At 34.2% G+C, this 144179-nt stretch overlaps 3 protein-coding genes and 3 long non-coding RNA genes across 6 annotated transcripts; 3 read left to right on the plus strand and 3 right to left on the minus strand.

Moving 5' to 3' along the window:
* Positions 1-38674: 38674 nt before the first annotated feature.
* Positions 38675-40124, plus strand: LOC133037678 (uncharacterized). The gene is made up of 3 exons (XR_009687730.1): positions 38675-38912; positions 39511-39575; positions 39954-40124. It is a non-coding gene; the product is annotated as an uncharacterized LOC133037678 (long non-coding RNA).
* Positions 40125-82692: 42568 nt separating this feature from the next.
* On the plus strand, positions 82693-85345 carry LOC115716884 (B3 domain-containing transcription factor NGA1). Its single transcript, XM_030645797.2, has 2 exons — positions 82693-83292; positions 83425-85345. Exons 1-2 carry the CDS (start codon positions 83220-83222, stop codon positions 84738-84740), a joined length of 1389 nt encoding a protein of 462 aa, XP_030501657.2. The 5' UTR covers positions 82693-83219; the 3' UTR covers positions 84741-85345.
* A 6366-nt stretch (positions 85346-91711) lies between these two features.
* On the plus strand, positions 91712-92280 carry LOC133037679 (uncharacterized). Its single transcript, XR_009687731.1, has 2 exons — positions 91712-91907; positions 91997-92280. It is a non-coding gene; the product is annotated as an uncharacterized LOC133037679 (long non-coding RNA).
* Positions 92281-117350: 25070 nt separating this feature from the next.
* On the minus strand, positions 117351-121215 carry LOC115715960 (uncharacterized). Its single transcript, XR_004011492.2, has 2 exons — positions 120706-121215; positions 117351-117942 (listed from the first exon to the last, which is right to left on the minus strand). It is a non-coding gene; the product is annotated as an uncharacterized LOC115715960 (long non-coding RNA).
* A 16566-nt stretch (positions 121216-137781) lies between these two features.
* On the minus strand, positions 137782-138729 carry LOC133038463 (uncharacterized). Its single transcript, XM_061116626.1, has one exon. It carries the CDS (start codon positions 138727-138729, stop codon positions 137782-137784), a length of 948 nt encoding a protein of 315 aa, XP_060972609.1.
* Positions 138730-140969: 2240 nt separating this feature from the next.
* LOC133038464 (uncharacterized) lies at positions 140970-141857 on the minus strand. The gene has a single exon (XM_061116627.1). The coding sequence runs from the start codon at positions 141855-141857 to the stop codon at positions 140970-140972; it is 888 nt and encodes a 295-aa protein (XP_060972610.1).
* Between the last annotated feature and the right edge of the window lie 2322 nt (positions 141858-144179).

Genomic DNA, 144179 nt, shown 5'->3' on the forward strand with positions numbered 1-144179 from the left:
TCCCGAGAAAGATCCTTCAACCTTCCACTTCAAAAGCAAGATTGATAATGGTTAACACTCCCGTAGTTCAAATGAATGTTGAACAACCATTACCAATCACCGAAGATCCACAAGTTGGTAATGATAATCCAAAGAGATCAAAATGTTCAAGAGTTGCCGCAATCGTTGAACAACCCGCTCGAACCCGCCGCTCGCTCCCCAAGAGCCTCGTTGGTGAAGTCTTAAGAAGATCTACTAGACCTATCAAACCAAAGATTTACAAAGACTATGTTGTGTATTTATTAGACCGATATTGGAATTGGAAATGATCCGTAAACGTTTTTACAAGCTATGAACAAGTAGAGAATCAAAATTGTGGTACAATGCTATGGATGATGAAATGAATTCTATGGCGAGGTGCAACAGAAGTCCGGGAACTTGTAAAGTTGCCTAATGGGGCGAGAGCCATTGGCCGTAAATGGGTCTATAAAACTAAGAAAGACTCATTAGTGCAACACCGAGAGGTACAAAGCAAGACTTGTTGCTAAAGGATTCACTCAAGAGGAAGGAATTGACTATACTGAGACTTTTTCTCCCGTATCAAAGAAAGATTCCCTCGCAGTCATCTTGGCATTAGTTGCTCATTTTGATTTAGAGCCGGAGCATGGATGTAAAAACCGTTTCCGAATCCAGGATCTGAGGAGGAGGTATACATGAAACAACCGTAAGGATTCTCCTCAGTGAAGGTCGATTTGGTATGCAAGCTCGAAGTCCATCTATGGATTAAAACAAGCATCCCGTCAATGGTATTTAAAATTTCATGATGTCATCTCTTCCTTTGGATTTGGAAGAGAATGTCATGGATCAATGCATATACCCGAAGGAAAGTGAGTAAGATCTCGTTTTCTTGTTTTATATGTGGACGATATTCTTCTTGCATCCAATGATAAAGTGGTTGCTACGTGAAGTAAAACAATTTCTTTCAAAGAACTTTCGAGATGAAAGACATGGGTGAAGCATCCTATGTCATAGGCATTAAGATTCATGCAGATAGATACCGAGGTATCTTAGGTTTATCTCAAGAAGCCTACATCAACCGTAGTTTTAGAAAGATTTCATATGAAAGATTGTTCACCGAGCGTTGCTCCAATTATGAAGGGTGATAAATTAAATTTGAGCCGTTGCCCAAAGAATGATTTTGAAAGAGAACAAATGAAGAACATTCCTTATGCTTCGCTGCCTAAGCCTAATGTATGCTCAGTGTGCACAAGACCCGACATTGCTTATTCCGTCTAATGTTAGGAAGATTTCGCAGTAACTCCGGGATAGACCACCGGAAAGCCGCAAAGAAAGTAATAAGGTATCTTCAAAGTGGTACTAAGGATTACAAACCGATGTTCAAACGAACCGACAATTTAGAAGTAGTTGGCTACTCGTACTCGTATTTCGCCGGTTGTACCGATTCACGTAAATCTACATCCGGTTACGTGTTTATGCTCACGGTGGAGCCGTGTCCCGGAGGAGTAACAAACAAACTTTGATCGCTACTTCTACTATGGAGGCCGAGTTCGTTTCGTTTCGAGGCTACATCACATGGTGTATGGCTAAAGAGTTTCATTTCGTGCCTTAGAGTGGTTGATTCCATTGCAAGGCCGCTAAAGATGTTCTCGTGACAATTCAAAGCCGTTTTCATGGCTAAGAACAACAAAAGTGGAAGTCGAAGCAAGCACATCGACATTAAGTACTTAGCTATTAGAGAACGTGTTAAGGAAAATAAAGTGGTCATTCAACACATTAGCACTGAATTGATGATTGCCGATCCTATGACAAAAGGCTTGCCACCTCATAAATTCAAGGATCATGTAGAGAACATGGGACTTGGTTCCCTTATGTAATTTGTACAAATAAAGTTATTATTAATGAAACTCTTATTTTTGATTTTCTCATATTTATGCGCATCTTAATTTTACATTTGAGAAAAATTTCAGAGGACCTGAATAAACATAAGGTTTAGGGTTTATTCACTTAAGTACATTGCCACATAAAGTACATTGTTATATAATAAATGTATTGTAATACATGGAAGATAATACTCGATTCATAATGAGGACATGTCGCTATGATTCGTATGTTTATTATATAATGAGGAACGTTGGGTTTGAATATTTTAGTTTAAATGCTGACCAAGTGGGAGAATATTAGAATATTTTATATATGGAAATTATTTTCTAATTAAGGAAATAATTTTCTATTTAAGGAAATAAATAAATAATTGATTTTCTGATAAATGAATATTTTATATTCATTGAATCTGGACAAAATCAATTATGTAATATTCTATATATGGTCAGATTTCTATATTCATTACCTGATTTGATTTCCTGAATTAATTGTCAAAATATTCTGACAAGTAATGTGGCGCGTATACCGATGGAGTATCTCACCTATAAATATAGGGTCTCTGGCCCCTCGAGCTCCTCACTCATTCTCGAATTCATTCAAAGAAATTCCATCTAAAGAGAGTCGAGAGAGCGAGGAAGCCCGAACTCCAATACTGAAGCTATCGCAGGGATTGAAGCTCAAAGATCAATGGCTGGAGGTACATCGATCCTTTCATTGCATATATTATAGATATGATTACAGTTTATTTTCCGCATTTCATATCATTGTATATGCTATATTACATACACTATATATATAGTCTAACAGATAGGATAATTGAATTTGAACATCCTCAACCAAATCTTTGAAAGACGAATTGATAGATGTTGAACTATTGATAGAATTATCTAATTACTTTTTTATCCTTTGGTACCGTTAATACACTAGTGAAAGTATAATTTAAATCCAATCTAAATTTGTGCACAACTTTTTAATTCCAAAATTAACACTTAGGAAACCAACATTCGATCCGTTAGGAAAGTCGGGATTTCATAATTGTATATCATGTTCCCAATCATCCATATTATAGATTCCCAAACAAAGTTGTAAGAATCATTTTCTCTGAGAAACTTTAACGTGTGAATAAGAAAAAAAACTAATAAAATGAACATGAGTTCATTACTACTCAACATTTAGGTCAATCTACTATTAATCATCATTATGATATGAATTAGGTCTTTATAGTAAACAATAAGTTTGATAAAGACAACCTTTTTCATATCGGTCATCGTCATATATAATCTCTATTTTATACAACACCTTCACTTAGATGTCATACTACATTAGTAATTCGAATTGAGATTACTTGTACCGAATAACGGGCATCAGTGAATCACACTAGCAACCATTGATTAAAGATTTCTATGGCTAATTGATCTTAATTCTCCGTACAATTACAAGTCACAGCCTCATGTATGAATAATTTTTTTTTAGATATTTATATATATAAATTATTTAATATAAAATATTAATAATTTAACATTCATGCATGTATCAAAATATTCATCTCTTATTAATAATCAAAAATATCTTTACATATTTTTCACGACATAAACACTAACACGACCTTATTCCTTTCAATAATAAATCTTGACCCCAACAAATACCGTGCCAAGTTAAAGGTAACATACCGCCACTTTCCCTTCCATGAAACTATTATTGGTAAAATATATTCTCTTCAATAGACGGCTGAGAAGAGAATCTGGATTCTAAAGAATTCATCGCTTATTTTTCTAATAAAGTTTGGTTTAAATGAATAAAATCTCGAAAACCCATTCATCTCTCCATTTTAGATTTGCAAAAGAACTTTCATTTTTTTTCAATAAATCTTTTTCTTATCCGTAGTGGTTCCCCACCAGAAATTTTTCATCACTGACTTAATTTGTCGATAAAAGTTAGTAGAAAATTTGAAACAGGTCATTGCATAAGCAGGTTTTGATTGAATAACTTCTTTTAAAAGAACATTTTTTTCTCCGATGGAAAAAAAAAAGCTTATTTGTCTAAGCATGCAACAACTTCCATATGTGCTCCTTGATGTTATTAAATAATTGCTTCTTATCACGTTCAAAATATGGAGGGAGGCCTACGTATTTTTCATGACACTCACAGATTGGCATACCCAATATTTTTTGAATGAGAGCTTCACTACCTCAGACATGTTTGGTGAAAAAGACATGACAAATTAATGCGTGTTTAGTTGTTGAGCAAAAGCTTTATGGTATATATATCTGAGGCACGCTTAGCAACTTCACATGATCTATTGTTAGCTTAACAAAATAAGAGACTATCATCTACAAAAAGTAGAAAAGAGACAGCAGAAGTACGACAAGAGGCAACCATCCCCTTAAGTTGACTAATAGACTCTTCATATTGTAGTAGGCAAGATAATTCTTTTGAGAAAAATAGGAATAAGTATGGAGAAAGCAGGTTACCTTGGTGAAGACCCTGTTAAGATGTAATCAAATCAGAAACAACATCATTGATTAGAAAAGAAAATACTTAAAGGGAACTAATACCATTAATTCACTAGTGAAAGTATAATTTAATTCCAGTCTAAATTGATGCATAACTTTTAAGTTTTAAAATTAACATTTATAGGGAACCAACATTCGATCCGTTAAAAAGTCAAGATTCTATAATTGTAGATCATGTTCCCAACCATACATATTATTAGATTCTCAAAACAAAAGTTATAAGAGTCATCTGCTTTGAGAAACTTTAGCGAGTGAATCAAAGAGCCTAATAACAAGAATAAGAGTTCACGATTACTCAAGATTTAGGTCGATCTATAATTGATCATCATTATGATATGAATTAGGTCTTTATAGTAAATGATAAATTTGATAAAGACAACTTTATTCATATCGGTCATTGTCATATATAATCTTTATTATATACAACACATTCACTTAGATGTCATACACATCAGTAATCTGAATTGAGATTACTTGCACTGAATAACAGGCATCAGTGAATTGCACTAGCAACTATTGATTAAAGATTCCTAAACTTTAACATATTGTTGACTGTTTTATTCATGGCTAAATGATCTTAATTCTCCGTACAACTACAAGTCACAACCTCATATAAATTATTCAATATTAAATATTAATAATTTAGCATTTATGCATATATCAAAATATTTAACTCTTATTAATAATCATAAATATCTTTAAAGGCTTTTCAAGGCATAAACCCTTACAATTTTCCACAAGCCCTAAAATTAAATTGGGTATCTCCCTTAATCCCATATTAGTTATTTGACCCATAAAAGATTTTGCTGGTAGTATTTTTATGAATGGATTTGCCAGGTTATGTTTCGATGCAATCTTCAAGACTGTCACATCACCTCTCTCTACTATATTTCTTAGTAGATGATACTTCCTCTTAATATGTTTGCCTCTCTTGTGGCTTCTTGGTTCCTTGGAGTTGGAAACCACTCCACAGTTTTCATAGTACAGCACCAATGGCTTTTCTACTTCTGAAACTACTTCCAGATCAATGTAGAATTTCTTCAACCAAAATTCTTTGTTAGCTACTTCACAAGCTCCTATATTTTTAGCTTCCATGATTGAATTTGTAATACTGGTTTGCTTAATGCTTCTCCGGACTATAGCTCTACCACCAAGAGTTAATAGTGATCTAGATTTCAATTTTTTACTATCTTTATTTGATTGAAAATCAAAATCACTATATCCAGTAGGATTTAACTCTCCACCATAATATACAAGCATGAGATCTCTCATTCTCTGAAGATACTTGAGAATGTGCTTTATAACTATCCAGTGTTTTAAACCTAAATTAGATTGCTAATGAGTAACAATGCCTATAGCGTAGCATATGTCAGGCCTTGTACACAATATTTCATACATTAAGCTCCCAACTGCTGATGAATAAGGTTACTTTCTTATGTTCTCCATTTCTTGAAAAGTCTTTGGATATTTATCCTTACATAGAGTAATTCCATGTCTAGACAGTAATTGTCCTTTCTTGGAATTCTCCATTGAGAATATTTTGAGCACCTTATCAATATAAGTTGCTTGAAAAAGTGCTAATTTTCTTTTTTATCTCTATAGATGTTAATACCGAGAACATAGCTTACTTCTCCCAAATCTTTCATTTAGAATTTTTTAGCCAACCACTTCTTTATGTCTAATAACCGTTCTATATTGTTTCCAATACGTATAATGTCATCAACATAAAGAACAAGAAATAACACTACATTACCTTTAATATTTTTACTTACACAGGCTTTGTCTTTGTTTTATTAGAAGACATACTCTTTAATAGTCATATCAAATGTGATATTCCAAGATCTAGATGCTTGCTTCAATCCATAAATAGATTTAAGAAATTTGCATACCTTTCGATCTTCCCCTGGTAGCACATACACCTTCTAGTTGTTCCATATAAATGGTTTCATCAAGATTGTTATTTAGAAAAGTAGTCTTGACGTCCATTTACGATATCTCATAGTCATAAGTGACAACTATGGAAAGAAGAATATGAATGGATTTAACCATTTCCACATGAGAGAAGGTTTCATCATAATCGACGCCTTCTCACTATGTGTATCCTTTGGCTACAAGCCTAGATTTAAAGTTCTTTACCTTCCCTTCAAGGCTTCAACATTTTTCTTCTTCTTAAAAATCTACTTACACCTTGTAGGTGTAATATCCTCGAGTGGAGTTTCATATTTCAAGGCTTTGTTGGTGCACATGGAATCTATATCTTGATCCATGGCATTGCTCCACTTTTTTTGAGTCAGGATCTTCCATTGCTTCTTTATAAGTCAATGGATCGTCTATGTCTATGATAGAGACAAGAACATGTGCTTCATGTTCATACTGGACAGGCTATCTCACAACTCTCCCACTACGAAGATGTACTGGGGTTTCCTTCTCAAGAATTGTGGTGACCTATGTTAGTCGTTCAACAAATGGTACTGAAGTTGACAGTTCAAAAATTTACTCATTTCTAATTTTCTCGATAGCCACTTGACTGTGTGACTTATGACTTTTCATATAGTCATGTTCAAGAAAAGTAGCATTTGTTGATACAAATACTTTGTTGTCTTGATGACTATAGAAGTATGCAGCTCAAGTTTCCTATGGATATCCCATAAACATACATAAATATAGAAATGTTTCAAACCGGATTTTGTTCCATTCCATAGTTCTATTGGAGTGTTGCTTATACCCTTCGAGGGTACATTTAAAATGTAAGTAGCCGCTAGAAGTGCGTATCCCTAGAAGCTTAGTTACAATGTTAAGTAACACATCATTGATCTGACCATGTCTAATAAGGCTTGGTTTCTTCTCTCTAAAACACCATTCTACTGAGATATTTCAAGTGTTGTAAGTTGGGACAAGACCCATTCTTCCAGTAAATATTCTTTGAATTTAGAATCCAGGTACTCGCCACCACAATCTGATTAAAGTGTCTTTAATTATTTACCTAATTTCTTTTAAGCCATGGCTTTGAAGTTCTTTAAACTTTCCAAAAGTTTTTAGACTTTTTGGCCAATGTGCCTTATAGGCTTGTAACTTCTTTTTCAATGTGGTCTTTAAAATTTTGTTGACAACTTCCACTTGCCCATTTACTTGCGGCCTGCCCACTAGTGAAAAGCTCTTGATTCCATGTTTTGTGTAGAAATCAGTGAAGTGTTAACTAGCAAATTGCTCCCCATTGTCAGAAACAATTTTATTTGGGAGGCCACAATGACACAATATTTTCGACAAAAAAATCCAAGGCCTTCTTGGAGGTGTATGTATTCTTTGGTTCTACTTCTACCCACTTGGTGAAGTAGTCGACGATAACAATAACATAGTTTACTCCTCCTTTCCCAGTGGGAAGAGATTCTACCAAGTCAATTCCCCAAACAATGAATGACCATGTATTATTCATGAGGGTTATTTGAGTTGTCGAAGCCCTTGGGACCTTGGCATAGCATTGACATTGCTCACATTTTTAGACTTAGTCTATGTAGTATTTTTTCATTGTTGGTCAAAAATACCCTTGCTAGATGATCTTTTTGGACAGAGTTGGTCTACACGTGTGGTCTCCACAAAAACCTTCATGTATCTCGTGGATCACTGCACCAATTTCAGTCCCGACAATGCTTTTTAAGTACGGTACAGAGAACCTTATGCGTACAACCCCCGTCCAAGATGAAATATTTAGGAGCTTCATAATGGACTTTTCTTGCGGTTGCTCTATCTGTAGGTAACTTTGCAGAAATTAAGAATTTATAAATTGAGCACATCCAGGAGGTGGAATGGTCGATGACATTTACCCCTAGTATTTTGGTACTTGGTGCGACAAGACGAGATATGGGGACCTTTTCGTGTTACTCTATTTTTGGATCTATTGCTAACTTAGCCAATATGTCCAGAAAGGCATTCTTGTCCCTGGGCACCTACCGGATAGAATATATTTTAAAATTATAGAGTTGTTCTTAAGCTTTGGAGATATAGGCAACCATCGTTTCTCCTTTAGTTTGATACTCTCCTGATATTTGATTCATAACTAATTGGGAGTCAATGTAAACCTCAATGTTTTTTTACCTTGACTTCCTTAGCTAGATGAAAAGTAAAGACCATTGCTTCATGCTTCGCTTTGTTGTTGGAGGTGATGAATTTGAATCGGAGGGTACTTTGGAGCTAGTGCCCTTGAGGAGAAATCAAAATAATTCCCGCTTCATAACCTTTTTAGTCTAAGGCTCCATCAAAATAGACTTTCCAAATCACCAACCTTGGAACTGGTTCTTTTGATTTGACATTGATCTCGATGCACTCCATTATAAAATTTTCTAGGGCTTGACCCTTAATAGAGATATTTGGTTAGTACTGAATGTCAAATCGGCTGATCTCTTTAACCTACTTTGGCAGTCTATACTTGAGAATTTTGGCTTCTGTAGGACTTGGCAAAGAGGGTGGTTTGTGAGTACCTTAATGGCATGGACCTAAAAGTATGGTCTTAACTTCCTTGAGACTATCAATAAGAAATAGGAAAGCTTTTCGATCATGGGATATCTGGACTCTACATCCAGTAATCTCTTGCTTACACAATACACCAAAAGTTGTACCCTTCCTTCTTCTCATACTAATGCATCACTGATGGCTTGATATGACACGACCAAATATAGGTACAACAATTCTCCCTCAATCGGCTTTGACAAAATGGTGGCTCTAGCCAAATGTTCCTTTAACCTTTGTAAGTCTTCTTCACATTTAGTAATGTTGGGATCTTACGCCCTAAATAAAACCTATTTCAAGATAATCTTATTTGTTATCAATAGAAGATTAGAAGTCATTTATGTTTACATGTAGTCATTCAATTTTATGGTTTAATATATAATTTCTGTTAAATCCAAAACATATTGTAATTCACAATTACAGTGATGTCAACACAGTGGAAGGTAATTGTGATTATATGCTTCAAAAGATTATGTCCCGTGATTCATCAATGCACTGTATTTACACCGATGTGATAGTCAGCGATAAAGTTTACTTAGACCTTGGATAAGTGTTATGTTCTTTCCAAGACATTGGAAAAGTATGCTAGTATCAAATGTATGAAGTATACATTGGACTGGGACCGATATTGATCTTGGTAAAGATATTATAATCTTACCGTTGTATCTTTCTAAGTCAATATCACTGGTTGATCTTAGATCAAAAGATCTTTATATCCTGATATGGTTAGGTTCGATCTCAAGAGTGTTATTTATGCTCTTAGAGTTGTTCGGTAAAGCCTACCAATTGGTTCGGGTAACACATACAACTTTGGAACATGATAGTACAATTGAGTGGGAGCGCTAATTATAGATACGAAATCTATAACTTTTATCCAGACATAGAAGTAAAATGATGATTTTCTTGGAGCTTTGCTTAATAGAGATAAATGAAAGAGCTCTTATTTCAGCAATTATATTAGTTTATTGAAATATCATTTATAAGAAGCTAAGTGTTTTAGGGATAAAATACATTGAGAGGTGGAACAGTAAATTTGTCCCTACTTGATGTAAATCATCTATAAAGGATCTTTAATTATTTAGATTAGAACAATGGATAATTTATAGCGTATCTATATTGTGGAACATATATAGTGTTCTATATAATTTTTTTGCTGAAACCAAAAACTTCATAAAAACTAGACAAATCAGTCAAGAGTAGCAACAAGGGGTGCTACATCCCCCGCACAAAGAGACCCAACAATGTTACGGGACGCAACCCAAGTAGCCACATTTTGAGCGAAAAAATTATCCTTACGAGGAATCCAAAACACACAACATTTAGCATTAAAATTTAGACAAGAAAATAAATGCAAAAACAGATTTGTGAGCTTCCAAGAAGGGATAGTAGAATCTCGAATAGCAGAAACAAGAGAGAGGCAATCCGAGAAGAAGTTGGCATCCTCACAATTCATCCGCAAACACAGGGAGAAGGCATGAACACTCAGCCTCAAAAGCTGGGTGTCCTATATAATTAAGAGTGCAATTTCGAATCTATAGTGGCGCAAGGAGGAATTAATAAGTTAGAGAATTTACTTGGTAAATTCTAGATCTACTTATTGGAAGCTTGAATATATAGGCCCATGGTCCCCACACTAGTTGAGACAATACTGCTTGTAAGACTCAGTTAATTGGTTTTAATTAATCAATTATAATTCTAGACTATGTCTTATTTATGAATTTTCACTAAGCAAGGACTTTATTGTGAAGAAAAGAGGTTTAAGAGTTTATTTTTTAATTAAGAGACTTTATTAAGTCTAATTAATGAATAAATTAAATGGTAATTTTATTTGATCAATAATTTTAATTATTAAATAAATAGTGTTGACATTTGAAGGATTAAAATTAGAAAATATGTCATTTGTGAAAGAAAGGATAAATAGTTGAATAAAGTGACAAAATTCTAATTTAGTGGGGCCCATTCTATGGCCGGCCATTTAAGGGTATATTTAGCCATTTATTTATTATTTTTTAATGTCATATAATTTAAATCTAATCCTAGGAGAAATCCTATATAAGTAATAAGATGGTTCTCAATTTCATCCAACCTAACATTCTAGTTTTCATTCTTTGTCAGACAACTAGAAACTTGAGAGCCTCCTTCTATAGAATTCGAATCTCCTCTTTCCTTCATATTTTTCGTCCCTATAGTGAAAGAGTACATGCCCACCCATAGCAAGTCAAGTACTCTATCATACTGTGTAAGACTATGAAGAATCCAACACCTGAAGGAGAATTGAGCTCAGATCTTGATAATACTCTATGATAGAAAGGAACTAAGGTTAAAGATCTGAGTGGAAGGAGACATATTATTTTGCTGCAATCAATGTAAGGTTTCTTAACTTTATATGTGTTTAATTCTATTGTTTTAGAGAATTCATATTTAGGGTGTTAATCAACATACATGTTAGTAAATCTAGATTCTGGTAGAATAATCCTCAACAAGATAGTCCATTCAAATTTTTGCTTTCGCGTGGATGTTGAAAAATAGAATGAACTTATCAGTTGCTTTCAACACAAACCTGTTGAGTGCTGCGATTTTCTCAGCTAGACTTTAGACGTTTTTGCTCTTGCTTAGGGATGCATATCTAAGAGGGCCTGATTCTTTTTCGAATTGGCTTTGATACAGCAAAAACTTACGATAAAGATTAGAAATTTCCCTGAGGAAACCCCAAAGATGCATTTTTTTGGGTTAAATTTTCTTCCTAACTTCTGGATGATAGAAAAGGATTCCTCTAAGTCTCCAATGTTCTCCTCAAAAGTCTTGGGCTTTACCAGCATATCATTAATATAAACTTCCATATTTATTCCTAAGAGCTTCTCCAAGGGTACTCTTTATTTTTTTTAGCTAAAATAGCTAAAAAGTTAAAATAGAGAGTCATTTATATTGTTGTTGCTCTAATCATACTCCATACTTTAGTTAGTATTTGATTATTTTAGCAATATTTTATAACTTTAATCTGTGAAATATTAAATAATTTTATAAAATAATATAAAAGTAATAGTGTTTTGATTAAATACTAATTTTTTTTAACAAATAGTAGGGAGCTCCCTATCCATTCTCTATTATAGAGAGCTATTTTTTGTATGGTTGGAGCTCATTAATAAGTCTCACTCCTTATTTTAGCTAAGGAGTGTATTTAGAGACCATGGTTGGAGATGCTCTAAGACATCTTTAAAGTTCACTAAATGTTAGTGCTCCAAAACTCTTGAGCCCAAAAGGTATTACAAGGTAGTAGTATGCACCTTTGTAAGTCTCGAAGCTAGTGTGTGCTTAGTCTGCCACATACATTTTAATTTGATTGTATCTGAAGTATGCATCCATGAAGCTTAGAAGTTTGTACTCGAACGTGGCATCTACCATTTGGTCTATCTCTGGAGGTGGGATATAGTCTTTTACACATGCTTTATTGAGGTCTGTGAAGTCCATACACATTCTCTAAGTCTTATTTGGCTTAGGGACCAAAACCAAATTGGCAAGCTAAACCAAATATATAGCTTCCCTAAGGAACTCTATTGAAGTCAACTTATCAACTTCCAGCTTCACAACTTTTGAACGTATCAGACCTAGAGATCTTCATTTCTCCTTGACCTGATCAGCATTCGAGTCTATGTTCAAGGTGTGACAAATTATATGGGAACTGATTCCCATCATATCTACATGGCTCAACAACAAGATGTCTTGGTCCTGCTTTAGTGTAGACATGATTTGTTCCTTTATTGCTGGAGGTAAGTTCCAACCCACTGTAATGACTTTTGTGGGATCTGTCTCATTGATATTCAATCATTCTTTCCACCCCCACTAAGGGTCCAATTCATCTTCTTCCCAGATTACCCCATGTGCTAGTTGGACAGTAGCCCAAGATTTAACTCTTCCATTCTTTTCGTATCATGAAAAATGATATGGCTGAAACACTATAACACTTCTGTTCACTCTGTTAATCTCCTCTTATCGTTCCAATACTTCCATTGTCACATGGGAACGTCATGTACAGGTGTCAAATGAAAGTTACCACTCTAAAATCCACTAGGAGGGGCCGTCCGAGAATGGCATTATAGGCACTTGGACAATCTACCACAAAAGACGTGCAGTACGTTAATGCATAGGAAATATATTACTTCTGGCTATACCCCCATTCAGCGTAACTGGGAGTTGGATCTTCCCCATGGGTGGTAGAGAATCTCTATTAAAGCCTTGAAGCTGGATCGGGCAAGGCATACGATTTGCTTAAACTAACCCAATGGCCTGAAAAGCAGCCTTAAATAGTATGTTAACCGAACTCCCATTATCCACAAAGATCCCAGATGCTCTTTTGTTGGAAACCTAAGCCTCGATCACCAATTGATCATTGTGGGGGAAACATACATGTTTAACATCTTCTTCCGTGAAGGTAATTGGAAAATTTAACATTTGTGGCTTTTGTACTCATTGAGATACCTTTCTTGAGTGTTCTTGGTGCTTCTAGAGATATGCATGCCTTCAAAAATAGTGGCCACATGACTGTCCATTGAAGGTGGAGTGGCACCTAGGGGATATTGGTTCCCTAGTTTGGGAGCTTATGCATTTTTGGCCTGGATGTTTGGACCCCAAAGGGGACTGTATTCTCAGAGGTTGTTGGTAAACCACTCCATGAGGAGGATTCATTGCTCCACGCTATCCAGGAATTACCAATTGTCCCTGGGCTACCCTTTGTCCTAGATAGATAATCAAAATCCTTATCCACTTGGAAAGATGGCCATCCCTGATGAGGTTTTCTATTTCATTCTTCAAATAATCACACTCATTTTTTGTATGCTCGACATCACCATGGTATTCACACCCTTTATTTGCATCTCTTTTATTTCTACCTCCCGTGTACATTGGAGGCGACTTCCAATAATGAACTGTGTTTCAGCTAGCTCGGTAGACATTCTCATTTGTGTTTACTAGATTGGTATATTCGAAAGACTAGGCTTTATACCCTTTTCTCTCTTTCTTCAGAGTTTCATTCTAGCTTTGACTTTTTTTTTACTTCTCTTACTCCAGGACTATCTTACAACTGACTCTGTAACTTCTGTTTATTGGTTAATTTGTATTTGTTCGGGACACTTCATCTAGTCTGTGCCTCTCTAAAATTAAGAAAATTTTCTACATAGGCACATACCTTGTGTAACACCCTAACTATCTTAGGCGTATTACGTGATTTTTAAACGTACTGTGCAGCTCGTTGCTAATCAACGAGGTTTATGGAAAAACGTGATTAATTAAAATTTTGCTTTTTCATTAAACTTATAAACCATTTTACAAAAGTCTCGGGATCCCGATTTATAAAAATATTTACAAAAGTTTAAACTGTTTAACTTTTACATCAAAAAGAAAGTCGTCTAACGACAAGCATAAAATCTCACCTTGTCGTCCCGAGGATCGTACGCTCCTGTGCCCAACCGCCCCGACATGTACAATCTCATAAGCTCGCTCACGTCCATCGCCCAGTACTTGCCTTTACCTACACATGAACATAAACTGTGAGTCGACAGACTCAGTAAGAAAAGCATAATACTATCATACATAACTAACTGCCGTGTCCAACACGATACTGAGTTCCCGCTATCGCCATGTCCAACATGGTACCGAGCTACTACCGCCATGTCCAACATGGTACCGAGTTTTGAACGTTCGTGACTCGTACTATTGACAAGTATCCTCCCCGACGGCCGAACCGGTCATACTCCGCCGCTGGTCATACTCCCACTCGTACCGACGGATAGGTCAATAAAGATCGAACCACTAACCAAATGTCACCGACGGCCGAACCCATACTCCGCCGTCGGTCATACTCCACTCGTACCGACGTGACAGGTTGGATGGTTCGCAGCCTAAATACATAACTAATGTAATCTAGCAAAGCCTTTCCTACATGCACGCTAAACATGTAATCTACATATGCATACCGTTATACTAATCTTACTCGGATTCCGATTTCAAAAGCCGTCAACCCGACCGGAATCGAAGCCGACCCGCGGACACGGGATCCTAAACCATAAAAATCACAACGCTATAAGTGACACGCTAAATCACTTCCCGGACTAAAACTTGGAACTAAAAGTTTCCCTATCGATAAAAAAGCATGGCAATACCCCTAAAAACCTAAAAACGAGGAAAACTAGTTCGAAAAATCCCCCAACCGAAGATCGGCCAGCCCAACCTAATTCCTTGGCTCGGGGAAATTCAGATTCCCCATCCGGAATTCCGATGCACAACCGAATTCCGGCTCTCGCAAAGAACCATAAAAATTCATAACTCGACCAATTCAACCCCAATTGGTCCCAAACTTTCCAGACCTGTTCTATATGTCCCAAATAACATATCCAAGGCATCAAACCTACCCAGAAACCACAGATACAAAATTTGCCATTGGAGCTCAAGCTTGAGTTCTAAACTCAAACTTGAGCAAAAACACCTAAACATGCAATCAAACCCACTTAATTCTACATAATCAAGCATAATATCACCTCTGAAAACTAACAAATTACAAAGAACAACACTAAACATAATCACACTATTTTCCTCCAAAAACCACATTTTTTCAAAGAAAACTCAAACTTTGAACAACCTAGCTACTCATGCTTCAAACAACTCAATTAACATCAAATAATCATGCTTTGAACTTCAGAAAATAATAACCAAACACAGCAACAAGAACAAGAATGTACCACAAAAGCATGCATGCATCAACAATATACCAAACTTTTCCTAAAATAAAAGAGGAGAAAGCTAGAAGACACCTACCACAAACAAGAATTCACTAGAGCTTTGCAAAACTAGCTTGAATCACCACAAAAATTCAGCTCCAAGCACCCAAAGGTTCAGCCGAAAAGAGAGAGAGAAAAGAGAGTGTTTGCTTTTGAAATTTTCTAATTTTTTTCTAAGTGTAGAATTTTGTGAAAAAAAGGATATAAATCAACTAGCATATATTAAATCCATTTCAGCCAAATAACCATTAAATAAATAATTATTTTTCATTTCATAAAATCACAAAAGACAAAACACTAATGGGGCAAAAAGACCATTTTGCCCCTCCACCATAAAATCACATAAATCATACTAAAGGGGGTATTTTTGGGACATTCTAAATTCCCGGCCATTCCCGACATTCCCAATGTCTAAAACCCGTCCCCAAATTACTAACATACTAAGTTGTGATTTCTACTGAGCCAAACGCCGAGTTCCAAAATACCGGACACCGGAAATGCGAAATATAAAAACTACTGATGACATAATCATGCATTTCTGAATTCCATAAATAACAGTACCATAGATTATTTAAATAGCTATAAATAATTTCATGATTAAACATAAACAACTGCTAATTTCCAAATTAACTAAGCGGGCTTTACACCTTGAGGCAGCATGTCCGTAGACAGTTGGAGTTGTATATTTTGTTATGGGAGGTAGAATAGATGGAACTGGGAGCTGCGATGTATATGTAAAATTACTGACATATTAATTGAAGTTAGAGAAGCCACCTCGAAGGCTTGAGTGTAAGAATCCTCCAACTTAATAAAACCTTGGGCCTTTGTCAAGATGTTTGACAAAGTGTCACACCTTTGTCTTTGTATTTCATTCCAGAATAGGAATCCTACTAAAATCCCCAACTGTAGAGCCACTAACTTCATGTCATCATTGACTTTTGTCTTGGCAGTTTCCTCCATCATCCGTTGGATATAGGCCTTGAGGCTTTCCCCAAATTACTACTTGATGTTGGTCAGTGAGCTGACCTCCATATTAAAGTCCTCAGCAGCTACAAATTGCTTCTGAAACATGGATTATAAATCCTTTTAGTTTTGAATAGATCCAGATGGCAACCTTTTCTACCAGTCTTTTGCGGATTCAGACAAAGTCAAATAGAAACACAGACACTTCCCATCATCATTTACTTGCGTCACCTGTATTAATCTATTGTACTTGGACAGATGGGCCTTGGGGCCCGTCCTAACCTCGTACAACTCCATTTGCAGTATTCGAATTTTTTTTTGGCAGTTGTGCCTCAATGATTCTTTTAACACATGGCTCTAGATCCTCATCCTTTGAGTTGGATACGACTCCACTTTGTATTTAGGCCAAGCAATTTGTGAGTTTTATTAAAAAAGTAATTTGATCCTCTAGCCGTTTGGTGTGATCATTTGCGAGCTCACGTCCACGAATTCTATAGTTGGTGTTGTTTCTTAAATTGCCTCCATGAGGTCTTGATTTCTCACCCTTTGATTTGTCCCGTTTTGTATTTAGATGGTCCTAGAGGTCTATTGTTAACATGCTATCTTCTGGGTCCAAATCTTCCACGTGAATGCTCTAGTTAACAAAATCACTAAGGCGGTTTTTAAATTCTCGAATTTTTGGCTCTTGTATCTGAGTATGAGACCCATCGTTCTACATGACTTTGTCCCATAAATTGATTGGTTGGCTTAGCCCTGGGGCTTGAGCGTCCCTTTCTTTCTACTGGGGTTGGTTGGCTGCTCTTCTATTGTTTCGTGTAGCATTGTGTGTGGGTTTTCTCGAAGGATCATCCATTACACCCTTTCTATTATCATTTGCTGGAGTAGATGGCCCAACCCCCGAATGATTAAACTTTTTAGCAGGAGGGTTTCTTTCAAGGAGGTTAGCCTATGCCTGTAGTTGTGGCAGAGCTTCTTGCATCTGGGACGAGACTTCCTCTTGATATGCTAATCTCCTTTGGGTATCCGCAAGCTCTTGATGTAGTTGTACTATTTCAAGGTCTTACTTGTATTACTCTTTTTCATAATCCTTGTTGTGGTCATCCTTAGGGTCATCTTCTTGACCTTGCTGCTCATCCTTGTTAGTGGGATCATCATTGACGTGTTCTTCACAGTGCTGGTCTTCTCAATGTGGAAGACTACCTACCTCCGACGCTTTCCCATCCTCACACTCGCCTGACCATTTGTTAGGGGGAGTTGGTTCTTGTCGTTGTTGGCGACATTATCTTTACTGTCTCGAGCAAGTGGTTTGACAACTACTTTTAGGGTTTCAACCATTATTGTAGATGAAAACTACAGTAAGACTTTTTTCAAGCTCTCAATGAATACACAAAAATATTTACTGAGTTTTTAGAAATCTATTATAAAATAAATTATGCTTAACGAAGAAATAAATTAAAGAAGGAGAATCAATGATTTTTATGTGATTGGGGCGTTAGTGAGCCTTTGTCCACGAGTTAATATTATTGAGCTAGAAAAACTTCAAAGAATTTTTACACGTGTTCTTGCGCCTAAGTTCAAGTTTTTTTTTTCTGAGAAATAATTTTCCAACCCTTTGCATGAAGGGATAATGTTTTATTTATAGACTAGAGTCGAGTATGGGTGAACCTGGACCTAGCAGGGTTTAAAGGTGTCAACTAGGACCACTGATGGGTAAAACAAAATATATATTAACTTTGGTTCGGTTAGCTAAGGCCCATTTTACGAGATAATGATCATCCATACGTGTGGGGACCGTTTGGTGGTGACATGTGTTGTGCGCAAACATGCTTCTAGTACAAAGAATGTCTAGAATATGACATTGGATAAAAAATTGGTTACCTTTTGGTGGTTCGCGCACTCTTCAGGTCTAACATAGGGGACAAACCTTTCACATGGTAGACTCTGTGTCTAGAAAGTGCCATGTAGGATGGTGTCCACATTCTTCTAGGTGTCTCTTCAATTACCCGTTCCAAATGAACCCATTAGAGTATCCAGATACATCTTGATGTACCTTTCATCTTCTGAACAAGATAGCCTTTCTCGGGCCAAAGTGGTCTAATCTTGTCACATCTATAATTTGGACTTACATCTGGACATGGATCTGTAACCTAACTCTGCTGTGGGTTGCTTTATTAATTTGATTGGGCCAGGGATGGACCCATCTTGGATAATTTTAGGCCTTGAAAGTACACGTATCATTAATTCAAAAATACAAATAACAAGTAGCATTTTGAGTATTTTGGGCATACATCACTAGTTACAACTCCGATTAATGAAATTTTGGTGGCATTGGTAAGCTTATTCAAATCTCTACAAAATTATGTTTAACAAGGAAGTCCAAATTTAAAATCATTATATCTTAAAGTTGAGTCCTAGGGAGAATGCGAATTTAGGCATTAGAGTTATAAAAAATTTCAAACTTAGTCAAGTTTCAGTTATCTGTGAGATAAGAGACTTTGATATCATATCAACACTTCTCCTTAAATCTCAAGATCAATGATCATCATTGGATTTTAAGATTAGTAGATCTCATTCATATATTCAAATACAATATCAATGACTCAGATTGAAGACTACACTCAAAAGTAATTTTGGAAATATTCTAATTACGATATTTAGTTAAAATATTATTTTATTAGTATTTTACAATTAAATTAGACTTAACTATGATTAAGAGAATCACATTCATGCATGGTTAACTTGACCATGACCTAAATTCATTCCTATAAATAGATGGCATTGCTCATTCATTAGTTTTACGTTCAATTTATCTCTTGGCTATCAAGCTTAAAAGCTCTCAAGCTTTAATACTTTTTGTAATTACCAAGTGTTGCTTAGAAGTTTTTCCTTTAAGTAAGATACTTGTAAATAAAAATTCAAGTAGATTAGCTTATTAAGCTAAAAGAGGGTGAATCACTAAAAAAAATATTGTGGTCATTTTTCTATTTTTCATTCTTGGTTTTCAATTCTCTAAATTTTGTGTTACTATATTTGGTCATTTTTGCTGTCAGTATATTATTATTATTTATAAAAAGTTAAGAAAATGGATACCACAAGATTATGTAATAACTTGTCTATCCATCAGAGTATATATATTTATGATTTCAAATTATATGCACAATTTTTCTCTCCACAACTCTTTCTCACTAAAACGCACGGTATTAAATTGTTAAAACTTTCATTTCACATAACTTTTAAAATATGCTTCATGCTTAGTACAAAATGGATGTCGTTGGTTTTCTTTCTTTTTGGACCACAGAAAAATTATAATTGATACCCAACAATGGGCAGCAGTATTGTTCGAGTCAATACAAAACTCCAAATTTATTTTCAGCTTCTCATTCAACATAAATCCCAAAACAATTAAAAAAACAGATATTTATATGTCCATCCAAACAAACAACACAATTCAGCAACAATAACAAATTTAGTTATCCCTCTCAGTATCTCTCCATCCTCACAAAATCGGTTAGCCATTTGGGTCTCACGCGATTCCTTCTCCCACACACACTCTTCTCTTCGTTGCTTTCTTTCTGCTGGTTTTTCTTCTCAACCAAGGTGAGTTCTTCTTCACGGGTTGGGTCCTCTTCTTGGGCTGAGCTCTCTATCCAGTCTCTAATGCCCTCCCGGATTGCCTCCGAGTCCAGTTTTATTGGGCTCAAGTCTTGGGCTGGGCTATCACTTCTCCCCTCCTCGAAAACAACCTTGTCCTCAAGGTTGGTGATCTTGTACTGCTTACATAATTCTTGGAAATCTTCCCATGTTGCATCTTCCGGTGAGCTAAGTGACCATTAAACTAACACATGCTTCAAAGTTTTGTTGTTGATGCTATGAGAACGTGTGGCCGAGATTGCGATTGGGATCATCATAGGGCGATTGGCTACTGTAAGTTCAGACAGCTGGTAGCTTGTAACCGGTAGTGGTCCATGGAACGGCTTTAGTAATGATACATGAAAGGTAGGGTGGATATGACTATAAGCCGACAACTCTAATGTGTAAGCTACTTCCCCTTGCCTTGCAACCACTTTACATGGACCGAAGTATCTTCTACATAACTTTGAGTTTAACCGTTTTGCTACCGTGGACTGACGGTATGGTTGTAGTTTCACCAATACCAAATCTCCTGACTGAAACTCGATATCTCTTCTCTTCTTGTTAGCTTGTTGTTGCATTCAATTATGAGCCTTCTGTAAGTTTACTTTCAGCTGCTGCAATAAGGCATCTCTTGTTAGCAGATCCTCCTCTACCGCCTGTATAGTAGTTGTGCCTCCCGTGTAAGACGAAATGGACAGTGGTAGTTGCCCATAAACAGCTTGAAGCAGAGTCATTCCAATCGAAGAATGATGGCTGGTATTATAGTGAAATCCTGCCCAAGCCAGAAACTTACTCCACTTCTTTGGGTTGTCTGCTGTGAAGGCTCTTAGATACTGCTCTATACCTGTTTGTTACTTCGGTTTGTCCGTTTGTCTGTGGGTGGTATGCGGAGCTAATCTTCAACTTTGTTCCCATCAACTCAAATAGTTTCCGCCAGAATGCGCTTGTAAAAATCGGGTCTCTGTTCGATACAATGGATCTTGGCACCCCATGAAGCTGCATCACCATGTTGGAAAAAAAGCTCAGCCACCTTTGTTGCTGAATAGTGGCTGAACAAGGTGCCAAAATGGGCGTATTTAGTAAAACGATCAACCACCACTAATATATTGGTCAACCCATTTGAGTTGGGTAAGCTAACAATAAAATCCATTGCCATTACTGGCTGTATGAGTCCATAAGGAGCGTGAGGTGAGTCTTTAATGGTCTGGCATACCAAAAAAGATTGAACATACTGCTTCACATCATGTCGCATAGCTCGCCAAAAAAAATTAGCACTCCAACGGAGCAAGGTCCGTTTTACCCCAGTATGTCCTCCCGTTGGTGAATCGTGGAACTCCGACAACAAGAGCTTTTTTAGATTTGAATGTTGACTAATAACCAATCGATTTTTGTAATATAACAGCCCGTCTCGGCATGTATAGTCGTTAGCTTCTAGTTTTTGGTCTTGTAGTTGCTTGTGCAGCTGTCGAAGGTCTAGACAAGTGATATTATCTCGTCTAACTTCTTCCAAAAATTCAAAGCACCCCGAAGAAATTTCTGCCAATAGACTCAATTGTTGACCCTCATATTGACAAGATAGAGCGTCTGCTGCTGCATTATTATGTCCTGCCTTGTATTCAATAGTGAACGAAAATCCCAAAAGCTTTCGAAGAAAGTGTTGCTGCTCCGGTGTTTGGATCACTTGTGTGAGGAGTTCCCTGAGGCTTTTATGGTCTGTCCTGATAATGAACTGCCTACCCAAAAGATACTGGCGCCACTTGGTTACTGCTTCTACTACTGCTCTTAATTCTCGAATATAGGCTGATGCTGCCATAAATTTTGACCCTAGTTTCTTGCTGAAATAGGCCAATAGATGCCCCTCCTGCATTAAAATTCCTCCAATACCTATGTTGGAAGCATCCGTCTCCACGACAAACACTTTAGAAAAATCTGGTAATTGTAACACCGGCGTATGAGTCATTACTGCTTTGAGTTGATCGAATGTTGTGGTTGCCGCAGGTGTCCACACAAAATTATCCTTCTTCAACATCTCCATTAATGGAGCTGCAATAGTCGCATAATGCGCTACAAATAGCCGATAATATCCCGTTAATCCCAAAAATCTCCGCAGCTATTTCAGGTTCTTCAGTATGGGCCATTCTGTCATTGCTACAATCTTTGATGGGTCTGCCTTAACACTTTGAGCTGAAACTAAGTGCCCCAAATAATTATTGGATGTTTGAAACAATTTTCACTTACTCCCCTTCGCGAAAAAACGACGATGGCTCACATGTTCACATGAGTGTTAATCGCAGATGGTTCACATGTTCAGCCACTGTTTTGCCGTAAATCAAAATATCATCAAAGAAAACTATTACAAACCGACGTAAGTATGGTTGGAAGATCTGATTCATTGCTTCCTGGAAGGTCGACGGGGCGTTGCTCAAGCCAAAAGGCATTACAAGGAACTCATAATGACCCTCGTGTGTTCGGAACACAGTCTTGTATACATCTCTTGCGTCCATGCGTATATGATGATATCCAGCTCTCAAATCTAGCTTAGAAAAAACTGTAGCAACTCATCAATGGTGGGGATAGGGAATCTATCCTTGATGGTCAGCTCATTTAACGCTCCAGAATCCACACAAAAATGCCATGTTCTGTCTTTCTTTTTAACCTGCAAAACTGGTGAAGAATACGGGCTTCTGCTTGGTCTACAGAACCCATACGCTCTCATTTCTTGCACCAGTTTTTCTATGATATCCTTCTGAAAATAAGGGTATCGGTATGGTCTCACATTGACTGGTGCTAATCCCAGTTGAAGAAATATACAGTGATCGACGTTGCGTTGCGGTGGTAATTTTGTTGGTTCTTCAAACACGATGTTAAATTCCCGAATAAGTCCCTTCCCTGCTGGTGGCATTAACTTCTCAAGGCACTCTATTTTGTTAGTGGCTGCTGCAATATCTTTCTCCGTGGAACACAAATTGTACAGCTCATGGACCTCTCCTTCATGTAGTAACACATGAAATTGATTGGCGGATAATTGTTGAGCTGCGAGTTCTGAATTGCCTGTTAACTTTACCGCCTGCCCTTTCCATTGGAATTCCATTGTCAACTCCTTATGGTCATGAACGCAAGGTCCTAATGTCCCCAGCCATTCCATTCCCAAGACAACATCTAAGCCCCAAATTAGTAAAACATAGAGATCCACTGTAAATTGATGTCCCTGCAATAACAACTCCACCCCGTGACACACTTTCAAACAAACTAGAGAATTACCATTACCCATATACACTTTGAATACCTTTGTCTCTTCACATGGTATTCCCAAATGGATCGCTAATGATTCTTGTATGAAATTGTTATTGCTGCCTGTATCAATGAGGACCCCCAACGATTCCGTTCTGTGTTTGGCTTGCAACCGAAATATCCGCAAATTTGACGAGTTAGATAGCGAATTCAGGCTAACCTCTTTGAATGTTGGATCTCCCAATTCACCTTCGTTGATCTCGTCTAATTGACTACCCTCATCTTCACAATCCCCTTCCTGACCACACAAAATGAGTACTCTACTCTTACACTTGTGCCCTACGCTATACTTCTCGTCACAAGTGAAGCATAGACCACGTTCTCGTTTTTCTTTAATCTTAGCTGTTGAAAGACATTTGACAGGCAAGGATGAATTCGAAGCGTTCATAGATTTCGCTGATTGTGATGATACTTGCATATTCGACACTTTGGAGAGCATTAGTGGTGTCGATACAGGCGGTCGTCCCGGCCAACCTGAATGATGCGTCGCCGTACGACCCATTTAGTCATCATATCGATCTTCAAACAGCTTAGCCTTCGCCATTGCTTCCGCTAAATCCAATGGTTTCGACAGTGTCAACTCCCTGCGAATTTCAAGCTTCAATCCCCAAATGAAAAAAATTAAAGAATAGGTGATCTGCCACCTCCGAGATTCTAGTCATTAGATTCTCAAACTCAACACAATATTGCTCAACAGTTCCCCTCTGCATCAGCTTGGAAATACGCCTCAGCGGGTCCTCATAAGCTGAAGTGCCGAACTTTAGTTGCAGTGCTTACAAGAAAGCCTCCCAACTAGGAAATGAACCTCCCTTTTCCATCCATTGAAACCATTTGGATGGGACTCCCTCCAAATGAAATGGTACCACCATTAACCGTAATCGAGCTTCGACTTGCTGCAAGTCAAAAACTTGTTAATCTTGTAAATCCAATCCTCTACATTAGTTCCGTTGAAGCGAGCCACCTTCACTCGGAGATTCATCAAAAGCAGCTGAAGATCACGTCCTTCATCAGAATCCGTCCCTCATCGAATTGACGATCGAGCATCACCCTGACCCGAACCACCTCCTATCTCCATTGATGGATGAATCAGAACTAGGATGGACCCAATAGAAAATTGAGCTAGAAATTCCTTCGTCTCGACCTTGTGCTGCTCCAGTAACTCAAAAAAATTCCCCAAATTAGCAGCAGAAACGGTATCGAAGCTGTTCTTCATGTCTTAAAACAGAGCCACGATCTCTTCGTTCTTCATGGTGAGTGCAGTACCAATGAAAGCACCAGTGATACCCAACAATGGGTAGCAGTATTATTCGAGTCAATACAAAACTCCAAATTGCTTTTTAGCTTCTCATTCAACATAAATCCCAAAATAATTACAAATAGGTATTTATATGTCCATCCAAACAAACAACACAATTCAGCAACAATAACAAATTCGGTTATCCTCTTAGCGTCTCTCCATCCTCACAAAATCGGTTAGCCATTTGGGTCTCACTCGATTCCTTCTCCCACGCGCACTCTTCTCTTCGTTGCTTTCTTTCTGCTGATTTTCCTTTTCAACCAAGGTGAGTTCTTCTTCACAAGTCAGGTCCTCTTCTTGGACTGAGCTCTCTATCAAGCTCCTAATGCCCTCCTAGATTGCCCCTGGTCCAGTTCTATTGGACTCAAGTCTTGGATAACAATAATTCTATAATAGTATTTGTTGTAATTATATAGATGATCATACAAATTTTTGCAGAATTTAAAATTTATTATTGTATCAAAATTAGAGTTAAAATAATCTATCACACTTTTTTTTAATACATATGTGCAACGACCAGGGTCGGCCCTGGGCATAGGCGGGCTAGGCCCGTGTTTAGGGCCCACTCATTTTAGAGGCCCAAATGAAAAAATGACCTTTTAAAAATACTATTTATTTTTATGGTGAGGATCTAATTTTTTTTTTGTCTATAGCCCATCTCAATTTAGGACCGGCCCTGGCAACGAGATACATGTTTAGAATCTAATTTCAAATCGTAGATATTTGAATAGGGACCTCAACCTCCTCGTGAGTGAGATGTAGTTGACATTTGAAAATAGCATTTAGAGATTTGGGTTTGGTGTAGCCAATAAATGAGTGGTAAGCAATAAAATCCTTAAACATGCATGGAGCACCCTGGCCTGGGGAACAAATGGTTGCCAGTCACTTTCCTTCCCATTTGATCATTAATGTATTTATTATGGTCCTTTCAAATATTGAAAATGACTCATTGATTCTTACCAACTGTAAATCCAAATATCGGAAATTCTCATGTTTTTATAAATAAAGGTATAATAAGCTAATCACATATTTTTCATTATTATATATTCCTATCACCAGCTTCAAATTCATGTCTCATAAATTATTACAGATCATATAAAGTGTGTGTTTCAGTAGTTTGATGACATTCTACTACAATTATTTTAATAGGCCGTGATGTTTTGGTGTTCCTAATTAATTAAGGAATAATTACATAGGGCACCATTTTTTGTAAAATATTTACATTTTTATGGTTAAAGAATATTTTTTTTATATTTTTACGGTTTTCCAAAAAATAACACGAAAACAACATAAAATCAGCAAGAAAACAACATAAAAGTAACATCAAAATAACAACAAAAAAATAATAAAAAATAACATACATATAACAAAAAATTAACAACAAATGAACAAAATTTCAACATAAAAGACCGTATTTTATGTAAATAAAATCAAAAAAATCGTAAAAATAGTTAAAATTCCGTGAAACCGTATTTTTATTATTTTTTTTGTTGTTTTTGTGCATTTGTGAAATTAACCCATTGATTAAACCCAGAAAGCATGAAAACATGACAAAGATAAATGTCAAAACTAAATTCTATCGTTTAAACAGGTAGGTTATATTATTAATTCCTAGTGTTGGGCCATTTTTTCGCTTAATATTCTAGTGTTGGGCCATTTTTTCGCTTAATATTCTAGTGTTGGGCCTTTTAGTTGGCCCAATATATTTTTGTGTTCGGCTACCTATATTTTCATTTTCGCCCTATACCAAAGCCAATCTCTCTCTCTCTCTCTCTCTCTCTCTCTCTCTCTCTCTCTCTCTCTCTCTCTCTCTCTCTCTCTCTCTCTCTCTCTCTCTCTCTCTCTCTTGTATGTATGTATACATGTGAATATATAATGAGATCTAACGAATAGAATTTGAATGTACAGTTGTATAGATCAATGACTATATACGTACCTATTATTATTAGATACACGATATTCTTATAAATTTTGGATGATAGTCTCTTTAATTTGGAACAATGCCGTTGCACAAATGATATGTGGGCAACGAAACCGGCTCCAAAAATGAACCATTTTTCTCTTATATACAGTGCACACAATTATATTCAATGACATACATTTATACACTTACATGGCAAGTCACTTTTAATAGATAGGGTCCATTTTAAATATAAATAAAGACTTTTCCAGTGTTAACTAAAAAAAATATTAATATTACAAAAATACTTTTAGTTGAACAAAAATCAAATATACAACCCAAATAAAACAAAATTACACAAATACCACTTACACACACCTTCAATCCAGGTACCATGCTTCTTGGGCAACTACCGCGCAACCACTCAACAACCCAACACAATCAAAATGAAAATTCAACCAGATAGGAAACCAACATTAATTCTGGTGACTTCACCTGAAAAGACAACCAGAATCAATCAAAATAGGGGGTATTTTGAATTCATGAAAAAAAGTCTAGAAAAACAACTACAAAACTAAAATTTAACCAGAAATCCAATTTAATTTGCATAAAATTAATGTCCTGACTTTAATTTTCAGATCCATGAAATGCAGATCTCAAAAAGTTGATCTGGAGTTCCCAAATAACCTAACTCAAATATAATCCCCAAAAAAAAATTACATCATACTATAGTAAAATATTTATCCTGTGTATTTTCATTGTTTTCTAAATTTTTAATGGTGAATTTGTTCATATTAAATCATGAAGAGACATGTAGATTGAGTTACGTACATGGAAATACTGTTATGATTTTTAATGTTTCATAACAGTTGCATAAACATTTTCCTAACAGTTATTTTGTCTGATTGAAACCTTCGTCTGATGCAACCTTCGGCCAATCACTCAGCATTTCGTCTGATTGAAACTTTCGTCTAATGCAACCTTCAACTAACCACCCAACAACTTTCGTCTGATTGAAACTTTCATCTAATGCAACTCTGACCAACCACCCAACAACTATCATCTGATTGTGTAAGTGATAGTGTAAAAGGTATTTTAGTAATTAAAAAGTACATAAAATAAATATTGTCCACACTTTATAGAAATATTTTTGTAAATAAAGTGTCAATTTGTATTTTTCATATATAATAATTCTTAAAAATAATTAGTTGAAATTCCTTAGTAAATAAATGTGTATTAAATTTGTATGTAAATTTTGTTTGTATGCACTTATCATTACACGTATTCATATATGCCGTATTGAAGAGGATACATATATATAATTACCAAAAAGCCCAGCTAGATGAATGAAAATATCTCTAGCTAGTTACGTTTCCTTGTTTGTGATTGAAAAGCTCTAGACAGAATCAAATGAAAAGTAGTCGTTCTCTAATAATTGAACCATATGTTTGGTTCCCATAAACTGCGAAAGGCCGAAGAAAAGGCATCAAGGCGACATTGAAGAACATATATATACACAGATATATATGTATAGCCGCCAACTGGATGGTCGAGTTGTGTACTACTATAACTGTGCATGCATCATGCATGGTGGTCCATTAATACTCCCTTTGCTGTGGTCCTAAACCTAATGATATATATTACATACATAGCCTACCTATATACACAATATTGTAATTTGCACCAAATTGTAATCTGATCTTCTTCCTTGTGTCTCCTCAACTACGATAATTCAGTTTTATTTTTATATATACCGCAGCTGTTAATTTGGTCTTAATTATTTATATACAGAAAAAACAAACTAGCTAGCTTTTTCATTTGATCCTTCTGCTGAGTGATCTTATTGAATATATGGTACTGTCTATGTAATGTATTTGCTTTTGAATTTGTTATAATGTGAAATAGTACTATACTCTCTCCATTTGTCTCCAATTAGTGTTTATTTTTCAAATTATAAATATGTAGGAGCTTAATTGCTAGATATATATATTTATTTGACAATAAATTAATAATAGGCAGATATTTTTCCTTTTCATTGATGTTCAAGATCAATTTGGTAGATATTGTGAGACCCTCACCTGGGTTCGCTCGGTGGACCTCGACATCACTCGTGATTTGCTTGTGGGATAGCAGCATACGAGTGAAGTGTACCTGCCAGGGGACAGTACACAGCAGCATCATTGGCATGCTGCAACATTTGGGGATGTTAGCTGGACTTGTCTACGTGATGGTCTTAAGATGGACATGATATTGCATGGGGATGTATGCATTTCTTAGACAATGTGCATAGTGACACATATGAATGACGGTTGCCGTGAGTTATCAATGTCTATCCAAAGGCATGCACGTGGGCTGAAGACATCTGTTGTTGAACAGATGATTCAGGTAGAAGGCTTGAATGGCTGACACGTAGGTGTGTTGGTTATTTGTATATACGATGTTGATGTGTAAAATGCTGGTGAGTCCAGCATGGCCTAGGTAGTTGGAGATGTCGACTGCAACCTATTATTGGGTTATAAAGTAGGCTTTGTGCGCTTGAGTCATCAGAGTGTGATGTCCAACGTTTGAACATTATATTCCGTGATATTGTGTGAATAACAAGGTTAGGAAGGGGTTCCCGTATGCTCTGTGTGTTCTTATACTTTATGTGCATTTACTTGATAACGAGAGAGTGTTGTTGAGTGACGATGGGCAAACTAAACCATGAGTGTGTGTGTGCATGCAAACGGGTGTTGGGTTGGCTGACTATATTGGGGTGAATCTAGGCCATCACAGGGAAAATTTATGAGTGAGAAATTTTCCTTGTGACAACTAGTATCAGAGCGGGTGAATCGTGTTGGGAAAGTAGCAGAAATCATGGTGACGAATGCTGAACTATCGACTCAGGTAGAGAGATTCAAAGAGTTAGTTGGTTCTCCCAACAAAGATGATGTTGTTAGTTTTTTTCTTCTCAGTAAACAACACTCCCTTGAGGCATTGGCTCGAAATGTTTTGAAGGAATCGTCAGATCGGATTAGGTTGTGGGTTGTGGTAGGGCCATGATTGATGTTCAAGAGAAATTCGATGAGAAGATGAAAGGGGTGTTCGACAAACTATCGGACCTGTCTAATTTTGTGAAGGAGAGATTCATGGATCTCGATGCAGATGTAGCAGTAATTAAAAGGGCGATAACAAATCCGTCCCAAGGAACTGAGTCTTCTTTGTCCCATTCCTCGAAGAATCAAAGTGCCTAAACTGAAAGCCTTCAATGGCAGTAGGAACTCGAAGGAATTGGAGAATTTCCTTTGGGATGTTGAGCATTACTTCAAGGCAGCAAGAATTCCAGACTCGGATAGAGTGACCATCACAAGCATGTATCTTCAGGGTGATGCCAAACTATGGTGGTGTACTCAAATGGAGGAAGATGCACGTTTGGGGAGGCCCAAGATTGAGACTTGGGACATGTTGAAGAAGGAGTTGAAAGACCAGTTCCTTCCATGTAACACGACATGGATCGCTCGTGAGTCCCTAACGAAACTTAAGCACACTGGTTTGGTGCGGGAGTATGTGAAAGAATATAGTTCTTTGTTGCTCTGTTCAACTTTTTGTCGGGATTGCAGCCATGGGCACAAGCTGAATTGAGGAGGCAAGCGATAACTGATTTACCCTCGGCGATTGTGGCTGCCGAGAAACTAGTGGACTACAAATATAATTCGAATCAGGCACAAGGTGACAATTCGAAGAAATCCACGGGGGAAAAGAAAAATAATTAGAAGCCTTCCTCGTCCAAAGGTGGGCATAATCACGATGGAAAGAAGAAAGACGGTGCTGGTGGGAATAACCAGAAAGGATCACAGATGAACGACAAGAAAGGTGTTGGTTATTTCATCTGCAATGGTCCTCACATGGTGAGGGAATGTCCTAGTCGAGAAAAGTTGAATGCCCTGATCGCACAAGACGGAAGAAGCGACACCAAGCAAGAAACAACGCCTAGAATGAATCCCTTACAACTTCTCTCTGCCATAACTACGGAGAAATTAAGTCTGTTGAAAAGTTTGATGTATGTGAAGGTGTTTGTCAATGGGGAGAAGTGACGACCATGGTGGATTCGAGGGCAACGAATAATTTTGTGGCTCAGAAAGAAGCAACCCGACTTGGGTTGGAAGTGGTCCAAAGTTCAACTCGGTTGAAAGCGGTAAACTCATAACCGAAACCTATTCAAGGGTCTGCTACGGTGATGTTAAAGGTTGGGCCGTGGGAGTCTCAGTCCAACCTCATGATGGTCCCGTTGGATGATTTCGATATGATTCTCGGAGTAAAAATTATGAGTGTAGCCAACATATGCTGATATGCATATAATCATACACGCAAATAACCGTGAAACCCACAAATTTTCTACTTAACCACACTTAGTGAGCTAGTTATTTAGTTATAGACAAACTATGAGGTTAAAATTCTTACTTAGCCATACTTAGTGGGGGTGTTCATCAAAATGTCTACTACGCACAAATTATGTACACCGCACTACACTGCACAAAAAATACAATTTGAAATTTTTTGCGGTGCAATGCAGTTTGCGGTTTTGAATTTAATAACTGCGGTTAAACCTGCAACTATATATTACATATTAGAGTATTTTTATATTAAGTATAAAATTATTTAATTAATTTTTACATGTATGAATAGTTCCTATTCCAAATTAATCATTTAATAAATATAAATATTTTATATATCTCATGTTTTTGATTTACCAATTAATTTATTCCCTGAATTAATTATCGAAATATTATGATAATTAATGTGGTGCAAATACTTATAAAATATCTCACCTAAAAATATAAGGTACGGTCCTTGAGCTCCTCACTCATTCTGTGAAATTAAAAAAGTCTTTAAAGAGAGTAGAGAAAGCTTGAAAGCCCGATTACCCACACTAACTAGTTTCCTTTTCTTTCGTAGATCTGAAGCACATGTGGAATTAAAGCTCAAATAATCACAAGATGTATTTCGATCGTTTAGTTATATCGTGTATATGTTCGATTTAATTCCTCATTGCATAAATTGTTGATTTATTTTTTATATATTCATATAAATTTCTAACAATTGATATCATTACTAAAAAAATTAGTTTTTCTCGACAGTTTTAAACGGTTGCGTAAAGTATTCCTGTCAGTTTTTATAACCATCACCTATTCAACCGTTGCAAAAAAGGTGGAATAGGCGACGATTAGAAACCGTCACTGAAAACCATTCCAGACAGTGTAAAATTGTCGCCTATACAGTCGAGTATACGGTACGATTTTAAATCGTCACCTATACTATAGGCGACGGTTTTAAACTGTTGCCTATACTACTATAGGCAACGACTTTAAATCGTCCCATATACTGCAAGTGACCATTTTCAATTTAAAAATATTTTTTTTCAACGACAGTTTTTTTTTCATTGTTATAATGGAAAAATCAGAGAAAAATATAAATTTTTTGCCATTTTTTTCTTGCATTAATTTTTAATTTTTTTACAAATTTATATATTAACAATAATTAAATAATACAAGTGTCGATAACTTAGTTGAAAAATATACAAGTAATTAGTTAATGTTAAGTGTAAAGATTTATATATTAAAATATACACTAATCAACATAATAGCTCTTGTCGCTCTACCTCGGCTTTCACGTATTCAATCCACTTATCATATATAAAATTTATCTCATCGTTTGAGTACAAGGTTTTAAGCATATGTTGTAAAATAAAATTATATAATCTGTAAAAATACCTATTATAAAGCCAAAAGAAAGAATACTATTTACATTACTTATTAATTATTTACCATTTCTGTCAATCGGTATATTGGATATTGTTTGTTCATGAATCTTTTAATAAATTTCATGACGTTGTATCTACATTGTTTCCCATCTGGTTGTTGTCGACAGATCAAAGTTATACACTCGATGAGACCAACATTGTGCCAGTTTGTAAATATTTATACATGTTGAGCGACCTACACAAAAAGTAAAGTTAGCTTATAAAATATCAAACACACAATTATATACTGTGATGTGGGTTATAAAACTTACGTGGTAATGATGAATTGCAAATCTTTCGATACTTTACCACTGTTGGAATCTAAGTACGCCACCGTCTGCATACTTGGTTGGATGAGTACAAGCATCCAATGAAACTTTTTCTACACAAACAAACATGTTTGAAATTGTGAATACATAATAATTTATATTATGTAGAGTTATAAATTATGAATTATTAATTTTAAATTTACTTACCAATAATTGTAGGGGTAATAACCCAATTACTCGGATCGATTTGGGCCATACGTTCGACCAATACTTTACAACGGGCACTTGCATTCCCAGCATCAGTGGCAATGGCACTAGGATTTAAAAATACATGTTTTCTATTTAATCCATTAAAGTCCAACAACTGTTTCTCAAGTGCTCGATTCAAGCATGTACTCCCAGTTATTATTTCTGAAACACATAGTGTTTTTCTCTCCAATTTGCTTATCCAAGACCACATCTTAGTGGCTTTTAAACTTGTACATGCTATGAAGCACAAAGAAAAGGGTCGGAATGACATTGCTGCCTTAAAGTTAGATATGAGCAAAGTTTGATCGTCTGGAATGGAGTTTTATAGTAGTAGTTATGAGGAAAATAGGTTTTGCTGAAACTTGGATATCTATGATCATGGCTTGTTTAATAATAAATAGTTTCTCTTTCCTCCTAAATGGAGAGGTCACTCGTTCTTTGATTCTCACTAGAGGTCTTCATCAAGACTGCTCTCTCTCTCTCTCTCTCTCTCTCTCTCTCTCTCTCTCTCTCTCTCTCTCTCTCTCTCTCTCTCTCTCTCTCTCTCTCTCTCTCTCTCTCTCTCTCTCTCTCTCTCTCTCTCTCTCTCCTTATTTGTTCCTAATTTGCTTTGAAAGCTTCTCACAACTACTCCAACATTAAGAACAAGTTGGAAACTTTAGTGGTTTCTCACTCACCAGATGGCCAGCCTCTATTTCTCACTTGTTTTTTATGGATGACAGTCTGCTATTTTAAAATCAAAATTCATTTCTTGTAGTTATACGAGTTCTTGATACCTATCATTAGGCTTCGGGTCAAGTCCTCAAGCTGACAAATCCGTTATTTCTTTCTCTCCCAACATAAGTTTAGCATCACAAATCTACTTTCATAGGTAGCTTGACATGCCAATTTATGAGTGTCATGAGACATATCTTGTGATACCTTCTTACTCTGAAAGAGATAAAAAGATTCTCTTAGTAGAATCAGAGAAAAAAATTTATGCCTTATGCACAAATAGAACGAGAAGCTCTTCTTAGCAGGGGTAAGGAAGTGCTCTTAAAAGCAGTGGTACAATTTATTCCCACCTATGCTATGACCTTTTTTCGGTTACCGGTAACTTTTTGTAAGAACCTAAAATGTATTATGTCAAAATTTTGGTGGGCATCCAATGAGAATGGCACGAAGATACATTGGCACAATATGAATCTAATATGTAAATCCAAAGCTTCAGGTGGTATGGGATTTCACTCTTTTGTACACTTTAATCAAGCTCTTTTGGCAAAGTAAGCTTGATGGATTTCAGAATCCAAATTATCTTCTCAACAAGCTGTTAAAGAGTCGATATAACTCACACAATGCTTTCCTAGAAGCACAATCGGGAAACTCTCCCCACTACAACATTAAGGACCAATAGCGGTGGGCCCCTCGGCCGCTATTGGTCCCTAATCTGGCCGCTAAAGGGCAATAGCGGCGGACCTCGGCCGCTATTGGTCCGCCGCTATTGCTTGGCCGCTATTACTAGTATTAGCGGCCAAAAACAGGGTCCGCCGCTAATACTATTAAGTAGTAGCGGCGAGTACAGGGCGCGAACCCCGCCGCATTGCCCCGTGTCGCCCATGTTTCGAGATCGACACAGGGGCAACAGCGCGGGTCCCGCCGCTAATACCCATTAAAATAAAAAAAATAATAAATATTTATAAATAATAAATAATAAATAATAATAAATATATATTAATCTTATATATAAATAAATAATTAATTAATATACGAATATTTAAAAAATAAATCTAATTAATATAATTAAAACAATTTAATAAAATTTATTAATAATTTAAAATTGTCTCCAAAGTAATTAACTTTAACATAATAATCCTAATAAAATATTGTCTCAAAATTAAACTAAATTATTACAAAACATAAATAAATTATTCATTAACATCTTCATTCAAGTCTCTAATTATGAAGTCTTGATCTGGATTATTTTCGGTACGAGTCCCCGAAGCCCGTGGCGGAGAAGGCACATACGCTTGGTCTGATGATAAACCCAGCGTTAAATTACCGAGCTCAGCTTGGTTGAAAATGGGAGTTGAAAAAATTGGTTCTCCTGGGATGAACTCCCAAATAATCCAAAATCAGCAAAGTTTGAGCCGAGCGGAGGAGACTCTGACGGTTTTCGGTATAAGAACTGATTTCCCATTGGCGGAGCAGACTGTTGTTGCTGCTGAGGAAATTGCTGAGGAAAAGATTGGGGTTGTTGCTGCTGTGACAAATTTTGGAATTGTTGTTGCGAGGAAGGCTGAAATTGTGGTTGCGAAGGAGGTTGTTGTTGCTGTTCCGGAGGAGCGGCATGACTCTGAGAAGACGAACCACTTATCATATCCTTGCATGAAACCTCGATCAAATACGTATGCTCTAACCCTATCTATTTTTTCAAACCTACTATTTATACATCTCACACAAGGACAACGAATTCTTCCATCACAATCCTTATGTTCTGATGCCATTGCTAAAAAGGCTTGTAAACCATTCCAAAATTCATGGCAACCACGATTTCTGATTTTGGTCCAAGACTTATCAATTGTCGCCATCTACAATTTAGGCGACAAATAAAGTGTTACAAATTTCAATAATTTGTAAAGTGTTACGAAATATTTTATGAATTACACATTTAAATAAAAATTTTATGAATATTTTATGATTTACACATTTAAATAAAAGTTTTATGAATATTTTATGAATTACATATTTTATGAATTACACATTAATAAAATTTTATGAATTTTTTATGATTTACATATTTTATGAATTACACATTTAAATAAAAATTTTATTCATTAATATTTACAACTTAAATTAAAAAAATGAACTACTCTTTAAAAATATTTTAATTTTTATGTTATTTATTAATTTATATAAAAAAAAGTAATAACTTATTATAGTTTAAACTAATTTATTTAAAAAACTTTATTCAATTAATTACAAATAACTTTATTCATTTCTAGTTATATGAACATTTTTTAGATTACATGTATTTCAACTTTTAAGTAAGATAATAATATTAACAATTTAATTCTAATAAACTTTGAAAAAAATTTATTCATTTAATTACCAATTACTTTAAATTAAAAAAATAAATAATTTCTTTTTACGAATTATTTATTTTAAAAAAATATATTATTTAAAAATTTATATAATTTATTATAATTTAAATTAATTTTTTATTTATTTTATAAAATTCAAAGTTTATTTCTTTTTATTTAATTTATAAAATTAAAAGTTTATTTTTATAAAATAAATTTATACTAAATTATAATTTTTTAATTCTATTATTAATCTCAATTTTTTATAATAATAAAATTATCACAACATAAAATTCTATTAACAAGTTTTTTTTTTTAAAAAAAATATAAAAGTTTACTAATTTAATTACAATTTATATTAAAATTAAAAAATTCATTTTATTTAACTTTTTAATTTTTAATATTTAAATTATTATGTTATATTATACTTTTTTGTTTTTTATATTGTTTTTATTTTCCTTTATTTAAAAAATAACCTAAAATTATATTTAATAATTTTTTCACTATTCTCACTATACTATGATAACATTACATATTTTACATACCTAACAAAATTAATTACATCAAATAAAAATTATAATATAAAACAACATATATTTATATAAATCAAACAAAATATAATCTTTTAGCATATATAACATTACCAAAATAATATATATATAATATACACTTATATAAACAAAAATAACATTATTTTATATATAATATACAAACAATACAATATACTTTAAAAATATAACCAAATAACATTATTATATTTATAATATACACTATATATATGAACAGTTAATATATAAACTAAAATAAAATAATAAATATCGAAATTATATATATGTATATATACAGTGAACTAAAAACACCCAAATAAAACAATAAATACCTAAATCAAATATATATATACACAGTGAACATATATACCCAAATAAATCAATAAATACTCAAATCAAATATATATATGTAAACAGTTAACATATATACACAAATAAATTAATAAATACTCATATCAAATATATACATACAATCACCGCGTCAAAAAAATATATATATATATACATACAAAAATTATATTATATAATTTCTAAAATTTATATATATACACAAAATAATATGTATATATACTCGAATAAAATATATATCTATAAATACACATTATAATATATATATACTAAAATCAACCATATATATACTGTTCTAACACAAAATAAAAAAAAAAAATCAATCTAAATATACATATATACACTGATTATACATACCACAATAAACAATATATATATATAACTTACACATTTCTCAGTTTAAATGAAAATAAATCACAAACATAAAAAAAAAATTTCAAACACAAAAAAAAATGGAAAGTTTAGATTAATACCTGTGTTGGAGGCGGAGACGGTGGGCGAGGCGGAGGGGAGGCGGTTGGGGAGGCTGATGGGTGATCGGAGTGGGCTGGGCGTTTAAGGAGGCTGAGTTCGGAGTGGGGGAAATGGGGATTTAGGGTTAGAGTTTTTTAAGAAGAGAGGAAAAATGGGAAAGTTGGGGCTGAAGGGGTTTATATAGGGCTATTAGCGGCGGGGCACATGGCGCACCCCGCCGCTAATAAGTAATTATTTAATTTTTAATTTTTTTTTAAAAAAACTATTACAATGGCGGGTGGTCCGCCGCTAATACCCCCGCCGCTAATACATTCAAACGTACCGGGCGGGAATTTTCCCGCCCACTCATTAGCGGCGGGGTATTAGCGGCGGACCCCGCCGCTATTACTATTAGCGGCGGGCATTAGCGGCGGAGGCCCCGCCGCTATTAATTTTTTTTTAAAAAAAATAAATCAGACCACCAATAGCGGCCACAGAGGGCCTCCGCCGCTAATACCCCCATTATTAGCGGCGGAGGAGCTCCGCCGCTAGTATCCCCGCCGCTAATGAGGGGATTTCTTGTAGTGCCCTCTATGACTTGGCAAGATATCTTATGGAGTTGTGAGTTGTTAGAAACTAGTTTATGTTGGAAAATTGGTGGTGGGAGATCATTTAGAAGTGGTTCGGCTCCTTGGATTCAAGGCCACACTTCTTTTCTTCTTCTTTCTTATGTTGGGCCTATGAATGGTGTGCTAGAAAACTTGATAACAGAGGAGTGTCAATGTAATTACAATGATTACATATTTAAATTATGAGAATTAGCAGATTATTAAAGAGTAAATTATTAGATTGTGATTATATGTTCTTAATAAAAAAATTAGGGCTTATTGCCAGAAATAGACCTTAGGAAAATAATTTCTTAATTACGGAGATATATTTGAATTCTAAATGTATTATTTATATTATATATAAAATTTAATATTTTTCATATTTTATGCCCCGACAACAGTATAATACGACACTTTGGCTAATTAGAGTCACTTAGATGCGGTTAAGTATATAAGAATTAGTTGGGAAAGATATATTTATACATTTAGAATATTGGAATTATTTGAGATTATTTTATCCCTAGATTATTAGATTGGTTAGTAGTGAAGTAAAGGGAAAGTTAGTTATTTGGCCTTTTATTTTATTATTTGAAGATAAGTGGATTCTTAAGTTAATCCTTCGGTTATTCTTCTTAAGTGATTGCTGAATAAAACAAAATTTAACTAATGATTTTCCTCTTTAGCAAAGAAAACTCAAAAAAAAAAAAAAAAACCAACTCTCATCCTTCTCTCCTCCTACCTTCTGCCCAAGCAAAAACCAAAGGAAATCCAACAATTTCTACCTATTTTAAAACCAAATTCAAGGGGAATTCAATTTAGAATCCAAGGATTTTGATAGCCAAGCTAAGGTAAGATTTTTCCTCTTTGATGTTCATAGTAGAAAATTAGGTTTTCATGCAATTTTGGGATTTAAATTCTGTATGAATTGGGGATGATTAGGTTTTGTTTCTGGAGTAATTTTAGAGTAATTTATGTTGTTATTGGCTGGTTTGAATAACTATTTCATGTTTGAGCAAATTTTGAGCTTTTAAGCTTAAACTTGGGTCTTCCATGGTAAAATTGAGATCATGGGTTTATGCTTGCTCTTAACTGTTGGGTTATGTTTGTTTTAACTATTTATGAAGTTCTGGACAATTTGGTTAAGGTTTGGTTTTGAAATGAGGCTTTTTGGGAAACTTACCCAAAAAAATGGCAAACCCTTTTTACAGAATCGGTTTACTGTTTTTTTTTTATAAGTATAAGCCCAGAAAAATAATTTACCATTTTTATAAAAACGATTTGTTGTTTCTTTCAGGGTATTTTTCCAGTCTCATTTTTTCGTATTTTCTCAATATTTAGGGTATTGCCACACTATCAATCGATAGGAAAGCTTTCAGTTTTGAGTTTGAAGCCCCTTTCAATGATTTAGCGGGTTAATTAACTAATTTTACGTAAATTGTGACTTAGGACCTTAAATCGTCAAGCAGTAGTTTCCACTATGGGTTGTCGGCATAATTGCATTCAGAATCGAGGTAAGATTAGTATAATTATATGCATGTTTACATGTTAAATGTACATGTTTTATAGTTTTCTGTTTGATAACATATCAGTTAGAGCAATATTAGTGTACATATATTTGCACTGAACATTGACGGATATATGTTAGGCAAATTCTAAAGCCATTAGTTTGGCATATCAATAAGAGTGGTATCGATGTTGATAGAGTTACATTGGGTACTGACAAATATATGCTAGGTTTTGTTGTATGAATGTTCCAGACTTAGTACGCGTTGAATGCGAGATATGATTATATTTAGGTGTATGGGCGCCGATTATGATCTGGTTATATATTTATGTTTATGCTTTTCTTATTGAGTCTGTTGACTCATATGTATTATTTACATGTGCAGGTAAGAGCCAAAACTGAACTAGAGTGAGTCTAGATCTGAATGAAGATTGTACATATCAAGACGATTAGACTTGAAGTGTTTGGGTGTTCGGGACAATTTAAGTCCACTTTTTGTATAAAACATATTTTGAAAATAGTTATAAACTTTTGACGGGGTCTCAGAGTTATGTAGATTATATTTATTTATTAAAGTTTAAGTTTATTTAAAAAAGTTTAAATCAATCATATTTTTCAATAAACCCTTTGATTAGCAAAGGTGTGCATAGTAATCAAAAAATACTGTAGCGTGCCTAAACTAATAGGGGTTACATGAATATACCTCTGCTACAATAATATTTTTCCCTTCTTAATTTGGAAAGGATTCTTACTATAACATTGAGTTTCTTCTCAAACCTGGATATTCTTATTTGGCATCATCGTAACTTCAGCCATTACACTGTTAAATCAGGTTTCCACTTGGCAAATTCTATATTGAAGATGGCCATCTCTCCTCCACCTCTGTTTCATCGTCATCATGGTCGAGTTATTTCTATTCTCTTAACTTGTCACACAAAAATCAAAATTTTTGCTTGGCAAGTGGTTCACAATGCTCTACCTATGGCTACAAATCTTGTTAGAAGAAAGGTTATAACTGATGCTACGTGCTTGGTCTGTTGTCGGGCTTAGGAGTCAATAGGACATGCTATGTTTGGCTGCAAGTATGCTCGTTCCGTTTAGCGTATCTTGGATTTGGCCTTTGATTGGCATCTTTCTTCTTCCATGACAAAAGGAGATTATCTCGTTCATCAATCTACACTTCACACAAAGGCTAAAATGGAAATAATTATATGTACTCTGTAGTGTATTTGGATGGAAAAGAATAACATTATTCATGGCGAAAGGGCAAAGACGGCCACAAAACTATCTGAGTTTATTGTAACTTTTCTTAAAAACTTAAGATTTCCCAAACTCAAATACAGTCCAACCATACCTACAACACAAGTTAACACTTCCTCCTCCACAACTCAATTGCCTGTTGCATCACAGTCATGGCTGCCACCATGTTCAGGTAGTTGTAAACTGAATGTGAACGCTACTTTGGATGCTAGCAGGAGTATTGTTGCTTTGGATGCTCATGGTCACGTTGTGGCTGCTCTATCCAAGCCGACTGTTGGAAACTTGAATCATATGAGATGGAGGCAAAGGCTATCTTTCATGCTCTAAAGTGGCTTCTTCAATTACAGGTGCCTATTTGCCAAATTGAAACAAATGTTTTGATGGTATTGGTGTTGGAATTATTTTTACCAGGATCTTAGATCTACTCACAAGTATGTTGATTTAACAACCTAAATATGAACTTCTAAAACGATAGAAAATTAAACACATAAAAGTAAGAGAAATCGTACATTGGGTGCAGCGGAACATATGTCTCCTCCCACTCAGATCTCTAACCCTTGATTCCTTTTTGTCGTAGAGTATAATCAAGATATGAGCCCGAATATCCTTCTTTGTTGATTCTGAATTCTACACAGCCTTCCTCACTATGATTGAGGTATTACTTGATGTGTGTGGGCACTACTCTATCACTTAGAGGATTTCGAAAAACAGAGAAGGTAGAGAGAGAGAGAGAGAGAGTGGCAGCTTGAACAAGGCTTTTTGAGTGAAAGAAAATTATGTCAAAGTGTTACAAAAACTGAAGTCTTTACCTTCTATTTATAGAAGACCACATGGGCTTATGGTTGAATTACTTGGCATTAAAAAAATAAAAAATCAATGGGAAAAGGGAAGCAAAGTGGCCGGCCTAGGCATTGTGAAAACAAGGCTTTCCACTTTTCCAACTTTCCTTTTCCAACATTCCTAGTTTCCCATTTTGTCAAAAACTGCCAATTCCTTTATTCAACCACATAAATGTCAAATCTAATTATTTAATAATTAAAATTAATTATCAAATAATATATTGTCATTTATTTATTAATAATAAAACTAATTAAAGTTTCCCAATTAATAAATATACCCTTCAAATTCTCTATTTACTGTTTTGCCCTTAATAAGTGATAAATTCTCAAATAGACACAGTCTAACTTGAGAATTATAATTGATTAATTAAAATCAATTAAATGAGTCTTACAAGTAATATTGTCTCAACTAGTGAGGGGACCATGGGTCTATATATCCGAGCTTCAATAAGCAGATCAAGAATTTATTACTTAAATTCACTGACTTATTAATTCTTCGTTGAATCCACGCATAGAACTTAGAATTGCACTCTCAGTTATATAGAACGCTCTATATGTTCCACCATATAGACACGTCATTAGTTATCCATTGTTATAATCCTAATTTGATCAATGATCCTCTATATGGATGATTTACATTGTAAAGGGATTTAATTACCGTAACACCCTACAATGTATTTTATCCTTAAAACACTTAACCCTATATAAATGATATTCAGCTAAGTGAAATGAGTACTCCACCATTTATCTTTGTTTGGTTAAGCTCGAAGGAAATCATCCTTTGCTTACTATTCGCCAGATAGAAGCTATAGATTCCATATTTATGTTAGCGCTCCCACTCAATTGCACTACCGTGTTCCCAAAATGTACGTATCACCCTGACCCAAAAGTAGGCTTAACTAACAAATCAAAGAACACGAATAATACTCTTGAGATTGAACCTAACCATATCAGGATTTAGATCATTTGATCTAGGATCAACTTAGTGATATTGAATTGAATAGATATTACGGTAAGTTTTATAAATCTATTTCAAAGTTCAATATCGGTCCATTCCAATGCATACTCCATGCATCCAACTCGATCTTTACTTTAACCAATGTTTTGGAAAGAACATAGCATTTCTCCAAATGCAAGTAAACTCTGTTGTAGATTGTCATATCAGTAAAACCCAGTGTTCTGATAAATCTAGGAATCCTTTATTCACATAGTCATGTTTACTTTCCACTATGTTGACAACATAATAAACATGATCAAGTATGTGAAAATGGTTTGGATGAATTTATAAATCAAATAGACAAACAATTGATAAGGTGAACCAAAACATACACAAATGAATGAAAAAGTACTTCTGTTACTTTATTGATATTGAATAATCTGGATTACATTGAAATGAGATTTTATTTAGAGCATAAAACCCAACAATTGGATGCTCTGAATAAGTCACATATTAGTGAAAATAACAGAAGTGATTTTTATTAATGAATGAAAATGTATTTATACAAGGATAAAGAGCAAAAATTGGAAATAACAAACATAACAGAAAACTGTTATGAACAACCTAACAAACAGACCAACTAACATAACAACCTATAACAGATTCTAGCTTAAGACTCCCCCTCAAGATGAAGTGTAGAGATTTGATACACTCATCTTGGACAACAAATAACCAAATTGAGAGGGAAACAAAGCCTTAGTCATTATGTCAGCAATGTTGTGCCGAGAAGCAACAAAGGATAATTTTATTTTGTTCTTGTTGATTTGCTCCCGTACTATGTGACAATCTATGTCAACATGCTTCGTACGCTCATGGAATACGACACTTTCTGAGATGTGTATTGCAGCCTGGTTGTCACAGTGAATGGTTGTTGGTTGGGAAGGAGAAATTCCAAAATCAGAGAGGATGTTGTGTAGCCATAAAATTTCGTAGGTAGTGTTGGCAAGAGACCGGTACTCAACTTCAGCTGATGATTTTGAGATCGTGGACTGCTTCTTAATTTTCCAGGAGATGAGGGACTGACCGAGGAATATGCAAAAACCAGTGATTGATCGCCTTGTATCAGGGCAGGTGCCCCAGGCTGCGTCCGAGAATGCCTGGAGATGAAGCAAACGATCGATGGGAAGTTGTTGCTGTTAATTTGAGTGAAACATAAGTCCCTGACCTGGAGTGCCTTTAAGGTACTGAACAATCCGATATGCTGCTTTAAGGTGCGGTTGACGAGGATCACTGAGATACTGACTAAGTCTATTGACGATATAGCTAATGTTAGGTCTTTTCATTGTTAAGAACAATAGTTTTCCAATGAGGCTGCGATATGAAGTAGCATCATTGACAGGAGGACTAACATCCTTACTAAGAGAAAGATTAGCATCCATTGGTGATGAAACAGCCTTTGATCCAAGGAGACCTGTTTCATTGAGTAATTGAAGAGTAAAGGGTCGTTCAGAGACAGATATGCCTGCCTTGGATCGAGCAATTTTGAGGCCAAGGAAAAGTCTTAAGTGGCCAAGATCCTTTATCTGAAATTTTGAATTAAGGAATGCTTTAAATTTTGTTGCTTCGGTGTCATTAGTGCTGACAATTACTATGTCATCGACATAGATTAAAATGGCAAGGAAGCAAGATGAATTAGATTTGATAAAGAGGGAGTGGTCATATGCAGATTGGTGAAAACCATGTTCAATAAGTGTGGTGCTAAATTTGACAAACCACTGCCGAGAAGCTTGCTTAAGACCATAGAGGCTTTTGTGCAAAAGGCAAACCGGGTTTGGGGGTAACTCCCCCTCATGGACATAGCCTTTAGGGAGTGTCATGTAGACTTTTTCATTAAGATCTCCATGAAGAAAGGAATTATTAATGTCCATTTGGTATAGAGTCTAATTATTGATGGCAACCAATGCTAAGAATAGTTTGAGGGTATTGAATTTTGCAACGGGGGCAAAGGTTTCTGTGTAATCAATGCCTTGTTGTTGTGAATACCCCTTAGCAACGAGGCGTGCTTTATATCTCTCTATTTCACCTTGTTCATTATATTTTATTTTATATACCCATTTGTTACCAATGGGTTTACAACCAAGAGGTAAGGAAACAACTGACCAAGTGTTGTTTTTCTTAAGAGCAAAGAATTAAGCATCCATTGCTTTTAACCATTGAATAAATTGAGATGCTTGTTTGAAAGTGGTAGGTTCCAACTCAGTATATGCGTGGAAGATGGCATTGCGAAAAGCAACACTGAGTTTGTCATAGTTTAAGTATTTAACCAAAGGATGATTGGTAGAGGAATGACAAACATATTCTTTGAGATGAGCAAGGGTGGAAGTTTTTCTACCTGTTTTAGTAATGAAAGGCTGCTGGGGAACTGTAGTTGTTGCATCAGAAGCTGGGGATATATCAGTAGCTTTTGCTGGTGTGTTGTTACGTGAGACAGGTGCTAAGTTGTGGTCAGGAGGCGCCTGTGTTGGATCAACACTAGCAGGTACTGATGTAGGTGTATGTGATGCAAGTTGAGATGGATTTATAGCAGATGTGGGATGTTGTTGATCAACAGATGGAAAAACAGATTGTGTATCAAGAGAGGAGGTGTATTGAACAGGAAATAGATGATCCAAGGATTGTGTGTTGAGAGATCCTTTAAGGGAAAAATTTATTCATAAAACACCACATCTCGAGAATAAAAAAATTTATTAGAGCCCAAATCGAGTAATGTGTATGCTTTCATACCATTGGGATATCCAATGAACATACATGCATGTGCACGAGGGGAAAATTTGTGCCTAGTACTTGGTAAGAATGATGCATACGCAAGACATCCAAAGTTCCTTAAATGGTCATAGGCAGGTGGTTTATTGTGCATCAATTGGTAAGGTGTTAAAAGTTTTAGCAATGGTGTAGGTGTACGATTTATCAAATACACAACAGTGTTGATAAGATGAGGCCAATATACCAAGGCTATAGATGATTGAAAAGCCAAGGCTCGAGCCACATTTAAAATGTGTTGATGTTTTCTCTCAACGACGGAATTTTGTTGAGGTCTCTCAACACATGAGTTGTAAATTTGAATTCCTTTTTGAAGATAAATAGGTTTGATATTGAGTTCTTTTGCATTATCACATCGAACTGCTTTGATGTTCTTATTAAATTGACTAAAAACAAGGTTATAGAACTGTGGGATTAGAACTTGCACATCAGATTTGGATTTTAACATATAAACCCAAGTATATCTGCTATGGTCATCCACAATTGTCAAGAAATATTTATAACCTTCTACTATGAACATGAAAAGGACCCCATATGTCTAAATGAATTAGATCAAAACAAAAATCAGCAATGTTATTTTGAGATTGAAAAGGTATTCTTTTTTGTTTAGCTAAGTAACATATAGAGCAAGGGGAAACATCATTATGTGCAGAATGTAATTGTTTATTAAGAAAATTTGTTGCGAACATGGAAGGATGTCCAAGTCTAGAGTGCCATGAATGGACACTATTACAAGAGTTATTGTACTGATTACATGTAAGAGAAAGAGAATTGCTGTGAGATCGGGTAGATTGCAGCAAGAAATATAGATTTCCAATCCTTTCATCTGTCCCAATCCTCTTGTTCATTGTGCTTTGTAATGTGCAAAAAGATTTGGTAAATAGCATACTGTTAGCAGTGTGATTTAGAAAACTGGATACACTAAAAAGTTTGAATTGAAATGTAGGCACATATAGTACATTTGATATGTGAAAATTGGGTGAAAAATTGATATCACCTGATTTAGATACCTTAATGATGGATCCATTTGGTAATGTAACAGTATTAGCTATAGGGTGTTTGTGCACATTAGAAAAAAGAGAAAAATCACAGCAAATGTGGTGTGAAGCACCACTGTCGACAATCCATAGGGTGTTTGGTAATGTAACAGTATTAGCTATAGGGTGTTTGTGCATATTAGAAAAAAGAGAAAAATCACAGCAAATGTAGTGTGAAGCACCACTGTCGACAATCCATAAGTGTTTAGAACTGTTACCAGAAACATTAGATGCAAAAGCATCTGTTGTAGTAGGCTGCAGCTTCTGTGTTAGGAGAGAAATAATTGCTTAAATGTCTTCTTGCTTGGTAAGGTTGACAAGGACACCATATTGATCAACAGAAGAGGAGGCATTATGGACTGTGGGTTGTTCAGTTTTCTTCTTGTCACCATAACCAGGGGCAAACCGATCAAGAAATATCATTTTTCTTTTAAATGCCCTGGTTTGTGACTGTTAGAACAGTAGGGGCGCATCTTTTTGTTGGATCGGGGATTGGTGGAGGCTGCAGAGGCTGAAGGATTTTGAGCCAATGCAGCAGGAGGTTGGCTTTGGTCTTGAACAGAAGCAAGAAAAGGGAGATGAGAGTTTTTAAATTTTCTTTGTCTTTCTTCATGGATAACCATGGAGAAAACTTTGGACAAAGAGGGAAACGAATCAATGAGAAGAATTGGTGCACGAACAGGAAAGTATGATTCATTCAATCCTGTAAGAAATTGTAAAACCTGTTCTTGATTCAAGAATGTTAGGTTATCAATAGATGCGACACAAGAACATGGAATTCGTGGTCTTAATTCCTGAATTTCATCCCACATGTATTTAAGCTTCATAAAATAAGAAGTAACAGAATCCTCACCTTGGCGAAGGGTAATAAGCGTTTCTTGGAGCTCGAAAATTCTGGGGCCATTACCTTGATCAAAACGTGAATGAAGTTCAGTTCACATCTCAGCTGAAGTATCAAGAAACATAATACTGCTCTTGATTTCTGGAGTGACAAAGTGAAGGATCCACGACATCACCATTTGGTCACAGCGAAGCCAATGGTTATGGAGAGAATCTTCAATTGGAGGTTGGGGTAGAATTCCTTTAAGAAACACAGTCTTGTTTCTTGCTCCAAGAGATAATTCGAAGTCGCGTCTCCATGCTTGGAAATTATGATCGGAGAGACGAGGAGTGACCAAGGTTAGGCCAGGATGATCCCCTGAACTGAGATAGTAAGGGCTAGAGCTATCCTCATGAGCAGGTCGGATGGAGCGATTCTGGTTTGTAGAATTTTCTCCAGTGATCACAGGAGCTAGAGGAATGATCGGATCTTCATTGTGTGGTGCATCTGGAATCGTAGAAGAGGAATTAGGCGGAGGATTTTGGCCAAAATTCCTGGAACCAGTAGCACGAGTTCGAACTATGTTTGAGTATCAATGGCAGAACAGAAAGTTTTAGATGATGGGAAGAGGAGAGAATTCTTAAGCATCTGATACCATATTAGTGAAAATAACAGAAGTGATTTTTATTAATGAATGAAAATGTATTTATACTGTTATGAACAACCTAACAAACAGACCAACTAACATAACAACCTATAACAGATTCTAGCTTAAGATCACAAACTGAAATCTCATCTTTTCATGATGTAATTGTAGACATTTCAAGTTTTTTGTCTCTTTTCTCTAGAGTTATGTCAAATGTAGTGTTAATATATAGCAGTTTACGATTTGACTCAATTTGCTCTCAACTTAAATGAAAATTATTTTTAATTAGAATTTAAGTATTTATCCTAAAAAAAATCACTAAGTATCACAATAGTTGTTCTAACCTGTATAGCTTGTTTCATTTATCATATTTAAATAAGGCGGTTATATGCTATTATTAGAAAATAATAAGAATGGGTCACATGGAAAATAAAATAAAAACAAAAATGAAGATATAGTATAGTAACTATTGTCTTTTCTATGAACTTTAAAACATAAATGACATACAGGCTGTGTGGAATATTAAATTTCAACCTACTATATAGTATAGTATATTGCCCAACAGTCATACATATTTATATATATAATTATGTTCCTCTTATTATTTTATATTTATTACAAGATCTAAGCTCTTCAAGTTACGATAATACATATAAAATAATTACAAATATGAAACATTTCCTTAAAGTAATTAAAAATCAAAGGTATTGGAGTCCCAATGAGATTACCCTTGTTTGAGAGACAGTGGAGTTATCTCAAAATAACCTAGCCTCATATTCACATATAATACTTATAATATAATAAGGGGACTGGGATAGGGATGCACATGGAAAAATTGGCGGGCAAGTGCTCCTCTGTCTCTAACTCCGTTAAGGATTTTATACCTCTTCTTGCTTATTCTTCATTGAAAATAGGATGAAAATGGAATTGAGGAATCTCCTAATAAAGAAATAAAACTTATAACAAAAGTTTAAATATATAAAAATATAAAAATACATAAAAATCAAATATTACATCTTTATTATTATTCAACAAATTAATTATTATGAAAAATACAACTTAAAATTTATAAAAGTATATAATTGTACTAAACAAATACAATTATAAATTAAAAAATATTAAATATTATCAAAAATATAAAATAAAATACTAAACAGGTTCCTGTCGGAGCGGGGAGTGTCATCCTATCCCCGTTCGTACCCTGTTTAATATTAGGGGATAAAAATAATTATAGTTCGTGCTCTGTTCTCCATTTAGACTCGAAACTCCTGCTTCATTAGGGACGAATTCCCGCAAGATCTCATTCTCATGGAAAAAATATACATCCCTAGACTGGGAAGCTTCTATGGTGCATCCTGGAAAGAAGGTACACCGATAGATCCTTACTATTTTAGTATCTATAAAAGAAAATAGTTTAATTTTTTTTATGACGTTTTTAATATTTTGTAAATTTTAAGAACTTTATAATAATTTATAATATTGAAAATATGTTTAAATAATTTATTCACTATATGTATAAAATAAAATAAAAAAAAAGTCATGTGTTCAAAAGATTGTCTCAAGTACCTTATTTTTGACGTGTTAATTTTTTTTTTAAAATTTATTAAATTTCATAAAATATCTTAAATAATTATACATCACAGATTAAAAAAATTTATATAAAGGATGTATCAAGGTGCTCCATAAAATTTTTCAAGAAGTTGTTTCCTTTATTTTTTTATATATAGAGAAATGATAAAGTCGTTGCTGCCAAGTATAAGAGAAATGATATATTATTGTTAGTGTATTTTAATATGAAATTTTTTATATTTTAACTTAATATAAAAAATAAAAAATTATCTCGTAAAATAAAATAAAAAATTATTAATTAATTATAAAATGACATATGTTAATCATTTTAAAATGTCAAATATCAATCAATTAATATTCTATATATTCATGAGCTAGTAGGTAGTAAAAGTATCTGAGATTACTTCAAAGTGATTTTTAATTTACGAATTAATGATAAATATTAAATTAAAAAGTATAAAATTCCATACTTCATTATATTATATATAATACAAATTGTTGTGCTACTGTTGAAATGTTGAATAGTTACCACTAAAGTCCTTAATTATTAACATTTCTCTATATTGATAGACTTATAGTTTTTTTTTTGAGATAAAATGGTGACATTTTATTAGCAAATTGAATCAACCATTACAATGTTTAAAAGATCATTCGGAGCAGTACTCTCGATGAACATACGAACTGAGTGAAAACAAGAGCTGCGAGCCATATAATGGGCAGCCTTGTTAGCAGAACGTTTAACAAATTGAATCTGAACAGATTTTAAAGAAACAAGCAATTCTTTGCACTCTTGAATCACCACGCCAAAGGGAGAGCGTAGAGGAACCGAAGAATGTAAAGCTTGAACAGCCACAAGACAGTCTGTTTCAAGCTGTACATCTTGCCACTGCTTGTCTTTGATCCAGCTAAGAGCCTCCTTGATGCCAATCGCCTCCACCACTGTAGCATCTAAATAGCCCGGTTCACTACAAGAACGAGCTTCAATAAGATGGCCATGACAATTGCGAGCCACCAATCCAGTCCCAAACCAACCTTCTGCCTCAAAGATAGCTCCATCTACGTTGACCTTAATCTTATCAGTTACCGGTTTAGACCAATGCTCACTTCCCTCATTTTCACCCGAAGCCAAAAATAAAGGACCCTTCTTTCTCAATTGAGCATTCTTCCATTGATTAAGGTTGACTCTAGCAGACAGAATGACATCCGAAGCTGAAGTGCTCTTGCCTTTCCAAGTGTACGCATTACGTGCATTCCAAATGGCCCAACAAAGCATGACCGCTTCCTCTCTAATTTCGGTACTAGATGGCAAGACAGATGACTCAAACCAATTTGAGAACTTACCCCCCAACCAGACATTCGCACTTAAGGATGATCTATGCCAACAACTTTGAGCAAAAGAACATTCTATTAACAAGTGCACAATCGATTCATCCTCAAAGTTACACATAGGACATCGCAGATCAAGTGGGACATGTCTTGAGACCAGTTGAACCTTCGTGGGAAGAGTTTCAGAGAGAGAGCGCCACAAAAAATGAAGCACCTTAGGCGGGACATTGATGTTCCAAGCTATCTTCCACAATCTTTTCTCCTCAGATGACAAAAGCAACCCATCTTCCTTGTGTAACAAATTATAGGCGTCCTTCACTTTATACACACCAGAAGAATTGAGAGACCAATACCAGAAATCAGAAGAAGCTGAAGAAATAGGGAGCTTACAAATCAGATCTCGATCACGGGTGTTGAACAAATCATTCAGCACTTCTAAATCCCACCTTCTATCATGACTCTCCATCAGGCTAGCCACTTTACAGTCATCTAAACCCACCAGCTGAGTCGTTACAAAGGGATTGGATGCATCAGGTAACCAGGGATCCCGTTGAATATTAATTGAAGTTCCAGAACCAATATTGCAACGCACCCCCGATAAGACAAACTTCTGAGTATCAAAGATGCTCTTCCAGATAAAACTTGGATTGTGACCAAGTTCAGCATTAAAGAAAGAACCTCGAGGAAAATACCGAGCCTTGTATAAACGACTAACAAGAGAAGTCTCATTAACAATTAATCGCCAAGCTTGCTTACCCAACATGGAGAGATTAAAATCCCGTAAGTCTCTAAACCCCAGACCACCAAAATGCTTATGCTTTGTCAGTTGTTGCCAACTCTTCCAATGAACACCATGTGACTTTGAACTGTCAGACCGCCACCAGAACTTGGCCATCATCCCTTCAAGTTTGTTGCAGGTATCAATAGGAAGAAGAAAAACCGACATAGCATATGAGGGAAGAGCCTGAGCAACTGTCTTCACAAGAACTTCTTTGCCAGCCTTAGATAAAAGACGACCCTCCCAACTTAATATTCTCTTTTCCATCTTATCCTTAAGGAAACCGAGGATAGCATTTTTATTACGACCCATAGTGCAAGGAAGACCCAGATAGAGACTATTTGGCGGGGCCTCAACCATACCCAAAAGAGAACACATTCTAGCTTTGATAGATTCTGTAGTATTCGAACTAAAAAAGATGGTGGATTTAGCAAAATTCACCTGCTGACCAGAGGCTTGTTCAAATAACTGCAGCAATCTAATGACATTCAAAGCTTCCTTATCGATAGCTTTACAATACAAGTAGCTATCATCCGCAAAGAGCATATGTGATATAACCGGAGCTCCATTACACACCCTGCATCCATGTAACTCTCCCTGAGCCTCGAAGGACTTAATTAGAGATGAAAATCCTTCAGCACAAATCAAGAACAAATAAGGTGAAAGAGGATCACCTTGTCGAATACCACGGGAAGGAGTGAATGGATCCAATGCATGACCACCATGAGTGACCGAATAAGTGACCGTGGAAATACATTGATAGATAAGATGAACCACACGGCTATCAAAACCCATCTTAAGCATCATATCACACAGAAAAGACCACTCAACTCGATCATATGCCTTACTCATATCAAGCTTAATCGCCATGTAACCATCCTTTCCCATCCTTTTCCTTTTCAAGTAATGCATTACTTCAAAGGAAATCATGATATTATCAGTGATGAGCTTTCCAGGAATAAAAGCACTCTGATTATCGGAAATGACCAGAGGAAGAGCAACTTTTAACCGGTTAGCTAACACCTTAGAACATACTTTATAAAGGACATTACATAAGGCAATCGGTCTCAGATCAGACATATGTGAGGGATTCTTCTTCTTAGGAATAAGCACAATGTTAGTATGATTCAATCCCTCAGGTAAAGATCCAAACAGAAAAAACGAACGAACCTGCTTGATGACATCCTTACCCACAATATGCCAACACTTTTGGTAAAAAGCAGGAGTCATCCCATCAGGACCAGGGGCCTTATCAGGGTGCATTTGAAAGAGGGCATCTTTGACTTCTTCATCAGTAATTGGCGCGAGCAGAGCCACATTATGAGCTTCAGAAATCGTAGGACTAATACCATTAGTAACATTCAGCGATTGGCACGTACCACTAGAAAAGAGGGTCTTGAAATAATCAACTATGACATCAGGAAGACCATTGTCCCAATCGGCCCAAGTACCATCATCTTTCTGAAGTTTATGAATGAGGTTAGAGCGACGCCGCGAGGTAGCTGTAGCATGAAAATATTTCGTGTTCTGATCACCCTCTTGAAGCCACAACTGTTTAGATCTTTGTCGCCAGAAAATTTCTTTTTGATTGAGGACCTCAAAAAGATTATTCTCAGCTTCTTTAAACCGCCTCAAAGACACATCATCACGCCCAGCTTTAAACTTTTTAGCTTCACTCTTCCAATGCTTCAACCGAGAGTGGAATTTCCCCAAGTAATCATTGTTCCACTCTGTAAGCTTATTACCGCAGAGCTTAATCTTCTCTTGAATACCACCCAAAGCAGACTCCACCCAACAATCATTGACAACTTGGAAACACATAGGTTCCCGGAGCCAAAAGTTCTCAAATCGAAACTGCTTATGTCGAGAAATGTAAGACTGACCAACAAGATTAAGTAACAAAGGACTATGGTCAGAGGAGCTCAACTCCAGGTTCAACAATTGTGCTGAGGAAAAATAAACCAACCATTGCTTAGAAACAAGTGCCCGATCTAGGCGAGACTCTATCCAAGCATCCGAACCACGGCTCTTTTCCCAAGTAAATTGGTGACCAACAAGCTCCATATCACTCAACTCACACTCTTGAATTGTTTGCTGAAAACCCTCAATAAGCCAGTTAGGATAAGGAATACCTCCACGCTTATCTTCATGAGACAAGATGTTATTTAGATCCCCAATGACACACCATGGCAAAGAAGAAACGGTAGCCAAAGTTTTCAATTGATCCCAAGTAGTCACCCTTGCACTTCGGTTAGGCTCTCCATAAAAACCAGTTAACCGCCACACACCTTGATCGAAAGAAGTAACCTCAACATCAATATAATTATGAGCAAAGCGGAGAAGATTGATATCCCCATTATTACGCCAAAGAAGAGCAACACCACCACTACGCCCAATTGCATCAACCGCAAATAAACCATCAAAACCAATAGCAACTCTAATTCTTTCCACAACTTCCTTACGACACAAAGTTTCACAAAGAAAAATAAAATTAGGCTTCTTTTGGATCACAAGGTCCTTAAGGAATTGAACGGTCCGAGGGTTCCCAAGCCCACGGCAATTCCAACTAAGAACACTCATAATTCGTGGTGGGCCTGGACACCAGAACCCACCAAAAGCCCATTTTTTGGGAGAGTAGCATTATTGGAAGAAATAATCAACTCAGCCTCCATACCATCATTTGGCCCACTATCCATAAAGTCCACCTCATTCGGCCCATTATCCACAAGGTATATATCATTCGGCCTTCTCCTCTTGTGGTCCGAATTCTCCCCATTGACCAATAACAAATTAGTAGTCTTAGGAACATTTAAATTGTTTTGACCAATATTCTCAATAAAAGAATTTCTATTAAAAGAATGAGAAAATAGTGGGGCTTGATTACCTCCCATGATATTAGGAGAAAATGGTTGAGATTTTGTATGACCATGATTCCCTCCATCAGCTAAAACAGGTAACTTTTCTTTACCTCTGCTAGTCGTACCAGTAGCTGGCACAGGGTCTTCATCGGCGTTGACAGTAGCCGCCAGTTCCCTTGGCCCAAATGTTTGGTCGTCCACTTCCGTACCAGTCCGAAGATATTGAGAATGAAGCAAATAGCTTTTCCGACGAGTTTGAGCCCTCAGCCATTCCCCATACGGCTTTACAATAGCCGCCTCCGGCGTATCGAATAGTTTATGGCAGAAGTTTTCTGTGTGGCCAATGATTCCACAGATGTAGCAAAAGCTTGGAAGAAATTCATATTTAAATGGCACCCAAAACCAATCCCCACCAACCTTTTTAAGTTTCATTCTCCTTTTGATCGGTTGATCGATATTGATTCTCACCCGAACACGCAAAAAATCACGCCATAGTCCGTTACTGTTCTTCGGATCGGACTCGACAAACTCTCCGATTACTTTCGCCGCCTCTTTAACCACCCTCTCCGTCATGAACGCCGAAGTTAAGCCATGAATTTGCACCCACATATCCAATCTATTCAAAGGAACAGATTTCGGATCTCCTCCTTGCGGCACTCTGCCAAACAAAAATAATAGACGATTGAACGTCCACGGGCTGCCATTGATGACTCGTTTAATATCGATTTCATGATAGAACTGAAAAAGATAGAGATTTGGTCCCAATTCCTTCACAAACAATCCTTTTCCAGGCTTCCACAACCCCGCCAGAGTATGTCGCATAGCATCAAAATCCACCGATCGAGCGTTCAAGAATCTGCCTACTAAACAGAACCGATCGTCAAAGATCACCCCATCCTCCGAATCAAGAGCATCGATCTCCACTCCCTCCTCTTCCCCTTCAATATCAATGCATGCATATCTCTCTTCTACTTCCTCTAGAGATCTGCTACTAGAAGCCATTACATAGACCAAGCAAATAGGAACCCAGAAAAAACAACGTTGTATGGTAAATAGGAACCCAGAAAAAACGAACCCAGAAAATGAATATACCCAGAAAAGACAAAAAAGACTTTAGAGAGAAAGACTAACACATGCCAGCTGGCAAGACTTTAAGTTTGGAGGTTATTAGTTGATAGACTTATAGTTAATAAAAGAAAATAGACAATCTTTTCTTCTTTTTTTCGTTTTTTTGTAGACATAGACTTATAGTACTTATAATGCATGCATTTGACTTTTTTCTTTTTTTGACAAGATGCATAAACATTAAATATGAATATAAACACGTAATTAGACTCAATTGGGTTTAATTATTATTTACTAGAAAAATATAAAAAGATGAAAATATATTAATTAACCGAACCGAGACGTACGTATTCTTTCAAAGACAAAGTAATTGCTTTCATTAGCCTGAAAACCCTCTTTCTCATTCCATGTGTTATGTCTTAATCATATATACTTAAAACAGTGAGAAAAAGCTTAATTTAAGGAAGCAAAAGGACAAAATATATTTATATTATCACAATGTTTTAAAGATTGGACGGCTTAAGGTCTAGTTGGGTTTAATCAATATTTTTTAGGGATACGAAAATTGACAAGTTGGGGGGATTTAGGTACTTAATTATGGAGCTATGAACAATAGACTATATAATAATAATAGGACCCTTATTTTAATTATAATTTCTTTCTAAATATTCAAAGTCAAATGAGATTAATAATAATCACATTAATACCTAAATATAATAAACCAAATAGGGTGATTCCTTTGTTGAAATTAATTGTTAAATAAACCAATTAAAACGTCACTGTGATCAGCGGTTGATGACGGAAGGTGCATCTATATATACTGTAGCTTTTGTTTGATTAAAGGGGGTCTTACTCTCATTGAAATTAATGATGAATTGCTAATTTTTCTATTAGTATTTAGTACTATATATTAATTAATCAACTAATGTAATAATATTATAAGATTCAATTGTAAATAATATATTAATCCTTACATCTATATTGTGTGCCATGTTAAGCTGTCCCCATTAGCTTATATTTTTAGTGTGGTCCATTTCCAATATTGCATTTACTCCAAGCTGTCAGGAGATAAACCCAACCACAAGACAGACATGTTATCAAATAGTAAGACCATATATATATATTTGATTCATATTTTATTTTTATTTTTTACAAAAAAATTACTATATTATTCGCCAAATTTGTTGATGTAATAATAAGGAGCTTGATTATGGAAATTAAAAATTAATGAAAAATAAAAAGTTGAAAATGAACATGATGATAAAGTTTTAATTGTTACATTGTAAAGTTCTTAGTTGTTACAATTAGTAAATATGATAAAATAAGTTATGTTTGATATTTTTGAAATAAAGTTAGAGATTTTTCTTGGTGAGAAAATATTTTTAAAATTAAAATATTCTATTTATGCTAATAAGTTTTGATATTTTTTATAAGAATATAAGATTTTTATATTTATATTTATAGAAATTATATTTATTTAGTTTAAATATTTTACTTTGATTTATTGACTTAAAAATCGTATATATCTTGCCGATTGAATTAGAATATTATTTACTCATTTATTTTAGAAAATTTTGTTTAAAACTGTCCAAGTTCGTCTGAAACTGTTCTAACGATTGACAAACTATTTGAATAGATTTTCACTTTTCTTTTTGAAATATTTTTCATTTATTGCTTGATTGTTTCCCTTGCTTGTAAAGCAGGACTTAGAGTGTATTAATTGAGTATATATATATACATGTGCTTATTCGGATTGTAGTTTTATATGAAAAGTCAAAATAATTTATTATGAAATAAAATACTATATTTGTAGATGGTGTTTTTTTTTTTGTAATTGATTTATTTTAATTCTGATGTGATCTGCGTTATTCTCGCCAGCTAAGATTTGTAATGTCCAAGAAAAATTCGTAGGATGAATTTGACTTTGATGGAATCTAGATTCACAATGTTGATTAGATAAATCGGGACATCATTTGTACATTTTCCATATGTGTTTAGACACAATTTCATTACTTAATGAGTTTTTGTATGGAAATTATTTAATAACATCTCTTTGTATTAAGACCTTTTGAGCTTGGTTTTGGGTGTCTTTATCCCTATAAATATCACCTAAACATACAACAGAAGATTGACCTCTTCCACTTATTACTTTCGTATAATTTTAACAAAGAGTGTTTCTTTTGTAAAGAATAGTTGTTATGCTATTTTTTGGTGAGTTTGGGTATTTTTGTGATTATTTTTGTGTGAAGTATATTCTAAAGTGAAGAACATGAAGAACAACCTTTGGGAGAATGTTCATTTAAGTCTTGCATTTGGAGGAAGCAATCACAACTATCTTTGGGAGAAAATTTCTACAAGTCTTTTATAGGGAGGAAGCAAGTACCGCTATCTTTGAGAGAAAATTTTTATAAGTCTTGCATCGGGAAGAAACAAGCATTCATCAAGTAATTTGAAGGGACTTCAAACCGTGGTGTCTTAATGTAATACCCTAAAGTTTAATAATCGGATTAGCAACCCTAACTAAGTTAAAATGTTAATGAGGAATTATATTATTATATAATTTAATATGTGGAATTAGTATGATTTATTGCATTTTAAGATCCTATTGGTGTATCAGGGGCATATTCGTAATTTTAACCCGAGAAGGGTAAAATCATAATTTTATAATATATTGAGTTTATGGACTATATTATTATATAGTATGTTTATTCTATCTTTCTCTAGGTGAATTTGACAAGTCGACACGGTGTAGTCACAATCGAGTTTTTTGGGTCGAACTGTGCTCGAGGCCCAAAATATATTTTCGGAATTTAGTTATGGCTTATATGAATTAAATGAGAAAATGCAATTTATCTGATATTTGTATGTGAGTAGAAATGATAAATTTACCCCTTTTACGTGTTTATGCCTATATGTGTGCTTTAGGGGCAATTTGGTCAATTGACCAAATAATTCATTTTCAACAAAAATCAGATTTTAGCCAAAATAGAAATCATTTTTTGGGTTTTGACACCACAAAACGCCTCTCTCTATCACCCTCTCCATTTTTGTGTTTTCAAATTAATTTTGGAAGAAAAGTTTAGATTTCGGGTGTGGTTCTGTGCTTGATCTTGCTTGGAGCTTGAGGAACTTGAGGCAATGATCTTTATTCTCTTTTTCTTGTTTGAATTTCTGGATTTAAGAGGTCATCAATGGTGTTCATGGTGTTCTTGGTGTTTTTGATGATTGTGAGTGCATGTTGTTGTGAATTAAGAGAAAAGTGGTGGTTTTGGTTTTATTGTGTTAGTAGTTGTTTATACTTAATGCATCTAGATTATTATTGAAGGTTTTTGAATAAAATATTGAGGTTGAATTTCTAGAAAAATAGCTTGAATTTCTGGATTTATATTTGGACTACCAAAGTTTGATGATTATTGTGCTATGTTGATCATTTTATAACATGCTTTTTGGTATTTGTAAATTTGTTGTTTTGAGCTTTTATGGAGCTCAATTGATCTCCAATGTCAGATTGATTTAGTGTTGATTAGAGTTTGAGTTTATGTATTGTTTAAGATGAGTTTTGGTATGAGTTTGACTGTTTTTTGAAGGCATGAAAAATTGGAGATTTTGGGTTTTCTGGGGCTGTCGCCGCGGCGAGCTCAACCAGGTTGTGGCCGCCACGGCGAGGGCTTTGGTAGCCGCAGTAAGGGCTCTGTTTTTCCAATTTTTGGTTTCTTGTTTTTGCCATAACTTTTGACTCAGAACTGTGTTTTGGACATTCTTGGTACCGTTGGAAGCTCATTTCGGGCTCTGTGTGTTAATCTGTAATTGGAGTTCACTTATTTATAGGTGTGAAAGTGAATTTGGGATTAATCCTATTTGTGAAATCCCAGGAATGTGTGACTAGGATTACTGACGCTTGCTCAGAACACTCGAGGATTTGAAATCTCCACATACTTGGATTACCAGGTAAGACAGTAAACAAGCACAAAGAGATTAGTGCAGTGGCGCTCATATATGTATTTAAGTGTATGTTATGTGAGAAACTGAGATTAGGGTTATTACTCTAAATTTAGCAGTTATGTGATCTAGAGTTGTTACTCTAGAATTTAAGTGAGTATGAATGCAATATTATACTATATATGTTGATATAAAGAAATATGCAGTTAAGGCATAATTAGGTTAGACTCGGTAATCAGAACCGAGACAAACCATTCTAAGGCCTTATCGTAAATAGACGTGTAAGTGTAACACGTAGGTCTATGTCAAATAAACAATAGGTACAGTGGCATCAATACTTAAGTGATTTTAATTGATATTCATATTAATGTTCATATGGTCTTGTTGGGCTTTGGCTCACAGGTGCTCTATTGTGTAGGAAAGGGTAAGTCAATTGTTGATCAGCCATGAGGTCAAGGGCTTTTGCGATGCATTGTACATGTTTAGGCCAACCTAAACCATGGGGGTTGGGTCTACCAGGGGAAAATATTGTAATCTCTACTTTTACCGCTTAGGTCGGCGTGTACTAATGACTTGTAATATTTTAAAAATGTTTTTACGGGATCCCAAAATAAAATGTGAACTTTTGGATGGTTTGTAAAGTTGATTAATTACAAGTTGTTATTTTTTTATATTGTATTTTAAAAGTTTAATTTCCACTATTGGCTCTAGTAGATTTTGGTTTAGCGGAATAAGATATGTTTAGCAGTTTGTGGCATTTTTTTAGTTAGGATGTTACAATTTGGTATCAGAGCGCCAAGGTTTTTAAACTTCTTATAAACCGGCTGAACATGTACAATTATCGTCAAAGACAAGCTCGACTCGTGGTGCAGTAAGTATTGAGAGTAAATGCTTAACTGCTTTTGTGATTACTTGATATAAATTAATGAAAATTACTTGATATAAATTGATCTAAAATTAATTTTAAACTTTAATCACATTTTTAAAATAAATTTTGGAATTTAAACATTTAAAATAAATACATTTCAAAAATTAAAGTAAAATAAAATATATTTTGAAAATTACTCTAATTATTCAAGTTAATTTGAAATTGAAAAATTTTCAACTTAAATATAATTTTTTATAAATTAAGTGTATTAAAATAGAAAAAATAATTAAATATCTTGAATAAAATCAACTTAAATATTAATTCTAGTTTAATATATAAGAAAAATATTCTAATTGAGCTTGGTCTAAAATTAATTATAAATTAATTTTCAACTTAAAAATATTTTTCTATTTAATTAAATATTAGAAAAATATACATTAGTTTTTCTAGAAATTACCTATCTAGAATTTATTTCAATAAACTAAGTTTATTTTTCTAAATTAATTTTAAAATAATCTAATAAAAATTAATTATGTTTCTAATCAATTTTAATTAGGTTAAACTAATATATTTAGCCTAATACAATTATTTAAATAAGACAAATGAGCCTTCACAGTTGGGGTGGTTCATGTGAGGGAGGGTTGGGTTCAGTATGTCGTACCCACTACTAGCCACCCTAACTCTCACATAAGACCCAAAAGAGAGGAATTTAACAATTTTTTTTATAAATCAGAAAATTTTATTGCTCAAATCAATCTTTACACCGTACTAGCACCCCATAATCAGGGCCTATAGGCTATCTATACATTTTTATTTGCCTCTTCTTTTTTTTCTTTTAAGTATGTATACGCTTATAAAGCATGAAACCACTCTTTATATACATGTTTGATTTTCTTTGGCAAAAACATAGAAATTCTAAGCTTTAGACTCCACTTGATTTCATCAAGAAGCTTGGCGGAGGATAATTGTCCTTCATTCCAAATGATAGCATTCCTAGCTCTTCAAATGCTATAAACTAGGGAAGCCACTGCTCCAGCAGGCACTTACTTCCTGAATTTGCTAATCTTTGCCTTACCGATCCATCTCACAAGTTGAGAAAGCTTGTTGGATCTTGCATTCCAAGATGGCCAACTCTTAATCCCCTGGAGACAATGATCAACAAAGCTACACTCAAAGAATAGATGCTGGCCATTTTCATTCTGAACATTACAAAGATTGCAACTCTCACTCATTTGCATACCAAATTTAACCAATCTATATTTGGTTTTTAGTCTGTTGAGCATTGCCATCCATAGTATAACACTATGCTTAGGAATATTCAACCTTGCCCATACTTCCTGACTCCAATATAACCTGGTTCAAGGAGGATTAAGTAGATTATATCATGCTGCAATAGAATATTTCTGCACCTGAAAACTAGCAGCATCAGTTAGGAATTTAATTTGATCTTTTAATGCTACCAGCTTGAGTGGACAGAAGCAGTGTAGCTCCACCAGTCTTCCCTCTTAATGTACACACTATGGACCCATCTCATCCTCAAGCTCTCTTGTCTATTTGAAATGGCCCATACATACTTGCGAATTGCAGCCTTGTTTCGCTCTTCCAGCTTTTTAATACCCAATCCACCTGCTGTTTTTGGTTGACAAACAGCCTCCCAAGCTACTGCTCCAGCACCATGGAACATTGTTTGTCCTTTCCACAAGAAAGCTCTACAGATTGCTTCTATGCCTTTGAGAACTTTCCTTGGCATGATTGTAACGCCCTAATACTAAGGCATGCTACAGTGCTTTTTCAATTACAGTGCAATCTTCGCTAATCGAAGAGTTTTCTTGAAAAACGTGTCACTTTAAAACTTTTATATTAAATAATAAACTTTTATAATATATTAAAATATTTACAAGTGCCGGGATCCCGTTTTCAAACATTTAAAAGTAATATTTCAAAATACACATTTTTCAGGTCGCACAACGACTATCAAAATACAAATCCCAGATGTCCCGAGACCGAACACTCAAGGTCGCGCTGCTTTGACATGTACAATCCCATCCGAGCTCAGGTTTACACCAGTTCAATTATCGCCTTTCCTTTACCTACACATGAAAGTAGAACTGTGAGTCAACAGACTTAGTAAGAAAAGCATATAACATATCATACAACTTTCGACTTGTAACTAGGCGCCCATGCACCTATTTACAAGGCTTATCAACTGATTAAGAACGTTCTTAATGGTTGGTACTATTGACCATGATATCACCCACTACCAGCACTATGATCGCACTGCGGGACCGGCACTATGTTCGTGCCGCCATGATAGCATCAATAGCACCCGAGAGTACAATTGGCCATAATATCACTCTTAACCAGTACTGTGCCTGTACTGCCGAACCGACACAATTGTTGTGCCGCTATGATAGCGCCAATTAATACTCTTTGGGGTGAATATCACTCTTAACCAGTACGATGCTTGTACTGCCGAACCGACACAATTGTTGTGCCGCTATGATATCACCCAAAACATACACAATCACACATACACCATGCATATCTCATCTAACACGCTATATACAGTTCTTACCTGTTTTCCGAATTCAAGCGTGTTGGCCGACCTGAACGGAAATGCTCGCGCTAGATGGATGCCCTAATCACATTAAGTGCAACACTGATGAGTGACTCGCTAAATCACTATTCGGGGACTTAAACTTGAAACTAAAAGTTTCCCTATCAATAAACCACATGGCAATACCCTAAATATCTCAAAATTGGGAAAAACTAGGGTTCGGAAAATTCTCCCAACCGGCAGACCGGTCCCAAACGGAAGTCCAAAAACTGGACACCAACCGGTCGACCGGTTGGTACAGGTCCCCCAGAACCGGTCGACCGGTTCTGTGCTGGGAACACAAAAACCAACCCCCTTAACTCAAATCAACCCCAAACTTCACCAAACTTTCCAGTATACCTGTACAATGCATTTACAACATTTTCCAACCAACAAAACCCAGAAATAACCACTAAGTCAAATTATGCCATTAAAGACCTAAGTTAAGGTTTTTATACTCAAATTAACACAACACCTAAATCAACCAACCAAACCAGCTGCTATAACCCTTAATTAACCCAAACTAAACCTAGAATTTGATCCCTAAGCATTTCAAATCAAAACAGTCACCAATACTTAAAAACACAAGCTCAAACTAAGAAGAGAACTTTTAAAAACATGTTCTAGGGTTCTAGGGCTTTACCTCTTGATGAATCCTCCTTGAATTCTAGCTAAATCATAGAAAATTGGAAGGGAAAAGTCTGATCTTTGCCCTTGCTTGCCCCAGCCGAAAGAAAGAGAGAGAAGGAGAGAGTTCTCTCTTGATTTTCCTTTGTTTTCTTTTCTAAATTAATTCAAAATGAATAATAGTTAATTGTAGTAATCCTTTGCTGAAACTAATGCCATGTGTCATCAAATTAGGCAGCCACCAATCAACTTAATAGCAATTGACTAAAATGCCCCTTAACTTAAAACTAGGGTATTTCTAAAACTAGGGGTAAAATGGTCAAATCCCATAACCCCGATCAATTCCGATAATTTATTTTTCCTAAAATATTCCCCGCTAAGAAATAAAGTTCTAAACTTACCCATGTGATCAATCTAACCATCCATCGCATTTTCCGTTGTCGCCGAACAAAATTACAAAAATTGCATATTTCACATATTAATCAAACAATACCCCTAGAGTTTAATAAAATCTCCGAAATTGAGAAATTACAACTCTAATATTTATTTTTAAAATATTGGGGTCCAAAATAATTAAATTCATAAATAATAATAAAATAATAGAAATTAGTGCTAATTGCCTTTTCTAATCCGATTTATTAAAGCGGTTGTTACAATGATAATCATTCGACTCCAGTATGCTTGGATAGCAATTAAAATTTAATTAATTAATGTGATTATCCCTCAAATGATAGGTTTCTAGAGCTCCAACTTTTGATCCTTGCTGTCATATTTTCAGTCAACGGTTCACATTCTTTCCCAAAAATTTTCCTTGCACATATTGGAATCCCCAAGTAAGTGAAGGGCAGCTCTTGTCTAAAGAAACCAGATTAATGTAGAACTTGATTTATGACATACTGCTGCATATTACTGCAATAAATTGCAGTCTTGTTTGCATTAGGATACAAACCAGATGTTAGTGAAAATAGCTTTAAGGCCTGCAACATGTAGATTATACTTTTGAGATCCCCTTTGCAGAAAAGTAGCACATCATCAGCAAATGCTAAATGATTTAATTTGAGATCAGAGCATCTGTCATGGTAGTGGAAATCTTCCTTCTCACCTATCTTCCCCATTAATCTTGATAGATATTCCATACCTAGTACAAACAGTAGAGGGGACATAGGATCCCCTTGCCTAAGTCCTCTCTTAGATTCAAAGAAACCATGTAAGGTTCCATTACACATAAGAGAAAACTCAAGGGGTTTTGATACGATTCATAATGAGTTGAATAAAGGGAATAGGGAACTTTAAACCTATCAACATCTCTTCAAGGAATTCCCACTCAATGGTACCATAGGCTTTTTGGAGATCTAATTTAATTATGCAACTTGGTTTGTTAGATTTCTTACCATAATGTCTCACCATCTTGACATATCATTATGTTGTGCCCTATAAATCTACATTTGATAAATCTACATTTGATAAATCCACCTTGGGAGTGAGATATTATCTCAGGTAAGATGTTTCTGATTCTAGAACTCAAAAGCTTGGTTACAACCTTATAGATAACATTGCAACAAGCAATTGGTCTCAAACATTTGACAGTGTTAGGGCACTTAAGCTCGGGAACCAGAGTAATAATTGTTGAATTGATTTTTGTAAGAATTTTACCTAATTCCAAGAATGATAGTACAACATCGCAAATATCATCACATATGATTTCCTAATTATCTTGGTAGAAGCAACTAGAAAAGCCATCAGGTCCAAGAGACTTGTTTCTAGGAATACTAAAAACAGCCTGTTTCACTTCTTCTTCGGTAAATCCCTGTAGCAGCATGTTAGCCTATTCTTGAGTCACAACAGGTCCTCTAGCCAGAATCCTAGCCTCAACTAATCTTCTATTCTCCATTTTAGAACCTAATAGTCCCTTGTAGAAATCCAAAAAAAGCCTTAGTAATCAAATTAGGATCATGCACCCTACTCCCATCCTACTATTCAATAGAGAGAATTCAATTCTGTCTCAGCCAATGCTTGATACTAGCATGGAATAAAGCAGTATTGCAATCTCCATCTTGCATCCATGCTGCTTTAGCTTTCTGTCGCATGAAAGAGACATATAATCTTTATGTACTTTGATTAACAGTTCCCTTGTCTCCTACTCCTACATTTATAAGGTAGCATCGCTGGATTCTACTTTGCGAATTGTCCAACTTAACCCTGCTGACTGCTGCATGTAAGTCAAAAAAACCCTCCTTATTTATCTCCTTCAGGCTGTTCTTGAATTATTTCAGCTTGGAAATAACCTGAAACATCTTAGATCCCTTAATTCTCAGTGACCAAATTTCTCTTAGACAAATGTCATACTTAGGATATGATTTTCACATTCTAAAGTATTTAAAAGGCTTCTTTCCACACACTAAACTAGGATATAGAGTAGGAATTCCAGGTGAGTGATCAAACAACCCTTCATTGAGAAAAATCGCTTCAGCAAATTCAAATTTATTGATCTAGGATTGGTTGGCCATTATTCTATCAATCTTGTAAAATATTCTATCCTCCCTTTGCTGCTTATTTGTCCAAGTGAAGAAGTTTCCCCTAGCTTTGACATCTTCAAATTGGCAGCAATTGACACAATTCAAGAAGTCAGAATCAGGATGAAATTTCACCCTTTGCCCAATTCTCTCATCCTTAGCTAATATGTCATTAAAGTCTCCCATAAGAAACTAATTTTCAACAATATCAATTTCACACAAGCTCTTCCAAAGAAGTCTCCTCTCAGTTCGATTATTGGAAGCATAAACCACAATTAGAAAACTGTCAAATCCATCTACTGTTGTAATTTTTAAATGCATAATTTGACTTGTGTACTTAATAATATCAACAGTAAATCTCAAGGGGTTCCAAGAAATAACTATTTTCCCCCCAGCATGCCAAGCTATATAAGAGGTGAAGCACCATCCTGCAAACACTTTTCAGTACAAGGTCCCAAGTTTTGGGGCCTCGACCCTTGTCTTGAGAAGCCCAACAAAAATAAGCATTTTGAGCATTAATAAATTTCTTTATTAATTTCTGTTTATGTTGATTGTTAGCTCCTCAGACATTCCAACATTAGCTTATCCATTTGAAAGAGGGCTCTCCCCCCTCTGTAGTCTTATTCCCTTCATTTACGATCTCTAGAACATCTTCCCCTGCTTCTATAGTCATATTATTCAAGTCAAGAGCTTAGAAAGAATTACTCATGACAATATCTACAATTTCTTTTCCTTTCCCATTAGCTTTCCTGGATTTTGTCACCTTAAAGCCCTCCTCATAAAACCTGAGCTTGCTTTCTATGGTCTGTTTTTATGATCCATTTCTGCTTCCCTGTAGTATTTTCTTATAATCTGCTGGAACATGCCCTAGGCCAAAGCATGAGTATAGGCAATGGGTTTCCATGCGTATTTTATCTCAACAATCGTGTTCCTACCATATTCATCCTCAAAATCCAACATATCTGGAAATTTTTGATCCATCAACACCTCTATCAGAAATCTAGGGTAACTCAACCTTTCCCGTTCCTTAGTTATTGAATCCACCATAACCGAATTCCCCAGCTGACCTACAATCTTGAACAAGGATCATTGACCCTAGTACTTTAGCTCTAGGTCCTCCAATTGGATCCAAATTGGCACACATTTCACATCTTCTTTTTTGAAATTTACATTTGGATCCTAGGGTTTCATTATGACAGGCCTCCTATTAAAGAAAATGTAACCACCATTTAGGACTTGGTCTCTGTTTTTTATCAAACAAAAGCGAATGATGAAGATGCGAATCTTCACAAGATCCACTTTGTCCTTCTAAACTCTCTTGACAAATCCTTCCAGGATGTGAAATAGAGGATTCAATCCTAAAACATAGCACATACCTTGCTTAAAGGAATTTTCACCTTATTACTTTTTTGCTCAGAATTCTAGCTTAAAGGAATTTTCTAGATTACGAACCACTAAACCAGATCTCAGAATAAGAGGGATCGAACACATACCTTGGTTAATTTCACTGTTACATTACTCATTTGCTAGGAGAAATTGCACAAAGTCATGCCTTACTTCATCTTATTTCAGAATCGACTTCAAAGATGATTTGGGAGATAAAGGAGACTGGAAGACATCAGCAAGAGTAGGATCATCTCCTTTGAGTACTTCATCATCCAACATCTCCAGTGGGTTAATTTCAATTTCATCAATCGAACTAGTTTGAATTGCATCAGACACCAGATTCGCACCTTTCTTCTTCGAATTCTTAGTAGCAGATCTAGTTTTCCCATGGATTTTTTACCTTGTTTTAGCCATGGAGCCAGCTTCTCAGCTGCAAGAGCAAGAACACGTGGGAAAACTACGAGAGGAATTTAACATTTAAATAAATAAAGGTTATTAATTAAATAATCCCAATACTAATTGGACCTAAATAAAACTATCGAAGTGATTATTTTATTTTAGGAACCTAGTTCATTTAAATATCTAAAATAAATAGGTTTCCTATATGCATCTAAGCTCAAAAATAAACAGAAAGACTCAATTAAATAATTACTTTAGATGAGCCCTATCATGTTACTAGGTTTATCACAGATTAAAGAAAATTATAAAATTACCTTTTATAAATTATTTATTTGATATATTGACAATTGAACTATGATTAATTTAGATTATTAGATCTATCAACAAGTTAATATTAGCAATTTAAATCAAATAAATAATATGTTTATTAAAATAAATTAAATAAACAATTAAATAAATAAACATGTAACAAACAAGGAAAGTTGGTTGAGATATTTTCATTTTTAATAAATAAAATATTATTAAAAAAATATGATAATTTGAATTTAAATTAGGTAGTTAAATAATATAAAAAAAAATGTTAAATCTAACAATATCATAAAATATTTCAATTCAAATTAAATATACAATTAACTTTCAATTTTCTAGCTTATTTAAATAAAATGTAATAAATTAAATAACTAAAAAGATAATATGATATAATATCTTCATTTGAATATTAAGATATTTAATCTTATAATTTAATAAATTAAACTGAACAAAATAAATCAAATTTGAAAATTTGGTATTTATAGTTAGCATATTATTATTTTATATTTTAATTAAAAAAATAAAATAAAATAATATACCCTAATTTTTCAAAAATTTAGGGTTGTTAAACCCTAAATATCTATTCAAAAAAAGAATACTAACTAAATATCAAAATTTATATCATTTAAATGAAATATAATTTAATAAAATAAATATCTAATAAGATAAAATGCAATTAATAAGTAGTCATTTATCTAATCTTATAATATAAATTAATAATATATATTAAAAAGGGTAAATACCATTTTGGACCCTCTGTTTTGCAAAAGTTACCAATTGGACCCTGTGTTTTGTTAAATGACAAAATGGATCCTGTATTTTCTAAAATAGTACAAATAGGACCCTGAATTGATTTTTTGTCAAAATAAAGTTTAATTATAATCCGATCTAAAAGTGTTATGACAAAACTATTTACATTTTTTGTATCTGTTTGTATTAAGCATTGTCTTCAAGTTGGTTGTATTAAAAAAAAAGTTGTCAAAAATTAAGCTCAGGGTCCTATTTTTACTATTTTAGAAAATACAGGGTCCATTTTGTCATTTAACAAAATACAGGGTCCAATCTGTAACTTTTGCAAAACATAAGGTCCAAAATGGTATTTACCCTATTAAAAATAAGAAATTTTTGAAAGCTGATATTTATGATTCAGTTTTTTTAAAAAATATATCTAGATTATTTTCAAATTTTATTATTATTTTAATGTCAAAAAGGTCATTTCATATTTTATTAAATAAATAAATAAAATATCTAAAATATCTAATCCTATAATTAAAATGAATAAATAATTAAATTTTAAAATAACCATTATAGGAAATTTATCGAAAACTCAAATTTTCAAATTTAAAGCCACTTATATCTAAAATTAATTTAAATTAATAAAAATTAATTTTAATTTAATAGTTAGATTTATATTTAAAAATAAGATTCTACAAAAAAATCTACCAAAATTTAAATTTCATATCATTAAAAAATAATTTTTAAAGTTAAAAAAATTTTGAAAATTGGAATGGTCGGGGTTTTTGGCTACTGGTGGGGTCCCTCATGTGGCATTTCTTGGTTAGGCTCGAGCCTTGTCTGAGAAATCTCAGTCATGATGTTGCCTGAATCGAGTTTTGTAAAAAAATTGCCCAAAAAATCAGGCCATGCACGCGCAGATAGGGGGAACCCTCATCCGACTTTTCCAAAATTTCAAAATATCATCTCTTTTTTAATTTTAAACACAATCTTCCACACTATCTTGAATATTGACATGAATTGTGTGAGAAACTCCTCAATTCACTTTAGGCTTCAAAATTTCAAGGAGAGAAGAAGGTAATTTTGAAATTAAAGAGGCTCTTTTCTATTTTCTATTTTGTCTAATAAGAGAGACTAATAGGCTAAGTTAACAGGGTAGAAAATAAGAGCATCTTATTCTATTTATAGGATAACTTCAAGGATTAAGTTTAGAATAAAATAGAATTAAAAAAAAATAAAATAATGGCTTTAATTGAACCTTTATGGTCGAACCATAGTGGACCCTACAGAGTTTCAATTTTGCCATTTTATTTAAAACTTATATTTTCCTTTCACAAATGTCATAATTTAATTCTAACTCTATAAATGTCAAATCTGTCTATTTAATAATAATAATTAATTATCAAATAAAATTATAATTTAACTTATTTATTAACTTGACCTTACAAAGTCTTTTAATTAATGAACAAACCCTAAATCTTCGTTATCTTCTCAAATAAGTCATTGCTTAGTAAAAATTTAGAAACAAGACATAATCTTATTTAGAATTCTAATTGATAAATTAAAACTAATTAATTGAGTCTACAAGACAATATGATCTCAACTAGTGTGGGGACCATGGGCCTATATAATCTAGGCTCCAAATAAGTAGTTTTAGAATTTACCATGCAAATTCTCTATCTTATTAATTCTTCCTGACTCCACTATAGATTCAAAATTGTACTCATGATTAGATAGAACACTATATTCACCAAGAATAAATACGCTATAAATTATCTATTGTTTCAATCCAAATAATCAAAGATTCTCTATAGATGATTTACATCGAGTAGTAAAAAAAATTATCGTTCTACCCCTTAATGTATTTTATCCTTAAAATACTTAGCTTCCTATAAATGATATTTCAGTAAACTAATATAATTACTGAAATAAGAGCTCTTCCATTTATATTTATTAAGCCAAGCTCAAAGAAAATCATCATTTCAAAATTTCAAGCAGAGAAGAAGGTGATTTTGAAAGGATAAATACTATTTTAGACCCGGTGTTTTGTAAAAGTTACCAATTGTATCCTCTATTTTGTTAAATGACAAAATAGACCCTGCATTTTTCAAAATGGTAAAAATAGGACCCTGAGCTTAATTTTTGACAACTTTTTTTTTTTAATATAACCAACTTTAAGACAATTACTAACACGAACAGATACAAAAAATGTAAACAGTTTTGTCATAACACCTTTAGATCGGATTATTATTAAGTTTTATTTTGATAAAAAATCAGTTCAGGGTCCTATTTGTACCATTTTAGAAAATACAGGGTCTATTTTGTCATTTAACAAAACAGAGGGTCCAATTGATAACTTTTGCAAAACACATGGTCTAAAATGGTATTTACTCGATTTTGAAATTAAAGAGGCTCTTTTCTATTTTTTATTTTGTTTAATAAGAGACACTAATAGGCTAAGTTATAAGGGTAGAAAATAAGAGCATCTTATTCTATTTATAAAATAGCTTCAAGGGTTAAGTTTAGAATAAAAATAGAATTAAAAAAGATAAAAAAAATTGCTTTAATTGAACCTTTATGGTCGAACCCTAGTGGGCCCTACAGAGTTTTAAGTTTGCCATTTTTTTTTAAATTTATATTTTCCTTTCACAAATGTCATATTTTAATTCTAACTCTATAAACGTCAAGTCTGTCTATTTAATAATTACAATTAATTATCAAATAAAATTGTAATTTAACTTATTTATTAACTTGACCTTAAAAAATCTCTTAATTAATAAACAAACCCTAAATCTTCTTTTTATTCTCAAATAAATCATTTCTTAGTAAAATTCAGAAACAAGACATAGTCTTATTTAGAATTCTAATTGATAAATTAAAACTAATTAATTGAGTCTACAAGACAATATGATCTCAACTAGTGTTGGGACCATGGGCCTATATAATCTAGCTCCAAATAAGTAGTTCTAGAATTTACCAAGTAAATTCTCTATCTTATTAATTCCTCCTGACTCCACTATAGGTACTCCTGATTAGATAGAACACTCTATTCACCAAGAATAAATACGCTTTAAATTATCTATTGTTTCAATCTAAATAATCAAAGATTCTCTATAGATGATTTACATCAAGCATGGAAAAATTTATCGTTATACCCCTTAATGTATTTTATCCTTAAAATACTTAGCTTCCTATAAATGATATTTCAGTAAACTAATATAATTACTGAAATAAGAGCTCTTCCATTTATGTCTATTAAGCCAAGCTCAAAGGAAATCATCATTTCACTTCTAAATAGTTATAGAAGCTATAGATTCGATATCAATGGTTAGCACTCCCATTCAATTGTACTACCATGTTCCCAAGATGTAAGTATTGAACCGATCTAATTGGTCAGCTTTAACGAACAAGTTAAAGAACACAAATAATAAAGTTAAGCCAAAACCTAACCATCTCAAGATTGAGATCTTTTGATCTAAGAACAACAAAGTGATATTGACATAGTAAAGATATAACAATAAGTTTATGGTGTCTTTTTCACTGTCAATATCAGTCCAGTTCAATGTATACTCAATATATCTGATACTAGTATACTTTGCTAATGCCCTGGAAAAGACATTTCACTCACACAAGTGTAAGTAAACTTTATCGCTGATTATCACGTCAGTGTAAATCTAGTGCACTGATAAATCATGGGACTAAAGACTTTGAAGCATATAATCATAATTACTTTCCACTATGATGACATGACTATAATTGTGAATAACTCTATGTTCTAGATATAACAGAAATTGTATATTAAAACTATAATCATAAAACTACATGTAAACACTACTACAAAAATGGGTTTTTCTGACGTTTTTAAATAGTCGTTTAAAGTATTCTCGTCGGTTTCTATAACCGTTGCCTATACGACCGTCGTAAAACGTGCATAATAGTCGACGGTTCAAAACCATCGCTAATGTGGGTTTTCCGACAGTTTAAAACCGTCGCCTATAACAGGGTATAGGCGACAGTTTATAACCATGCCTTATACCGTCGCCTATAGTATAGGGCACGGTTTAAAACCGTCGCCTATACCCTATTATAGGCGACAGTTTTAAACCTTCGGGAATGTAAAAAAAAAAAGAAAAAAATACAGAAAAATCTATATTTTCCCCCATTTTTTTCCTCCATTAGCTTTATAATTTTACCTAAATTAAAATAAAACAACTAATTAATTTTTTTACAATAACAAATAACTTTAAAGCACATTATATTTATATAATAACAAAATAAATGTATATAATAAATAAAAAAGTATATAAATAAATAAATATATTTATACCGAGCTTGGAGAGAGAGAGGGAGACGGACGGGAGGTGGTAGTGGTCCGACGTATGAGACGAAGATGAGAGGGACACTGACGGGAGGTGGTGGTGGTCCGACATATGCGACGAAGAGTAGAGAGAGACCGACGGGAGGAGGGGTGGGTGGAGATCGATGGACGAGAGAGACAAGAAAAATAGAGATCGAGAGAGGGAGGAAGACAACGAGAGAGGAGGGCGATGATGCGGAGGCATGGGTGGGGTTTTGGAGAGTTAAGATTTTCGATTTAGGGTGTGGGAAATGGAGAAGAAATAGGTGAAAAGATATAGGTGGGCATGTGGGAAATAGAAAAAAAGTAGGTGGGCACGTGGGAAATGTGGCAAGAAGTAGGTGATAATTTTTTAATAGATCCTTATAGGCGACGGTTTATAAAGGTCCATTAAAAAATTGCATTTTATTAAAAAATGTCGCCTATTTTGTTTACTACAATTTTAAACCGTCGGGAATACTAAATTTTTCCAGACGGTTTTAAATAGTTACTTAATTTTTTTAGCGACGGTCCCCGAAAAACATCGTTTTTAGGACCGTCGCGAATTCTAATATTTGTAGTAGTGAAACTTAAATGTCTTCTAATCTTCTATTGATAGCAAATAAGATTATGAGAAGGGGATGTTAATGGTTGAGGAACTGTGGTGGTGGTGATGATCTGGTAGAACAACGGCTTCGGGACGGCGTCTTCAGTCGATGAATAGCTGACCGCAGTACATGTATTCGCAGAACTTACTTCACTACGGATGAATATTTAAGATATTCAAACTCCACTAAGTATGCATTGATAATTAATATAATAACAAAAAGTTAGTGAATGTATATACCTATAGCACGTTAAAATCCGTTCAATACCGAAATATGTCGAACCTAAAAAATTAGCTCACAACCTACAATATAATACAATTTACGACAAAATTAGAATTTTAATTATTTAATTACTTACTAATTATTAAAAAATGTAACAAGTTACTAGTTACTAAATTCTATAGTTAATTTTTTAAAAAATAACATATACATATACATATATAATCAATCATACTTCACACTAACATAATTCTAAAAAATTTATTTCTAAACTAATTAAATTCCTACTACCTCATTCTCATTCACAACAAATATATATACAATACAATTACACAAAATACACAAACAGTATATACACAATATATATAAAGACATATTGAATAATAAAACACAAAATATATACATATATATATTATATATTAAGTTAATAAATATTTACATTATAAAAGTAATCTGGCGATAAATTGCGACAAAAATTCGGCCACCTATAGCACACACACAATATAATATTACTAAAATAAAAATATCCCAAAAAAATTTATAAAAACAAAATAATACCAATGTATATTAATAAAATGAATAGAATTAACCGACGCCATAGGTGCCACGTGTCGACTACAGGCTGCACCTATGACGTCGGTCAATACTAAATAACCGACGCCATAGGGTTAATTAAAAACCCTTAATTTCACCTGCCATAGGGTTAATCAAAAACCCTTAATTTCACCCTAACCCCCAACCAACAACATAGATATAATTAAATTCTATACCTACAGTTTTTACCAAAAAATCGCCTTTAAATATTAATTCTAAACCAGGCGTGTATTTTCACACCTTTTAACTTCCCTTTTTATAAAATGGGTTGAAAAATCTGCCTTTAAAGCCCATAATTGTAGTAGTGCTATTATTTTTAAATAAGTATTTTATAATATAAATTAAAAGATCATTTATAAGTATTATCTTTCTACAAGAGTCAAAGTGCGACCTTTGACTATCAAAGTTATAAATATTACATATATATATATATATATTGTGGTAAATAATCCACTCTAATCTAAACCAGTTTTTTATCTCCAAAGTTGTTGGAAAATCAATTTTTTCAGTTAAATCTTTCTGGTTTGAGAAAGTCGGTTGGTACTTATTAACTAACTTTGTTTGAGCTGTTAAGAGCTGGACATGTCAGAATCTAACACAATATATAAAGCTCATCTTGTTAATGCTAGAAGAGGGTAAGAAAAGAGAGAGAGAGAGAGAGAGAGAGAGAGAGAGAGAGAGAGAGAGAGAGAGAGAGAGAGAGAGAGAGAGAGAGAGAGAGAGTTTGAGTAAGATCATGCTGAAGAAACTCAAGTCAACATTGGCTAAATTGCTCTAGTTTTGAGTGTTGAAGAGCCTAGACTGACTGAGAGTGTTCTTAATGATCTTGTACTGAAATTGGTGTTTGTAATGGTAAATTCATAGTGGAGAAGTCTCCTTGGGGGAGAGCTGGAGTAGGACTCAATATTTGAGATCCGAACCAGGATAAATTCTGTGTTCTTCTCTCTATTTTCATGTTTTAATTATCTTGTTTATTATTCTGGTTTTGTCACTTTAATTCTTGTTGATTATATAACCTTAGATTGATCTGAGTTTTGTGTTGTATGTTTACAACAGTGGTATCAGAGCACCAGGAAGAATTCAAGAACTTTTGAAGCTCAGATCGTGTAATAACAAACCAGAAACACAGCTGCAATGGGCTCTTCATCAGCAAGGTTCGATTTGGAAAGATTCGATGGTACTGGTGATTTCAGTTTGTGGAAAGAAAAGATGTTAGCCATATTAATCTACCAGAAGTTAGACTCAGCATTGGATGATGATCTTGATTCTAATGATGTCAAGAAGAAGGACATGGATGATTCCAAGAAGAAGAAATCTGACACAGTTATGAAGCAAGCAAGATCTGCCATTGTCATGAACTTGGCAGACAATGTGCTGAGGCAAGTAATTGGTGAGAAGACAACTCTTGGAATTTGGAGCAAACTCAATCAATTATACATGGCTCGATCTACTGCTACTAAGATTTTCTTGAAAGGTACGTAAGTTTTATGGGTTTAAGATAAATGCTACTGTTTCATTGGATCAGAATCTTGATGAACTTAACAAGATTGTGTTGGCTCTTACCAATATGGGAGAAACCATAAAGGAAGAAGATCAAGCAGTGATCTTACTCAATGCATTGCCTGATCAGTTCAAGGAAATGAAGACTGACATTATGTACAGCAGGGACACTCTAACATTAGATGATGTGATGAGTACACTCAGATCAAGGGATGCTGAGTTGAATTGGCAGAAAGCAGCCAAGCAAGAATCAAGAACTGATGATGCACTTATGGTTCGAGGCAGAATACTTAGAAGAAGCAATTCAAAATTCAGAGGAAACTCAAGGTCAAACTCAAGATCGAAATCAAGACCTAGAGAAACAAGGAAGTGTCATCATTGTGGCAAAGTTGGACACTTGATTAGAAACTGTTGGGACTTAAGAGACAAAAGAAAGAAAAAGAAGGATAAAGAAGATGAGGATAGCAACAATGATTCTAATACAGTAATTGAAGATTCTGATGGGGATGTTCTTACAATTTCAAACACTGAAACTAATGTTGAAAGTTCAACAGATGGTGATGTCTGCACCAGTTCTTGTCACAAGGATCAAGATTGGATCATGGACAGTGGATGTACATATCACATGAGTCCAAATAGGGACTGGTTCATGGATTACAAAAGCATAGATGGTGGTAGTGTTGTAATGGGGAATGATCACAAATGTAGTGTAATTGGAATTGGATCTATTGTCATTAAAAGTTTTGATGGGACTTTCAAAACTTTATACAAAGTTAGGCATATTCCAGATCTGAAAAGAAATCTTATTTCTTTGGGAACTGTAGATGATGAAGGATATGATTACAAAACAAGCAAAGGGGTAATCAAGATCACTAAAGGTTCATTGCTCATGCTTAAGGGAATTAAGAGACATGGTCTCTATTATCATGATGGAAAAACTGTCACACCAGCACATGCTGCTGCTGTTGACAAGTGCAACTCAGAATCTAAATTGTGGCATGCTAAATTAGGCCACATTGGTGAACAAGGTCTAGTGGAATTATCGAAACAGGGCCTATTACATAACTATACTCATTCTAGCTTACCATTTTGTGAAATATGTGTGCAGGGAAAGCAACATAGGATTAAGTTCTCAACCAGCAATTACAGAGCAAAATCAGTTCTAGAATATATCCATGTTGATCTTTGGGGAGCAAGCAGGGTAAAAACTCAAGGAGGTAAACAATATTTTCTATGCATTGTAGATGATTTTAGTAGGAAAGTTTGGGTGTTTTTGTTAAGACATAAGAATGATTGCCTTGAAGAATTTAAAAATTGGAAAACCCTTGTAGAAAATCAAACCAATTCTAAAATCAAAGTATTGAGAACTGACAATGGTTTAGAGTTTGTTAATGATGAGTTCACTGACTTGTGTTTGAAATTTGGAATCCAAAGACATAAAACTGTAATTAAAACACCACAACAAAATGGTATAGCTGAACGAATGAATAGAACATTGCTAAATAAAGTTAGATGTTTATTGCTGGAATCTGGATTAAAGAAAAAATTTAGGGGAGAAGCTTTATATACTGCATGTTATCTAATTAATAAAAGTCCAAACAGGAAGATAGATTTAAAAACCCCTGAAGAACTGTGGTCTGGTAAACCACCATCTCTGTCACACTTGAAAATATTTTGGTGTACAGCTTATGCTCACAATGTACAAGACAAACTAGAGAAAAGATCAATCAAATGTATCTTTCTAGGCTATCCTAATGGAGTCAAATGCTATAGACTCTATTCCCTTGAAACCAATAAAATTGTAACTAGTAGAGATGTAATTTTTAATGAAATTGATTTTCCATTTAAAAGAAATGAGGAAGGTGTGGTTTCTGATGTTTCAGGTAAGCAAGGAAGTGATCAAATCAGCACTCAGATTGAACTGGAAAGAGCTGTCCCTGACCAAGAAATAACAGCAAAAAATTCAGAGGAATCTGAAGTAGATCCAGATGATGGTGCTGAGACTTTAGATGATTGCCAATTGGCTCGAGATCGAACTAGGATAGAAATCAGACCCCCTGCTAAGTATGCTGAAGCAGACATTATTGCCTATGCTCTTTCCATGACAATGGAGTCTCAAGACAAAGTGCCAAAGACATATCTTGAAGCTATAAACAGCAAACAAGCCAAGAAATGGAATGCTGCTATGAATTCTGAAATGCAGTCATTAAAGAAAAACAAGACCTGGATTGTTGTTCTTAAACCAGAAGGGCATAAAGTAATTGGTTGTAAATGGATTTTCAGACATAAAGAAGGATTGACAAATGATGAGCCTATATTGTACAAAGCAAGGTTGGTGGCACAAGGTTTCACTCAAGTTGAAGGTGTTGATTACTCTGAGATTTTTTCCCTAGTTGTTAAAATGAAGACCATCAGGATGATGTTAGCACTTGCAGTTCAGTTTGATTGGAATATAGAAAAAATGGATGTGAAAACTGCATTCCTAAATGGAAGGCTTGAAGAAACTATATACATGAAGCAACCTGATGGATTCAAGGTGGAATCCAAGGATGGTGAACTTGTATGTTTACTGAAGAGATCATTATATGGTTTAAAGCAGTCACCTCGACAATGGTACAAGAAATTCGATTCAGTTTTGACTAAGGTTGGTTACTCAAGGTCTAAATATGACACATGCCTCCATTTCACAAATCTAAAGACTCAAGCTGCTACATTCCTATTAGTGTATGTTGATGATATGTTAAGCATGGGAAAGGATCAAAATCAGATTAACAAGCTCAAGTATGTTCTCAATAGTGAATTTGAGATGAAAGACTTGGGAGTAGCTAAGAAAATTTTGGGAATTGAAATACAAAGAGACAGGAAAAACAACAAAATGACATTGACTCAAGCTAAGTACATTGAATCTGTCCTAAGGAAATTTAAAATGACTGATTCTAAAGATGCAAATGTTCCTATTGCTGGTCATTTTGTGTTCTCAGCAAGTCAATCTCCCAAGAATGACAAAGAAAGGAAACAAATGGAAGAAATACCATATGCTGAAGCAATTGGAAGTGTGATGTATGCTATGATTAGTACTCGACCTGACATAGCATATGCTGTCAGCACACTTAGAAGATACATGTCTAACCCAGGTGAAGAACACTGGAAAGGAGTCAAGTGGTTGCTGAGGTATCTAAAGACTACTTCTAACTATGGTCTGAAATTCAAGAGGACAGGTATCAAGGTGGAACTTGAAGGTTTTGTTGATGCTGATTATGCATCAAACAGAGATACTAGAAAATCTTTAACTAGCTACTGTTTTCAATTGAACTCATGTTACATGAGCTGGAAGTCTCAATTGCAACCTGTTGTAGCTCTTTCTACTACAGAAGCTGAGTTCATGGCAACAACCGAGGCATTCAAGGAAGCTGTTTGGATCAAAGGAATTCTAGGTGAACTACAGATGATAAAGGGCAAAGTTGTTGTGTTTTCAGACAGCCAATCTTCAATTCATTTAAGCAAGAATCCCGTTTACCATGAGAGATCTAAACACATCGATATTAGAAGGTTTTGGATAAGAGAAAAGATAGAAGACAGTGAAGTCTATCTCGAGAAAGTACCAAGTGAAGAGAACCCTGCTAATGCAGGTACCAAAGTGTTGCCAGTGAGTAAATTCCAACATTGTTTGGATTTACTCAACATTGGCCCTAATTAAACTAATAGGACCACTCCCCCAAGTGCAGTTTGTTGATGGTTCAGTTTAGAATGGATTAAGGTGGAATTTGTTGTAAATAATCCACTCTAATCTAAACCAGCTTTTTATCTCCAAAGTTGTTGGAAAATCAATTTTTTCAGTTAAATCTTTCTGGTTTGAGAAAGTCGGTTGGTAGTTATTAACTAACTTTGTTTGAGCTGTTAAGAGCTGGACATGTCAGCATCTAACACAATATATAAAGCTCATCTTGTTAATGCTAGAAGAGGGTAAGAAAAGAGAGAGAGAGAGAGAGAGAGAGAGAGAGAGAGAGAGAGAGAGAGAGAGAGAGAGAGAGAGAGAGAGAGAGAGAGAGAGAGAGAGAGAGAGAGAGAGAGAGAGAGAGAGAGAGAGAGAGAGAGAGAGAGAGAGAGAGAGAGAGAGAGAGAACCAGAGAGAGAGTTTGAGTAAGATCATGCTGAAGAAACTCAAGTCAACATTGGCTAAATTGCTCTAGTCTTGAGTGTTGAAGAGCCTAGACTGACTGAGAGTATTCTTGATGATCTTGTACTGAAATTGGTGTTTGTAATGGCAAATTCATAGTGGAGAAGTCTCCTTGGGGGAGAGCTGGAGTAGGACTCAATATTTGAGATCCGAACCAGTATAAATTCTGTGTTCTTCTCTCTGTTTTCATGTTTTAATTATCTTGTTTATTATTCTGGTTTTGTCACTTTAATTCTTGTTGATTATCTAACCTTAGATTGATTAGAGTTTTGTGTTGTATGTTTAGAACATATATATATATGCTCAAATCATAACAAAATAAATTTTTAATATTTTGAAAAATTGTGTCAAACATGCACATAGACTCTTGGTCATCGCTAGATGCTCTAGTTACAAAAACACAAAAAAGATCCAACGACTAAAAAAAATCATTAGAGCCTTCTGTTTTGAAGTGTCATTAGTTATTAGGAAATTTAAACAGTGTAATGATAATGCAAAGCCCTTTCACCAACTTTTATACTGATTTTAAAAATGCATTCTATATATTGAAAAATAACTTCATTTTTTCATAAAAAGAACTAATGCACCTAAACGCTAATTATAGTTAAATAGAGAAATGGAATAATGGAGAAATATTTTAAGAGTATATTATGTAAGTTAAGTTAGTTTGATTTTGAATGGAAAAGGGAACTGAATCTTTAGAAATACATTGAATTATAAACAACAAAAATGTATAAATATATATTTATATAAGTGGGTCTTATAATGTGACTAAATGCTCATATATTGGTGGTTAGAAATCACTACGTATACATTATGCTTCTACATATGCTCAAGTATTATTTGAACAGAAAATGGTCCACACCCTCATATTAATGAAAGCAAATTCGTTTAACCTACTTCCAAGTAGTACATCATATATAAATATAATACATCCTAACCAAAAATTTCTTCTCCTTTAACCCCTGAATAAAATTACTTTAATGTTGTATGGTGAAGCACTATATATACTCACGTACTAATAAAAGATAGATAATTATTATTATTATTATTGTATAGTATTCTTCTGACAAAAATTCCTAGCCAGATGTGCAATATTAACTAGCTAAGATTTAAGTGAAAAAGAATGAAACCACTATTAGTTACCAGCACGGTATATAATAATTTTTACACAGAGACAGTACATAAGATTTATGGTTTCTTTTTAATACGGGGTAAGTTTAAATTTATAAGGGTAGTTTTGTTTATCTTATAAGAAAAAAATTCCTGTACAAGAAAAGGAAACAAAATATATATTTATATTAATTAAAGAACCTTTATTATGTTTTGAAAAGCCTATATATGTAGTTAATATTCACGCTACCACTGGTTTTAATTAGATTTTAGTAAAATTAAATGTAGTAGATTTTTTTTTTTTTGCTTTGGTTTACTTATAATTCCTTGGTTATAGAATCCATTTTTGTACTAACTTGTACCTAACAATAAGAATTATAACTTCATTTTTTTGTCTATAATTAAAAAAATAACTCTTGACCATGTGAAATATGGGCATAACTGGTGAAACTTAAATGACCGAATTTGGAACCAAAGTAGAAGTCAAGTTATTATACATATTATATCTGTCTTATATATATATATATATATATATATATATAATATATATTTATCAATGTAAATGTCCGTACACAATTAGATTCTAAAATAAGAATAACAACTCAGTGTATATATAGCTTAGTTGGCTACTAATAACCATTATTATTTTCCTCATGTTGAACTCTCTACCCTTTTCTAAAAGTTTCATTAATTAAAGAAATACATTAAATATACCAGAAAACGAAATTCCAGAATTACATATATAATTGTAAGAGGAGGAAAAGTATAAATACATATATATATAATGGTCCACCAATCCTAGTTGCACAATTCAATTACATATTTAGCTTGTGCTTCCAAAACAGCTGGCATATTTTGGGCCTTATCCTATTCCATTATGTACAAAATGGAAGAAAATTAATTTATAGTTAAAACATACAAACAAATAATAGAGAAATAGTAAACCAAAATATTATTTAAACTTAAATATATGTGTTTATATAGAAGAAAAAAAAGGGAAACAGGGTTGATGACAAGGACACGCTCACATGAGCCAAACCAGATAAAACATGGGTCCCTACCTTCAATATCACTCTTTTTTTTTCTTTTTGTTTTGTGTTATTGCTTTTTTTTTTTTTTTGGTTTTTGGTAAAGAGAGAAAAGGAAATGAAATTATTATTCAAAAAAAAAAAAAGACTAATTAAAAGAAAAATCGCCTAACATGAGAAGCATCCAGGGAGGCATATTATTAGTCTAACAGCTGGTTAGTTATTAATAAACTAAAACAAATTCTACTTATAATTCATTATTATATATATTCACAGACACACATGTGTGTGTATATATATATACATGTATAAAGCTAATAGCAATCTTTCTTTCAGAAATTAAACACATCAAAAAGAAAATTAAAACAAAGAAAAAAAAAACCCTACTACTCTCTAACAAGGTCAACAACAAGAGAAGAATTAATCTTTAGAGAGAGAGAGAGGGAACTCTTTTGAAACTTCAATGGGTTGCGAAGTTCAAACCATACAAGAATAAGAAAAGCACCGACCGACCTTCATTCTTTTTCCTTTCTCCTTCTTCTTCAACAAATTATCTTGTGCTGGGTTTTTTTCTCTCTCACACAGAATTTTCATTCCCAAATAATTCATCATCATTAACCCTAAAAGAAAGAGAGAAGGGTTTTGAACCCAAAAGCCAAGAAAAAAAAAAGCCCCAATCGGGAATTCTCGTTGTAATCTGGCCAAGATCTGTGAGTTGAAAATATAGAGTAAGGGTTTTGGTTTTGATAATGGATTTTGGGTCGTCAGCGAGAGATAATAATAATAATAATAATCGCATGGTTTTTTCTCATGAGGACAGAGGTAATTATAATTACAGTCCTAATTATATTTCTAGTGTTAACGGTTTTTCTTCTTCTTCTTCTTCTTCTTCTCATACTCATAAGTACAAATCCACCAGTACTACTACAGCTGTAAAGTCTTTCATTTCTCCAGGAGGAGTAGGAGTAGCTGGAGCCAGCTGGCCTGCAACGGCGGCGGCAGCTGAAGGTTCAATCGACGATCATAATCATCTGACGATGATGATGAACGGTCCAGATACAAAGCTAGAGTTAATGAACTCTTCGCCCGCGAGTACTACAACAACAGGAAATGGAAACGGCCATGACGACGTCGTTTCGATGAGTAGCAGCAGATCAGAAGTAGTTGTTGAAAGAGAGCACATGTTCGATAAAGTAGTAACCCCAAGCGATGTGGGAAAGCTCAACAGACTTGTGATCCCAAAACAACACGCCGAGAAGTACTTCCCTTTAGACTCTTCCACAAACGAGAAAGGACTTCTTCTCAATTTCGAAGACCGAAACGGCAAGCCATGGCGATTCCGTTACTCTTACTGGAACAGCAGCCAGAGTTACGTCATGACCAAAGGCTGGAGCCGTTTCGTTAAGGAGAAGAAGCTCGATGCTGGCGATATAGTCTCTTTTCAGCGCGGTTTAGCTGATAAAGAGCGGCTATTCATCGACTGGAGACGCCGTCCCGAAGCCGTTGTTCTACCAGATCATCACCACCACCACAGTTCTTCAACCATTAACATCCCCTTCTCATCCTTCCGCTCCTCCAACAACAGCAACAACTTCTCGTGGAGCCCTTCGCTAATGCGGCCCCCGCCTCCCATGAATTACGGTGGTAACATTTTCAATCTTCATCCATACCGCACAACAAACAGTTATGGAGGAGGAGGAGGTTGTTACAACGGTTATGGGAATGTGTCTAATTCCGCTGTTTATTCGGGTAGTGGTGGGAGTCCAGTGTTTTACCTGAGACCCCCACATAATAATATGGTCTCGGCCACAACTCTTTCTTCAAATGTTGTGGCCGAGGACCAATATTCAATTGGAATGGTTCAGAATCACCACCCATCTGTGGTGTATGGTTCGGTACCTGTGGCTCACGGTAATAATAAGGCTGGTGTAGCCGCTACTGCTGCTGCTGCTGGGGGAAAGAGATTAAGATTGTTTGGTGTTAACATGGAGTGTAGTAGTGGTGGTAGTACTAATTCACCATCGGATCATGATCAATCAGAAGAATGTGAGTTGATTTCATCTCATAATTATCATAATATTAGTAATAATAATAATAATCTTCATCATCACTCTTTGCACCATTCTTCTTCTTCTTCTTCTTCACCATCTCAAAATGCTAATTCTCTCAGTCACGGCCACCAGTTAAGGCTCTATAATGGCACCCCAATTCCAGGGATTTCAACTGTTGATTTCCTCAACAAAGGGAAAGCCTTCAATTTTGACATCTGACTAGTACTCTTCTTCACTCACTACTACCCTTATTACCACCACCCAAAAAAAAATTTCCTATATATATACATATATAGTTGGAAGAGAAAGAATCCAAATTTGGGTAGGCTTTTGGTAACTTGGAAATCATATAATTTGATGTATTTTTTTTCTTTCTTTTTTTACCAAACACACTCTCCTACTATTAGTACTACTTCCACTACCCCATCTAGCTCTCTATCTCTTTTTCTCCATCGTTCGGTATTTTCCATCCTTTTTAAGACTACTTTTGGGTTCTGATCAATTATAAGGGAATTCGAGAAGTGGGTTTTCAGTATAATGGGTCAGAATGAATATTGGGTATACAAAGGTTATTATTTGAGGCTGTTAATTTCAGAATAATTTTTTTTTTTTTAATTTCGTTTGTTTTTATATATATATTGTTGGGGTTGGGAATCAAGGTTGAAGATAGAGAAGAGGAAGAATTAGATAAAAAGGAAAAAAGAAAGACCATATATATCGAACTCTTCATGTCTTCTTTTTTTTTTAATATTTTATTAGTTTTTAACTCTCATGTGTACAAATAATTTTATTATAATACAATTGATGATATAGATAGAAGAGAACTCTTGTATTCAATTATATTATTATTATCCTATCGATGATATGAACCATATGGTTATATAGATTAATCCATCATTTCCCATAATATACTATTATTTTTCTCATATACATTTTTTTATATGTCGATTACATTTTATTGTATATAGATATTATATTATATTTTTAAACCAAAAAAAATAGAAAGAATTGAAGGAAAATGGAGATCATGAGGAAAGGAGAATAGAGTAAATATTGGAAGAAGCTTGGGTGACTGGTAAGGCAAAGTATATAGTTAGTTAGTTTAGTGGTAGAAAGAGCTATGGTATATGAATCTGATGTTTTATGGCAATTTTGTATTTTACTTTGTTAGGTTGTTGTTCTTGTCGCTGCTTCCTTGGGCACACCCCCGCAGGTTTTGCAGTACGTTTCAGACCAAAAATTAAATAAATTAATTAATTAAAAAAAAAAAGTATATACATATCATATTTATCTTAAATGCCACTTTTATACCATTTAAAAAACATAAAAAAAAAAAAATTGCTATATTGTGTTCATTTTCTCTTTCTCATTTAAAATTAAAATTGGTACTACTCCAGGTTATTTTACTATTTCATTGAACGTTTTGTTTTCTTTTTTCTTGGTTCATTCTAATTATACTATTTGGTTTTTAATAATGTACGTAGTCCGGGACAGAGAAAATGCCTTCTAATTAACGAAAACCAATCTTTTAATTAATAATTAATGACCTTATATTTATTATATATATATTAGTCTCTTTATTAATTAATGTCGTTCTGTATTTACTACTGCTGTTGTTACATTAATAGAATAGAAAAGTGTACACTGTATAGTAGTATATATATCTATATATATCTGTAATTAGCACAGATAACTACATATGTAGTACTTGATTTTTTGTCATCCCATTCCCAGAACATGAATTTTTATAGCGTACAAGATAAATTTAAATGTTATATATATGTATAGTTATATATATATTAATAATTAAATATTCGTGGTCGAGGATACCTAACTCTATTTTATTATGTTCCTATAATTTTTATTTGTTAATAAAATTAGCTTGATCTTTTGTGTATACACCTAGCTAAAATAATATTTGCTAGTAATAACTTAAATTATTATTATTATATTTATATATGATTATTCGTAGTGCTGCTGTCGAAGATTTTCACAGCTTAAAAATTAATATAAACTGTATGTCATGAAGATGAATATATAAAATATATAGCCTTTTGTTACAGTTATATATATAGTTAATACAACAAATATACTCCATGGCTTAGCGCCTCTATATATGTTGGTCGTTCTTCATAATTATTTCACTACTTTAAGATTTTTCTCGAAATGTTGTTGTACATTACTTATCATACGAACTTAAAATCAAATGTTATTTAAATATTAATCATGAAAAATCTGCCATATTTAAGTTTCTCCTATATGAAATCTTTATAAAGATCATTTGTATATATTATAATGGCCTACAAGATCCAATGATAAGCATTTTTCTTTTATTATAATTATTAATTATAATTAACAACAGAGTTATGGTGCATGTGTAGCTTTAAATAAATTGATCCATTATGCTATATATCTTTAATTAGATGTAAATTTAAATTTGAATAATTTCTGTATTATATATATTTTGTCCATATCTTATTAAGGATATGCATAGATCCTATTCTTCCATAAAAAAAAATAAAAAATAAAAATAAAATTCATTAATATTCTGCCAAATTATTTACGAAAACAAACTAGTTCAGTCCCTTCCTGGTTATTATTTATTACCTTAAATATATTTCAAGTTTTTTTTTTGGTAAGGAAATACATATCTAGTTTAGTTAGTCTAAATATACTAAATATGTAATATATAAATCATAGAAAGTATCTTATTGAGAGTTTTTTTTTTTTTCTTTGAAAGAATCTTAATGAGAGTTATTAGCAAAAATATAATGCATGCGTTTTTTTTTTTTTTTCCATTATATATATATCTCAATAGCTCATTTTTTTTTCCGTTAAAGACTTCTAAAACTTGCAACACATAGGATCATGCTTATATTGTATTATATAAATATAAATATTAAAGCCCCAAATTTATCTAGTTTAGTTTTTTCAACAGCTATAGTAATATGAGGATTGTGATATGAAATATATATGTGTGAATGCATGCCTAATTAGTACAGTATAGCTATTATCACTACAAGAAATATCAATTTTGTTAGTACAAAGACAAAAGTTTAGTATTGTGCTGGTAAAATGAATTTACTTCTGATGTGTTAGCAAAAGGAGTTGGCAAATCAGCGTTAGTATTAAAACTTTTGCCAGCACAAAATGAAAAGTGTTGGTAAAAATAACTTTTTTCAGCGCGTAAATATGCTGATAAAAGTTAGATTTTAGCCACTGCAAATATGCGCTAGTAAAACTTTAACTTTTTACCAGCGAAATTTACGAAATGCGTTGGTAAAAGTTATTTTTAACAACACAGTAACAAATTGTGCTAGTAAAAGTGACATTTTTTGTAATGTATATATTATTGTGGAAGTTTATTTATTTATATGTAAGTATATACTGTATATATACATATGTATATATATATATGCTATACATATAGTAAAAGTTAATATATTCCTGGCTTCCTAACAATACACTAAGAGATAATAATAGTGACATAATAAATATATACATTAATGAAACTGAGAAAGTTGTCTAGTTAAATATACCGGCTATTAATATTGATGCTAGCTAGCTTTAGTATAAAATTAAGTCATAAATCTTATTGGTAATTAAATGTATACATATTTAAATTTTTTCACCTGCATATTTAGTAAATGTTTACCGAAAGTACCAAATCTGGGCATGCAAAAAAGAAAGACAGCACATGCATAAAGGTTCCTAGCAAGGTCTACGAGTTTTGAGTTTTTAATTTCTGTACATATTTCTATAGCCATTTTTAATACATAATATTATATATAGGATAGCTTTGCTTTAGTTTCTAAATCCAATCAAGGTTAATGAATATATATATATGGAACACTTCTTAATGGGTAATACCCATTGATGGGAACTAAAAAAAATTAATAAAGTAATAATCTAATAACCTTTTTATGGCAAGTTTCTAAAAATTATTATTTTTTAAAAAAAAAATTATATTAATTTTTTATAAAATTGGAAATAATAATTACAACTAATAATTTGAAAAAAAAAATTATAAATTATTTTTAAAAATTAATTAAAATTACTACTTTATTATTTTATGAAATTATGAGTTTATTAATAATTTATTATTGTAAAACTAAAAATCATTTACATGTATATTAATGTGTTTTTTTTATTAGAAGAATAGGAGCTTGATTGTGGAATCCAATTGTCTTAATATTATTCATATTCTTAAAAATAAAACGCTACAATACTTCTGAGTTCTTACTTAGGCTATCATTGTTAGAAAAATATTATTACCATCCAATGATTTTTTTAATATTACCATGAATCATTCTCCTAGAATAACTAATGAGGTGTTGTTCATTATTTATATTTTTAGGATTGGAAGATGATAATCTTGTCTAGGGGTCAAATATAATTTTTTGTGTTTAAATTCTTGTGTTGGCAATTGCCATTATTCAATAATGTTTATGACACTTTTTTTTTTCCTTCATTTTTTTTTTGTTAAAATTTTCTTCATTGGTTTTGTTCTTATAGATTTAGTAAACTCAAGTATTTTAAAAAAAATAAAAACATATAAATAATTGTTAATTATTATAAAATTAAAGATTTTAGGTTTAAAAAAAAATCTTATACATTTTATGTGTATTACAGTTTAAAGCTTAAAATTATTATTTTTTTATTTTCAGTAATGTAATTTAGAATTCTAGTTTGAAGAAATTTTATAAAAAAATAAATATACACTTTTTTTCTTTTTAATCTTTAAAATGATTTTTATTAAAAAAAATAGTTTGTTAATTTTTTTAGTGTGTTTTATTTTTTAAATAACAATTCTATTTATAAATTTTTTATTTCTATTAATAGTTTTATCTATTTTAGGAATATAGAGAATAACAAAATAGGAAATATTAATTTTTTAATATTTAATTAATGATTATAAATATCAACCATTAGATATTTAATCCAATGGTCAAGAATAAAATACCCATACATGGGTAATACCCATTAAGAGCATACCCATATATATATATATATACTAGTAAAAAGTTACGTGCGAGGCACGTATACTAAATTTTATGCTAGGTATTTTTTATTATATTAAAAAGTAATACACTTAAAAATGTTTATCTCATCTTGGTTCAACCCAACTTTATGTTGTTCCCATAGGATTGTGTGTTAGATATGAGCTTAGAAGAATAGTATTCGTTAGAATGGGTGCCAGCAATGGCAGTGCTGATGTGAGTTTTATCTTCTGGAAAAAATCTAGCTACTCCGACATTACAATTACACCTAGCCTTTCAAAATGAGCATCATCAAAAATTCAAGGATTATAAATTGAAAAGGATATCTTGTTACTTTTGGTGTGCCCAACAAACTCTCTAACAGATGACATTATATTTCGAATATCTCAAAGCTGTTTAAAAGTAAAGCAATATAGCAAGGGAATAGAAGACTTACTCAAATAAATAATTACTTGAGCAACAAAGGATAACTCGCTAATAGAACACTGAATATTACACCCAAATAAACAAGTGAGGAATCGCAGCAGAGAGGCCATGAATCACGGCATAGAAGATGAGGCAATAATTCAATAGCAATATAGGGTTTGAGGGTTTGAGATTTAGAAAAAGAAATTATAAATGATTATCCTAAATAATCACGATTGGTTGTTCATCCTTTTGGGTTAGTTATTTTATTGAGAATTTTCAGAGATTGTGTTTCCGGTTAGGTTTATACGATTAAAATTTAAAAGTAATATTAATGTATTTGAAAATTAATATTAAAATGCATCTTTATAAAAAAAAAAAATTATTATTTTTGAATAGAAAATTATTTTAAAAAAAAGTTACCCATAAATTTCTCATAAACCCGATTAAAATTTAAAAGTAATATTAATTTATTTAAAAATTAATATTAAAATACATCTTAATAAAAAAAAATATATTATTTTTTAATAGAAAATTATTTTAAAAAAAAAATTATCCATGAATTTCTCATAAACACAAGAATTCAGTTATATAGGCACACTTTATATAGAATAGATATATATATATATATGTGTGTGTGCGCTCAAGAGTAAAAAGGCAGAATGACAATATATATATATACCATTTTAGTGAAACATATTTTTGGGTAAGGTGTGTGATGACAAAATTATTCAATTGGTAGTTTTATACTTTTGCTGCAATTATGAGATATTAATAATTCCATATTTACCTAACTCATCACTTTCTCTATGCTATATTATGCAGTATCTTCAAGTACGTGTGGTAGATACTTATATCGCATCTACTTCATTAAGATATTTTACATAATCAAATTTAAAGTTGATGTAATTTTTTTTTTTGAAATTAAGCGTTCGTTAATACAAAAAAAAATTAGACTTCTCGATCATTATAAAGGATAATGTTAGATATAAAGGAAGAGTCCACTATATTCGAATATTTTGAGCAAAAGCTCACCTAACCACATTATGAACCGCAAAATTATAATATCTGAAAATAAACGAGAAATTACAAGATAAAAATTAATTAGAGAATTGATTACACAAAGAAATATAATTAGCAATATTTTAAATGGAGTTGATTCCCTTCAGCGTTTTGATAACCTTCTCCAAATTACTCTCAACTAAGATGCTTCATCGAAAGAGAAGGTTACTGTAATTTCAGTGCTTATATATATATATATATATATATATATACATATTATAGGGATATTGGCGGCTAAACCACCTGAATTTTACGGTTTGTAACACTTAACCACAAAAACCGAAATTTTGGCAGCTAAACTACCTAAACCCTGGTTCCGTTTTGCTCTGCACACCTCCGTCCAAAAATCACAGTTAAGTGCCACGGTGGACTGTCCACGTGTACACACTTGTACACGTGGCAGGTTTTTAGTGGTCCACGCAATATTAATTTTAAAAAATAATTATAAATATTAAAAAATTAAAAATCAGAAAAAAAATATTTTTTTTTCTTTTTTATTTTCTTTTAATTTAAAAAATTAAAAAATTAATTTTTTTTTTCCTTTTTTTTTTCTTTTTCTTCTTCTTTCTAACATAAATGCTTACCAAAACCCTAATTTCCAAAGCTAGCAACCTCCAATGATTCCCATATATCTCCACCATGCATTCTGCTCTGCATGAACCCTCGGTGCCGGAGCTCAGTCTCCGCGAGTCCACACAGCCGGAGCAGAAGTCAGTACGCCGGCGATTGGTTCAAGTGACGTTGTTCCCACTCAAACTTAAGACGCAAGATCGTCAAGTTAACGATGATCTCAAGTGTGAGACGGATTGCGATGAGATCCTCGATGGTGAGGACGATGAGTATTGTGATAGCCAGAACAAGAGAAAGAGAACGCCTAAAAGGAAATCAGCAACCCCAGTAAAAGCATGCATCTGGCAAGGTGAAATAAAAGTTACTAGAATTTTCTTTTCTTATATTTCAGATTGAGAATTTTAACTTCTAATTATGTTGTTATGGTATTTTTGGTAGGCGAAAGGATAACGATCAGCGCATAATTCTCTGTAGAAGAATTCAACAAATGTACATAGCGAATGAGAGAAAGAGGGCTGGGAGGAGGAGAAGGAGAGAAAGAGGGCTGGGGGGTTTCTGCAGAAGAAGAAGAAGAAGAAGAAGAAGAAGAAGAAGAAGAAGAAAAATAAAAAAATAATAATAATTTTTTAATTTTTTTAAATTAAAAAAGAAAAAAAAATAATTTTTTTTCTGTTTTTTTAATTTTTTTTAATATTTATAATTATTTTTTAAAATTAATATTACGTGGACCACTAAAAACTTGCCACGTATACAAGTGTGTACACTAGGACAGTCCACCGTGGCACTTAACTGTGATTTTTGGACGGAGGTGTGCAAAGCAAAATGGAACTAGGATTTAAGTAGTTTAGCTGCCAAAATTTCAGTTTTTGTAGTTAAGTGTTACAAACTGTAAAATTCAGGTGGTTTAACCGTCAATATCCCTATATTATATGCACATTTATATAATAAGCATAAATTCCAAATGCTATTAAAATAGTTTATGTATAATGTATAATAATTAAAATTATTATATCAAGTCTCAATATAGAAAATGAAGTATATATATGTGTAATGTATATTGTAGGATTAATATTATATTACACTTAATTAACACAATTATTAAGCTTTAACTCTAGAATTTTGGTAATTATATGAGTATGTTTATAAAGTTAATTAGAAAGCCATGTAAAAATTGAAATTAATTAGATATAATTAAAGTTAATTACACAATTTAGCGTGTTTATTGAGCCATGTAATTACAAAATAACTGTATAATTAGACGTAATTGGCAGGCCTCAATTACTCTCTCCAAATCTCATACCCCTCATAAGTATTAAATGTAATTATATATATTGTGTAATTACATACCAAAAATAATTTTATTTATTTAATATGGTTTAGGCCTTCTTTATTATTTTCATTTCTCATATACATAATTTTATTTGTTGTCCTATGAAGTTATTTTATAATATTTTTTTAATGTCATTTTTCTTGTATTGTTTGTAAAATATATATATATATATATGATAATTTGATTTTTTTTAAAAAAAAAATTAACATCATTTTGGAGTTCTCTTTTAAATTAGATATCTAATAGATTTATTCATGATTTGGCATGAATTTTAATTGATGAAATGCTTAAATTTGTTTTATTATTAATTTTTGATCAACACAGAAATGAAAAATACTCAAAGTTTTAAGACTGGAAAACCATACACTAGTACAATAATTCAAGATATATGGAACGCAATAACAATTAGATAGTCTTATAGACAAAAGTTATTTTAAATATTTGTTACAAAAATATTAAGAAATTTGAGTATTTTATGAAGATATTTTTATTAAAAGATAAATTTATTTAAATGTTTGCTTCAAATGATAATAATTATTATATTAAATATTATTACACAATATTAATTTATTGTGTAATTACCAATTATCTTGTCAAATATGACAATAAAAATTCACATGTAATTAACATCCAAACACACATTGTATTTAAAAATATAAGGTAATTACTATCCTAGAAACTAAACTACATAGTAATTACACAATTGCTTCCATACACATCCTAAGTAAATATTGTGTTAAATTAATTATTTATCCAATATATATTATGTGTGTGTTCTATTCCATATTGTTCATGAGTATGATTTGTAAAGTTTATATTATACTTAACATTTACCAATGACGGAGCCAGCCGCAAATAATAGGGGTAAAAGAAAATTGATAAAAATGGTACTTGTTGATCTTGATTTTAGCCAACAATACTGAGTCTTTAAAGAGATATATTTATGAATGATAATAATAGGAAATGATTATGAGCAATTAGAGCACAAGAAATTTTATAGAGGTTTGGCCTTGTGATTATGGTAAGAGCCTACTCAACTTTTTGTTGTATTACTTTTAATATTATTAAGATCACAAGGAGTTGGCCAAGTAAATTTCTTAACAACCTAGATGAAAGCTCACAAATATTTTGGTAGCGTAAGTGCTCCCTCGTCAAATCCATCAACAAAATGGAATCACTCCGCTACTTATATGGGAGATATAATGAATATTGTTACTTAAAATAAATAAAAAAAAAGGAAACTAACATTAATTTTTAGAATCTATTGGCTGTTCAAAACCGATCTCACAGATATAGGGTATTGACCATGCTATAAATGAGGAGATATTTAAGAATAATATCTTAAGGATCTAAAATTCACCATATCCTTTTGTGCAGAGCATTTTGCTTAGCTGACTTAAATATGTTCTACTCTGAGCATCACGTGCAGATCCAGTCTATATGCTTGTTGGATACTTAAATACAAGTGTAGAATCTTCTAGACGGATCATTCAGAGGGGAAAAATTGTCCATGTCTTGAAATGATCTCCACGTGTCACCTTATTGAGTGTCACGTCACCTTGTGTAGAAATTGAAATAACATTTGTCCCCCAAGTCCATGTGAGAATAACTGCTCGAACGTGGACTTATTAGACCTGCAAGTTGTTAGGATGAGTGACACGTGCCTAACCCCATGTATCGTCCCTGATCTGACGTGACTTGCCCGCACAATGCAAATTATGGGTTGTCTCTTCAGTATCTTGAGCATTTAATGCTTACCTAAGAAATAGGATATTGAGCATTGTAAGAATGGTTAAGGGAAAATGTGTTTTTGACGGTTGTACCTTTAATGAGTACTTATTGTCCTTTCTTGGGAGAAAACCCAAATTTCAAATATCATTTTATTGAAATACCCCTCAGAGAGCTTATAAAAAGGAAACAAAAGTACTTCTCTCTAACTTTTTTACCCATTTCAAATCTCGAAATCTCATAGTGAAAGATTTTCTCTCTACTTCAAGAGTTCTAAGCTTTTTGTTAGGTTGTTTTTAGTATTATTTTTAGGTTAATTTTTAGTGTGTTTTTAATTTAGTTCTACTCTTGTTTGGAGTAATTTTATGCTTTTTATCTTTTATTCTTTTAGATTTAAAATAGAAGAAGATTAGAAAATATTAAAGGAATAAGATGGAAAAAAGATAAAAAAAAAAAAAATCTCACAAAACGATGATATATATAGTAGAGAAAATTGTGCAAGAAAATAAAGCTGAAACTTCAAGCCTGAATTTGACTATGTTCTGATTAGATTTTGGAAAAAGTCAAAACATAAAAATTCTAGATCTCTCTTTTATCTTTTCGAAACATCTTGAATCGTCCAATTTCAAGCAATATCGAGAGTTATGGCCAAAATACTATCAGTCGACGCAACAGAAAACTCACCTCCTCTTCTAATCCTAAGCAGAATAGGTTTTTGGCGCCGTTGCCAAGGATTGTTAGTTAATATTATTAAAAATTAAATTTTATTCGAATTTTGTTTTTCTTTTCTATTTTAGTACTTCTCAATTTTAGTATTAATTTTGTCGTTACAAAATATTTTTTAGTACTAATTTAGTTTTATTTTTTTATTTTAGTAATGTTTTACTGATGAGTTTGACTACAAGATAAATCCAGATATTATACCTTGAGAATTTTGCCCAACAACACAATGAGTCATTCTATTATGCTTGGAAGAGATTTAAAGAGCTTGGAGAGAGATGTTAAAGCACTTTCTCACGTGTATGTTTTACGTGGCTCTTTTATAATAGACTTGATGATGAAATAAGAAGTTGGGTTGATTATGGAGCAGAGGTAACTAGAGCGCATCTATTAATGAAAGGCTATGATGTAATAAATCTGTTGAATAATATAGCAGATTTTGATTACGACTGGTATTGGGATCCATCACTTCAGGGTTGAAGTCACCAATACCCACCATATTGCCCGAACTCACCCCAACCAACCGAGAAAGAGGAGAAACTACTATCACTTCTACAATCACTTCCAGGAGAGATTAATCGCTTAACGGACATGGTGAGATCCTTATGTGATAATTCAATGGCTCATGATTCAGATTGAAAAAAAAAAATCAAATAATGAAAGTTATGAGAGTTATTGGTACAATGAAGAAGGGTCATTAGTTGAATACACAGACGATAATGAGCCTACAATTTGTTATACCCAAAAGTCGGTTGCCACCTCAATGAAAGACACGTGTCAGAATGAAGGGAATATGAATCAATGCAATTTCCCTTATGCAATAACTCATTAATTACATAAGAGTCAGAGTATATTCTAACCTGCTGACTGTAAGGTCTTAGGCGAGGAATCAATGTACAAACTGACACTTAGTGTATTAGCGAGAAACCATACATAGCTAAATGCAAATAGCGAGGCACCGGAGAAAGCGATACGTATTAACCGTGAAATACCTTAGCGTGCAATGATCATACTAAGTGAAAAAGACGGATCGACTCAAAGAACAAATAAGCGAGGTAGCCATCTCGCTAAGACTTCTTATAGCTTCATCCAGCTAACAGGAGCGAGGCTTACAACCCTAGCGAGTCAGAAGAATTCTTTGTAAATAACCACAATCGACACAAGACATACATCGTTGACCTCAGAAGGAAGAATGGCCCTAGCTCGCTATTGGATCACTGTAAGCAAGTTTCTGTCGAGACATCTCTAGAGACAATAATCAAAGACGTGTTTAATACACGATATTTTTGATTCAGTAGAAGCGGGAAAATCACAGCAGTATGATTTTCAAGTCATAAACCGCATTTACACTACGTGATATGTGATCAAATCTCACAATTTTAGAGATGATTATTGTAAACACCTTTCGGTCAACTTTGTAATTCATTGTCTATTATGTAATTATAAATAGTGACAAAGAAGATCAAAAAAGGGACGAAAATTCTTATATGAAAGAGGCCCTAAAAAATACTCTGAAATTTGAATAAGATTGACTCGTGGATTATGCAGAATTTTAACTGCAAAACTACGTAAAACCCCTGTGTTCATATTCTTTATTTTGATAGCTTTAATTTTTTCTGTGTGAAATCAATATTGTGAGGCTCAAATTTGGTTAATGAAAATCTGCGTTAATAGTTTAGTGCTCTCATTGAGAGCCTCTGTGAAAAAGCTCATAAAGAAAACCCTCCTTTTTTTTTTTTGAAGAAAAACAACCTCCTTCATGGCTGAAAATCCAGAAAATGTTAACACCCCACATGAGGAAACCAATCATCGTTCTGGGAAACAGCGCATAGGTTCTAAAAGACCTCCCAATCCACAGTCCAGAAGGACCACTCATTCCAGGAGGGTTCAACCCGAGGGTGGCCCCAGCGCACGGACCACACGTTCCCAGAGAACTCGACCTGACGTTGGTCCTAGTACGCGGGCAACACGCTCGAGGAGAATTCAGCGTAGGACTGGTCAGAATCTCGTGACGAGGGATATGAAGAGCCTAATCATGGAGGTGCCTAATCTGTGGGAGAAAGAACTTATGAAACGAAAAGCTGCCGCCTGAGACGTCGTTTGGAAGAGGCGCAGCGTTGAAACACTGAGTTAGAACGTGAGGCAGCCTCAGCTAGGGCGGCACAGGGGACGAATACCCACAATTAACCTAAACTTGGAGTGAGAAGACCACAAGGAAGACCTCGTGGCTCACAAACCAAGAGAGAGGAAAAGGCACGGGAAGAACAACCCAGGGAAAATGAGACACCCCTTTAAAATTAGGACGAATAGCTGTTGTGATATTTTGCACACGCAAGTGTACGTATCGTTACAAGTAGTAAACTCACCAGAAGTGAGGTCAATCCCACAGGGATTGTAGTTAAGCACGTTGAAATTAAACTTTTACTTCTATTTGGTTAAATGAAAATTAAGAAAGAATTTTAAAAATAAGGAAACTAGTAAGAAGCAAATATTTAAGAAAATTGACAGTTAATAAAAACTAGGGCTTCGATTTCAATTGTTTCTATTGATTATGGCCTAATAGGATTATTTTCCTATTGTTAATTTCTATGCAATAGCAGGTTTACTAAGGTAATTTATAGTCTTCTCATGTATATAAATCTCAATTACATGCAAACTTCCTACTCTCGTGATAAATTTAACATGCAACATGCATTAAACACAGAAACCCTATAAGCTATCTAAACCATATAGGTACTCTCGTCCTATATCGAAATTTAGTTCTATTTCACTATAGCAGAATTGACACTCACTTCTCAGATCTCGCATCAAAATCATAGACAATTAATTGGTGATCAGGCAATTAAAAGTAGTTAAGCACAAATGAAATAGAATACATAGAATTTAGGGGGAAAATAAATCATATTAGAATAACCATAGAACAATGTTAAACAATCTCCATCTAACCCTTATTAAATGTTTAGCTACTCATGTTTATGAGAGCACAATCACACATATTAACCTTAAGAAATAAGATGAAAATAGAGAAGAGCAGAATGTTGAAAACCCTCTAAAGAATACCTCCAATATTGTAGTTGATCTCTCCACTTCGCATCTGTATTCTCTCTTTTTTTCTCTCTGAAATTGCTTGATGAAATCAACTCTCTTCTTCCCTTTATACAGGCATTGAGGGTCTAAAAAGATGGATAAAAAGCACATGTTTAAATTCCCATTCGGATTTAAATTTTTGGGAAACCTCAGGACGAGATATTTTCCTGCAGAAATAGAGGCGGGCCGCGGCATGCTAAAGCCATGCCGCAGCCCGTAAGGCCTTCCTGGGATATTTCCTTTGGCTTTTCATGTAGGCGGGTCGTGGCATGCTAAAACCATGCTGCAGCCCATGTGGCCTTCTGCTCCATATTCCACGTGATTTTATCTTTTTCCGGGTTTGAATTTGATATTTTCTACAGGGATATTTTTATGCGATATTCTATCTTTTTCTATTGATATTTTACAACTCTTCATCTATTTTGAATCTGCAAAATCAAAAGATAAAAACCGTGAAAATGCTCCAAACATGATTTAAACTAAATAAAAAATATGCTAAAATTAATCTAAATTTAATACTAAAAATAACTTAACAAATTCCCCCAAACTAAACTTTTACTCGTCCTCGAGTAAAACACTAACTAAACATTAAATAAGTCAATATCAAAAACATGTGTAATTTTCAAGTAGCTTAAATAACATGATTATGAAAAAATTCACTTATGCGTATAATCCAATATTTCAGTTCAATTACACCCTTGACAGCTTTCAATTTGTTTTCGTTTAGCTCACGAAACCATAGAATGCAATTAACAATAATTGAACCACTTTATGCATGCTAATTACAACCATCAATCCACTAACTCAAAATTCCATATGCTTGTAATACTCACTATTCTCCATTAATATAAATTAATGCACAACTAGGAATCAGAAGGTCTTTTTAGGCATGTTTATACCATAAGCTTCTCCAATCATGTCACCCAAAATATTTTTCACACAATCCCAATACCCCTTTTTCTAATTGCATGAGAGATATATATTTTTTTTTTCAACAAGGTTGCAACAACTTTATATTTATCTTTTTTTCTTGATTTCACACTGGTTGTCAGATTTTTTTTTTTCTTTCAAGTTGTTGCCAATCATTTTTTTTTTAATATATTCTCTCAATTTTAATACTTTTTTATACACATGCAGCAAATTTCCCATCAAAATTCCCCCAAACTAAAGATCTACTTATGGTATACTTAGGGTTAAATTGTGGATATTCATGGGTTTATCTTTTTAGGCTCAATATGTGTAGAACAAAGAATAGGTTAAGGCTCAAAAAAGGGCAACTAGGATAAAATTACAGGGATGACTTGAAAGACACAATCGATCAAAAAATTGCCTAAATCACTATTATTATTTCGCCTCAAATAGCAAGCAAGCAAGTTCTAGAATTTTCCAAACAACTTTCCACATTTTACAATCAGCATACATAAATCGATTCTACTAGAAAATTACTTAATATGATTCCATGTTCCTTCAAGTATAAAATTGAAATTATTCAAGAATGTAATGTCACCAAGCACACGAATTTTTCAAAAAAAAAAATAAATGAACTTTTCAAACCATGCTATTCACCTACATTCACATTGACTCACATTTAGCAAATTGACTCAAAAAAAAAAACAACAAAAAAAAAAAATTAAAATTAAAACTTAAAACCAAAAACAAAACAAAAAGAAAATTGAAAGTTCACCCCCCAAACTAAAGTGACACATTGTCCCCAATGTGACATTAAAGAAAGAGAAAAGGGAACTTACCTGAGCGCCACGTCAGTATGGTTGTGGAGGTGGTGGTGGCTGGTATGGCTGCCACGGTGGGGGCTGCGAGAAATGGTCGGGAGCATCGGGGTCCATTGTACACAATGAGAAGGCAGAATTCAACTCTTGGACTTGCCTTTGAGCAAAATGATGTTGCTGCTGAAGATATGAGTTGTAATAAGCAACTTGGGCCTGGTGGGCCTGGACAAGGTACTGGTTAGACTGAACAAGATAATGATTTTGCCTGATGAGGTACTGCTTCCACGAGAATTGATAACTCGGGGGCTTCTGGTCTGAATAGAAAAGACAGAATTAAGGAACCGTCGAAGGATAGAAAGAAACAAAAGAAGCATGACAAATACGTATCAGTGTATACTATTTATACCGAGCTTAATGAAACTCGAGAAAATACTTACCTCGCACATGAGCAGAAGGTAGCTGTAACACCCTAACTACCTTAGGCGTATTACGTGATTTTTAAACGTACTGTGCAGCTCGTTGCTAATCAACGAGGTTTATGGAAAAACGTGATTAATTAAAATTTTGCTTTTTAATTAAACTTATAAAACAATATTACCAAAGACTCGGGATCCCGATTATAAAATCATTTACAAAAAGATTTAGCGATTAGCGCTATTACATAAAATAAAAGTCGTCTAACGACTCGATTACAAAAATCGCCCGCCTGTCCGTTGATCGTACGCTAACCGCCCCGAGCATGTACAATCTCATAAGCTCGCTCACGGTCCATCGGCCTACTTGTCTTTACCTACACATGAACGTGGCGCGTGAGTCGACGGACTCGGTAAGAAAAGCATAATAATACTCATACATAATACTAGCTAGAGTGTCCAACACGATGCGGAGTCCCGCTACCGCCATGTCCAACATGGTACCGGGCCACTCCGCCATGTCCAACATGGTGCGGGAGTTACGAACGTTCATAGGGACGGTACTATTGACACGTAACAACGATCGGTCGAGCCGGTCATACTCCGTGCCGGTCATACTCCGGCTGTACCGACGTGTTACTATATCCTCCCGATCGGTCGAGCCGGTCATACTCGTGCGGTCATACTCCGGCCCTGTCCCATGACGGGATACGTCAATAGCACGGAACCACCAACCAAGTGTCGACGATCGGTCAAAGCTAGGTCATCTCATTCTTTGGTCATACTCCGGCTACCGACGTGACAGGGGTTGGATGGTTCGAAGCCAACATACAACTAATGTAATCTAATAGGCTTCCTACATGCTCGCTAAACATGTAATCTACATATGCATACCGTTATACTAATCTTACCGGATTCGAATTCGGGTGCCGTCAACTGGCCGAACCGAAGCTGACGGCGGATTACGCTCCTAAACCATAAAAATCACAACGCTATAAGTGACACGCTAAATCACTTCCCGGGGACTAAAACTAGGAACTAAAAGTTTCCCTATCGATAAAAAGCATGGCAATACCCCTAAAAACATAAAAACGAGGAAAAACACGGGTTCTGAAAATTCCCCAACCGGTAGACCGGTTGACCCGGAATTCGGTTGGACATTCGGGACCCCCATCCGAATTCCGGATGCACAACCGAATTCCGGTTCCTCGCGAGCGGCAACATCAGAATTTTCATAACTCGACCAATTCAACCCCCAGATCACCTCAAACTTTCCGGACACGTTCTATACCTTCCACTAGAACATTTCTAAGGCCTCAAAACCACCCGAAAACACGGATACACAACTTGCCATTAAAGCTCAAGCTTTGAGTTCTAAACTCAAACTTGAGAAATTCCCACAATCATGCAATCAAAGAAGCTAGAATCTACTAAATCATGCATAAACAAGCCTGCGAAATCAAGTAAAATCATACACGAACAACCCAAGAATGATTCTACAATATTTTCACCAAAATCACATATTTAGCTTAAAAAAAATCTCAAAGCTTTGAACAACACAACTAGCATGCATTCCAACCTAACTAAACATAATTAATCCAACATTTTGAACATAAAAACAACAATCACAAGCAGCAGCAACAACAACCAAATTAACATGCATTTACTCATATTTTTCATCAAAAACTCAAGAAATTAAGGAAGGGAGAAGATGAGCTAACCTACCTTGCAAAGGATCTTAAGATGAGATGAATCAACAAGTAAAAATCAAAGGAGAAAAACCCACTCCCTTCTTGCTCGATGTAGAAAATGGAAGGGAAAGAAAGAGAGAGTTTCTTTTTTCAAAGTTTCTATTTTCAACACTTAGTCTAATTTTGTAAAAAAAATGGAGAATAAAGCAAAGCCATTTATCTCATTTATTTCAGCCAAATAACAATTAAATAAACATTTAATTTCCAAATAAAAAGTCACTAAAAGACAAAAAGTCATTGGGGCAAAAAGACTATTTTGCCCCTCCACCATAAAATCACATAAATCATACTACAGGGGTATTTTTGGGAAATTCTAAATTCCCGGCCATTCCCGACATTCCCAATGTCTAAAACCCGTCCCCAAATTACTAACATACTAAGTTGTGATTTCTCTTGAGCCAAATGCGAGTTCCAAATACCTAATAAGGAAATGCAAAATATGAAAAACTATTGTATAACTTAACCATGCATTTCAGAATTCCATAAATAACAGTAATAAATTATTTAAATAGCTATAAATAATTTCATAAAAAATCATAAACAACTGATAATTTCAAAATTAACTAAGCGGGCTTTACAACTATCCCCCCCTTAAAAGGATTTCGTCCCCAAAATCTAACCTGAATAACTCTGGATATTGAGCTCTCATATCGACTCACAGCTCCCGGTGGCTTCTTCCACCTTCTTGTTTCTCCAGAGAACCTTGACCAATGCTATGGTCTTATTCCGAAGGACTTTATCCTTTCTATCCGGGTCTGCCGTTGTTCCTCATAGGTCATGTCATTTGAAGTTGAAGACTCTCATAGCGAGTATATGAGAGGGTCGAAACGTATTTTCTCAACATTGAGACATGAAATACGTTGTGAACTGCTGATAAGGCTGGAGGCAATGCTAACCGATATGCCACTTGACCTATTCTCTCGAGAATCTCGAAAGGTCCTGTAAATCTAGGGCATAACTTGCCTCTTTTCCCGAAACGTTTAATCCCCTTCATCAGAGATACCCGTAAAAACACATGTTCCCCTACTTGGAACTCAACATCTCTGCGTTTCGGATGCGTAACTCTTACATGCATACGTGAGGCAAGCATTCTAGCTTTTATCTTCTCTGTCGCCTCATTGGTCCGTGAGCCCGACTCTGGACTTAGGTATTTCCTCTCCCCTGTCTCATCCCAGTGGATAGGGGATCTACATTTCCTTCCGTACAACAGTTCATAGGGAGCCATCCCTATCGTACTCTGATAACTGTTGTTGTACGAAAATTCTATCAACGGTAGATATTTACTCCATGAGCCTTCAAAGTCCATAACACAGGCTCTCAACATGTCCTCCAATATCTGAATTGTCCTTTCGGACTGACCATCTGTCTGAGGATGGAATGCGTCTTGAATTTTAGCTTTGTACCCCTTTTGCCGTTGCAAACTTTGCCAAAATTTGGAGGTAAACTTCGGATCCTGTACGAAACTATAGACTTCGGTACCGTGAAGTCTCATTATCTCTCGACATATAACTCGCAACCGATCCCTTTGTAAATGTTGTTCTAACCGGCGGAAAATGAGCGGATTTCGTAAATCGATCCACCACTTTACCCGGATGGAATCAAATAAACCCGTGGTCCTAGGTAACCCGACCACAAAATCCATCGTAATATCCTCCCATTTCCATTCTGGTAGGGTTAGAGGCTGCAACAACCCTGCTGGTCTCTGATGTTCAGCCTTAATCTGCTGACACGTGAGGCATCTCGATACGAATTCTACCAAATTCTTCTTCATACCGCTCCACCAGAAGTACGGTTTCAAATCTTGGTACATCTTGGTGGTGCCGGGATGTAGAGAATATGGGGTAGAATGAGCCTCTTCAAAGATCTCATTTCTAAGTTCCACACTGTTCGGAACACAAACTCTGGCTTTATACAAAAGCATTCCACTATCTGACACTGAAAAGTCCTTGGCTTGACCAGCCAACACCTCATCTCGGATTTTCACTAACTCGGATTCGTCATACGAGCGACCTTTATTCTTTCCAATAGATCAGATTGCGGCGTTAAGTTAACCGACCTACCACAAACTCAATCTTTGGATCTAACCATATCCTACGCTGGGCGAGGTGAGATCAGAATCATACTAGCTACTTGCCCGGGACCCTTTCTGCTCAGGGCATCGACCACTACATTGGCTTTTCCGGGATGATAGAGGATCTCACAATCGTAATCCTTCACTAATTCTAACCAACGCCTTTGTCTCATGTTCCAATCTTTCTGAGTAAAGAAATACTTGAGACTTTTATGGTCGGTATAGATCTCACACTTCTCCCCGTAAAGGTAATGCCGCCAAATCTTCAGTGCAAAAACCACTGCGGCCAATTCTAAATCATGAGTCGGGTATTGCTGTTCATAATCCTTTAACTGACGGGAGGCATAAGCGATAACCCGGTCGGCTTGCATCAATACACACCCCAAACCCTGTTTGGATGCGTCACAATAGACTACGAACTTCTCCTTGTCCGAAGGCAAAGCTAGTATCTCGGAGCGATAATCAATCTGCTTGAGCTCTTGAAAGCTAGCTTCACATTTATCTGACCAGATAAATCGCTGATTCTTCTTTGTAAGTTCGGTTAGGGGCATTGAAATTTTGGAGAACCCCTCCACGAGCCTACGGTAGTACCCAGCTAAACCCAAGAAGCTTCTGATCTCTGTCACTGTCCTCGGTCTCGGCCAATCCCTGACGGATTCAATCTTCTCGGGATCCACCTTGATCCCATCTTTACTCACAATGTGCCCTAGGAAGGACACCTGAGATAACCAGAACTCACATTTCTTGAACTTGGCGTAAAGCTTATGTTCTCGAAGTCGTTGCAGTACCATTTGAAGATGTAACTCATGCTCCTCTTCTGATTGAGAGTACACGAGGATGTCGTCGATAAACACAATCACACAGATATCGAGGAAATCCTTGAATACTCTATTCATCGTGTCCATGAATCTTTGCGGGAGCATTGGTTAGTCCGAATGACATAACCGAACTCGTAATGTCCATACCTAGTGCGGAAAGCCGTCTTCGGAATGTCCTCCTCTCGGATTCTCAACTGATGATAACCCGAACGGAGATCAAACTTAGAAAAGACCGTCTTCCCCTGAAGCTGATCGAACAAGTCATCGATCCTAGGTAATGGATATTTATTCTTCGCCGTCAGCTTGTTCAACTCCCTGTAGTCGATGCACATCCTCATAGATCCATCCTTCTTCTTGACGAACAAAACCGGGGCTCCCTGTGGTGACACAACGGGCCGAATGAACCCTATGTCAAGCAACCCTTGGAGCCGAATCTTTAATTCCTTAAGTTCGAATTTGGAGCCATTCTATACGGGGCTTTAGAAAGCCGGTTCCACCCCCGGTGCCAAGTCTATCACGAAATCAATCCCCGCCGAGGTGGTAACCCGGGGAAGTTCTTCGGGAAAAACATCCAAAAATTCCCGAACCACTCGAATGTCTTTCGGCCGAGATGGTATACGGCGAGTCATCCACCACCGCGGCCGAAACCTTAAGCAACGCCGTAGTGCAACAATTCTCTCGCTGATATAGCCGAGATCACCGGGATCCGGGATCCCTGAACCGAACCAACAAACATAAATGGTTCTTCACTTTTCGGTTGGAAGATCACCATCTTCCTCTTACAATCAAAGCTCGCCGAATATTTAGATAGGAAATCCATTCCTAAAATAATATCGAATTCGACTAAACTCATCTCTATCAGATCAGCGCTTAACTCTCTACCATCTATCCTGATCGGCATAGACCTAATCCACCTATTGGAGATAACCAATTCTCCGCCAGGTAACAGGGTTCCAAACCCTGATTCATATCTATCATAGGGTCTACCCAATTTACTAAAAACTCTGGCTGCCACACCAGACATCCTTGACCTAAACACTCATCCATAGGATGCCTCTTACTAATGAGACACTCCAGTAGGAATAACGGGTCTCAACACTACCCCGGCCGGACCGTACGGTTCCCCACGGAACCTCGTTTCTCCTCGAGCCACGGATGCGATGGATGATTTCCTCCTCCGGTCCATGGCCGAACCACTACCTCCCCCTGCTGAAACCTGACGCGGAAGGGGTAGGAGCCCGCCACATTCGGAGTCCTAGGATTCCACATACATCTATTGCGCCCTCGGCTCACCATGCTTCCTTCGCCATCTCAGCTTAGATGGTCTGATCGTCGGTAGTGATCATAAGGTCATACTTGATCTTCACATTAAGTCCATCGAGATATTTTCTTTCTTGCGAAATCGGTTGGCGCAAATCCGAGGCTAACCTCGCCAACCGCCGAACCGGGTAATATATTCCGTCATGCTCATATTCTCTCGGCCGGGTCGTGGGCGAACTCTTTCCTCTTGGCGCTTCTGACCGCCTCGTTATAACATTTAACGCTGAAGAGTTCCTAAAACCTTTCCCAGGTCATAGTGACGACGTCATGGATCTGAGATACCATGTCCCACCAGACCAGAGCGTCTTCTTAAAACTGAAAAGTGGCACTCACCACTCTGCCGTTCCCGGTGACACCCATAAAGTTTAGAATCTTGGGGATCACCGTCAGCCACTGCTCGGCTTTCATCACGTCCGGACCTCCCAGGAAAACCGGAGGTGCACCTTCCGGGCAGTTCGTACAAAGGTTCCAATCTATTGGCCGCCACCACTATCTCGGCTGGGCGGCGAGGGCGAGGTGCCACTTTGGAACTACGGCACCTTTGGGAACCTAGCGGAAGCACCTCCGTCGTCTCAACCTCGAAATCTCGAGGTCTTGCTCTTTATCCGGGCTTGCATTTCCGCAACCGTAACTTCCCAATTCCGGGCTTCTGATTCACTTGGGCAGCTGCGGCGAGTTAACATCACTCCAACCGCGAACCACCGCCCCTGGGACCTCTACCTCGGCCCAAAACACTTGAGGGAGCGAGCTCCTCGACCTTGATCCGACCGACCGAGATGCCCCGACTCCTAATATTTCGTCCGGCGTCCATCTAGTACGAACCGCCTCGAAATCCCGAGTTGGCACTTCGGGTCACGATCATCGAGAGCTTACTAATGCCGCTTAATTTGGAAATTAAAAACGAAACATGCGCCTATTCTACCATCGCTACTTAACATGCTTCCTAACGAGGCTTTTCTTTTCATAGCTGAATAAAATAAACTACTAAAGCAATAAAGGCTTGAGCCGAACCGTGAACCGAGCTAACTGCTGGCGATGATGATTGTACATGTCGTGACGATCTTCGGAAGACAACCCAGTGGCTCGATACCAAATTGTAACACCACAACTACCTTAGGCGTATTACGTGATTTTTAAACGTCTTGTGCGGCTCGTTGCTAATCAACGAGGTTTATGGAAAAACGTGATTAATTAAAATTTTGCTTTTTAATTAAACTTATAAAACAATATTACCAAAGACTCGGGATCCCGATTATAAAATCATTTACAAAAAGATTTAAGCGATTAAACGTACATAAAATAAAAGTCGTCTAACGACCGATTACAAAAATCGGCCTCGGTGTCCCGATGATCGTACGCTCCAGCCTAACCGCCCCGACATGTACAATCTCATAAGCTCGCTCACGGTCCATCGGCCCTACGACCTTGCCTTTACCTACACATGAACGTAAACTGTGAGTCGACAGACTCTGTAAGAAAAGCATAATAATACTCGTACATAATACTAGCTGTAGTGTCCAACACGATGCGAGTCCGCTCTTGCCATGTCCAACATGGTGCGAGCCCACTCTTGCCATGTCCAACATGGTGCGAGTTACGAACGTTCATAGGGACGGTACTATTGACACGTAACAACTGATCGGTCGAGCCGGTCATACTCGCTGGCTGGGTCATACTCGGCTGTCTCAGACGTGTTACTATATCCTCACCGATCGGTCGAAGCCGTCATACTCCATTGCTTGGTCATACTCGGCACTGTACCAGACGGGATACGTCAATAGCACGGAACCACCAACCAAGTGTCGGCTGATCGGTCAAGCCGGTCATACTCATTCGGGTCATACTCCGGCCGACGTGACGGGGTTGGATGGTTCGAAGCCAACATACAACTAATGTAATCTAATAGGCTTCCTACATGCTCGCTAAACATGTAATCTACATATGCATCGTTATACTAATCTTACACGGATTAAATTCGGGTGTGCGGTCAACCCGACTTTGGGGCGAAGGAAGACGGATTCCGGCTCCTAAACCATAAAAATCACAACGCTATAAGTGACACGCTAAATCACTTCCTGGGACTAAAACTAGGAACTAAAAGTTTCCCTTTATCGATAAAAAGCATGGCAATACCCCTAAAACATAAAAACGAGGAAAAACACGGGTTAAGAAAATTCCCCTAGGTAGACCGGTTGCCCAACCGAGTCCGGTTCGGACATTCAGTGACCCCCATCCGAATTCCGATGCACAACCGGAATTCCGGTTCCTCGCGAGCAGCAACATCAAATTTTCATAACTCGACCAATTCAACCCCAAATCACCTCGGAAACTTTCCAAACCATTCTATACCTTCCCTAGAACATTTCTAAGGCCTCAAAACCACCCAGAAAACACAGATACACAACTTGCCATTAAAGCTCAAGCTTTGAGTTCTAAACTCAAACTTGAGCAATTCCCACAATCATGCAATCAAACAAGCTAGAATCTACTAAATCATGCATAAACAAGCCTCTGAAATCAAGTAAAATCATACACAACAACCCAGCAACAGATTCACAATATTTTCACCAAAATCACATATTTAGCTTAAAAAAAATCTCAAAGCTTTGAACAACACAACTAGCATGCATTCCAACCTAACTAAACATAATTAATCCAACATTTTGAACATAAAAACAACAATCACAAGCAGCAGCAACAACAACCAAATTAACATGCATTTACTCATATTTTTCATCAAAAACTCAAGAAATTAAGGAAGGGAGGAGATGAGCTAACCTAGCTTGCAAAGGATCTTAAGATGAGATGAATCAACAAGTAAAAATCAAAGGAGAAAAACCCACTCCTTGCTGCTCAATGCTTGGCCGAAAATGGAAGGGAAAGAAAGAGAGAGTTTCTTTTTTCAAAGTTTCTATTTTCAACACTTAGTCTAATTTTGTAAAAAAAATGGAGAATAAAGCAAAGCCATTTATCTCATTTATTTCAGCCAAATAACAATTAAATAAACATTTAATTTCCAAATAAAAAGTCACTAAAAGACAAAAAGTCATTGGGGCAAAAAGACCATTTTGCCCCTCCACCATAAAATCACATAAATCATACTACAGGGGTATTTTTGGGAAATTCTAAATTCCCGGCCATTCCCGACATTCCCAATGTCTAAAACCCGTCCCCAAATTACTAACATACTAAGTTGTGATTTCTACTGAGCCAAACGCCGAGTTCCAAATACCGGACACCGGAAATGCAAAATATGAAAAACTATTGTATAACTTAACCATGCATTTCAGAATTCCATAAATAACAGTAATAAATTATTTAAATAGCTATAAATAATTTCATAAAAAATCATAAACAACTGATAATTTCTAAATTAACTAAGCGGGCTTTACAGTAGCCTTCGGCAAACCCGAGCCTATGAGGAATTCGCTGAGCAAAAGAGATCCTAACAATTATTGTCAATTCCATAAGGATATTGGGCATACGACCGACGAATGTCATCAATTGAAAGACGAGATAGAAAGTCTCATCGCTCGAGGCCATTTTAACCAGTACGTGAAAAGACAGGGCTAGGGATACAACCATCCCAGTATGCCCAATAACCCAAATAACCAGGGGTTACAACCTATTCCTATTGAAAGACATCCTGGTTATTTCGGGAGGGCCACATATCGCAGGAGAAAGCAATAACGCCCAGAAAAGATATGTGAAAGAAATAAAGAACGAGCAATCAGCCTTTGCCCCAGAACCTTCCAAGAAGGTAAAAACTGAGGAACCTCCCATTGTATTCACGGAGGAAGATGAGAAAAACATGAGGTAACCTCACGTCGATCCACTGGTGATAACCATTCAACTCGCTAATAAGAGGATCAAGATAGTGTTAATAGACAATGGGAGCTCGGTAAATATCCTTTATAAGGAGACTCTAAAGAAAATGGGGCTCAAAAAATCCAAGTTAAGGCATTGTATGGTAAATCTGTTGGAATTTATTTTACCAGGATCTTAGATTTACTCACAAGTATGTTTATTAACATCCTAAATATGAACTTTCTAAAACGATGAAATAAACACATATAAAGTTTAGGAAACCTTACATTGGGTGCAGCGGAATATAATGACTCCTTCCGTTCAGATATCTAGCCCTTGATTCCTTTCTGTAGCAGAGCATTATCAATATCTGAACCTGGATCTCTTTCTCTGAATCTTTGATGCTGAAACCTCCTTCTTGCTGAAAGTCTTTCTTCACGATCTTCCTCACTATGATTGAGGTATCACTTGATGTGTGTGGGCACTACTCATACACTAAGGATTTCGAAATTCTAAGGAAGAAGAAAGAGAGTGGTCAGCTAAAGATAGGGAGAGAGAAGGCTCAGTTTTTTTCTGAATCAGAAGAAGTCTGAAGAAAAGTGTAATTTTCCTGAAGCCTTCACTATCTATTTATAGCATTCCACTAGGGTTAGATTTGAATTATATGGCATTAAAATAATGAAAAAATCAACTTAAAAACCTACAATAGGTGGCCGTCCAAGCATTAGTGGATTGGGCCTTGGGCTTTGCAATTTTGCAATTTTAACACCTTTTGTATCTGATTTTCTCAAAAATGCCAATTTCCTAATTCAACCATTTAAATGCCAATTCTAACTATTTAATAACTATAAATAATTATTAAATAATATTGTCATTTATCATATTTATTAATTGAACCATACAAAGTATCATAATTAACAAATATGCCCCTATAAACTCTTTCTTTACAATTTCGCCCTTACTTAGTGAAAAATTCACAAATAGACATAGTCTAATTTGAGAATTATAATTGATTAATCAAAACCAATTACATGAGTCTTACAAGCAATATTATCTCAACTAGTGGGGGGACCATGGGTCTATATAACCGAGCTTCCAATAAGTAGATCAAGAATTTATTACTAAAATTTACTAACTTATTAATTCTTCGTTGAATCCACGCATAGAACTTAGAATTGCAATCTCAGTATATAGAATGCTCTATATGTTCCACCATATAGACACATCATTAGTTATCCATTGTTATAATCCTAATTTGATCAATGATCCTCTATATGAATGATCTACACTGTAAAGGGATTAAATTACCGTTACACCCTACAATGTATTTATTCCTTAAAACACTTGACCCCGTATAAATGATATTTCAGCTTATGTGAAATGAGTACTCCACCATTTATGTTCGTTTGGTCAAGCTCGAAGGAGATCATCCTTTGCTTACTATTCGCCAGATAGAAGCTATAGATTCCATGTTTATGATAGCGCTCCCACTCAATTGCACTACCGTGTTCCCAAAATGTACGTATCACCCTAACCTAAAAGTAGGCTTAACTAACAAATCAAAGAACACGAATAGCCTCTCGAGATTGAGCCTAATCATATCAGGATTAAGATCATTTGATCTAGGATCAACTAGGCGATATTGACTTGAATAGATATTACGGTAAGTTTAATAAATCTAAGTCAAAGTTCAATATCGGTCCCTTCCGATGCATACTCCATGCATCCAACCTGAGCTTTACTTTAACCAATGTTCTGGAAAGAACATAGTATTTCTCCAAATACAAGTAAACTCTTGTTGTAGATTATCATATCAGTAAAACCCTATGTCTGATAAATCTAGGAAACTTTTATTCACATAGTCATGTTTACTTTCCAATGTGTTGACGGCACAATAAACAGGATCAAGTATGTGAAAAGGGTTTCAGATGAATTTATACATCATGTACATATAATCATGAAATAAATCATGTGAACCATGCAACATTAAATGTTATTTCTGATCTATATTAATAAGTAAATCTGATTATATTGAAATGAGTTTTATTTAGGGCATAAAACCCAACAAAATCTTTGTAGATTCACCAGAGACAGCATCGCTAGCCTTGGCATAATCGAGCTTGCATTAACCTTAGGCGAGGCACCTTTATCTGCTACTGTTATGAAAAAGTAAAGATAAAAAGAAAGGATTTCATTCAAAAATAGAATTTCCAGACCCAGAAGTTCAAAATCTTGAGATGTACCTAGAAACCTTTAGAATCTCATGAATGGGTGGATATGAACGATTTCAGGTCAAAATTGATATGCAATTAGAGAATCAGAAGTTATAATTGAATGCTAGTCAAAGTTACAAGCCTTGATTTTATCTATTCTATGATCAGTCAAGAACGGTTCAAGAATAGATAAATTTGCAACAAGAAATCCAGAAAAATAATACGTACATTCGATGGCAATTGCATAGAGTAAAGGGAAAAGTAACTTACTGTTCGGAGATTTTTTTATCTGCTCGGAAGGTAATGTCAATGGATTCTCCAGCAACTTCTTTGAAGATTTGAGAGAAAAATACGCAAAAACTTTTTGCTCTTGTTCTCTGAGAATGAAAATGGCTAAAAAGTTTCCCACGAAGGATTAAACCCTTATATAGGCGCCTAAAAGAGGAAATTAATTAAGTCAATATTCAAAATTTGAGTTTCTCCCCCAAAAGTGTATGTTAAAGTACTCATTATGAAGGACAGAAATCATGCACCCTGTACCCTTCAACACTCAGTACGTGACTCGAGGTACATCTTTCAAGAGGCATTTAATGCCCCAAACACTGAAGAGACTCTCAATCAAGTCACGTCGGATCAACTTCAACAACTAGGACACGTGTCACCCATCGAGACAGATTCCTAGCCGAATGAAGTCCCTATGCGACCAAAAAGGTCCCGCGCAGACTTGAGGGACAAATGTTATTCTAATTTTTGCACTATGACGTGGCAGCTGACTGGATGACACGTGTCTTACTATGACGTCGCACCTGACTGGATAACACGTGTCTTACTCCTAGCATTCTGTGAAGATTGATATGAAGATTCAAGTTGTATGTGCATGGCAAGTTGTAAGAGCGAAGTCATTAGTGGACATCTAACCAGTTTGATCGTGTGATCAACTCGCATGCACCGACCAGGAGATGTAAGTTGGCAATAAAAACTTCATCCAAACTTGCATGTCACGAAGTAATTATTACTTTTGTGGGATTAATTCATACTTTCAGAGAATAAAGGCAATTAGCCTAGATTTGCCCAATTTTTTTATTGTAATTATGAAAACGTATTAATTTCTTATTTTATTTCTTATAGATTAAGGAAGTTCATTCTTATGTAATTAGCCCCGATAGATAGTGGTCTTATTTCATTATTTAGGGACACAAAATTACTTTGAAGAAAAAACTCAAGAGAGAAATTACAATCTAAGTAAATCACTAAAAAAAAAAAATTGTAAAAACTTTCGAAAAAGAATATTTCATTTTTTCTCATAATATTATTCTTTAATTTTTTTTTTTTGCAAAGTCTCCAAGATCCATTTAGTAGAATAACATTTATAACCCAAATCTATTCAACTAATCTAAATCAAACAATCTTAACAACAATAAATATAGTAGATAAAACATTAAATTGTTGTAAAAGTTGGAGAGGAATTAAATCTGCCTTCCAAAGTTCCAGTTTGGTTAAAAATTAAGTGTCAAACACATATTATGCAAGAATATATTTTTTATTTATTTAATTATAATATGTACGTAACATTCTCTTGGAAACTTATATAATAAATATTTTGATATATTAAAGGAACAATATTGCCAAAGAACATCTCAACCACACATCTTCATTTAAGATGGTTCTTTATAAAAGTATTCTGCCACGTAGGTCTGAATTACATTTGTTTATGATTTATGTGTACAGTACATATTATATTATATTTTCTTTTAATAATAATAAAAAAATGTGCCTCCAAATTTAGCTACATATATAAGCTACTGTGTACTCTAATGATATTAATTATTCTTCATATTTCTAAATATTCCAATATTTCTTGATTGAACTGTACTCTACTATTATTTAGGAGGCCACTATTTATTAAAGAAAAATCATCCTAATTAATAATATCTACTATATACTGTATACATGCTAGGAAAATTTCAATAGAGGAATAATTGCTCTAATAAATTAAGATAACCCTTCTATCAGAAAAAAAAAAAAAAAGAAGAAGAAGAAAAAAAATTAAGATAGCTCTTTTGGTTGGTAACTTGGTATAGATGTGATTAGAAGTTACATATTAATGAGAGATTTTACAATGTACTAAATAATTTTAATTTTATATATGAGAATATATATTATAATTATTTAAAACATCTCGTTAATTTTTTATAAAATTTAAAATAATGTAACACGTTGAAAAGTAAGGTTCAAAATAATTTAAAATAGACAGTTTAAATTTTATTTATTTTTTTATTATAAATTATTTTAAATTCTTTGGTATAATTGATGGCTTAGTGTCACATAAAAATAATTAAATTTAAAATTATTTGAATGTAAAAAATATTGGTACACTTTTTTTCTAGAGACATTACCACTATTCATATAAACGTGTCAATGTGTATAAGAATGCTCATAGTGACAGTTAACCGAATGACACTTTAAATTTGTTACTAGTTCAATAGTTTGAAGGGTTTTACGGCTAAAATTTAAATTTAAAGAATTAAACCACAATTAAAAAGGTTTTGCCGAAAAAAAAAAACACCATCAATTAATATGATGCTATATCAAATTATATTTTATTATTAATTAGTTAGGATGAAGTAGGTTACATATATATCTTTATATATTAAAAGTGTCTATCTAACGGCATTTCTTGGTTTAACAGAATATACTTAAAAATAAAAAGAATATTCTGTTAAATTTAACGATTAAGTTTTATCTCCCGTTAACAAATAAACCCAATAATTAAACCCAAAAATTTAAACAATCTTTTAAATATTAATAATCTCTTTTTAAATTAAAAAAATCATCTTAGCCACATATCTCTCTAACAAACCTATCTTGGGAGAATATTAATAATTTTTTTATTTATTTTTTAAAAAAGAAAAATCTTTATATATTAAAATTAACCTCACGTTATTTAATGTTTTCTCTAGATAAGCATAGGAAGCAGAAATACCACTTCTATCTTTGTGTGATTGTAGATATACCAATTTTGTCATTGACCCACTTTTTAGCTTTATAAATGGAGATGTCCATATAATATTAACACTTTACAGAATATTTATAGATATAAACTTACATTACAATGCTATGTTAAAAAAAGAACTAAATAGAATAATCTACTACTCCAATAATAAATTTATTTACAATTTTATAATTACACTAATATTATTTTTAATACATTATTAAATAATATTTCAAATATAAATATTTAATTTTTCAAACAAAAAATTTGTAATCTTTAAAAATAAAATACATTCAAAATCTTAAAAAGACCAAAATCTTAAATGAAACTAGCAATACGTGGCTCGACACGTACATTCACCTAGTATATATATATAAACATATATTTATATAGAAATTAATAATAGATGTATAGAGATAGAAATAGATAAATAATTATAGACTGAGTCATGGGGTTTTTTAGGTATGCAATAAATTGGGCCCCTACGCTCCATGATAGTGTGACATCTACATGATCTAGACGTAGCAAGGGAGCCAGCCAGCAGTATCATACAGCTTCGTCAGTGTAAGAAAATTAAAATGAAAAATATATTTTAGTACAGTAGTCTCATCAGTATATATATATATTTATAGGACTGTAGCTATATATTTATTTCTACCTATCTATATAATGAGAGATTGGAGACAAGTATAACGAATTAACGTTAGCAAAATCACATATACCACAAAAGATATATACTGATATTTATGCACCTAAAAGTCATCATCATAACAACAAAATCTGCGCTCTCATAATTAATTTTCATTCTTAATTATGTCTGCAAAAAAAGAAAAACAAATTGAGTGCTCTTATATCTGCCTAACTTCATTTGACTTCAAATGATGTAATTTAATATTAAATTTAATTATGTTTATTTTATTACACCAATTAATTTAGTTTTAGCCGATAGTTAAAAGTCAAAATAGAAATTTAATGTGGTTTTGATATTTAAAATTAGGTTAATTAGAATTTTTAAATTTTATTTTTTGAACTTTAACATATATCAAATTATGATCCTTGAACTTTTAATGTCGTTAAAAATGCTCTATGAACTATTGAGATTGTTGGATTTAAGGACTTTTGTCTAATTTCATTTAAATTCAACAATTTTAATAGTTCAGGACATATTTTTAACGACCTTAAAAGTTTAGGTAGTATAATTTAGTACATGTTAAATTCAGGAAACAAAAATCCTAATTAGCCTTAAAATTAAGGTGCCTAATTAAAATATCATAATGAGAATTGTAATAGAAATAAGTGTAGGAATAGAAATAAGAATAAAATAAAATCAAATTTAATATAAATATATATAATGAAATTGATAAAAAAAACTATTTCTACCAAAGAAAGGGATATACATTCCATTTCATTACGCCACCTAAATGTATTTGTGTTTAATAACACTTACATGGTTAGTATTACCAATACCAATATATATTTATAGTGTATTGTTATAGCAATGCATATAATCATATCTTCCACGTGGTGATCATGTAGCACTTGTAAGCACATACATATATGATTTGTATATAACGATGGCAATTAATTTTTTTATATATACTTACATAGGTTTCGACCTTTTATATATAAGCCATAAACCATTTTGTGAAATGGGTACGTTTCTAACATTGCTGATTTAAAATGAATGAAAACAGAGATCGATATATATGTTGTCAAATTATGTTCCATGCAAAGTACAATGCAACTGCTCAATGTTGGAAACCAAATATATAATGGTAAAAAGAAAGAAAAGTGTGAGAACCCAACCAAACAAGATTCTTTTAAATCAGCTCTGAACATATTATATGTATATAAATATTCATAGAGAGAGAGAGAGAGGGTGTGTGTATGTGTGTATAGAGCCCACTCTATAGAGAAGAGAGAAGCAGTAGGTTTAAGGGTTTAAGAGGCGTAATGAATGAGGACAATAAAAGAAGCAAATTATAAGAAGAGAAGTAGTTTTCGTCTCTCTCTTGCCAAACTCTAAGACGCGTGCAATCTACACGAGCCCACTCCTAAATAGACTTGCATGGACCACTTTCATATTTTCTTTTTTACTGTTAATAATGTTAATGACACACCAAATTCCCGTGACACACTACTCTACACCCTTCTTTTTCACACATCCACATTATCCATTTAGACTTTGTGTTTTTTCTCTTCTTTAATTCTCATCTTATAGTTTTATTAGGGTTATTATATATATATATTACATATGTGATGGTGATGATGGTGGTGGTTTGGTATGCATGCCATTTCCTTGGCTTTATTATATTTCTCTTCTTTTTCGAATGAGGAGTCCCCTAGTACACTCAACATTCCATGTTCCAAAAGTTACAATGGGACAGAGATAAATGTAAATCTGGACCTGAAATTATGAATTTTGAGTCAGAACCATGAACCCCCCCAAAAAAAAAAAAATTAAAGCTGATGACAAAAAAGAAAAAGATATACGGCTGCGATTGAATATTATCAATACATACATATATAAACTGATCCTCCTCATCATCATTATCATTATCATACTATAGGCAGCACTAGTAGTACTAGCACCCATGCAGAAAGTAAGAAAAAGAAAAAGTAGTATAGTAGTAGTAGAAGAAGAAGAAGTAACTGAATTAAGCAGACAATTGAGTTTAAAGAATTTCATTAATCAAAAAGAGAAAAGGAAAACAAAAATGGAGGAAGGAAAAGAGGTGGGGGTCCTCTTGTAGAGAGTAGCTACAGAGGGTGGGACCCCATGTGGCTTAAAACCCATGCTAGTATAGAGAGAGAAGGATAAGGCCAACTCTAATGGATTGCCTAATGCCTATATTGGTGCTGGTAAATCAAGTAGAGTCATATGACAAAGCTAGAGGGACCAGAGATTGCCATCCCCTCCTCCAATTTATTTTTTATATTTTTTTTCTATTTTTCTAAAAATTATATTTAAAAAAATAAATAAATAATTTTTGATTTTTTTTTTCTATATTGGTCATCTATAAGAGCATCTCCAATACAAGTAATGTCTAAAGTTGTCATAACACTCCAAATCATTCTAAAATATAATATTTTATTTTCTCTCTAGTCCACATCATTATTGGCCACTTCTTACTAAAAATAGAAAAAAATTACACTTTTCATTTTCAATTTTAATTTTTACCATTTTTGTGTTATTCTTTAATTCATATACCTAGTTTTATAGTTATATCTTCATTATGTGGTGTTAGAAACTCTAATTTTGATAAATTATGTGAGATTATATTTGGTACTTTTTTTTTTAATAAAAAAGGGTATTCATCAATAAAAATTATTTTACAATTATATTTAATTAATGTGTGTTAAAAAAAAGTACTTCTCTACTTATTCAAAATATACTTCAATACTAAGGAACTCTATAACTAGTGTCTTTTTTTTTTTTTTAATATTTTATAGATTAAAATAAAAGTTAGATCTTATTACAAATGACAGTTCCTGGTATAAAAAATGGATTAACCTTGCCAGTAACATTGTTAGCAAACACCCATTTAACTACGTTATAGGCAGCGAAATTAAAATCTCTAGGAATAAACAAAAAATTACAGCTTAACAAAAAAAATAGCAAAATTATAAATGATGTCTCACACACTATAATTTAATATATCATTAATTTTATTTGTAATATTTTATTTTGTTATTGTTTTTTTTTTCAGCCAAAAACTTTTATTTTGAAAAAAATTTGAATACCACATTGCTCCTATGGTAGTTGTTCAACTATTTTACTCCCAATGGAATAGCTACCATTAAAAGTAGCGCACCCCCTCACATATACTGTGATGAGCAACTTTGATATATATATATATATATATATATATATAGATAGCATTAGAGCTATTTAAGTTTCTCCAACGCTTAAATAAAAAGTGATTTGTAAGGTTCATCAGACAACTAAGTAAAATTGTCTCCATGTTGCCTTACTACCTTGACATTGTTTCAGATTAAAGCAAAAATGATAGTAAAAAAAATTATTTAAAGAAAATATTGTAAAATAATTAGTAATTTTTCTTCATGAAAATCTTACGCTACTAAGTTGTACCTTTTAAAATATACGACTTATTAATAATATCTTTGAAAATATAACTTTTACATTAATGTACGTAGTTCTCTTTTATCATATTTTATTCAATTGTTTTTATGAAATGAGTGACAGAACAGTTGATAGTTGGCAAATAGATATAAATTATAATATACTTTTCACTTTTTTTTACCTTAATAATTAAAAAACTAAAAATTAAAAATATTAATTATTATATTAAAAGAAAAAACATTTCATTCTATTAAAGTATATAATTCACATCTACTTGTCAATTATCATTCTTTGTGCCATGAAAATTTGAATAGAATGTAATAAAAGAACTACCTTAATGTAAACTTTATATTTTGAAATATATTATTAACAAGTTGTATATTTTAGAGGCATCACTTAGTAGTATAAAAAGTTAAGTGGTAAAATTACTAATTATTCAATATTGTAATTTAAAAAAATATGTGTATTTCTGTAACGATTTTTTTGGGGTCCAATTGGTGCGCCTTAGATAGCTCTAACTATGGAAAAAAGATATGATGAATGTAATATAGAATTTTACATATTACATTAATTGATGTTACAAAATAATAACAATGTATAATATATGGTGATGCATGCATACATGTGTATTATGATCATGTAGACATGTATTTATATTTATGTATGTATGTATGTATGAATATAATTATATATAAATAATAAATAAAGTTTGTGACAGAGCATTTAACAATGACAGTGCAAAAAGTAAGGGTACTAGTACTAGTGCATGCATGGCAGCCGATCCCATAAAACAACCGCAATTATAGTGTAAAAACTTTCAAGCTAGGGGTCCGCGCGCCCTTGACAGTAACTACTCATGCCTCCTCCTGCTACTACCTCCAAAACAGCCGTAAAGGTGTTTCATAAAATGCCTCACAAACTAAATAAATATAAAATATATATATTGTATATTGTCGACAAAACAAGACAGGGCCGACCTATAACAAGGGCATATATAACTTATAAGAGAGAGAGAGAGAGAGAGAGAGAGAGAAGGTGTGGGGGCTAACAAACAAACAATATGTATAGGAAAATTTTCTGACCCACCTGGAAATGGATGGGGGATGAGATTTAGGGATATTTGAGAAACTATGCTAGCCCATTGGTTCAGCCACTTTCATGGCCTCCCTCATTCAATGCTGAGTACAGTAACCCAACAGAACTATATCTTATATGCCAAGGAATCAAAACTTCACAGTCACATTTATATGGTGCCATTCCCCACTCTCTATATATAAAATATATATGTACATCATTGTAGTTTGTTTTTATATACTTATAAATATAGTACTACCTACTCTCTTACCCTTCTTTTTTCGTCTCTTATTTCTCTCCCCCACATATTTTGTTTTAACATATAGCTACCTAGCTAGATACCTATATGTATATGTGTTGATTATTAATTAGTTAATTTATATAGCCCACTTCTATTTTGTTATTATTATTATTATTATTATTATTTCCTTTTCATTGTTATACCTTCATTGCATGCCTATGTAGTACTCTACCTAGCTAGCTTTCCTTTGCTCTATGAGATTTTATCTTCCTACTATTTACTTATGTGACATCATATATATATATATATGTGTATATATATAAGTTTTGTTTTTATGAGACACGGTGGGAGAGATATGGTATGGACCATTTTGGACCATGTGAATCATATGGCAGAGACCTTTCGAGAGAGAAAAATGTGTATGGAACCATCATAAATGCACTCCCAAGAGCATATATTAATATACATACATGTTGAATGTGTCATGTGATAATAATGTACTATAGTTTAATAGTTAATTGGTAAATAATAAGTCTTTGTAGTATCAAATAGTGACAAAAGGATAACCTATATATCAAGGCTCTTATTTGAACCGTCCAAGGATCAATTTCTGCCAACCCTAGTGAAATTATTAATTTTACTTCTTCTATATATATTTAGATTGAATTGATCACTAGTGCTCGGCGGAATAGGATAAGTTTCATTTCAGTTTTATTCCACCTATATCTCTAGTAAATTACTGAAATGGCCCTGGGTAGGGGCTTGATCGAGGACATCACTGATGTTGTAGTATGTCACAATAAATTCTTATATCTTTTGGTTTTAATTATCAACCAACTATTGTAAAAATTCCAAGTCTATATATTATTAAACTAAAAACATGGTAGAACTATTTTAGTTTTGTTTTTATATGTAAGTAAATATACAAGTATATATATTTATAATAAATGATTTTTAATTGGGAAAATTATTGCTATATAAATATGTAGAGTGTGGGGATACCAGAAATGGATGGCAAATATCAAAGTTTGAAGGTCCCCCACTAGTAGTGTCAACAGTGTGTATGGAGTGATTACAATTGTAACTTTTGTCTTTGTTTGATATATACATACATATATATATATACATATATTTGGCTATATGTACTTCCAATTGAGCATGCAATATATAATGTAATGTTTTCTGTGGTACCACACCCCCTCTCCTCCTGGCTCAAGTAATAAATATATATATATATATATATATATATATAAATAAATTTGATAAGGAAGACTATACTGTGCATACTCTTAATTACCTTTTGCTCCCATTTTTTTCCTTTATATATTAATTTCCTTTTAACTTTATTTGTGATTTTGTTGTGTCACTATTTTATTGGTTAGATGGAATCTCTGATCGTAAATGAAAAACCGTGTTTTTGCAAATGTCAGTTGTATATACGAAAATATAAAAACTGTAAGCGTTTGCAGCAGCAGAAAGTAATTCAGCTACAGCAAAACGGAACAGGCAGAATATAAAATATTTGCAGAAAAATAAATAACTTGACACAAGAGATTTATACGTGGTATCAGTGTTCTCCCGAACACTCCTAGTCCACGGGGCCACGCCCAGAGAATGAAATCAATTAATAAAGTATCAAAATTACAAAGACAATTGACTTAAACAAGTTTAGACTCCCTCTAAAGTATTGCCGCAATCCTTTGTAATCCACTTTATGAATCTGACTTCTTGAAACACCTTCAAGCCCGAACTCCCTTCGTCTTTGAAGTGTGAGTGCTTACTTCCTCCCGAAGTAAGGCTTCAACAAGTCTTCTCCCGAAGACCAAGTGCTTACTTCCTCCCGAAGTAAGGCTTTATCAAGTCTTCTCCCGAAGACCAATCTCTTGTTCAGTCAAGTAGTTCTTCACAACCTCTAGGATAGAGTAAGAACGTAAATAGAACAACTAGAACCTAGATGAACAACTAAGGCTCTCACAAAACAAAGAAAGACTCTCTTCTCTCAAAAGATAAATGTAGAAAATGAATAATGGAAGAGGTAATTCGAATGGTTGCTCTCTGTGCTCTATTTATAGACCATAGAAACCAAAGAGGCAACCACAAGTTCGAATTAGCAACAGTACAAAAACTTTCCAAAAGAAACACGATCTGCTACATCGATTCTGATGCCGACGCAAAGCAGATCCGCCGTAAACGGAAACTTACTAAAATCGGGTCCGATCTTCTTTCAATGCTTGATTCCTGCCAAAAACAGATTAGATATTCTGATTGTATCAAGATACAATCAGAATCAAAAAGGAAAAGGCAATAAACAAAGTTTCCCTAAAAAAGACAACTTTCCAAAAGAGAATTTCTTCTCTTTTGAGAAGTTTTCAACAAAGGAAAGTTCAGCTGAAAGTGCAACTTTCCAAACAAGGAAAATGACAACTACAATCCGAATTTATAAGGCAAGAAATCGAATATGAATGCACAACAATCTTACCATAAATGGAAAAATTATTTTGTCAACTAACTTGCCAAAAAAGGACTTTACAATCTCCCCCTTTGGCACTTTAGATGAACAAAATAATTTTTAACACAAAGTACCAGCAAGATAAAGTTAGCAAGACAAATGACTACTCTCCCTGAGTAACACAATCGAAAACCAACAATAACCAAAGAAACATGCTAACTTTTAAACCAAATAGTTCACAAGTACTCAACACAACTCCCCTTGGAAAAAGGGTCCAGAGTTGATAGAAACAAATTGAATGTTCAATAAATATGCACATTAATTAAAAAATATTTTGACAACTAAATTGCCAGAAAAGGACCTAACAATCTCCCCCTTTGGCACTTTAGATAATCAAAATATTATTAATTAACAAACACCTACAAAACAAAGTTAGCGAAACAAACATAAACACAAACACAAACCTCAACTCCCCCAAGACAGTTGAGTATACAATTACTCCCCCTTTTTGTTTATCTATAAGGGCCAAAGACAAAAAGAAATGAAAATATAGAAATATGTCCAACAAAAATAAAAAGAAAGAAAACTTATGCCCCATAAAGCTTGATCAATGAGGACAACTGCTTGGACAACTCTTGCTGAACCTCCTCCATGGCAGCAAGACGATTGGAGCAGCAAGAAGAGCATTGGAGGGGGCTTGTTTAGATTCCACCATTTTCCTTTTTGGGATGCCCTAGGTTCTTTGTTCTCACCATTTTGATCTAAAAGAGACAATGAACAGCAAACAAGCAAGAGAGACAAAGAAATAGAATCGGGTAGGTGGTGAGAGTAAATGACAAAAATTGGTTGAAATAAACATGGGAGAGTTTAGCAAAAAGGAAACCAATTTCAAAATATTTGAGAAACCACCAACCCACGATTACAAAAGGTAACTGCCCACTCCTTGCAACTTCTTTCCCCCATTTTTTTTTTAAAAAAAAGGAAACTAGAATTACCAACAATATTTCCAAAAATAAGTCAATCTTTCAAGATTAAAGACACATTACCATATAAAAGCTCAATCTTTAAATGAAAGTACATATCAAAAATAAATCAAGGAAGAATAAATGTTGATACTTACCATTTAAGCACAAAATTTTCTTAGCCCATGAAACAAGTCACACGCCTCCTTTTTTTTTTTTATTTTATTATTTTTTTTATTTAAACCAAAACCGAAAATAAAATACAATGTGTACAATAAATATATGAGATTCTAAACAAGCAATGTAATCAAATATCATTGAAAATTGACAAAATAAAATACATGTTATGCTTTTAAGGAAAATAACTAATTAGTATCTCAGGAACAAATCAAACTTAAATGATGTTGAGGAAAAAGATATGCATGTTACTAAAAATTGTGAACCAGGATTATCACTTTAATTTAAAAGAGGAGACTTACAAATTTGAACACACTTGTCAGACATAAGTGTGTGCAGTGAAAATAGGATCATTGTCCTTGGCAAGATTTTTCATTTTCGCCTTTTTCAATTTGATCCCGCAACTGGATGTTATCACACCATACTGAAGGTAGCCCTTTTCTATGGTAGTGCATCCTCATCATAGTTGCTAATTACAATGTTCCAGCTTACTCAAAAGATGGCTTTCACACCTCAGTATGGGTAGCTCTATTCCAGCAAGGGGCCTGACAAGACTGAAACAAAAATTGCTCAACTCTATATAAGAACATTATTTAATCCTAGACACAAATAAAGAGTAACATGAACCTTTTAACACAACATCACAAAGTATGATAAGAATGAGATCCTAACTAATTATAATCCAAAAGCGTAAACATGATTTGTCAGAATACAATGAAAGAAGATTAAAAGCTAGAGAAGAATCACATAACAATATTGTACAAAAATATGAACAAGAGAGATTTAAACAATGCAAACTCCCAAAGAATTTCTGAGGGAGTCAAAGCGACTTGAATCTAGGGCCTTTTTGAAAATATCAGCTAATTGTTTTTCAGTATCAACATATTCTAATTGCAAAGATTTATTTTCAACAAGTTCCCTGATAAAGTGATGCATTATATCAATGTGCTTTGTTCTAGAATGTTGAACAGGATTTTTGGAAATATTTATGGCACTAGTGTTATCACAAAAGATAGTCAAAACACCCAATTCAACTCCATAATCAATCAACATTTGTTTCAACCATAACAGTTGAGTACAACAACTGCCAGCAGCTATGTACTCAGCTTCGGCAGAGGACAAGGAAATGGAATTTTGTTTCTTGCTATGCCAAGATACTAGATTATTCCCAAGAAAGAAACACCCTCCACTTGTGCTCTTTCGATCATCAGCATTGCCTGCCCAATCTGTATCACTAAAACAAGCAAGATTAGAATTAGAATCTTTCGAGTACCAAATTCCATAATCAAGAGTGCTATTAACATATCGAATAATCCTTTTTACAGTTGATACATGAGATTCCATAAGATTACTTTGATATCTAGCACAAACTCCCACACTGTAACAAATATCAGGACGACTAGCAGTTAAATACAAAAGACTTTCAATCATGCTACGATAAAGTGTAATGTCTACCTTTACTCCATTCTGATCTTTTGACAATTTCAATGTGGTGCTCATTGGAATACTTACCTGCTTAGCTGATTCAAGACCAAATTTCTTGACAAGGTTCTTAGCATACTTACTTTGAGATACAAATGTACCTCCTTCCATTTGTCTCACTCGAAGATCCAAAAAGAAAGTAAGCTCACCAACCATGCTCATTTCAAATTCATTCTTCATTTGATCAACAAAAAACTGCACATTCAAACTTTCAACTTGGATTTGACCCATAAGATCCATGTGAAGCAATTTCAATACTTTTGAGGTATTGATATCAGACACAGGCTCGTGAGAGATTTTTAATTGCTTCCCAAGTTGACACGGTACACACTTACCAACACTTTCTTTACCAAGCTTGGGAAGTCCTCGAACAATACCTGCATTCTGAGCTTTTTCAAAAATAGAAGATCCAGGGTTAAGCATTTGAACATTTTTCTTAAAATTTTCAAGTTCCTTTTTTAAGAGAGTGATTTTTTCATCTTTATCACAAACACTTGTCTCATACTCTTTTATTTTCAATTCACACATTTCAATTTGATGAGACAATTTTTTATTCAATTTATTCAACTCTCTATTTTCAGAAGCAACCTGAATCCATTTTTCATACATGACTTTGTATGATTCAGCAAGAGACTCTTCACAGATTTCAGACTTATCTGAATCTGATTCCTCTTGTTCGGTGGTATTATTCAAACATACCAATCTAGCTTTCACCTGTGAATCACACGACACATTAGTCATAACAGAAGTTAGGGCAACATTTTCAGAATTATCTTCATCACTTTCGGTTTCATCATCACTCCAAGTGACATTGTAACTTTTCTTATTCTTTTTCAAAGTGTTTGCACACTCAGCTTGAATATGCCCAAACCCTTCACATTCCCTGCACTGAATTCCCTTTTTGTTAGAGACAAATGGTTTAATAAAAGTATTACCTTTTGAACCTTTCGAAATATTCTTTTTATTTCCCATCTTTTTCATATATTTTTGAAAATTCTTTGTTAATACAGCAATCTCATCATCACATTCACTATCAGAATTTTCATTATCAGCAACTTTCAAAGCAATACTTTTACCTTTATCAGCAATGGATTTGGGTTTGTCCTTTTGTTTAATCTGTTGATTTAATTCAAAAGTACGTAAAGAACCCATCAATTCTTCCACCTTCATTGTGCTAAAATCTTTAGCTTCCTCCATTGCCAAAAGTTTAGCATCGAACCTCTCTGGAAGAACTCTAACAATTTTTCTTACAAGAACAGAATCATCAAGCTTTTCACCAAGAGCAAAATATTCATTAGCAATATCAGATAATTTTTCATAGAATTCAGTTAGGGTTTCATTATCTGACATCCTAAGATCATCAAATTTGGTCTGAAGCATAATATATCTAGAACGCTTAACATCAGATGTTCCTTCAAACTGAGTTTGAAGGATCTGCCAAGCATCCTTAGCAGATTCACAAGAAGATATAAGCTTAATATAACCTTCACCTACTCCATTAAATATGGCATGTAAAGCTTTGCTATTATAAGCAGACAAATTATCATCTTCAGTAGACCATTCAAGTTCAGATTTTAATTTAGAATTACCTTCAGAAACTACCACAACAGGAGGAGACCATCCTGAAAGAACCATCCTCCATGCTTTCTCATTTTGAGACTTGATAAAGGCTCTCATTCTAACCTTCCAATAAGGATAGTTGGAATCATTGAGGAGTGGTGGGCGAACAATAGAAGTTCCTTCTGCAAAGGGAAACATATTGCAAAAACACAAGAAAAGTTTAAAAGGACCACACTAAGAGTTTAGTGTCCCGCTCTGATACCAATTGAAAAACCGTGTTTTTGCAAATGTCAGTTCTATATACGAAAATATAAAAACTGTAAGCGTTTGCAGCAGCAGAAAGTAATTCTGCTACAGCAAAACGGAACAGGCAGAATATAAAATATTTGCAGAAAAATAAATAACTTGACACAAGAGATTTATACGTGGTATCAGTGTTCTCCCGAACACTCCTAGTCCACGGGGCCACGCCCAGAGAATGAAATCAATTAATAAAGTATCAAAATTACAAAGACAATTGACTTAAACAAGTTTAGACTCCCTCTAAAGTATTGCCGCAATCCTTTGTAATCCACTTTATGAATCTGACTTCTTGAAACACCTTCAAGCCCGAACTCCCTTCGTCTTTGAAGTGTGAGTGCTTACTTCCTCTCGAAGTAAGGCTTCAACAAGTCTTCTCCCGAAGACCAAGTACTTACTTCCTCCCGAAGTAAGGCTTTATCAAGTCTTCTCCCGAAGACCAATCTCTTGTTCGGTCAAGTAGTTCTTCACAACCTCTAGGATAGAGTAAGAACAGAAATAGAACAACTAGAACCTAGATGAACAACTAGGCTCTCACAAAACAAAGAAAGACTCTCTTCTCTCAAAAGATAAATGTAGAAAATGAATAATGGAAGAGGTAATTCGAATGGTTGCTCTCTAGGCTCTATTTATAGACCATAGAAACCAAAGAGGCAACCACAAGTTCGAATTAGCAGCTGTACAAAAACTTTCCAAAAGAAACACGATCTGCTACATCAGATTCGGATGCTGACGCAGCAGATCTGCCCAGAAACGGGAAACTTACTAAAATCGGGTCCGATCTTCTTTCAATGCTTGATTCCTGCCAAAAACAGATTAGATATTCTGATTGTATCAAGATACAATCGAAATCAAAAAGGAAAAGGCAATAAACAAAGTTTCCCTAAAAAAGACAACTTTCCAAAAGAGAATTTCTTCTCTTTTGAGAAGTTTTCAACAAAGGAAAGTTCAGCTGAAAGTGCAACTTTCCAAACAAGGAAAATGACAACTACAATCCGAATTTATAAGGCAAGAAATCGAATATGAATGCACAACAATCTTACCATAAATGGAAAAATTATTTTGTCAACTAACTTGCCAAAAAAGGACTTTACAGTAAACATTCATCTTTGATCTGTTTTGTTATCATTTATTTTATTATACCTTCAACTAATGATACGGATTTACACTAGAGTTATTAATTTATAACACATAATATATTAAATGTATTTGTATATATAATTAGTAAACACTATATACACAACACACGGTATAACCATCGTATAATATATATATATATATGTTTTTTTTCTTTTTCCTGAAAGAACAGAAAGAATTCTATTAATATACAAAGGTAAAATCTCTCAACTATATTCAAATGCATATATAGTATATCGTAATATATTTGATCTTAAAGCTTAAAATATGTTGCACTTAACTTTATCGTAGTGTTAGGGCAGTAGCTAGAATCTCCTCAATAGAGAAGAATGACAAAGACTAACATGATAGATTTAATGAACCGCCACCCACACAAGGTGACACTATAAATAATAATGTCACCATATATACAAATTAGGCATGATTATAACTTGCCATAGAGAGAAAGAGGTCATTATTCAAAAAATTAAAGACAGAAATGAGGAAACAACTCAAAACAAAACAGAAAATAACTGACACAATAAGGGAATACAAAAGAAAACCACTACGACCTCGAGCCCAAACATCAAGTTATTTGTCATTGTATCATGCATATGTATCAAATAGGCACATAATATTATTAACCACACTATATAATGAGATTGTCATTTAGATTTTGATATACGTACTAATTAAATGCATATATGTAATATTTTTGGTGAACCATTACTATTTTAGTGCGTGGTTGGCCTTTAATTAGTCGTTAACATAACGCCAATGTCAATAATAAGATTGAATTAAAAAAATACATAAACACTTAATTGTCACTTTAAAAATTTTTAATTTGTGGCTAAAAGTTAAAAAATTGTGTACTTATAAATCATTATTCTTATATTGTGACTAAAAGGTATGTGATTAAAAGTGTTAATCACAAAATTATAATTTATTGTGACTAAATGTGTTAGGCACAATACTTGTTGCGACTAGAATTAAATTAATGACAACTTATATTTAAATAGTAAGTTTTAATCACAAGTAACGTTTTGTTGTGACTAAAAATCATATTTAATCACAAAAAATTTATATTGTGACTAAAAGGTTGTCACTAAATATAGCATTTTTTATATATCATCAATTTTCTCCACAAATATCTATTTATGTTATATTATTATTCTTTTTAATGAATCAGCAGCAAGGTTATCATTATTCCAAATAATCAAATACAACTTAATCAGCATCTCCAACAAAGAGACTTGAAAATATTTATACAGCAATTACACCATGTATACTCCTATTACAAATTCTCAAACTATATTCTATTTTTACACTACTTTTTTTAAGTCATACACTTTTGATTCTATGAATCACGTCTCTTTTTGTTCTATCTACTATTTGACTGCTTTGTACATGGTTATCATTCCAAAAATGATCATTTCGGGTCTACCAGACATTGTATGTTAATGCTGCCAGTGTAGCAGCATAATATATTATTATTTTTAGCTGGATTTATGTTTTATAATATTTTACTTCTAATTGTATAATGATATTTTTTTTAAGTAAGTTATAAAATTTTTATTAAAATCAAACTATACAATTAAAAAGGGTAACAACCCCTCAAAATCTACCAAATAACAACAAAAGGCAGCCACCAACAAAAGTCGCAGAAGGTGACAACAAAACCAATCAAGATTTATCTATACATTGTTCAAAGTCCAAAACTAATCAATATCAATAATTTTAGTTTTAATGGGAATGAACTTGCTTATCCTGTTATTATGAACAATATATTTGATATCCCTAGCAATGATTTCTCTTCCAATGACTCTATTCTTTCAAAGAACTATATTTTTAGCTCACCAAATCACATACACAACAACTAGAATGGTAGCTGAAAAAACTACTTTGTAGAATGTCATTATTTTGCTTCAAGTGATCTACTGAATCAACATGTATAAGGATTATGTAACAATATTCCAACCCAACCAAGATATCAACTGAGACAAACAATATTCACCATAGCAACACTGAATCGAAGGTGATCAACTGATTTCGAAAAACAATCACAAAAGAGGCATCTATTATGAGAGGTATGATCCCCATATTCAGCAATATGTCCTCGAGTATAAAGGTTGTTGGGGGTAGCGAGCCAGCCAATAAAATGACGCTTAGGAATAATATGTTAGAATTTTATACCCTACATAAAATTCAATTTAATGCAATCATATATACTTTCAATGAAAATCAGAAATCATACCATGACTTAGTCATATGCTTTGTTCATATGTTTGTTACATGATTATAGGTTTAATGTATAAGTTCTATTAAATACCAAATCTATAATTACTCACAATAATAGTGATGTCATCATAGTAGAAAGTAATTTTGATTATATGCTTAAAATTATTTAGTTCCACAATTTGTCAATGCACTGAATATTTACACTAATGTGATAATCAACGATAAGATTTACTTACACTAGGGTGAGTGGAATGTATTTTCCAAGGCATTAGCAAAATAAACCAAGATCGGATGTGTCGGCTATACATCAGACTGGACTGATATTGACAGTGAAAAATATATCATAAACTTACCATCATATAGTCAATATCACTTAATTGATCATAGATTATTTGATCTCAATCCTGAGATATATAGTTAAGCTCTGGCTTAAATGTATTGCACGAGTTCTTTGACTTGTTCCTTACCAGCTTAACTACGAGACTAGCCCATACTTACATCTTGAGAACTCAGTAGTGCAATTGAGTGGGAGTGTTAATCATAAATATGGACATCTATAACTTCTATGTCTATTAGAAATGAAACAATAGTTTTCTTAGAGCTTGTTTAACACAATAAATGAGAGAGTGCTCATTTCAGTAATTATATTAGTTTCATGAAATATCATTTAAAAGTAGCTAAGTGTTTTAAGGATAAATATATTTAAGGGTAAAACGGTCATTTTGTCCCTATTCAATGTAAACCATCTATAGAAGATCAATGCTTATTGTGATTGAAATAATAGATAAATTCATAGCGTATCTATACTTGGTGTATATAGTGTTCTATATATGTAATCAAGAGTGTAATTTCGAATCTATAGTTGAGTCAAGAGGAATTAAAAAGATAAAAAATTTACTCGGTAAATTCTAGAACTACTTATTGGGAGCTTGGTTACATAGGCTCATGGTCCCTACACTAGCTGAGATCATATTCCCTTGTAGACTCAATTAATTGGTTTTGAGTTTAATTAATCAATTAGGATTCTAAATAATACTCTGTCTTATTTATAAATTTTACTAAGCAAGGGTGAATTTGAGAACAAAAAGAAAATATAAGGTTTATCTGTTAATTAAGAGATTTTTAAAAATCTAGTTAATAAATAAGATAAATAGTAATTTTATTTGATAATTAATCGTAATTATTAAATACATAAAATTAACATTTAAAATTTTAAATGAAAAAAAAATGATATTTTTGAGAAAAGATAAATTTTAACTTAAAATGACGTTATAGCTCTAAACCAAAAAGACACCTATTCACATATTCAGACATATACAATTATTAGAGAGATATTTTGAGAGAGAGAGATTTACTATATTCTCTAGTTATACATTTCTATGTATATGTATTCATATACTATGTATACAGATTAGAGAACTCTGAATATTGCTGTCAGAAAAGTGAGATTGAGAGTTATAATTCGTAGTATATAGAGCTCAAAATTTTTTTAGTCTTCTTCTTATTTTCATGCACTAAGGGTTTTGAATAATTTTCCATTCATAGAAAGACAATACTCAAGATAGTGTAGAAGATTATCCAGTCATTCATATTCAGAAGGAGATACCAAGTTCAATTCTTGACCATACTTTGTGATAGAAAGGATTAAGCGTTAGAAAATTAAACGGAATGGGACATTAAATTCTGTTGCATTATTGTAAGGTTTTCTTAAACTCTTTACATATTTATTTTAATTGTTTTAGGAATCTATGTTAGGTTATTAGATTAGATTTAATCTAACATACTTGAATAGTAAATAAGATCTCAGTAACAGGAGTTTTTAACAATTGGTATCAGAGCCATGGTAACCATTTATTGTTCATGTAAATTAGATTTAAAACAATTATAAATATGTATTTTTATGTGAGATTTAAATATTACATGTTAGTGATATGTGTCTTGATGTTTGATTGTGATATTACAAATTTTTCTATATAAAATAATAAGAATTTTGTTTTGGAATTATTTTAGATTGAAAGTTTAGGAAAAATTATGCAAGTTTTCTTTCTACGAAACTTGATTTCGATAAAAATTGACAAAGCTATGGGACTTTGAAAATTTGGCATCATGACTGCGAGCATCACTTGGGTGACACCAAGTGATGTACGCACGGCAACAGGGAATGATGCCGAGAAAACTCGATCATAAAAGGACTAGCGTGCGTGGAACTAGGTGATGTCGAGGTTCCTTGGCCACACACCATGCGCCTGCCCTGATTTCTCAGACACAGTCCAAAAAAATCGGCACTTGGTGTACGTCTGATGCATGCTCAAGCATGCCAAAACTTTTTTTGGCATATCTCGAGTTTCAAATATCCTTTTTGAATGATTCAAAAGCTAAATTTTATTATTTTTTTTCGAATACTTTCCATTTTTAAAGTTAAGAATAGTAAAATCAGAATAAATCTATTTTTTTTATTGATATTTTAATTGATAAAAGATAAATTGAGGTTTTAAGATCGTTTTGACTTTTAATTCAAATAGTATATTTTAAATATGGTTAATTTGAATATTCTCTTTTATAATAAATAATAAGATCAAATATTTTAAATATGAGAAATATTAAAGTTTGAAATTACTTTTCAAATTTTAAATATGACATTCAAAATTATCTTATTAGATATTTTAATAAAAATGATAAGATTTAAATTTAAACTTAGATATTTTAAAATAAAGATAACCATGATATATTTTTTTAATTTGTTTTATCATTTTATTTATTTAAATTTAAGATTAGAAAAATGATAATAGATATTTTGCTATAGTGTTTGAATGTATTGGATTAAATAGCCTTGAATAGTTGAATGCATTACACAAGTATTCTTGAAATGGCTTAAGAATCATATACGGGTATGAGTATACTCGTGACCTGCTAGAGTTTGCATTAAACTTGACCCACTAATGGAGTAAATACACTTAATACAATGGTTTGGGTCCATAGACTAAAGCCTAGCCCGTGGGGCAAAGGTGATCTGCACGCGTGGGGACCACACGACATTTAAATGGCATGCGTGCGCTCTCTTTGTGTACTATAATGTCAGAATGGTGGCCGTTAGACAAAAGGGAGGTTTCTTTTTGGGGGTGTGCGCACTCTTAGGGTTTGACACAGGGGACAATCCCTTAATTCGGTGAGATTTAGTGTTAAAGGGCCGCCATGTCATCCTGGATAAGGTTTCTGGGACGCCTCTTCGAATACTCTTCCGAATGTATCCTAGATGCTCATTTAAAGGGTCTTCGATAAGTTACTTCCTTATTCACCAGATACGAATCCTAGACATGATCCTAAAAATAAAACCTTAATTAATTACTATGATACAGAGATAGATATTCAGATGCCCATTAATCTTTCATTTGGAAGATCTGTTCGATGCACGACTACAAATATCAGAATTCACGACGGTACTAAAAATAATTTTTTTCGGGGACATCGCTAAAAAAATTAAGTAACTATTTAAAACCGTCAGGAAAAATTTAGTATTCCCGACGGTTTAAAATTGTAGTAAACAAAATAGGCTATGTTTTTTAATAAAATGCAAATTTTTAGGAGAGCCTTATACCCGACGGTTTAAAACCATCGGGCTAAGTGTAGTCCGACGGTTTTAAACCGTCGGGTGTAAGGGCCTATTAAAAAATTGTCACCTACTTCTCCCCACATTTTCCACGTGCCACCTACTTTTTTTTCTATTCCCCACATGCCCACCTATTTTTTCTCCATTTCCCACACCATAAAACGAAAAATCAACTCTCCAAAACCCCACCCACGCCTCCACACCATCGCCCTCCTCTCTTGTCGTCTTCCTCCCTCTCTTGATCTCCCTTTCTTCTCGTCTCTCTCGTCCATCGATCTCCACCCACCCCTCCTCCCGTCGGTCTCCCTCTCCTCTCAGTCGCATACGTTGGACCACCACCACCTCTCGTTGATGTCCCTCTCATCTCCGTCTCATACGTCAAACCACCACCACCTCTCATCTGTCTCCCTCTCTCTCTTTCTCTCTCTCCGAGCTCGGTATAAATACATTTATTTACTTATATACTGTTTATTTATTATATATATTATTTTGTTATTGTATAAATTTAATGTGTTTTAAAGTTAGTTGTTATTGTAACAAAATTAATTAGTTGTTTTATTTTAATTTTGGTAAAATTATAAAACTAATGTGGAAAAAAAATAGGGGAAAATACAGATTTTTCTGCCATTAATGGCAAAAAACCTGTATTTTTTCTCTTTTTCTTTACATTCCCGACGGTGTAAAACCGTCGCCTATAGTATAGGGCACAGTTTAAAACCGTCGCCTATTCCCTGTTATAGGCGACGATTTTAAACCGTCGAAAAGTCCACATTAGTGACGGTAACCGTCGCCTATTTTGCTCGTTTTACGACGATCGTATACGCGACGGTTATAAAAACCGACATGAATACTTTAAACGACTGCTTAAAAATATGGAGAAAAACCATTTTTATAGTAGTGATGCCATCCAGAAATACGCTGTGCTTGAGGTGTATCTTGTTTGGACGAGCTATTTGTCCAACATCCATAAGGCATGACTTCGCTAATGGATCCAATTCATTATCTTGGTTGGATCTGCGATTAGGCATGGAACAACAAAGCTAAAATCGTCTTAAAATTCTATGTGTCTTTTCCTTCTAAAAACATGAATAACAACACTCATATGTACCCTGAACATTGTTTCCTAACTAAACATCAAAACTACTAGGAAAAAAACTGTTTTCAAATATGTGTGAGGAAAATATTTTGAATTTTTATTTTTATTTAAAAATTAACAATAATTATAAGGAACACCTATCAGTAATGTCCAATTTTCATTGATGTTCACTTAAAAAAAATAACTATAACTATTTTAGAAATATTAAACCATTATATGTTGCTCTAATGATTAATAATAAAAGAAAATTTTGAGTTTCTATGATTAATTTAGCTACTTAAATTAAAAAAAAAAAACATTTTACACTATGAAAAGTATGTTTATATCAAAAATATCTATCTCTAATCAATTTTCTTTATCCCTCTCTCTCAATTAATCGATGGAACAACCACAGATATATAGTAGTAAATGTAATATAAAAATGAGATATATTTCAACTAATGGATTATATATACTGTAATAGGTAAAGATATATCAACAAATGTAATAGAAAAGATTAAACAAGGAAAGATTAAAGTAACATACCAGAACAATTGTGTCAAGTATTTCGTAAGAACAAGATGTTCCCACTCTAAGCAACTAAGGCTAATTTAGTGGTGAGAGAGGAGTGGAAAAAAAAAAGAAAATGCATAAATTTGAACCAGGACCTCTAAATTATTAATTGATATGTAATAATAAAATGCTACACTAATCTCGTTTCTATAAGTTGCCAAAAACTTTTGGATTCTACATAATGTGTAGTGTTTTTTTTTTTTTAAGGAAATTACATTCTATATTTATTTATTTCTTATTTTAATTTTTACTTTTTTTATTATTCTTTAATTTATATACAATTTTATAAGTTATATTCTCTTTGTGCGTTAAGGACTCTAATTTTAATAAATTATAATAAAAGAAGATATTTATTAATTAAAATTATTTTGCAGTTATATTTAAATAATGTGTAATAAAAAATGATATTTGTAAACTTATCCCCGTTTTTTAACCAATATTACTGCAGTACCACATATGTGAATATGGATACACCTCGATTGATTATATTTTTCCTTAGTTTTGAATTATTTTATGTTGTCTAATGTTTTGTATCAGCATATTTTGTTGAGAATCCTAGAAATGACAGTATACTCTTCTTTTCATTGATTTTTTAAGAATATAGATAAACAAATAATAACATATTGTTGTAAGGAAATGATATATTTTAAGTGTTTTTGAATCAGTTGTTACTTGTGAACTTTGCTTAATAATAATAATAAAAGAAAAAGTTGGACCGACCTGAGTTTGAGGGCCAGCCCATCCAAATATTCTAAAGAGCCCAATTTAAATCAAAATGTACTATTATAGCCACTATCGTCCTTGCAAGGAATATCCAATAAATTTTGCCTTAAAAACTTTTACCTGATGCTGCTTTGATTTTAGAATGAGAAGATTTCAATTAAACTTTTCTGAATAAAAGTCAAAAAACCATTAATGCTTTGACCTCTGATTACATTTTTAAAGCAATGAGTCCAAAGTCACTATAATCTGCAAATTATTTAAACATTTAATGTGGACCTAAGTTTTCATAAAGCATTAAAATCACCTGCTGCTGCTCACTGAATGTGTATTGATAAAATCAGTTGTAGCCTTTACAATACAAAAGTCAAAGGTAAAATTAAAAAAAAAAACATTATACTGAATTAAATCAGTAAATGGTGTAAAATTACTTAAGATTAGTTCTTAGATAATCATTCTACCAATTCAGAGTCTTTAAAATATCAAATTACTATTTATATAACACAACACATCAGACACCGGTGGAAAAAATCTCTAAAGCTAAGTCACTTTTTTTTTTTTTTTTTTAAATGAAAGTTTGATCTTTATTTAAATAACGACTTCCGCTACCAAACTTGGTAGCAACTCAGTTGGAATAGACTCCAAACTGAAAGAACAATCAGGGTACAATATAGCCGCCCTTGCAAAGGAATGGGCCACTACATTAGCTGATCGCTTAATAAAGGAAACAGATACATTGTTTAAATTAGCAAGCATATTCTTACAATCTTTAATAACCAACCCAAACAAAGAGATCATCTCTGTCGAACAATGAATTGCTTGCACTACATTGAGGCAGTCCGTTTCGACATACACATCTTGCCACCGACTATCATTGATCCAGCTTAAGGCCTCACGGATGCCAATTGCTTCAGCAAGCACCGGTTCAACTTGGCCATTGAACAATTTGGTGCGACCTTCAATGAGAAGTCCTGAGCCATTCCGAACAACCAACCCGATACCATATTGCTCTCCACTGTTGAACATCGCTGCATCTACATTCAGCTTGACGCTATTACCATGAGAAGCGGTCCATCGCTCAACAACGTCTCTAGCCCGAAGTAAAGGCCATGACGATTCCATATCGGAACTTTGAGCGCATCTCCATTGGTCAAGATAACGATTTGCAAATGCAACAATATCAATCGGGTTGAAACTTTTCCTTTTCCAAACTAATTCATTTCTAGCACCCCAAATAGCCCAACAAACCGTAGCAACTTTGCAGCACAGGTCCGCTGCTGCTACACTGAAGACAGTCGTGCACCAGTCGAAAAAGTTGGTCCCTGCTGGTGTGACCGTGCCTATCCCCACTCTGTCCCAGCATTTCCTTGTGACCCGACATGTGACCAAAATGTGCAAGATAGACTCATCTTGTTCTTGGCACAACGGACAAAGAGTACTGACAGCCACATGTTTAGTTCTTAATTGAACCAAAGTAGGGAGACAGCTCGTGCAAGCTCGCCAAACCAGGTTCTGAATTTTCGAAGGAATTTTCATGCTCCACAGTTGATGCCAGAAGCTTGCATCCTCTTCCCCATACCATTGACCCTTCAAGCTTGCAAGAGAGTATAAGCACTCTTGACAGTATAGATGCCGGAGCCATCTTTTGACCAAAAATAATGGTCCTCAGTTGTGACTAAATTGAGAGGGATTTTTGTTATCAAACTCCAATCCCGTTCCTCAAAGATATCAAGCGAAAGCTCAGTATCCCACTTTGCCTCTCCCACGGTCATCAGGTTACAAACTCTAGTGTTGGTAAGGCTGGGGTGATTTGTAGTGATAAAGGGGTTTGTGTCATCAGGGAGCCATGGCTCTCCAAGGACCGGGATGTTGCAGCCATTTCCCACTAACCACCGCGTACCATTACGCACTAAATCTTGTGCTTCCAAGATACTTCGCCAAATGAAACTCGGATTGGATCCTAGTTGAGCATTGAAAAAATTACCTTGAGGATAATATCGAGCTTTGAACACTCGAGAAGACAAAGAGTTTAGTCTGGTAATTAATCTCCAACCTTGTTTACCAAGAAGAGCAATATTGAAATCCCGAAAGTTGCGAAAACCCATTCCCCCACCCTTCTTGTGTTTGCAAAGTCTATCCCAAGCCATCTAATGAATCCCTTTGTTGTCATCTTTAGAAGAACGCCACCAGAATTTTGTAATGAGTTGTTCGATATCTCTACTAATTTCCAAAGGTAGTAGAAATACATTCATTGCGTAACTTGGAAGAGCTTGAACTACCGACTTGATGAGCACTTCTTTTCCCCTTTTAGACAGAAACCGCCCTTCCCATGTCTTCAAACGATTTCTGACTTTATCACGAAGATAGCCAAGAACCGTGGTTTTGTTTCTACTAATAGTACTCGGGAGTCCCAAGTAGAAGCTTCCATCTTCAGCAATAGACATATCAAGCATCGAACAAATCTGATTACGGACCGCCAACTCAGTATTACTGCTGAAAAAGATTGATGATTTTGCAAAATTCACCCTCTGTCCTGAAGCCAGCTCAAACTTCCTCAGCAACTCTTGTATACGCATTGCTTCCTGGGTTGTAGCTTTACAATAAAGGTAGCTATCGTCTGCAAAAAGCATGTGAGACACTCGAGGCGCACCATTAGCTACTTTACAACCATGTATCAAACCATTACGCTCATATTTCTGAAGCAAAGCCGAAAGACTCTCAGCACAAATTATAAACAAGTATGGCGAAAGGGGATCACCTTGTCTAATGCGTCTAGTTGGAGTAATAGGACCTACTTCATGGCTGCCATGAATGATGTTATACTTTGTCGAAGTGACACAAGCCATAATCAAGCGAATCCAATGCTCCAAAAAACCCATCCTCCGTAACATTGATTCCAAGAAATCCCATTCAATTCTATCGTAGGCTTTACTCATATCCAGTTTAATCGCCATGAAACCCAATTTACCTTGCCTTTTCCTTCTCAAATAATGAAGAATCTCGAAGGAAACCATCACATTGTCAGAGATCAAATGACCCGAAATAAAAGCACTCTGAGAATCCGAAACTATTGTATCCATGAAAGGCTTCATTCTGTTTGTCATGACCTTAGTAACCACTTTGTATAAGACATTACACAGAGCAATAGGCCGCAGGTCTTGCATAACTTGAGGGGACTTTTTCTTCGGGATTAGGACCACATTTGCATCACCACAACCATTTACGAAAGACCCAGAAGTGAAGAATTGTTGCACTAAACCGATAACATCGGTTTTGACAATATGCCAACATTTTTGATAAAAAGTCGGGGTCATACCATCTGGACCTGGGCTTTTGTCGGGGTGCATCTGAACGACCGCTGTCTTCACCTCTTCCTCTGAAACAGGCCTTGAAAATTCCAAATTAGCAGCCTCGGGGACAACTCTCGAAACACTAGCAACCACTTCATGACAATTGCTATTAGAGGCAGTAAACAAGGTTGAAAAATAATCATCTATTAAACCAGATAAACCATTCTCCCAATCCACCCAATTATTCTGAGAATCTTTCAATTTGATAATCTGGTTATGGCGTTTTCGCTTAGTAGCAGATAAGTGAAAAAACTTACTATTTTTATCTCCACCTTTGAGCCAAAAATGTTTAGCTCTCTGCTTCCAAAAAGCCTCTCTGTGTTCAAGGACCTCAAATAATTCTTTTTTAGCTTCATCATAAAGTTGTAAGGATGCCGAGTCACGGTTGCCTTTGAGTAAACGTAATTGATCCTTGCAAAGCTTTATTCAGCCTTTGAAATTCCCAGTAATTTCCTTTCCCCACTGGTCCAACGTAGAAGCACACAACTCCAGTTTATTCATGATACCACCGCTTGTAATTTCCTCCCAACAACTTTGTACAATCTGGTAGCACATAGGTTCCCTTAGCCAAGCATTTTCGAAGCGGAATCGATGAAAAGTTGAGAATCTAGGCTGTGCCACAGGTTCTAGAAAAATAGGACAGTGGTCCGATGAAGATGTACCGAGGTTAACAAGCTTAGAAGCTAGAAAAATAGCTGCCCACCTACTGTTGTATAATACTCTGTCTAACCGAATTTCCACCCAAAAATCAGTACCTCTGCTTCTTTCCCAGGTGAACGGGTAGCCAAGCATCTCCATATCCTCTAAACCACAATCGGCAAGGCAATTGTTGAAGCCTTCTAACAACCGTCTCGGGTAGGGATGACCGCCCCTTTGATCTTCTTGGCTGAGGATGTTATTGACATCTCCGATGACGCACCAAGGGAGGGTATCATCTTCTGCTAACTCCTTCAACAATCTCCATGTATTCTCCCTTCGGCTCCGATTAGGCTCACCGTACAGCCCTATGAGTCTCCAAAGAACACCATCCTCCATAACTATTCTCATATCAATGTGATTATGAGAAAAGCCCAACAGACTACCCTCATTCCCATCTTTCCATAACATTGCTAACCCCCCACTTAACCCTTGTGGATCAACTACAAAAATACAATCAAAACCCAATAGCCGGCCCACCCAATCAATTCTACTTTTACCACACTTGGTCTCACACAAAAATATAAATTTGGGTTTCTTTTGAGTAACTATCTCTTTAAGGAATTGAACGGCCCGTTGGTTCCCAAGCCCCCGGCAATTCCAGCTCAAGACATTCATAAAGCTAAGTCACTCTTTAATTTCATCTCTAATCCTGAAAATCATTTACTACTTGCCCAGTGCCCACTTAGTAGTCAGTATTGAATCTTCTCCTTAAGTGTTAAGCATGTCGACAGCGTTCATCCTGAGCGAGGGTCTAACTTTCCATGAGATTACGTATAGCTTCCTTGTTCATAGAAAAAGCGGATTCAAAATTGTCTTTCATTCCAAGGCATATAGTTAGAAAAACAGACAATGCTATTTACACCATCCCATGTTGAATCAGAATTATTAAAGCTTATCAAGGTCCCCAGATAGCTTTCCTGAATCCTGACACCTAAAACATGTAAAGAAAAAAGGCCACACCTTTACAATTGTGGGGGAAAGGGTAAAAAAGAATGAAGGGGAAGTGGCTAACCTTATATTTTCTCTGGTATATACAGCTATTCATCCATAGCTAATTTCATGCACAAAATGCAGTCCTCGTATTTCATGGAACATAAAGCTCCTTCGGCTTCAAGCCACAAATTCAATAAAGCTTGTTGGTGTATCTCTTCGGCAAGCTGGTGATTTTCTTTCATTGCTTTTCTATTATTAAACATAAGGTACAAAAATATGATAGGTAATTGTCACAATCATAAAATCAGGGGTGAACAAACCACATTTTCTTCTTTCTAACCCCATAGACATAACACACAAGAATATACCCTTTAAAGTTAACACATTAAAATATATAATTCCACAATTATACTAGGTTGTTAGATATAGTTAGCTAACTTCTTATATCTCAAGGATGAGTAAACAGTTCTAACATAAGATAACCAACCACCTAGCAAAGTAATAAGCAATGTAAACACCCAATAGAGTTTAGCAAAAGAGACAGAAGGAAGAAATTCCATATTTTTTCAAATCAGACTCAAAACAGATATGCACACTTCCCTACCTCATGTATTGATGTCAACTTATCAGGGTAGTCCAGAGTGTCTGTATGTGCCAAATCAAACATTGGATTATTTTCTCCAACCCTGTGTTTTATAAGCTCATAAAGATTACTGATTATATGTTGGATCATTTCATGCTCATCCTCATTCATTGAACCTAAATCATTGCAACAATTTCGAAAAAATAACTCCAACAGATATCTAATTATATTAACCATGGTGGCAACATTTACTTTCAGGCATTTAGACAGACTGAGATAGGAAATGAAGTAGTTCACTAGAATCATCAACAACACCAACCCCATAAGAGGATATGTTTGGAGTGCTCCCCATCACAAGGATAGATATATTGACATTACTATTGTGCGCATCATCCTTAGTTCTATCTGCAAAGCCTTCAACATTTACTTCTGCAACAGGCATCTTTTGTGATGTGAAGACTCTGTCATCAAGAAATGGTTTAACCCTTAACGGAAAACCGAGTGAAGAACTGTTGTGTCAGTTTCTAAGCATTACGAAATTATTTTCCATTGATTGCAGTAGAATGTTGGTAGCCATTTGCATTGCTGAATGCATGAAGCTTTGATCCAGCTGCATTGAGCAGTTTAGGAGCCTTCAATCCAGCTGCATTGCTCGAACCAGGAATCTTTGATCTAGATTCATAAGAATCTTTAAGCTGTTTCTCTTTGTATGACAATTTAAATGAATATTCTGTGTTCACGTTGGATGAAAAATAACCTTCAACGCCGTTACTCCCAAAATGATCTACATTTTGTTTGGCACAAGAAGGGAAAAATTGAGGTGCTTTTGGGTTAATCCTGCTAATTGTCTCTAACTCATCATCAAGAGAGTTTGAGTTTAAAGACTCTGAAACTTTGAGGTGAGATTTCATAGAATTCTGGACTCTCATTGCAAGAACTAATTGATCAACTATACTGTCATGCACAACATCCTTAGCTCCATATGCAATGCCTTCAACATTCACTTTTAGACATCTCATTGGGAAGACTGTCAGCAAGACACGGTTTAACCATTTGCAGCAGCAAACTGAGTGCAAAGCTACTTTTAGTGTTTTTAAGCATGGCAGATCCTTTTCCAGGTCTATGAATTACATTAGAATGTTGATAACTAGGAGGCTTTGATCCAGATGTATTGCTCAATCCAAAAGTATTTATTTGGGATGCACTGCGCAATTCAGAAGACTTTGATCCGGCTATCTTTAGCGGTTGGTCTTTATATGATGAATTAAACATTTGAATTCTCACACTCCAAGAATGAAAAACTATAATCTTCACCATAGTAATTCTCTATGTTATCTACATTTCCTTTGGCATGAAGAGGTACAAATTGAGGTGCTTGCGTGTTCAAACTACTACCTAACACCAACTCATTATCAAGAGAG

The sequence above is a fragment of the Cannabis sativa genome, chromosome 5 (genome assembly GCF_029168945.1).
Source record: "Cannabis sativa cultivar Pink pepper isolate KNU-18-1 chromosome 5, ASM2916894v1, whole genome shotgun sequence".
NCBI lineage: Eukaryota > Viridiplantae > Streptophyta > Magnoliopsida > Rosales > Cannabaceae > Cannabis > Cannabis sativa.

Excerpts from the sequence above, each read along its gene's own strand:
- LOC115716884 (XM_030645797.2), top strand. The coding sequence starts at position 83,220 with ATGGATTTTGGGTCGTCAGCGAGAGATAATAATAATAATAATAATCGC. Across the intron at positions 83,293-83,424 it reads TTTTTCTCATGAGGACAGAG|GAGGAGTAGGAGTAGCTGGA; the intron begins GTAATTATAATT and ends TCATTTCTCCAG.
- LOC133038463 (XM_061116626.1), bottom strand. The coding sequence starts at position 138,729 with ATGAAAATTCCTTCGAAAATTCAGAACCTGGTTTGGCGAGCTTGCACG.
- LOC133038464 (XM_061116627.1), bottom strand. The coding sequence starts at position 141,857 with ATGAATGTCTTGAGCTGGAATTGCCGGGGGCTTGGGAACCAACGGGCC.